General features: G+C 38.1%; 3 protein-coding genes, 1 non-coding gene and 1 pseudogene across 4 annotated transcripts; 3 read left to right on the top strand and 2 right to left on the bottom strand.

Moving 5' to 3' along the window:
• The first annotated feature begins 10,449 nt into the window (after positions 1–10,449).
• LOC148852798 (small nucleolar RNA R71) lies at positions 10,450–10,556 on the top strand. The gene has a single exon (XR_016100152.1). It is a non-coding gene; the product is annotated as a small nucleolar RNA R71 (small nucleolar RNA).
• A 22,997-nt stretch (positions 10,557–33,553) lies between these two features.
• LOC148852797 (glyoxysomal fatty acid beta-oxidation multifunctional protein MFP-a-like) lies at positions 33,554–34,105 on the top strand. The gene is made up of 3 exons (XM_088945854.1): positions 33,554–33,699; positions 33,805–33,943; positions 34,001–34,105. The coding sequence occupies exons 1-3, from the start codon at positions 33,554–33,556 to the stop codon at positions 34,103–34,105; spliced, it is 390 nt and encodes a 129-aa protein (XP_088801980.1).
• Positions 34,106–39,639: 5,534 nt separating this feature from the next.
• LOC148852796 (dolichyl-diphosphooligosaccharide--protein glycosyltransferase subunit 4C pseudogene) lies at positions 39,640–39,753 on the bottom strand (annotated as a pseudogene).
• A 14,719-nt stretch (positions 39,754–54,472) lies between these two features.
• On the top strand, positions 54,473–64,164 carry LOC148852795 (wax ester synthase/diacylglycerol acyltransferase 4-like). Its single transcript, XM_088947719.1, has 4 exons — positions 54,473–55,328; positions 60,747–61,091; positions 61,633–61,770; positions 63,853–64,164. Exons 1-4 carry the CDS (start codon positions 54,555–54,557, stop codon positions 64,012–64,014), a joined length of 1,419 nt encoding a protein of 472 aa, XP_088803845.1. The 5' UTR covers positions 54,473–54,554; the 3' UTR covers positions 64,015–64,164.
• Positions 64,165–66,671: 2,507 nt separating this feature from the next.
• Positions 66,672–129,834, bottom strand: LOC148852794 (Pseudouridine synthase family protein). Its single transcript, XM_088947706.1, has 11 exons — positions 129,044–129,834; positions 121,372–121,428; positions 113,999–114,076; positions 111,674–111,727; positions 103,576–103,658; positions 98,774–98,873; positions 98,633–98,695; positions 91,378–91,644; positions 67,461–67,521; positions 67,258–67,361; positions 66,672–67,165 (listed from the first exon to the last, which is right to left on the bottom strand). The coding sequence occupies exons 1-10, from the start codon at positions 129,338–129,340 to the stop codon at positions 67,264–67,266; spliced, it is 1,158 nt and encodes a 385-aa protein (XP_088803832.1). The 5' UTR covers positions 129,341–129,834; the 3' UTR covers positions 66,672–67,165; positions 67,258–67,263.
• Positions 129,835–144,179: the final 14,345 nt, after the last annotated feature.

Here is a 144,179-nt window from a genome sequence, read left to right as displayed (position 1 = left end):
TACCAAGAATGTATGTAATTGGTCCCAAGTCCTTCATTGCAAAAGACTTGATAAACTCATTTTTTCAACCTATTAATCTTGTTAGACTCATGTCCAACTATCAACATATCATCAACATAAAGCAAGAGAATAATGAAATCACCATCAAAAAATTTCTTTATAAATACACAATGATCTGAAGTGGTCCTAGTGTACCATGATCAACCATGAAGGAGTCAAATTTTTTATACCACTGTCTTGGTGCTTGTTTCAACCCATACAAGCTTTTCTTTAATCTACACATCAAATGTTCTTTTCCTTTTTCTTTGAATCCCTCTAGTTGGTCCATATAGATATTTTCTTCCAAATCACCATGAAGGAAGGCGGTCTTCACATCAAGTTGTTCAACTTCCAAATTTAGACTTGCAACTAGTCCAAGCACAACTCGAATAGAAGACATTTTCACCACAGGAGAAAATATTTCTTCAAAGTCGACACCCTTTTTTCTAATTGAAACCCTTCACAACCAGCCTTGCTTTGTATTTTAGTTGTTTTAGTTTATAAACCCATTTGTTTTTGAGTGCCCTTTTCCCCTTTAGTAATTTCACCAAATCATAGGTGTGATTCTCATGTAAGGATTTTAATCCCTCTTGCGTTGCTTTCAGCCACTCATCTTTCTTGTCATGTGACATAGCCTCTTGATAAGTCTCTGACTCTCCCCCATATGTCAGCATCACATACTCATGTGGAGGATACTTAGTGGAAGGTCTTCTCTCTCTAGTTGATATTCTAAGCTAAACTTGTGGTGAAGGAACTAGACGTACCTGTTCATTCTATACTTCCTCTGTATTTTCATTTACAGGAGTTTCATCACTAACTGTATCATCATGTTCATTTAGTACAGCTCCCCTGTGATCGTCATCAACTGTAGGTGGAAAAACCAGATCCAAGTTAATTGAAACATCAATAGATAATTTTGGCTTATCAATTTTCTCTATATCTTCAATTGTTTGATCCTCAAGAAATACAACATCTCTACTTCTGATCACTTTCTTGTCCACTGGATCCCATAACTTGTACCCAAACTCTTCATGCCCATAGCCTAAGAAGATGCACTGTTTAGCCTTGTCATCAAGCTTTGATCTTTCATCTCTAGGAATATGAACAAATGCCCTACAACCAAACGCTTTCAAATGATTGTATGCTATGGTTTTCCCTGTCCAAACTCTTTCAAGAGTATCTCCATTCAAATGAACTGAAAGATAAAGGTTGATGAGATCAATTACAGTTCTCATAGTCTCACCCCAAAATGATTTAGACAACTTAGCATGAGAGATCATGCATCTGATTCTGTCAATAATTGTTCTGTTCATTCTCTTTACTACTCCATTGCGTTGAGGAGTCTTAAGAACACTTTTCTCAAACATAATACCATGGATCCTACAATATTATTCAAAAGGACCCCTATATTCACCACCATTATCAACTCCAATGCACTTCAACTTATTCCCTGCTTCTCTCTCAACCTTGGCATGAAAATACTTGAAAACATTCAATACATGATCCTCAGACTTCAAGGCAAATGTCCACATTTTTCTAGAGTGGTCATCAATAAATGTCACAAAATATAATGCACCACCAAGAGATCTATCTTTCATGTAACAAACATCAGTGTGAACTAAATCTAAAACATGAGGTTTTCTAGATGGAGGAAATTTATGAAATGCAACTCTACTCTATTTGTCAGCTAAGCAACGTACACATGTTTCAAGAGGCATACATTTCACATCAGGAAGAAGATTTTCTCTAGAAAGTATTTGAAGCCCTTTTTCACTCAAATGTCTAAGCCTCCGGTGCCAAAGCACAATGGATGAATCATGAACTGCATTCACCTCTCCTTTGCTCAACCTTACTTGCATCACATAAAGGGTATTGTGCTTCTTTCACTTTGCCACAATGAGTGAACCCTGACTGAGCTTCAATTTTCCATCACTGAAGGTGTTTGCATAACCTTCATCATCTAACTTGCCAATGGAAATTAGATTTAGGCAGATATCAGAAACATGTCTAACATTCTTCATAATTAATTTACAACCAGTATTGCTATCTAGACAAATGTCTCCCATGCCAATAATCTTGGATGCACTAGCATTCCCCATATGAACATGTCCAAAATCACCTGTAGTGTAAGTTGTGAAAAATTCACTATGGGGAGTAACATGAAAAGAAGCACCCGAATCTATAACCCAATCACTATCTGGGTATGCAAAATTGACATAATTATCATAAAAATCAATAACATCACCCTTGGCTGCAATAGTTGTAGTATCTTTTTCTTCTTTCTTGCTTTCACCTTTCCCTTTGGCTTGTTCTCTTTTCTAGACTCTGCATTGTAATATCCCAGTTTATTATAGTGATGATAGATGATATTTTTCTTGGACTTGGACCTTCCTCTGGATTTATCATATTTGTTATGTGGACCTCTGCTCTTACTTCTTCCTTATATTTCTTTCTTTTCTGTCATGAGTTTGAGATTCTGAGTAAGTCCCTTGTTCTTTCCTCCTGGACTCTTCATTCAACAAAGCATCTTTGGCTGTGTCAATGGTTACTATACCATTAGGGGCTGAATTACTGATTGAAACCACCAAGGTTTCCCAACTGTCAGGCAAGGAACTAAGTAACAACAAGGCCTGCACTTCATCATCCAGATTCAATTTCATAGTAGTCAATTGATTTATCAAAGTTTGAAAATCACTCAAATGTTCAAACATATTAGTCCCATATTTATATCTCAAATGTGCTAGTTTTCTAATCAATGCAACATTGTTTAAACCTATTTTCTTTTCATACATAGACTCTAACTTTTTCCATAAAACATCAGCCCTAGTTTCTTGTGCAACATAGTGAAAAATACAGTGGTCGTTCCACTGTCGGATTTGGCTTACAATTTTCCTATGCATGATTCCCCATTCATCACTTGACTTGTCACTTGGCTTTACTTTATCACCTTTTATGGGTAGGTACAAATCTTTGCAATAAAGAATGTCTTCCATTCTGGGTTTCCAAATGGCATAATTTGATGAAGTCAATTTTATCATAACACCTGAGGATTCCTCCATTTGTATCAACACAAACAATTAATTTCAGCCAACCTGGCTCTGATACCACTGTTAGGCAAGTTACACTATAGTAGCAGAAATGAATGTAAAACCAATCCCAGGACAACAAGAAATTTTCTCCCAAATTTGTGTATCAAAATGGATTTGCCAACAATAATAAAAATAAGTAAACAATTTAGCCAAGTAACAGAAAAACAAATAACAATCACCACACAATAGCACACCGGAATTTTTACGTGGAAAACCCCAAAATCGGGGAAAAACCATGGGACCTATGGTCCATAAAAGTCTTCCACTAATTCAGAAATTAATGGGTACAATAATCTTCTCTAGTTGCAATTAGATGCTTATAAACATTAAGGAAATAATCATTGGCTCACAAGAACAACATTAACATCACCAAATGCAAGGTGGATACAACACAAACAGAAGTTTAGATCTCACCAAGTTGCTGTAAATCTGAACTAAGAAGTAGAGAAAGGAAGAAGAATCACCAAATCTCTACTGGAGTGGGATTCTTAACTCTAGCACTTAATATCATCAAGAACGGGCTTGAAAGGCACCTTTGAACTTGATCTTGAATGGAATAAGAGCCGACTTTTTTCTCTTCTTCACAAAACACAAAGAACAAAAAAAAAAAACCTTTTGGTTCTGTGTTTTTTTTTTTTCTCTATTGGGTGGTTACAAATTGATGCCAAAGAAAATTGAAAGGTGGGAGCATTTTTTCCACTATACGGCTCCTTTTTTGGGGGAGCAAATAAATGTGGGGTGGGCCCCTCTATATGGGCTGGACCCACACCCAACAATTGCCTCTCCATGCAGACTCCTAATTCAACATAAATTAGGTCCCATAATCTTGATCAGAGTTGAATTCCTATCTCTTCTGCACTACCAACTATCAAATCTGAAACTTGTAGTTCAAATTGTACTTGGTTGGCGACAGAATTAGGGTGTGCGATAAACAGAAGAGTTGTATCCCTATCTCTTAGCTTTAATTATCCATTTGAATCACCTCAATATGAGTTATAAGAAGGAAGTTATGCCCAAAATATAGGAACTATATCAAAACGGAAAATTTCCTTTTTTTTGTGCATGCATTTCAAATCCGATTTCAATGGATTCTCTTTTTCATGGCTACATCATGGAACATCATTGCAGCATGGACTTTCCTCAATGATTGTGTTGATCAATTAAATCGAATTCTTTCTTAAAATTCATAATTAAGTTCTAAATCACTTTGCAAGACAATTTCATCATAATTAGTGCAATACCATGCTAATTCCAATAAACATTATTATCAAAATCATCAAGTTAAAGGTATGAAAATATGTATAAATATAGGCTTATCAAATACCCCCAAACTTAGCTTTTGATCATCATCGAGCAAAAAATGAATAAAATCATATTTAAGCTCATAAATTGGTCATGTTTTACCTATCTTGATTTTCCAAAGTATATGCCTCAAAGATTGCATAAGGTATATAACTTAGAAAACATTCAAAATACCTCTCAAGAATTACATAAATCTTATGCTAACAAAATCTCATCATGAAAATTGAGGTGTGTGTGTGTGTGTGTGTGTGTGTTTTGCCAATTTTCAAGTTTCATGCATACTTTTTAGCTCAAATTATACAAATCAATGGATCTTTAAAATTGATCCTTGAAATTTTTGGATATTTCATAGCCTTGCTTTTCAAAGTCATTCTCCACTAATATAGACAATTATAAAATTTTAGATCAATAGGTCTTTACTAAGCTTGTAATGCGAGGCCTAAGTAGGGGCTAACAAATAAAGGATAAAGAATTACAAAGCAAGAGAGCATAGAAGGATATGCACATATAAATGTATTTCTCTAGATATCCCCATATTCTTTATTTTTCGTTTCACATGTATCACAACCCCCAAACTTATTTCTTTTGATCTTCTTGGGTAGTGAATAAACTTTCAGCACAAAATTTTAGGCTCATGATATATTTCTAAAGCCTCTTTTCTTTTTTTTCTCAACACTTTTTTTTTCATCTTCCCTTCTTTCATTCATCAACATCATTGTGTAAAATTAAGCTCTCTTGAAGGGTAGATCATGGTTTTTCGGGTTTGATAAGTTTAGTACAATGAGTGTTAAAGAAAAGAATTCAAATGGTAACTAATCATATGCTTTGCATATGCCATTTTTTTGAAAAGGCTCAAAAGAGTAACTAAGGATTGAAATATATCAATGTTGGCTTTAAAAAGCTCAAATGATCCAAAAATGGCCTAAATCATCTCTAAAGTAATATGTTGTCTAAGATTTTGCCTCAAAGGCTAATCAAACAAATTCTAGAATATCACATAATGATCATAATGTTCCATATAGACATAATTATTCACTAAGTTACACACAATTCACAAGATCATGGGCTTTTTAGTCATATCCGGTTTCAATCACAAATTTATCATAGGCTTTTTAGTCATCAAGAAAAATTCAACAATCACAAACTTAAGATAAAGCATATTTTGAAAAATTTTAGTGCAATCATATAATGCTCTTGGTTATGGTTGCACATGCTGAAATTTTTTGTCCATAGACTCTAAAATCGCAATATACCTTTCATCAATAAAAAGAAAAACGACAATAGCAAGAAAAAGCAAAGATTAAAACAAAACTTAAAAGAAAATAAAGAAACATGAAACAACTAGAAATCATAAAGTGCATAAATGTAAAATGTAGTTCTAAGTTATAGTTGTTAGTTTGACTCTGTTTCCATTTTCATGGATCCTTCAAGTGAATGATGGATTTGAAGAAAGAATTATGTCCACCATCAATGTAAGACTTAAATATTTTCCCATTGACTTTGAAAGTCCCCTTAGTTTTATTAGATACTTCAATTGCACCATAAGGAAAAACTTTAGTCACTATGTATAGACCACTCCATCTTGACCTTAGTTTGCCGGGAAAAAGCTTCATTCTAGAATTATAAAGAAGAACTTTGTCTCCAACTGTGAACTCTTTTTTAATGTGTGCATCATGCCATGCCTTGGTTATTTCTTTATAAATCCTAGAATTCTCATAAGCTTGGTGCCGCCATTCTTCAAGTTCAATTAATTGCATATTTCTTTGTTCACCTGCAGCTTATAAATCAAAGTTAAGTAGTTTCATAGCCCAATATGCTTTATGCTCTAATTCAAAGCTATCCTATAAACCTAAAGTGTATCATCCAATTTCATTGGCCAATCCTTTCTAGATAAGCTCACAGTCTTTTCCAAAATATTTTTCAATTCCCTATTTGAAATTTCTACATGTCCATTAGTTTGGGGATGATAGGGGGTAGCAATTTTATGGGTAACACCATATTTAATTAATAGATTATCAAACTATTTATTGCAAAAGTATTTACCTTCATCACTAATGATTGCTCTCGGTGTACCAAATATAGTAAAAATATTTTTTTTAAGAATTTGATTACAACCTTAGTATCACTAGTGGGACATGCAATTGCTTCCACCCATTTACTCTCATAATCATCAACAACAACAAGTATATACTCATTATTGAAAGATTTTGGAAAGGGACCCAAGAAATCAATGCCCCAAACATCAAAAATATCACAAATAAGAATATTGTTTAGGGGCATCTCATTTTTTCTTGATATATTACCTGTCCGTTGGCATCGATCACAAGAACTTACATGGGCATAAGCATCCTTGAATAACGTAGGCCAATAAAATCCACTTTGTAAAACCTTTGCCGCTATCTTAGATCGTCCATGGTGTCCACTTGCTTCTTTGTCATGACAAAAACTAAATATACTCTGCACCTCTTCCTTTGGTATGCATCTTCTCACCATGCCATCTACACAAATCTTGTATAGATATGGTTCCTCTCAAAGATAGTGCCTCATATCAGATGGAATTTTATTTCTTTTGATGAAAAAAAAATGTTAGGGGGCAACTCATTATCTACAAAAAAATTAGCAAAATCAGTATACCACGGTTCATCATTATCATTCACAAAGAATAATTTCTCATCAGGAAATTCATCATGCAAAGTTCATCCATGCTCTCTACATACTCCCCGTCCAATCTAGACAGGTGATCAGCTACCATGTTTTCAAGGCCTTTCTTATCTTTGATTTCTAAGTCAAATTCTTGCAACAATAGAATCCATCTTAATAACCTAGGTTTTTCTTTTTTTTTAGCAAGTAAATACTTCAATATAGAATAGCCAGTATAAACAATCACTTTAGACAAGATCAAATAAGGTCTAAATTTTTCAATAGCAAATATTACAGCAAGTAGTTCCTTTTCAGTTGTCGTATAATTTCTTTGTGCATTATTCATGGTTCTACTTGCATAATAAATGATATGAAATTTTGTGTCTATTCTTTGTCATAAAACTGCACCTAAAGTATTATCACTTGCATCACACATGATTTCAAAAGGCAAATTCCACATGGGGGTCGAAACTATAGGGGCTTTGATCAATTTCTCTTTTAAATAATTAAATGCATGTAAACAAGCACTATCAATTACAAAAGGTGCGCCCTTCACTAAAAGATTAGTTAAAGGCCTAGCAATTTTAGAAAGGTCCTTAATGAACCTCCTATAAAAACATGCATATCCAAGTGAACCTCTTTCAACGATTTTGGAGGAGGAAGTTTTTCAATTAATTCAATTTTTGCTCTATCCACTTCAATACCTTTAAGATATTTTGTGGCTTAAAACAATTCATTCTCTAACCATAAAATGACACTTTTTTCAATTAAGAACAATATTAGATTCTTCACATCTTTTAAGCACCAAAGACAAACTATGCAAGCATGCATAAAATGAAGATCCAAAAATAGAGAAGTCATCTATAAATATTTCCATAAAATCATTAATGAAGTTGAAAATACAAACACCATGTATCTTTGAAAAGTAGCAAAAACATTGCACAAACCAAAAGGCATTCTCCTAAATGCACATGTTCTATAAGGGTATGTAAAGGTAGTTTTCTCTTGGTCTTCAGGAACAGTAGGAATTTGGTGATAATTAGAATAACCATCAAGAAAATAATAAAATTCTTAACCAACAAGTTTTTCAATCATTTGATCAATAAAGGGAATGAGGAAGTTATATTTTGCAGTAGCATCATTCAATTTCCTATAGTCGATACATACCCTCCAACTTGTTACTGTCTTGTAGGGATTAATTTATTATTTTCATTTTTTACTACAGTGTTCCCGCCTTTTTTAAGAACAACTTGCACAGAATTTACCAAGAAGAATCAGAGATAGGAAAGATAATACCTGAATCAAGCCATTTTATCACCTCTTTCTTTACTACCTCTTTTATATTAGGATTTAACCTCCTTTGGGGTTGCACCATAGGCTTGAATCCTTCTTCCATCAAGATTTTGTGCATGCAAACCGATGGACTTATTATTTGAATGTCACCAATGCTCCATCAAATTGCCCTTTTGTGTTCCCTAAGCACTCTTATCAATTTTTCTTCTTCAAGACTTGTCAAGTAAGAATAAATAATTACATGTAAGGTAGATGAATTCCTCAAATAAACATATTTTAAATGCGAAGGAAATGTTTAAGTTCAAGAGTAGGAGGCTTCTCAATTAATGACTTGGCTTTTGAAGAAGAAGAAGAAATATCCAAAGGAATTTTTTTTTCTTTTTTTGTCATGAATCCTTTTCGCTTTTCTCCCAAATAGTCTATGGCCTCCTTATGTTTCTCATTTAAAATTTGTTCATTCACATCAAAAGAGTTAGCAATGCAATTTTCTATGGGATCGTCTAACCTAAATGCATGAAATTCTCTCTACCAAATTATTAATGCAATCTATCATTAAGACTTTTTTTTCATCAATGGAGTATTTCATAGCCTTAAACACATTAAAAATAACTTCCTCATTATTAATTCTAAGGCTAAGATTTCCTTGTTGGACATCAATTAAAGATCTTCCTGTGGAAAGACTCCCTAAAATTAGGGGGCATATCATAATCTTCTTCCATGTCCAAAACAATGAAGTCAACGGGAAAAATAAATTTATCTACTTTTACCAAAACATCTTCCACTACTCCCTTGGATATTTGATACTTTTGTCAACCAATTGAAGAGAAACAGTGGTAGGTGTTGGCTTCTTCAACCCAAGCTTCCTGAAGATAGAAAAGGGCATCAAATTAATGCTTGCACCAAGATCATATAAAGCCTTATCAAAATTAATTTCACCAATGGTGCATAGAATAGAGAAGCTCCATGAATCCTTGAGTTTTGGAGGTAATTTATTTTGTAGGATTGCTGAGCATTTCTCATTAAGTTTTACCATCTCAAACTCCTCCAACTTTCTTTTGTTTGAAATTATTTCCTTCAAGAATTTGGCATAATTTGGCATCTGCGAAATAACACCAAGAAGATGGATGTTAATATGCAACTTTTGAAACACCTCTAAAAATTTAGCAAATTACTTATCCAAGTTAGTCTTAAGAAATCTTTTAGGAAAAGGAAGAGGGGGTTTGTACGATTTTAAATTAAGAGTAGAAGAACTTCCCTTTTTCTCCATTGATGACTCACAATCTTCTTCTTTGGCTTCAAGGTTTCGGCTTTCTTCCTCTTTTACATGCTCATCATCTTTTTCTTCTTTTCCAAGTTCTTTTCCACTTTGTAGAGTGATGGCCTTTACTTATTCCCTGGGATTCTTCTCGGTATTGCTAGGTAATCCTCCTTGTGGCCTTCCCGAAATTGCTTGAGCAAGTTGTCCAATTTGAGTTTCCAAGCCTTGAATTCTTGCCTCCGTACTGTTGATAAATTTTGACATCATATCCTCCAAATTTGGCTTATTCTCTTATGGATTTTGTTGATGTTGTTGTTGAAAGCCGGGAGATGCTCTTTGTTGGTTATTACTCCAAGAAAAATTTGAATGGCTTCTCCATCTTGGATTGTAAGTGTTGGAGTAGGGATTGAAATTGGACTTGTTGCCACCGTAAGAAATAAAATTAGCTTGTTTGGAAGAAGAAGAAAAAAAATGATTTCCTACTTGACAGTTTACACTAGTGTGTCCCCCTTGCCCACAAAGCTCACAAGAAGAAAAGGGAACAGAAGAAACACTCAAAGTTGAAACCCCCAAACTTTCAAATTTCTTATTTAATGCAACAAGTTGAGCTAATAAAGCAGTGATGGAATCAACATTACAAATTCCAACTCCCTTTTTATTTGTTCTCTCATTGCCCCATTGATAACTATTGGCCACCATCTCCTCCAAAAGTTCATATGCTTCTTCGGGAGTTTTCCTCATGAGGATACCACTTACAACTGCATCTAACATTGAACGATTAGATTGATTAATGCCACTATAAAAATTTGCACTTGCACCCAAACAAATAGACCATGGTGGGGACACTTCCTAAGCAGTTCCTTAAATCTCTTCCATGACTCATATAAAGTTTCATTATCAAATTGTGAAAAGGTTGTTATGTCATTCCTTAATTTAGTTCTTTTAGCAAGTGGAAATACTTAGATAAAAACTTTTGTGCTAAGTCATCCCATGTAGTAATAGAACCTACAGGAAGAGAATTAAGCCAATCTTTTGCTTTATCCCTTAAGGAGAAGGGAAACAACCTAAATTAAATAGCATAATCACTAACTCCATTATTCTTAAAAGTATCACATATTTCAAGAAAATTAGCAATATGAGAGTTAGGGTCATCATTGGGGCTAGAAAAGTGCACACTCATCTGGATCATCTGAATGATTGCATGCTTGATCTCAAAATTGTTCGCTTGCACACTAGACCTCCTAATGCTTGATGCAGTACCACCTAGAGTAGGTATAGCATATGAGCTCAATGTCTTTGGATTATTTTGGTCTTGAGCCATCTTGTTCTTTTTCTCCCTCGTTCGCTTTTTCAAAGTTCTTTCGATTTCTTGATCAAGGGTTATTAATTCTCCACCACTAGTGCGTGTTATGCACTAGAAACCTACAAAGAAAAGTGATGAAGGGTGATTTGACCCCATCTATGAAATAGCGACACGTGGACACTGACCCAACATAAGCAACAACTTAGCATCGCGGTCGGGTATAGCTAAGTAAACAGGCCACAAAAGCAGCTCGCCGCGACGTGAGCTCCTAGTTCCCCGAGCTACCCCCAAAGGAATATTCCGAGGCAACTTCAGCTTGCAAGCTGAGAAAACTAACTCGCCCAAACTCCCAAGCGGACAAGAAGTCCCGAAGAATAGTTTACTAATGGCACTCCTGAAGCATTCCTAGCTCGCGAGTGGATTATACAAGCATTCAGTAGGAAGCTTCTATCTGACAGACCGTACTAGTCAGACTGCACCATATCACCTACTGACGATGTAGTCCCTGTCCTTTCGGCAGTCTGCACCCACGTCTCTCAGTAGGTGGAGGCATGCCTGTCACCTTGGAGACGTGTCCAGGTAAGGAGTACGCCCCAACGGCCACCTGTGCAGCCCTGGCAGATAACGGCTATGGCAGGAGGTCCGGTGGCGGTTAGGCCCAATCCCCCAAGGAGCGTCCCTATAAAAGCCCTCAGAGCAGAGGAGAAAACTTCTTCGGAGAAATATAGACTAAAAAATCTCTTGAGTACAGGAATCTTGCGCGACCTACACTCTTAGCCCTCGTTTTTTCTTTCATTCCCTCTACACAATACTAACTTAAGCATCGGAGTATTCCCACTGGGAAAACCCCTGCGAATCCTTCCTTTCCCTTTCTCAGGTCTCACCCGTTGCTAGCAAGGAGCCAGTCAGCATCAACTAGGAGTGCCCGGATCGCGCTACATCATTTGGCGCCGTCTATGGGAAATGCTTCAAAAGGTCTTTCTCTCTAAGCTTTTTTAGTCTTTTCTTCTTCCTTGAAACAGTCAAACGCTCATGGCCTCCTCTAGCAACTTTGGACGAAGCACAGAGATGGATAACTCCAGGGAACACTCCTAGCTTCCTATTGTCTACATCGGACAGTTCATCGTCCCCCTCTCAACGGACGGAATCCCCAGCTTAAGCGTGCCTCCCACAATGGCACCCGTCATCGCCCCACTTCCTGCTACAGTCGGGATAACCTTCACTGAACCTTCGCTCGTGCCCCTAGTGGCCAGCCCGAACCAGCTGGAGGACCTGGTGCAGTGCATGAGGGCCATGCAAGCTCAAATGCAACAGTTCCAACAACTTCAACTCTACCAACAACACGTACTGCATCAGGTCTCCCAGTACCAATACCAGCAGTAGTTCCCCCAGCTGCCCCAGCCTCAGCTTCAGTAGCCTCAGCCCTCGCCTCAGTGCCTACCTTTGCAGCAAGCCAGATCTCGCCACCAGAATGAGCACTCCGGCCGTGGAGAGGCCCCCCAAAACCTCCCAAAAAACCAGGCCTCCCCCCACGGCAGACAGGAGAGACCGACCACCCTGATTTCGCCGTAGGCGGACAGGTCGGGAGGACCCCGGCCGGGCAAGTCTACGTCGCCCCGACAGTCGAAGCTTGGAACTCCAATCCTGGAGAACCGGTTCGAAATCCTAGCAATAGACTCTAGGCAGACCCCTTCTGTCCGCAGCCATCATCAGCGGACTGAGCTACCCCCGACGCAAATAGTCCTGGATAGCACGGAAGTGAATAGCACAAATGCCAAGCCCGTCAGGAAGCAGAAGCGCCGACGCCGAGCTCACCGGTTTGTCACCCGCGATTTGCTCAAGCTCATGGGCAAGGAAGAGGTACGCTTGGCCGAAGCCAATGCTCCCCTTCTTTCAGTTCTGTCCCCCCTGTCCTTTGAACTTTTGGCAGTCCCGATGCCCAAAGACTTCAAACTCCCTCCTCTTGATAAGTACGACGGGTCGTTCGACCCGAATGATCACGTAGACACCTTTTAGTCACAGATGCACCTAGCACGAACCAGCGAGTCGTGCATGTGTGTAGCCTTCTCCACTACTTTTAGGGGAGCAGCCCGCACGTGGTACCGGAACTTGGCGCCCGGGTCAATCAGAAGTTGGGTGCAATTCGCACAAGCCTTCACGTCGCACTTCGTCACCAGCAAGCGGTGCCCGCGAACTGAAGAAAGCATATTCAACATAGCACAAAGGGAGGGAGAGTCCATCAGGAGCTATATCAAATGGTTTAATGTTGCTTGTATGTAGATACCGTACCTGGATCCCGCCGTACGCCTAGCAGTGGCCAAGAAGGGCGTGAAGCATAAGGAGTTCAAGTGGTACATGGTCGTCAACCAACCCGCGACCATAACCGAGTTTCTAAAGCTTGCTAATAAATTCATAGCCACTGAAGAAGAGATCAACCAGAAGGGGGAAGGCACATCAGAAAAAAGGAAAAGAGAGGAACCATCCATTCAAGCAGATACCCGAAGAAAGAAGGAAACAACTCGGAGTTTAAAGCTGGGTCAATTGTTCCGAGCTCCTGCACCAGACCGAGCTGATTACACCCCACTGAATGTGAAGCGGGCAGAAATCTTGATGGCAATCAAGGACGCCCCATATGTGAAGTGGCCACCCCGTCTAAAGGGGAACCCCAATGAAAGAAATAAGAGTTTGTATTGTAGTTTTCACAAAGACCACGGTCAGCACCGAAAGCTATCCGCGACGAGATAGAGGAGCTCATCCATCATGGATATTTGAGAAACTTAATACAAATTGATAATACTACTAATAATAATAATAGTAGTAGTAGGGCAGGTCGACAAGTGAAGCACGACGGAGACGCTCCGGAATCCAGCAGCAGGCCGACTGAACAACCACAGAGGCAGCCTCTGGAGGAGAGGCCAGTTCGAGGAACCATCCACATGATAGTGGGAGGCTCGATCGTTGCGGGTTGCACCTCAACAACAGCTTGGATGTCAGTTCATGAGGCCGCCCAGGAAGAGCAAAACCCCCCAAAGCAGCCGAAGATGGGAGACCCCATTTTCTTCACGGAAGACGATGCACGAGGGGTCCACTACCCCCATGATGACGCACTCGTGATAAAGCTAAGGATCAATGACTTCAAGGTCAGGCGTGTGCTCGTGGACTTAGGCAGCTCGGCCGACATCCTCTTTAAAGTTGCGTTCGACCAGCTTCAATTGCAAAGAAGTGATCTGAGGCCTATAGACACCCCCTTAGTGGGCTTCAGTAGAGAGGAAGACCGCCCCCTTGGGAAGATAACAGTACCCGTAGAGATCGGCACGTGGCCTTGCGTGGTCAGATTCGAACATAACTTTCTGGTGGTAGCGACCCCCTCTCCCTACAATGCCATAATAGGTCGATCGATCACCCATGTCCTACAGGCGGTGATCTCCACTTACCACTTGGCTATGAAATTCCCAACAGATTTCAGTGTGGAAGTAGCACGAGGCGACCAGCTCGAGTCCCGCAAGTGCTATGTTTCCGCCCTAAAGGGAAAAACCAAGGTGGCTGATGACCTCGAACTGGAATGACCCACAGAGCAAGGTGAAGAGCGAGCCGTGCCCACGGAAGAAATAGTTGCGGTCCTGACCTCAACAGTAGACCCAGCTCAGGCGCTTCAGATCGGCACTTTCGTCCAAGAGCCCCTATGATCTGAACTGGTAAGTTTCTTACTTCAAAATTTAGATATTTTTGCATGATCTATGGCAGAAATACCCGATATAGACCCAGGACTCATAACTCACAAGCTGAACACTGATCATGTAGTTAGGCCCGTTAGACATTAGAAATGCAACCTAGCCCCAGAACGGTGGAAAGCGGTCGACGAGGAAGTCGAGAAGCTCCTCGCGGCGGACTTCATAAGAGAAGTCCAATACCCAAGCTGGGTAGCCAACCCCGTCCTGGTAAAAAAGGCCAATGGCAAGTGACGCATGTGCGTCGACTACACCGACCTGAATCGGACTTTCCCAAAAGGCTGCTTCCCACTACCTCGAATCAACCGTTTGGTGGACGTGACCTCAGGGCATGAGTTGCTCAGTTTCTTGGATGCCTATTCGGGCTATAACCAGATCAAGATGGACCCGACAATTGTAAATAAATTGTTTGTGCCGTTGATCGGCAAAAAAGTAGAATGCTATGTAGATGACATGGTTGTCAAAACTCAATTCTCATATGAATTAATACAAGACTTGCATTCTGTTTTTAAAATTTTGCATAAGTTTAACATGAGATTAAATCCGAACAAGTGTGTGTTCGGCGTGACCTCAGGTAAATTCCTGGGATACATCGTTAATCAGCGTGGCATTGAAGCCAACCCGGATAAGGTTAAGGCCATCTTAGACATGAGACCACCCCGTAAGCTGAAGGAGGTTCAGAGGCTGAATGGCCGCGTAGCTGCCTTGAGCCGCTTCATGTCCAAATTGGCAGACCGATGTCTGCCGTTCTTTAAGGCGATCAAGAGCAAAGGGTTCGAGTGGACCCAAGATTGTCAGCTCACATTTGACGAGCTCAAGAATTACCTCTCTAGTGTGCCGACCTTAACCTAGCCCGAGGAGGGTGACATTTTAGAATTGTACCTCTCAGCGAGCGACGAAGTGGTCAGTTCGGTACTGATAAAGGAAGTAGATCGGGTCCAACGACCCATCTATTATGTTAGTAAGGTGTTGTAGGGAGTAGAAACAAGATACTCGGAGATGGAGAAGCTAGCATACGCATTGATAATTGTAGCTCGGAAGCTCCACCCGTACTTCCAAGCTCATACTGTTATTGTCCTTACCGACAAACCTCTGAGACAATTCTTGCTAAAACCTGAGGTCTTTGGCCGATTGACAAAGTGGGCCATTGAGCTCAGCGAGTACGACCTCCAATACAAACCGCGAACTGCCATTAAGGCCCAAGCCTTGGCAGATTTCATAGCCGAATGTACGTTCAGCTCCAAAGTTCCCAATCCGGTCGAGCACGAGGCTCCCTCCTCGGGTGAGCCCGGAGCTCCCGAATCGGTCGAGTTCGAACCCCATGAGGTAGTAGCTAGTGTGGCACCTCTCCTAGCTCGACCAACCGCAAGCTGGGATGAGGAGCCCTGGATCCTTCACGTAGATGACTCCTCGAACCAATAGGGCAGTGGTACCGGAATAGTGCTACACGGCCCAAGCGACATAAAACTAGAGTACGCGCTATGCTTTGAGTTTGAGGCATCCAACAATGAAGCAAAATACGAGGCGTTGATAGCTGGACTAACTCTAGCTAGAGAAGTAAAAGCCAAACACGTCATTATCTGCAGCGACTCCTAGCTTGTGGTCAACCAAGTTACCGACGAATACGAAGCTCGCGAGCTGACCATGATCGCCTACTTAGCCAAAGTCAGAGAGACCCTGCTCGGCTTCCAATCACACTTCATCAGACAGATCCCTAGGTCGGAGAATGCTGAGGCCGACGCCCTGTCCAAGTTAGCCAGCACTAGTGACATCACCATGAGAGCCGTGTACATAGAGGACCTGTCTCGGCCTAGCATTCTCAGGGGGGCAGAGGAGGTCACTCCCGTCGTTCAAGCAGAGCCGAGCTGGATTGACCCACTTGTGAGCTTCTTACTACACGGGAACCTCCCTGCAGACCGCAATGCAGCCAGAAGGGTGCAGCGCTAGGCAGCTAAATATGTAATAATAGATGAGCGGCTGTACAGGAGATCCTACACGCTCCCCTATCTGCGTTGCTTGTGACCCATCGAAGCCGAGCTCGTACTCTACGACATCCATGAGGGTCTGTGCAGTGGGCACTTGGGGGAGCAGGGCCCTCGCCCAAAAGGCACTCCGACAAGGGTACTATTGGCCAACAATGAAGGTAGATGCTATTGAGCTCGTCAGAAAATGTGAGAAATGCCAGAGACATGCGAATATTCACCACCAACCCGCTGCCGACCTCAAGTATCTCACCAGCTTGTGGCCCTTCGCACAGTGGGGCATCGATCTACTTGGGCCATTCCCACCAGCAACAGGAGGAAGAAATTTCTTAGTAGTGGCGGTGGACTATTTTACCAAGTGGGTAGAAGCCGAGCCCCTCGTGACAATCACAACCCGAAATGTCCAAAACTTCTTTTGGAAGAGCATCGTATGCCGTTTCAGACTACCTCGAGTATTGATTTCCGACAATGGCAAACAGTTCGAAGACATCAAATTTCAATATTGGTGCAAAGACATGGGGATCCAACAGAACTTCACTTCAGTTGCGCACCCTCAAGCAAACGGCCAGGCAGAAGTCATGAATAGAGCCATCCTCCGCGGACTAAAAGCATTGCTGGACCGAGCTAAAGGATTGTGGGCAGACAAAATACCGAGTGTCTTATGGGCCTACCGAACCACGGAAAAGACTGCCATAGGAGAAACACCCTTCAACCTCACCTATGGCACTGAAGTAGTGATTCCCGCAGAGATCGAAGTACCTACGTTGCGCCTGGAAGCGTATAGCGATCAAACAAATGAAGATGAGCTACGTACCAACCTCGACCTACTTGACGAAGTGAGGGAGCTAGCATACATTAGGACCGCAGCCTACCAGCAGAGAGTAGCTCGATACTATAACGCCAAGGTCAAGAAGCAAAACCTCCGTATTGGCGACTTGGCCCTTCGAAAAGTTATGGTGCTTGAGCCCGGTGCTGGAAAGCTCGAGTCCAACTAGGGAGGTCCTTTTCGAGTGAAATGAGTACTCGGAGAAGGAACATATGAACTCAAGACCCTCGAAAGGAAACAAGTACCTCGGGCATGGAATATTGTCAACCTGAGGCAATATTAGTTGTAAAAATTCAGGAGCGGGCTACGGTCCCTCCCAAAGCCTAAGGGCCAGAATACCGAGTTAACATGACCTTGGTACAAGAAGACCCCAATTGCCACTTCGGCCTGGGAGAAATTCAGGAGCGGGCTACGGTCCCTCCCAAAGCCTAAGGGCTAGAACACCGAGCTGACAAAGACCTCAGTGCGAAATGACAATGGCAAAGGCATGAAAACGTTAAAAGCGTAAGTAGTTCGGGTATAAACCCCATGAAACATAGTTCCTCCCGATATGTTGGTCAAATTGAGAAAAAGCCAACCGATGCTTAGTTCGAGCATACGTTGCAATCACTCTGTGATATAGCATGCGGGCCTTAAACGTGACAAATCGGGATAACGCCTACCAAAGAGTCCTACTTCAGGTATGTAACTTCAATAGTTCAAGTGATGAGATTGCTTTAGTAAAAGTAAAGTCCATCATACTCAAAAGGAAGAAACTTTCATTCATTCACTCATTCAAAAACAAAAAGAGAAAAATGACAAGTGCAATAACCAAGCTAAACAAGCTCGGGCAAGGTTCCATCACCATAGGGCACAACCGCCCAACTGAAAAACTTGTGAAAGACCGGGTTTATGGCACTCGAAAGCCGCAGAAGTCCAGAGAAACACCACCTCAAGAATCTGCTTCCTCATCCTCCGGAGAATCGGGCTCCTCTTCATCCGCCTGGTCCACTGTCTCAGGAGACAGACCCTTCATAGTAATGCCGTCAAGGTTGAGCCCGGAAAACTTCTTCTGAACCAGCCACCGACAGAGCTTAAACCCTAAGTGGTATGAACCCAAACCGTACTCCGCCTAGAGGTCATGAAATTCCTGGGAGTCTTTAAAATCCCAAACTGCTTTCTCTCGCTCAGCCTCCACCATCTGATCGAAGTTTCGGGTCCGGCTCAGAAGAGTGGACTCCAATTCTCGCACCTGCTGCCTGAGAAGCTCCCTCTCCCCCGCCATCCTTGATGACTCCTCCCTATAGCGTGCACTCTCTTCAGTAAGCCGAGCGATTTGGGCTTCCTGGTCATGAACGAGCAGCTCCTGAGACTTGCTCCCCTTGCGGGTGTGCTGGAGCTCACCTTGGACCCGGTTGAGCTCGCCCCGGACCCGGTCAAGCTCGCCCTGGAGCCTCTGGTTGGTGGCGCATTGATCAAGAGCATCGACGCGATGGATGTGCATTTGAAGAGCCATAGCATGAATGGCAGAATTCACCTGTCGGCAAGAAAGAAAGATCAGAAGACAACATGAAAGGGTAAAACAAGAGAAGAAGAAAGGTCACTTACCACCATACAGTGAGCAGAGGCGAACACGAATAAATCACCGGGCTCCATGTTCCCCCATTGAGCGATTTCCTCATTGGCAACCACTTTCAGGCTCCTCCGACGGGCGACCAGATAGTCGTTTACCCCTTCCCAGTTCCCCACTAGGAATCGGGGGTATGGACGGGGCTGAAGGGGGTTGCAGGATGCCTCCCCCGATTGAGGGAGTTCGCTCCCCCTAGGGTTAGCCCCACTAGTCCCCTCAGGGGGGGGGCATCGGAACCTCGGGCGAAGGAGAGGGAAGTACCGATTTGGCGGACCTGAACTCAATGCTCCCCGAAGGCGGGGTTCGGTCAGGGCGCATCCTCTTCGCTTGGCGTCTCTAGCTGCTCGAGAGAAGGCAGCGCGAATCAGCACTAGACATGATGGCTGCCACAAGACCACAAGGTATTAGTCTGCTAATAAAGAATGCATGTGTACACAAGTCGTAAGGCACTATGCGACCTAAAAGACCGACCTACATGGGCTCAAGCCTGCCTGCACGAGCTTCTCCTCGACTAAGTAGTCTAAGCAATGGAAGCCTACCGACGCCCAGGACAACATCGTTTTCCGAGTCTTAGGGTCTAGCTCGGCCTCGGGGTCCTGGACAGCGCCCCTCCAAGCAGTAAGAAAGGGCCACCCCTCGGGGTTATGGACCACAAAATAGTCCCGCTTCTAGGTGGGAATCTTATTCGGCAGCTCGTATAAGAGCTTATAGCCACGGCGGGGGGAGAGTAATAAAAATGCCTCTCCAGAAGAACCCCAGGAGCAACATTCTTTATACAGAGGATAGATGCAAAGATATCGAGATCTAAAGGGATACAATACTCGTAACATAAAGATATAGTCCCAACCATATTTCGAATGGCATTGGGATGAAGTTGGTCAATAGTGACGTTAAAGTGATTTAGGACCTCCACTATCAGAGGGTGCAAGGGGAGACGCAAACCGGCCTCGAGCTGTTCTTGAAAAATTACTATGTCATTGGGACCATGCTCCCAAGGGAAGTTGCCAATCAGGAGGCTATAAACCAGGTCCCTAGGGAGACGAAAATAGCGGATCAGAGACCTGAGTCTCTCCACTGTCATTAAGGAAGGGCGAAAGGTATCAGCCTCCCTTCCCCTAGAAGTAGATGCAGTATCGCCAGAGGCTTCCTGAGCATCCGGAATACGCTCCCAGGCTCCCCCCAAGCTCGAGGGAGCATCGTCATCCTGGCTATCACCTCTGCAATGAGCATGACGTGGGTACCCGAACATGGCTGACGGCAATTGGGACTCACCAGAGTAAAGATGAAACGAAGCTGATTGAAGAACTCGAGAAAGCTAGGCAAAAGTATGTGACCTCAGAATCCAAAAGACAACATGGAAGAAGGTAGGGCATGAGGGGGGCCCCTATTTATAACCCCCACCCTTACAAACTAATGGCCCAGATCAAAGCAGATCCAATGGTTCGCAGATTTCCTGACCGCACGCCTCCTGAAAACCAAAGGCGATTGGTGGCACGTCTTCCACAATTGAAGTAGTCGCAGCTGGACAATGTTTGGAATTAAAGGCCACCTCAGCACGTTTTCAAAATCTAAAAGTCAAGGAAGACAGAAGATCTCTTGATTCCCGCGAGCACATTTAATGGGGGTAGTCAATCAAGTTTGAATTTTGGTCAAATCAGTCCATCGCACTTCATGAACTCCCCGCGCTAAGGCAATACTCTTAGCCCGAGGAGTGGGGGCAATTGATGAAGGGTGATTTGACCCGATCTATGAAACAATGACACATGGACACTGACCCAACGTAAGCAACAACTCAGCATCGCGGTCTGGTATAGCTAAGTAAACAGGCCCCAAAAGCAGCTCGCCGCGACGCGAGCTCCCGGTTCCCCGAGCTACCCCTAAAGGAATATTCCAAGGAAACTTCAGCTCGCAAGCTGAGAAAACTAACTCGCCTGAACTCCCAAGCGGACAAGAAGTCCCAAAGAATAGTTTACTAATGGCACTCCTGATGCATTCCTAGCTCGCGAGTGGATTATACAAGCATTCTGCAGGAAGCTTCTATCTGACAGACCGTACTAGTCAGACTGCACCATATCACCCACTGACAACGTAGTCCCTGTCCTTTCGGCAGTCTGCACCCACGTCTCTCAGTAGGTGGAGGCATGCCTATCACCTTGGAGACGTGTCCAGGTAAGGAGTATGCCCCAACAGCCAAGAAAATTAAATTCAACACACTCAAGAAATTCAACACACTCATGCATAGGAGGCGTGCCTGTCATCTTAATGCATGCATGAGGATTAATTTAGCTAGACATAATTAAATTCAACACACTCAAGAAAATTAAAGAAGAAACCCAGCAAAAACACATCAAAGAATGAATAGAATAACAAAAAATGATGCGTATTTGCTACACTAGCAAGTGCACTAGCCGCACAAATAATAGAGTGATGAAAAGAATATCGTTTCCTATGAGGACTTTTGTATCAAGTACTAGTAGTATATCTGCCTACTCTTATCTGATTAACCGAATTGTATGTCTACTTCAAAACTGAAATCCTAGCTAACAACCTATCTCTAAGAAGTTGGATCAAACACCTTGCGTGCAAGTTGAGAAGACAAACTAAATATGCACAGAATTGATTCAGCAATTAGTTCTCTAGGTCATTTGATTAGATTAGGATTCAACATTGGTTTGGTAAAACCCCAAGGCAATGAACAACCTCTCTTAAGCACATGGTCATCCTATGCATGAGTGATGTTCTTTATATCTCTATCAAGGATCTAATCCTCATGCATGCATTAAGATCTAGCAATTCTAAGGCATCATTTCAGTTGAATGAACACCAACCGAATTGTGCAAGTTATCTCTAAACTCACACTCAATTCGGTTCTTGATTAGCAGATCCAAAATTCTAGAGTCTTTCTCAAGCACTCTAGAACTTCTAAGAATGAAGAACAGCTCGGCTAAATAGAATTAATGTTGCCTGAATTCTTTCTCAAGCAATCCAAACATTATAAAATCAAGATCTAAAGTTATAGATATGAAATTACAAAATAGCAGTTCAACTAGCTGTTCTACAATCAAATTCCTAATCAAGAAACCTTAAGATTGCATCTACTCTATTCGAATTTACATAGAAAGCTAATTACAAATCTAAAATTACAGAATTCATTGCTTCAATTACAGCAAGAAAGAAAAATTATTGGAGAAATTACACATAATTCCTAGCTGAATTCGATTACCAAATGCGCAGAAATCAAGGAAGAAACTACGTAGATCGCCAATGACTTCTTCTCCTTTTGAATTCAGATTCTTCTTCTCTTGAAGTTGCTTGAATCTCCTTTCTTCTCCTCTCTTGCGCCTATCTCTCTCTTCTCCCTCCAAGAATTCGCACTCAAGGTTTGAATCTCCCCAAAGGGCTGAAGTCTCAAAGTGTTCGAATCCCTTTTTCCTCCAAGAAACCTCCTTAAATAGTTTTTTCTTTAACTCTCCAAGAATTCTAGAAGCTGCTTCCCTAAGCCTCTCTTGAACCTTCTAGAATTTGCTGCCCCTAGCTTCTCTTGAACTTTCTAGAAATTGTCGCCCTTAGCTTCTCTTGGGTTGCAATTTGGGCTGCTCTTGAGCTGCAAATGGGCATCTTCTTTGCTGGGCCGAATATGCTCCCTTGGAAGGTTGCGGCTTGGCTCTCTCTTTGGGCTCTCCCAAAGAGTGCAACATGGGCTTCATGGGTCGAATGGCCTTCCTTTGACCTCTCAGCTGAGCTTTTGTTCCAGCAGAGCTGAATTACCTTTAATTTAGCTCATTTTTTGTTGTTTTATACTTTTCTTCTCCTGAATTGGTTTCCATTGAAGATTTCCTGAAATTAAGCTAAATTGGGGTAAAAACTCTCACAAACCAACATAAAAACCATGCATAAAGCCTCGTAAAATATGTATATTTTGTGCACTCATCAAATACCCCCACACTTAAGCTTTTGATTGTTCTCAAACAAATACATCAGTCATAAACTGATCATCCCCCCTTATTCTCACCATTTACCGGATGAATTTTTAGGAGGAAAATGCATTGAGTGGTCAGGAAGCTTGTATAAGTATTTTGCTCCATTCCTATGAACTACCATTCTTATCACATACATAAGAGCCAAGGAAGGGGAGAATATGAGATTCTTCAAGTTCCAACTTTCACTCCCATTCAACATGTAGATCAGCTTATTGACCGCCAAGATTAACCATCACTTTGAGCTAGGTCTCAAATCTATCACTGTACCTCATTGAGTGTTCAACTGCATTTTGTCCCTTTGAACCTCAGCGTTACCAAATTCTTTTCTTTTCTTTCCCCCAACTTTTTAGTGTGAATGCATTTTATGCTCCATCTCACATGGGGTATTTTCTTCTTTCTTCTTTCTTCTTTATCTTTTTTCTTTTGGTGTGAGTGCATTTTATGCTCCATCTCACATTGGTCACTTCTGTTTTTTCTTTTGGTGTGAGTGCATTTTATGCTCCATCTCGCACTGGTCACAGGCTAGAGGCAGATAACAATACTTATATTCCAAGTTGCTAGTTTTATTATTCAGCTCGGAATAACAGAATCAATTCTTTTGCAGTTGTTGAATCTCATGCATTAACAGTTCAGATGTGACTAGTTCGACTGATCATTAATAATGCAATCAAGTGCCTCATACATATGAAGGTAGTTAGGGCTGGTCATGATGAAAGTCGTATTCAGCTCCCTTAACCTTATGCATTGTGCTAAATTGGATCATTCACAAGAATAAAAACTGACACATACAATGGTCTCCCTCAACTCATTGTATTCCCCTTTGAATTCCTAACTCCTCCATACTTAAGATGAACATTGTCCTCAATGTTCCTAGTGAGCACAATAAATAAATCCAACAATGAAGGTAATAACATGAAGAACATTATTAAGTAAGGAGAGGGGTTTAGAGGACTTCCCTAAAGATCATTCTCAAATTCTGCAATAGTTCTTTTGATGGAAAGCCTCTACCTGCTAAGAATCACACAAAACTAGAGAGAGATTAGTAACCTTATTCAATTAAAATCCTAGGAAACAACTAAGTAAACTCAACTACTAAAAATAAGAAAAGTAGAAAGAAAGTAAGACAATTTATGACTAAGCATCTAAATTGGAATGCCTCTCAATAGCCTTGTTCTCTTGGGTTCACCATGGTGTTGCTTGGTAGAGTGCCCAATACTCTTGCTGAAATCATTTGTGCCAACTACCCAACTTGATTCTCCAAGTTCCTTATCGATGCTTCGTTATTCTGAAATCTTGTTTCAGTACTAGCTATGAACTTAGTCATCAGCTCCTCTAGGTTAGATTTCTGTTCTGGTTGATGGAAGTTTTGGGGGAAGGGCTTCGGTCCATGCTGATTTGGCCATGACTGATTCGGGTAGCCCCTCCATTCGGGGTTAAAGGTGTGGTGGTACTGATTTCCTTGCTGCCTTGCAAAGTTGCCCACAAAGTCAACATGTTCTGTAGACTGCCTAAACTGATTGCCAACTTGGCATTCAGTGCTGATGTGGCCTCCCCAACACTTATCACAAGTCATGGACTACACATGCATGGCTGCCATCTGCATCTGATCAATTTTCTTGCTAAGTGCACCTATTTGCGCAGATAGAGTTGTATATGTGTCCACATTGTGAAGACCATCCTTTTTCCTAACTTGGTCTCTTTTTGAATGCCATTGGTAATTATTGGCTGCCATCTCCTCTATAAGTGCATGGGTCACTTTAGGGGTCTTATTGTTGATGGAGCCCCCGACTGCCGCATCTAGGATGGTCTTGTTGGCTTCGGTTAGACCATTGTAGAAGGTTTGCACTTGCAGGGAGTACGAATAGGCTTGTATTTCCTCACGCTTCACACAAGTCCATCATAAATTAATACAAGCAGTAAGATTTACAAGTTTCCTATGTCCATTAGGATTTAGAACTAGCTTTACATTCCACCCTGAATGATCCCAATAGCTAGGACTTAGGTAACAATCAAATCTGTAGGATAAGAGTCCAAGAGAACATAATTTCATTCAATATATGCAACAATCTCTAGAGGATAATTCCCAAACATACATATCTTGCGGGCTGTCTCTATGGTTGCAGCCTTAGCAAGTAATAAGGAAGTCCAAGTCCTCTCATTTCAAATTACCATCATTGGTAACAATACAAAGAAGTTTTATTCTTATCCTTATAGGAAGTATTTTTCAAATAAAGTATCTCATATTTTGAAACCATAAATATGAACTTAATTAAGCCTATTATTTGTACCAATTTATTTAGAAATCTAATTAATATTGATTGGGTTGTAGCATTAAGAACACAATTTTTAGGCTTTCTTGTACCCTGTTGGCAACTCTGGTGGAATAGACTCTTAAGGTTTAATTAATTTTGTGGTTAAAGCTGCAAGAGAAGTGTCATAGGAGCACAAGGTTTGATTGACTACTGATTTGTAGTTTGCAATTAAATTTCAAAGGAGAAAAAAACCCAAGGTTGAGTATGGTTGTCCTGCTATAACTTCTAAATGAGCTGAGAAACTTGTTGAAAGTAAGGCTCCATCAACATGATTGTTCCTATTTCTCAATTTCAACTCTTAATTTTATTTTGATAAGTAAAGAGTCATATTCCATCAATTCAAAGATCGATTACGTGAAAATCCTCTTAGAGAGGCATGATGTGCTGCCTCTTCATACAAAAATCATAAAATCTACATCAAAAAGTGCATGACTATTAAAAAGACACAAATTATAGTTGCAACTAGAATAATGTTTCCCTGTTTGTCCCTTGTTTTGCTAAGACATCAACAAATGAATTAGCTGATCTCCCAACCCATTGTACTATTACAAACATATTCCATGTTAGCCATTTGAATTTATTTATCTCATTCTTGTAGTCCCACATGAAATTCTCTGGATTATATAACCAATTCACGACAGTCTTAGAGTCCTCTTCAACAAGAACATGCTCCACACCCATTTCTTTTACAAGAATTATTCCTTGTATTGCAACTAATAGCTTTGTCTAAATAGAGTTACTAACACCTAAAGGGCCAGAGTATAGTAAGACAGCCTCTCTAGCCTCATTCCCCAATACACCTCCCAAACTAGAGGGACTCGGGTTGCCTTGGCTACTTCCATCAAAATTCAGCTTTAAAGAATCGTGAGGAGGGTGGACCCAGCTTGTCATTATCTTTATCTTTGAAGAGGAACAACTTGCTACTAATAACCAATCCCTCCAATAGTTAGTAAACGAGAAATGATCAAACAAATCCAGAGTCTTTAACCAATGTATTTCCATATTCAAATTGTAGTCCTTCAAGGCTTCACTTCTCATGCACACCTCCACATTTTCCTTCCTCTTTTATGGGGCCAATATAGCATAAAAGGATTAAAGATTGTACTTACTTCTATTGGAATATTCCATCTACACCCAAACAATGATAGAAGCTAAACCCAGAGCTCTATAGACAAGATAAAAATAAGTGACAATAGTCTTCACCATGAGATTTGCAAAGAGTGCATCAGTTTGGAGAAATACATAGAAAATATATTTTTTGTAGGTTATCCGTCGTGCTTACTTTACCATGCCACACTTTCCAACACAAAGCCATAACCTTGGGGGGGAACCGGTCTACACCAGACTTCTTTGGAAGAGAAGCTTTGTCGAGAGGCGGTTTGGCACAGAAAATTAAAAAAAGGAACCACAAGAAAAAGACCCATTAGGGTGAATGGCCAAATCCTCTTATCAGGCTTCAAAGGATCCAACCAACCCTTATCGAGGAGACCAAGAAGAGTAGACAAACAATCAACTGCATCCTCCCTTAACCCTTTACGGAAACCAAAGTGCCAAGACTAAGATGACATTTAAAATTTAAGGAAGGAATTTTGAAATCACCTCTTTTTTATACAAAGAAATAGAGTACAAGGACGGAAAATGGTCTTTTATAGGAAGATCTCTAACCTCAATGTCCTCCCAAAACCAAATAGAATTATCGGAACAAACATCACACCTTATACAATCGAGGAACTGTGAAAGAATTTTGTGAATTGCCTTCCAAGGTATTGATGGTTAGCCTTCCTTGAAAAACCAACATCCCATCCACTCTCTGAGTATCTATGAATATACTCTTCACCACTTCATGCCACAACTTATTTCGCTCCATAGGCCATCTCCCTAACCACTTCCCTAACAAAGCTGAATTCTTCTTAAGCACATTCCCAAGCCCTAATTCTCCTTCCTCTTTGCTTCTACCCACAACCTCCAAACTGATTAAGTGGTCTTTTTACCTTCTCCTGGTTCCCAAAGAAAATCTCTCATTAAATTTTTCATTTTCTTCACTTCCCAAGATGGTATCCTAAAGACAGAGAGGTAGCAAATAGGTAGGCCCACAAGGGTAGTTCTTATCAAGGTGATCCTCCCACCCAAAGAGATGTAATTTTTTTCCACATAGCTAATCTCTTTTCAAACTTCTCTATAATTGGGGCCTAGAACCTAATCTCTCTAGGGTTAGCCCCTAATGGTAGCCCTAAATAGGACAAAGGCCAAATAGAAATGGACCACTGAAGATCATCAAGTCATCTGTAATCAATTCTTTCAAGTTTCCCACCTTCTCACTAAAACCACCACCACAAAAGATCATCAAGTCATCTGTAAATTGCAAATGAGTTACCAAAATTTGGTTTGTGCCTATTCTCCATCTCTTTATCACATCTTTCCTTTTAGCCCTTGTGATAATTCTATTGAACACATCAACTACCAAGGTAAAGATAAAAGGTGAAAGTGGATCCCCTTGTCTAATACCCCTACTAGTTAGATAAAAAAATCCCTTACAACCACATTTACTATGATGGAGTTATGACAAGAACTAACACAACCAAACATTCAACCACACCATCATTCCCTGAACCCACACTTCCTCAAAACTTCTACTAGGAACTGCTAGTCCACCAAATCATAGGCTTTCTCAAGATCGAGCTTACATAGAAAGCCTCTTTTCTTAGACCTCTTCATCTCTTCCACACATTCGTTGGCAACTAGGATCTGATCAATTATCCATTGTCCTTAGATGAATGTCCCTTGGGCTTGACTAATAATGGTAGGAAGGATTTCTTTAATCCTCAAAGATAGCACCTTTGCCAAGATTTTATAGAGACTAGTCACCAAACTAATTGTCCTGAAGTTTTTAGAAAGGATGACATCCGATTTCTTTAGAATTAGAGCTAAGAAAGTAGCATTAATGCCTCGACTAACTATATTATTATCTGCAAACTCATTAAAAACCTCAAAAAGATAGTTTTTTATCACATCCCAACAATCTTGGTAAAAGGCCATTGTAAAGCCATCTGGGCCTGGAGCTTTGGATCAATCCATTAGGAACACTGCCTCAATCCATTAGGAACACTACCTTCCTAATCTCTTCTTCCTCAAAGATTTTTTTCAGCCACCTAAATTGATCTTTATCTAGACTTGGCCAATCTATCCCTTCCAATTCCAACCTCTCATCCAAGGATCTTCTATAAATCGATTTAAAGTGATCCAAAAACTTCCTAGCAATATCATCCTGATTAGTGAAAACCTCCCCCTACCTCTATCTTAGACAGTTTTTTCTCCTCTTCCCATTTGCCACATTACGAAAAAATTTTGTATTTCCATTACCTTCCTTGATCCAATATGCCTCGATTTCTGCCTCTATCTTATTTCTTCTCTCAATAAGACATCTTCTAAATCCTTCTTCAATTGTTTCCTCATGTCTCTATCACCCTCCTCCAATCTAGCTTAAGCTTCTCTTTTATCAAACTCTTTTATCTTAGAGATTAGATTCATTTTTTGCTCCTCAATTCTTCCAAAGTGATCCACATTCCATTCTTTTATTTTGGATCTTAGCCTTTATAGTTTCTTATGAAATCTTACCCCTTTCCATTTCATCCCCCTTAATTCCTCATTCTACCATAATTTAACTTTATTTACAAAGTTTGGGTGGGTTAGCCACATGTTCTCAAACCTAAGCGACCTAGGTCCACCTGTAAAATCTTGCACACCTATTCTTATAGGACAGTGATCTAAGGTTACCCTAGGCAAAGCCCTAGACACCAAGTTTCCCCAATATTTCTCCCAATCAACATTAAAAATAAACCTATCGAACTTCGACCACAAGGGAGTTTCTTGTTGGTTAGACCATGTAAATCTAGCTTGTAACAATGGAATTTCCTTTAACTCAAAATCAACAATAAAGTTAATAAACTTTCTCATGCTAGTTGTGATGGTTTGTTGGGAGTTATTAGTTTCTTTGGAAAATGTATTTACATTAAAGTTCCCTCCCAAACACCATGGACCTTCCCATAGACCTTGAATTGCATACAACTCCTCCCACAAGTCATTCCTTTCTCTATAGTTATTAAGACCATAGGTATTGGTTAACACCCAAGTGAAGTCATTATCTACATTCTTGAATTTGATGGAAACCGAGAATCTCCCTATTAACTCCTCCACTGCTTCTACTACATCCTCCTTCCATAATGTGACAATCCCTCTCGAGGCTTCCCAAGAAGGGGCTGAAATCCACCTTACTCCTATTGACCTCCACACACTCCTCACCCATCTTCTGTCCAACTCCAACAATTTTCTTTCTTGTAACATAACAGTGGTAGGCCTTTCCTTTCTTAGTAAATCCTTTATCACCCTCATTTTCCTTGCACACCCTAATCCCCTAGTATTCCAGCTAACTATTCTCATAGGCACAAATCATGCAAACACCCCCAGTTATAAACCACCACTCCTTACTTCATACCCTTTCTCCTATCACCTCTACCACTAAACTCTATATTTCCTGAAGTCCTCCTTTGTCATAGTCAACTCCTTCCTTTCCCCTATCCATGACCATTTCACTGAATCTATCCATATATCCTTCATTTTGTTTGAGATTCTCAAACTCTGTACAAATCAGTCATCAAATTTTATCTGCCTCCCCACTCTTCCCTTCAAGGCATCCTTCAGAATTCTTCCACCTTCTTCCACCTCCAATCGTACCCTTGTTGTACCTTATGGGTGGGATGCTGGTACTTCTAGTTCAGGCATAATACACCGGTTAGTAACCAAAAACAAATTGACATTCGTACCTGGTAGGACAGGGATAGCACAAGGAACGCTAGGACTAAACTATTTGCCAAATTTGACTGAACCTGGTGTTGTTTCCTTATAAGGAGACTTTTGTGGAGTAGACATGGTAGAGCAAGCACCACTGTCTAGCCTACATTCTTGAAAACCCAACCCCAGTACTCCCCTTCCTAGTTCACCCTTATCCATGCTCACAAGAGAGAACTGTTCTCTTACATTTAAGTTCTATACACCCTGAGACTTTTCTATGGCTCCCTCATTATGGGATAGTGGAACCTGTCTAGCAAATGCAACACCTCCTATCCCTTGATCTTCCTTGGGAAAACCTGTAGTAGCCCCTTCTTCTAAGTACAACACCTCTGTATTCAGGCTCATTGTTTCAATCAAATTTTGTTTAGCTTGCAAATCGAGGCTACACAAACTCAAGGCTCCATCTGACTCATAGTCATCGTTGCTACTGTTAGACTGTTTTGTATGCCCTTAGCTTCAATCAGAATAATGTACTTTATGAGTTTATTGTAAATGAATAAAAGTGCATAGTTGATTCATGTTCCCTTGGTATGTTTCTATGTAATACCCTTAAACTGGACACGTAATGAGACTCGTGTTAGTTTAGAATGTTCACAGCCAGTGGGTTGGTCTTGGGAGACCTATCTTGACAAAGCTGACACTGTGGTGCCATCAAGTCGGTTGGGGTGGCTTGTCTCAGCTACTGGGGTCAGACCCTAAGCACATACAGTGTAGAATTAATTGAATCTTTGAACTGGACCAGATTTTCAGTATTGCCCTGGACCTTGGAGATTGATGAGCAAAACTGGAAAGTTACACCCGACTCCTAGACTCGATTATGATACTACACTAGGTGTCGGATTGGGTTGTCTTTGATATACCAATCAGTGAGATCCCTAGCGGGGGTCAAAACCTGGGTATGTTGGGACAGTCTAAGAATTCATCTGAGTGGGTGATCATAGTGACAGGATCAGCCCCTTTGTTGGACAAAGGTAATGATCGGGGATGCACTCTCACTGATGGAAACCAAGACTGCTGGCAACCAATTTCAATCGTTGATATTTGTTTTGCAAAATATATTTTATATGATATATAAAAGTATATATATTATGGTTTCAAAATGATTTGCAAAAGGTTTTAATTCCCAAGATCCATATAAGCAGAGAGTGCAACACTGTTCCTTGCAGCCGAGGGAGAGGTCCTCTCTTGTCGGGCAGTGTATGATCATTATGGGTTGAGAGGTTAAGTGTAAGACCATTGAGGATAATACCTGATGGGCTAATCTTGCATCTGCCCACAGTCCCTGGGTGTTACAAGGTGGCTTGGCCCAAAGACCACTTAGGGTAAGTGTTGGGCCCATAGAGCCCATCTGATGGGTTTTAGGGAGTCCACTGTCCATAACAGTGTATTCGGCCAGGCCTTGTAACAAATGCTGGGCTGAACCCATGTGGCTGATGTGTAGATCAATGTTAGGGTCCCATGCCATACAAGGAAGCCCAACTGGGCAGCAGTTTGGAAGGCTAAATGAATACATAACCTTGAATGGGCCTTAAGCCCATTTCGAGTTGGGCTAATTTGATTTAGTCACTTAAGGGGGCGAATTCTGAGATGGATCAGCTGATAGGATTGGGCCCAGACCCTATCCACTTAGAGAGTCCAAGATCTAAATAAGATTTAGATCTGGAAGCCTCCTAATTAGATTAGGAGATGGTTGATCTAATCTGCAGATAAGATAGGGGTTATCCCTTATCACTTAAGAGGACTTCTAATCTAAATATGATTTGGGTTAGCAACTCCTAATGGGATTAGGAGCTTATCCCTTTGAGATTATAATAGGAGGAGGGGGTGACAGCCTTTAGACATGCAATGCAATCCACAGATCCTTGTCTTCAGAGCTGAGATTACTAGAAGAGAGAATTCTGCACCCTGCAAATACTCTCTTGCTACCTCCTTTCTGCAACCGCCGCCTCCAGCAGTTCGATCTCCAGTTCTTGGGAGAAATCAAGATATGATCTTGATATTAATCTTTTGGAGAAAAGATTGGTGGGAGTTGTATTCACAAGCCGTCCAGTTGATTCTTGCGAAGGGTCAAGTTCTTTTGGAAGAACACTGCTGATTCTGCTCCACCCTGCACTGCGCCATTTTCAATGGGAGCAGATTTTGGATCATTTCTTGGGCGTGAACACCATTGGGAGATACTGCTTCTCCGTATCAGGTATTATCTCTCCCTACTCCTTTTGGTTCAGATCTGGTTCAATTTATGGTTCAAGAAAGATCCTTGAAAATATGATTTTCTAAATAGGGAATTCGATTCCCAATTGAAGGGAAAGAAAAATTTTTGAAATTCGCCCCCTTATTCTGCAATCTTTGGGCGTCCATGTGATGGATATTCTATCCCTTCAGCTACTACTTTCATCTCCAAGCCAAACTGTAGAATTTAATTTTTCTAAATCAATGCGTTTGATGAATCTAGGATTCCACCTCTCAGGCGACACCTATACGGACTGCTGACGTCATCCAGCGGCGGTCTGACATCAGGAGTTCACCCCGTGATAGAGGATCAATAGGAGAGGTACTCCTAAGTGCCTTTACCCGCTTAGCTACCAAGTTGAAAAACAAAAGATAAAACTAGGGTTTAGAAGAGAGAAAGTAAGAGGAGAGAAGAAGAAGAAGAAGAAGAGATGTGCCGAGAGGTGTGTTATTTTTACTGTTCACACCCTCAAAAAATCTTTATACTTTGAAAATAGTAAATTACAAGGAAGCTCCTACTTGAGCGCCCAAATACAAAAAGAGTACAAGGAAGAGAAAAAGGTTCAAAAACACCCTTGTCTAAACAATCTCAACAGATTTCTAATATAAAACACCATCAATAAACTCTTCAAAGAAACCGAGAAACTTCTTAAGACAGTAAGATGTGTGCTCTATGAAAAGCAAGCAAATATATTACTAACATGCTCAAGAGCTTAAGAGGAAAAATTATAAACTTTGAAGGGCAACCATCCAAGATTCACATATAAGGAAGATTTTAGAACTGTGATCAAATCCAGTTAAAGCAAATATCTAACTATTTCCGAATTTCCAGAAAAGGGGATTGACAATGTAGGGGGCTGATGTGGATCTAATACAAATTTACAAAAATTTCATTTGCATCTAGCCACTGCTGTGAGGCCTGCAACAGAATTGGTCCTCTGTCATATGAGGCTACAATAGTATTCAATATTGTGGAGCAAAAAGCTTCTTATAACAATTATAGTGATTGACATTTCTGCATTATTTACAGACTAAATGTTTTGATTCTCCTTGTTTTATTTAATTGATTTTTTTTTTTTTACTTTTTTACTGGTTGGACTTCCTGAACATAGTTTATGAAGTTACCGGATAAGGACATTGCAGAGATGATTTTCTTCCCTGTTGTGGATGAGGCCTGTCGTGTCCTTGCTGAAGGAATTGCAGTCAAGGCATCAGACCTTGACATAGCTTCTGTTATGGGTATGGGATTCCCACCATACAGGTTTGTACTTTGTACTACGTTTCATGAAAGTTCAGTCTGAGTTGCTTCTTTCTCATCCTTAATGAACACTATAGCCTAATCAAATGGAATGCACATTTTAATCAGGGGAGGGATAATTTTTTGGGCCGATTATCTTGGATCCAAATACATTTGCTCAAGATTGGAGGAGTGGTCAAAGATGTATGGAGAATTCTTCAAGCCTTGTTCCTATTTGGCAGAGAGAGCTGCTAAAGGAGCTCCATTGGTAAAAAACCTTAAGCCTTTTTCTCATGGTTCTTGTTAGCTTGTTAGCTTGTTGTAGATAATTTCAAGGGAATCCCTTGGCATGGCAACATTTCTGGAATACCATGTATTCATCTTTATGTGTCTGAGTCTTGCAGTAGTTGCATTTTGTTTGGCTATTTGATATGGTCTACAATGTGGAGCCACCCCATTACATAGGAGAGTTCAAATCAGCCCCCCACAACTTCCCACAGCATATCCCCGTCGTGTATTGGGTACAATTTCTGATGATGACATCTTCATTTTTGATATATCATCGGAAGATATTCCCAATACACGGCGGGAATGTGCTGTGGAACGTTGTGGGGGACAATCTTGTGGAGGGCTGACTTGATCTCTACATATGATAATATCTTGCCTTTTCATGCTTGGATGGTTTAAAGCACATCCATCTGGATTATGTGGTACCTAGAATATCTCCTGATGATCACCAATATAAAATTCCATGCCCCATGCTTTCATGTAATGAGCCAATAGAAATATTTATACAACTCAGAGAAACAAAGTTAATTGATTAAATGGCAGGAGTGAACCAATTGGTCATTTTTTTCCTGTGCTGAATGTAAGATGCACTTTGCTAATTGGAGGGTCTGTATCATTACACTCTTCTGCCAAACTGTTGTTTGAAGGGGTGAGGGTTTCTACCAAAAAGGGGGCCGAGAATGCCCTAGAAGCTGTGCTGGTGCCACCTGTCATACAATTCAAACAGCACAGCTTCTGATTTTAGAGAAACATAATCTTATATATATAGGATTGGGGTAGAAGTGTAAAGTGGGTTGTGCCGCCTTTCTTGGTGGAAATTTTGGGGGTTGGCCCGGTATGGTCCACGGCCTAGGTCTGTGTGGGCCCAGGCCGGGTTACAGGCCATGTCGTGGGCTTAGGTCATGCCGGGCTGGGCCACAAGGCAGGCTTTGGGCCTGAGCCGAACCGAGCTACAATGTTTTTTATTTTGAAAATTTTGATTTCTTTTCTAAGTAAAATTGTAAAACTAAAATATTTAACTTTCCTTTGAACTTTGGGAATCGGGAACTATTTAAAAATTTAAGAAATGAGAAATCTAAGTTATCTAACACATAAATGAAAAAAATACTTAAGCAAATTGAAATAAGAATGATGGAATAACAAATTGGAAAAAAAATAGGAATTTTATTTCATTTAATTTTGAATGGTACAAATTACAAATACAATGATTGGATCATTGGATACTTGGATGAATGAAAAATGAAAATGGAATAAATTAATAAAATATAAAACTACAATATAGTTATAAATTGAAAATACAAAATTACATTGTTAAAAATTTTAAAAATATCAAATAAATTAAATAAAATTTAAAAAAGTTACAATAATTAAAATAAAAAATAAAAAATTCTATAGAAGTAGTCAAATTCATGAATCATGATTCATGACTTTCATCATTTGCTTTGGGTGAAATATCTGGTGTAGTATCATGCCCTCCTTTGTCCTGTAATCTATCTTCTGCATCTAGCAAATCTTTGAAGCAGATGCACATCTCTATGCTTTCATCGTTCATGCAGCTTCTTTTGTCATCCAGCACCCGGATACCTGCACTAAAACAAGACTCTGGTGGAACTATAGACATCGGAGAGGTTAGTATGATTCATGACTTTCATCATCTGCTTTGGGTGAAATATCTGGTGTAGTATCATGCCCTCCTTTGTCTTGTAATCTATCTTCTGCATCTAGCAAATCTTTGAAGCAGATGCACATCTCTATGCTTTCATCGTTCATGTAGCTTCTTTTATCATCCAGCACCTTGATACCTGCACTAAAACAAGACTCCGATGGAATTATAGACATCGGAGGGGTTAGTAGATCACGTGCCATGGCGGCGAGAACTGGATAATTTTTTGAATGTTCACTCAACCAGACTAAAATTCTAAAATTATTTGATCATTCCCCTAAATTAGAAAAAATTGCTTATAAATAAAAATTAAGTTCAGTAAATGAACTTATTGTAAAAGTAGTAGATTTATGCCTTCTACTTATTAAATAAAAAAGTTTTTTTCTTCTACTACTGGGCTCAAGGTCAGAAGTAGAAGATGTTATACAAGTTATAGGAATATTTCCTACAACTTCAAATTCATATAAATTGTACATTTCAAATAATAAGTTATTAATTTCTTCATTTTTATTTCCTATATTAATATTCATATTTTCACAATATGATTCAAGTAAAATATCTAAACCATCTTTCCTAATCTTAGGGTCTAATATTATAGCTAAACAATAAAGGGGAGAAATGTTCTCCCAATATTTTTTAAATTTATTTTCCATTGTTTCAACAATACATTGAAATTGTGGATTATTTCTATATTTTGCAAAACAATCACTAATTACCATTAATTGATAAGGTAAATTACAACTAGTTGGATAATAAATTCCAGATAATTCATTAGTTGCATCACAAAATTGTTTTAAAAAATCTCTTATATAGACTACCATTTCCTAGTTTTCCTTAAATATCATATCATTAGGCATTTTTGAATTATAAAAATCAGTAAGAATTTGTTTATGAGAAATACAACTTTCTAACATAGCATAAATAGAATTTCACCTATGCTTTACATCTAATATAAAATGTTTATATTTTAAATCATAATTTTGGCATAAATATTTAAATTCTTGTTTTTTTTGCCCCTGAACTTTTTATATATATAATACAATTTCTAATCTTTGAAATATAAGTAGAAATAATATTCAAGGCATCTTGAATACATAAATTTAAGATTTGACATGCACATCTAATATGAAATAATTTACCATTTAAGCATGGTCTTAATTGAGATTTTAAAATATTTATTGCAGAATCATTACTGTTGGCATTATAAAAACGAATAGAAAATATCCATAGGCATGCAAAGTATTTAAAATACTTGCAGCAATAGTTGGGTCAGTAGATGTGGCACCATTGCTCTAGAAAATGGCAACAGTGCCAAACAGTGGCTAACAATGGGCCATTTTGATTTGATTCCAATTGTTTAATTGGAAGGAATTGAAATTCAATTCACATTTTTGGTTGAACGACATTCCCCAATTTGAGGGTATGGTCATTCCGACTTTGATTTCAAGGGGTTTTGATTTGTATTCTGCCTTCGAACCAAACAGATTCTTAGTTAAACCACCTGTTTATCTCTACAGGTCTTAAAAGCAGTCGACTGGACTTGAATCAAAAGAAGCCAGTACTTGAGCATGTTGCATATATGTATAGTTCATAGCTTCATATTTGGGATTTGGATATTGAATACTTTATTAAATTAACTAAAAACGATCAGAATATTATATAATCAATTAAAAATAACTATATTATTGTATTATCATGAAGAAAATGGTATTAGACTAGATTTTGTGTCTAAAAGTACAACATTTCTATACATAGATTGGAATGTATAGGTTAGATTTGGGGTGGATGAGTGGATCTATATTCAATCCAATTGTAAATGGATAATCTTTGCAGCATGTTTTTCAAAACTGAACTAGACAGTTGGACCGGAAACTCGAGAAAAAGTGACCAGTTCCATTTCATCCCAAAACTGCTTTTTGGTCAAAAACCATTGATTTGGTCAATGAACCGTTGACTCGGTCAATTAAACTGTTAATACAGACAATGGTTTTTAGCCTTTTTTTTATCTTTTAAGTCAGAATGGGCCTTTCATTTGAACCGGATGGTCAGACCATTCATCCTGGGAACTGGTCCCCAGAACAATTCCCTGTCCAGCCTAGTTTTAAAAACCTCGGTTTGCAGCCCTAATTTCAAAGTGAGATTAAACGAGTCAAATCCAATGGTTTTGGACAGGGAGTTGGAGGCACTTATAATATATTCTTCTTATTTATAATCTTTTTTTTTTTTGGAAAATTTCCGATTAGTACCCTGTACTTTGGGCCTAGTGTCACTTTGGTCCCCAAACTTTAAAATGCAACAATTCAATATTCAAACTTTCAAAACATGTCAATCTAGTACCTGCTGTTAACCAACCCATTAACTAGTCATTAAGTAGAATTTGAAAAGACACAAATGCCCTTTAAGTGCCATCTAATTCTCTTTATCAATCATTCAAATGTTGAGAAAAAATGAACAGTCATAAATCCTTGCATCTTCTATTCAAGAAAGTTGGGGTGACCAGAATTCCCATTGAGACATGACCCCAACTTTCTTGAATAGAAGAGGCAAGGATTTGGGATTGTTCATTTTTTTGTCAACATTTGGATGGTTGATAAAGAGAATTAGATGATACTCAAAAGGCATTTGTGTCTTTTCAAATGCCACTTAACAGATGATTAACGACAGATGCTAGATTGATACGTTTTGAAAGTTCGAGTACTAAATTATCTTATTTTAAAGTTTGGGGACCAAAATAACACTAGGCCCAAATTACATGATACTAATTGAGAAATTTCCTTTACTTTTTCAAGAAAACCTGAAAATGTTGACCTAGTATGGCAGGAGAAAAACGGAGGAAATAACCAAGAGATATTAAAGACTGGGAATTGAACTTTGCAAATTTGATTAGTCCCAGCATGGCACTTGCAGGCACATGCCATGTTCTTGAACAAATTGGCCATTCTCAAGCTAACCCAAGATTTTACTATTGCAACATGTTTCGAAAACATTTTGAGTTAATCGATACAAATTATCGTTTCTACTTTCCACCTAAAATTAGGGGTGCAAATGGATCGGATCATCTTATTTGGTTTCGGATTGAATCAGATAATATGATCTAATTAGAAATTGGATCGGATTCGGATAACCCCTATCTGATCCGAGAAGATCCAATCCGATGTATATTATATATTTATAAATATAAATATAAATATATATAATACATATATATGTTATTTTTTATTCATAATTATATTTTTATAAATTTGTTATATTATTTATTTTTTATAAAACATGTATATATGATGAAAATAATTAAAAAATACTTATATTTTTTGTTTTTATTTTATTTAAATTAGTATATTTTATTTATTTTTTAATAATTTATTAGTTTTTTTAAAAAATAATTCGGATAGAATCAAATCCGAAGATCCGACTTACGGATAGGATTCAAATTCAAATTGAGTCCTATCAGATCCGATCAAATCTTCAGATAGGATTTGATCCATTTGCATCCCTACCTAAAACGTAAAACTTGATGTTTCTCCCACATCATTTTTCTGATTGACATTACACTCATATATGATGTGGCAACGCATATTTTCACAAATTTGCATCGATCAACTGTAAAACACCCCCTATGAAACCTGAGCTAAGAACAAAATTATGGAAACCAGAAGTTGCGCATGTCAACACCAAAGCTTGAAGGACCAAAATCTTCAACATTAAGACTGAGTTTGGTAGGAGTATAAATGCAAATATGTAGTGTACAAAACCTTATATTTTGTATTATTTTGTATGTATTTATGCAGTACATATTTGCATTTGTAATCTTTCCAAACTAAGCCCCGGGTCAACATGAAGGACAAAAAGGTAAACACAAACTGATATTAGTGCAACAAAAGATCAATTTTAACAGAGTATGCAATGGAGCAGGGTGAAGAAACCTCATACAGAACTGCATCAGATCTATATCCATTTATAAAGTAGTTACTGTCAACAAAACTGATATGCATAAGGTCAACAGACAAAAGTATTCAGATGACTTCATATTTGGGATCGGTCATTATATAATGGTAAGCAATTACCAGAACAAATACAAAAATGCCGATAAAATTGGCAAGGAATCCTAACTCTTCGTCATTAAACATCTCTGCAGAAGAGCAAAACAACAGAACCCAACATAGCATTAGCAGCAATACAGAATTAGCCTCTTTATTTAAAAATCCATGATAGACATGTAATAGAAATGACGCTGAAAAACATTATAATAAAATGGGTTTCAAAAATTTTATAAGAAGAAGAAGAAATAGTTGGTGAAAACCAGACTTCCATAGGAATTCTTAGTTTTTTAGGCTCAGTTTGGAAGGAGAATAAATACAAATATGTAGAGTGCAAATCCTTGTATTCTGTATTATTTTGTATGCATTTGCACTCTACATATTTATATTTGTACTCCTTTCAAACTGAGCCTTAAAAGAAAAACGAGGGAAAATCAGTTTTATTTATTTATTTATTTATTTGAAGATACTGTAAATGCTGGTTTAGATCAAGGAGGTGAAAGGTTCAGAAACTGCTCTCATTGTCATTGGCAATGCCATGCTTCAAAATGAAATTGGATTTGAAGTAAAAAGGTAAAAGAAAAACTGAAAAACAAAGAATAAATGCCTGAACCAAATGAATAAAAATGAAATATTTGAGGTTATGGTACTTGACCCAACTTTAGCTTCAGGTATTACAGAGATCACAACCTCCTTAATGAGGAGCTATTCACTAAAACACCAAGAAAAAAAAAGCCATTCAATTCATCTGAGACCCACCCAAAAAGAAAAACCTAACAGTGGAGATTCATTAAGCAAGATATTGCAACATTGGCCAGTCCTACACATATTCCAGTTAAAAACCAGAGGTTCTTAAGAGGAAAGGAAAGTAACCACCATGGTTTTTAAAACTGGATCGGACCGGATGATCAGATCAGAAAAACTGGGAATCGGTTAGGTCCATTTTTCCTCAAAACCGATTTTTCTCCAAAAACCATTGGTTTTGATCAACAAACCATTGACATGGGTGGTTAATTGTTCGAACAGTTTTAATTATTTTTTATATTTTTATTTTTTTTATTTTTATCAAAATGGGCTGACCGTTAGACCCGATAACCAGACCCCTAACCGATTCGATCTCTGAATCGGTTTTAAAAATCATAGTAACCACTGCAAGGCATGACTAGGAATTCCAAACGGGCCCTTAGTGATGTGAAGGACCCAACAATATTCGGAATACCTATTCAGTTGGTCCAATAGGCCCCTCATTCATTGCAGCCCTCAATTCATGAGGCAAATTTCTGCCTACAATTAATATCTTGTCATAATGCCAGTAAGGCTGCAAATGGATGGGGTTGAATTAGATGTACTTGGTCCAAATTTGATATGTTAATATTGGGACTTGAATTGATTAAGTTTATTTGTCAGAATCATAATGGATTTGGATTTAATTTGGACTGGAATATAAGTTTTATGAAAGTCAAAACTATGACTCTTTAAAAGTAATAAGATTCAAACCAACCTTTCCAATAAATAGTTGTAATTGAAATTCTGGCAAACGTATACTATTTGCGGCAAACATATATCATTTGCAGCCCTAGGTTGACGATGGTTTTAAAAAACGCTGTTGACCCGGATAGTCAATCAAAATAGTCATGGTGATGATGAAGTGGTTGTTGAAAGAAGTATTTGTGCAACAAGTAAAAAATAATTATTTTAACAATTATTTAAGGCTATTTGGTAAATTATTTGTCAAATTACTTATTATGTTTTAGAGTATTTATTGGGGTGGGGATGTTTGGTACGCTACTTTTCCCATAAGTGTTTATATCGGCACAAATGACAATTTTAGCTCTCACTTCACTCATACATATATACAATGCTTTTCGCATGTTATATTATACATTTCAATGAAAAATGTCACATCATGACAACTAAGAGCCCACATGGATCCACACATGAATCGCCATGTTATATTCTACATTTATATGTGTATATAAATATATATGCATGTGGAATGGTCTAACTCGTTCAATTTGAATGGTCGAACTGGTGACCAATCTAAAGGCAAAAGCGGGCCTTCGGGTCAGTTTTTAAAATATTGATCGATACAACTCGAGTGGGCCGATCTTCACTAATGGTCAATCAATTTCGAGTGGCAAATTCCCCAACCTGACCAGGTCAATTTGGTTGACTAAACAATCTACAACTGAACTGAACCTAACCAACTAGTGAACACTCCTAATTCTAACTAAATTAATACTCTAATCTTTAACAAATAGTAATAGTTTAATCTCCAATAATTAATAAAAATTTATAGACAAAAAGCATAATTACTGAAAATAAATTTATAATGAAAATGAAATGAATAACTAATAAAACTAAAATAAATATAATAATTATGAAAATACAATAAATACAAAAAAATATATTAAATCAGACAATAAATAGTGTAATCTCCAATAAAATTTTAATCTCTCTAATAAATCAATAAATTATAACGAAGATACATAATTACTATAAATAAATTTTTAACAAAATACAAAAAATCTAATAAGTATAATAAGTTAATAAACAATAGTTTAATCTCTATTAATTATTGAAAACTTTCTATTAAATAACAAAACAAGAATAGATTTATACATAATTATTGAAAATATATTTATCAAAAAAATATAATAAATAATTATTTAAAATGTAACAAATATTAATTTTAGTATATATAAATATATAATAGATATAGATAAATATTTTAAAATTATTATTTTAAAGTTATTTTCTAGAATTATTAATTTATTTGAATAAATTAATTTTCAAAAACATATGTATTAATAAATACTTAAATAATAAAAATATAAAAATAAATTAATATATATATATATATATATATATATATATATTAAAATTGGTCTGTCCATGTCAGCATGTTTCTCCTTTGAGAGAAGTTATTTATCTATTTCTCCATTTTTTGCATTTTTTCTTATTTTCTTTTTTTTTTTAATATAAAACAGTAATCATTGCTTATCTTGATTAAATTAATAAAGTTGCACACTATTAGAGAGAGACTTTTGGGTTTTACAAGGTCTCTTATTTTAATGCATGTTATTATTACATTTAAGAGAGAGAGAGAGAGAGTGAGAGAGAGAGAGAAGTAATATAAATCAAATAATGTAAATAGGTAGAGGTGAAACAATCAAAAAATTATTAATTTAAAAATCCACTAAACTTTCACTAAAAATAAATATTAAAAGAAGCTTAGTAAATATTAAAAATGTATTTCAATTCCACTTAAAAATCGAACTTTATAAATGCTAATAAAAATAAGAAATTTAAATATAAAAATATTAATTGATAGTTTTAATAATATTATTAGATAACTTATGAGTTGAGACCTTTATTGTGCATAATGAACTCATTAAAAATGATAAAAATTAATGAAAATTTAAAATGCATAACCCATTTTATTAACAATATTTTATTGCAAAAATTACTGAATAATAATGAAAAATACCAAGAATTAATTAAAAATAAGAAATTTAAATATAAAAATATTTAAATTTTAATTTGTAAAATAAAAATTTTAATTCATAAAAAATCATAGTTTTATAATTAACACAGGCCTCTTTATCAACAAAAAATGTGCAAGCCCGACCCGACCCGAGCCCAGCCCTTATATAAAGCTTAAAGCTTGAGCACGAGCCCGAGTTGTACACAAAATGTCTTATTTTCAATATACTTTTTATAAACTAATATTATATTAATTTAGTAATAACTTAATAAATTAATAAACTAATTTAGATTTTCTAATAGAAAATTGATATTTATTAAAAATTTAAGAAGCATATGTATATTATATATATATATAATAAGTACTTTTTTATATATGTAATAGTATCGGGACAAGCTTATTTGAGAAAGCCCGAGCTCAAGCCCACATGCATGAAGTTTTGTCCAAGCCCAAAAAATAATGGGTCAGGCTGAGCCGAGCCATTGGGCTACTTGGCCCACGAATAGGTCTAATTGTATATATAAACAATTGTATACATAAAAAATCATATGAAATAAAAATTTAAACATCTTCAATTTTTTTTTTAAATGGACCTCTCATAGCTTGGCCTGGTCCACGACCTGGCTTAGCCAAAGGCACGACCCATGGACAAGCCTAGCCTATGTCATGGCATGGACCCGTGCAGGTTCGGGTCGTGGGCCGTACCGAACCGACCCCCTAAATTATCCTAGGGGAGGCAAGCACGATCCGATTTACACCTCTACTTGAACTTACCCAATACTGAGGACAGGGCAAGGAAATTCGAGGATTCCGCATCTATGATGAGGAGTGGGGTCCCTTAACCTTGAACTCGCCCGACATTAAGGAATGGTTGCCTTGCCCTGAACCCACTTGACACTAGGGACGGGGTAGGGATGGGGTAGAGTGTCTTGACTATGGGCAAGGGTGGAGCTAGGATTTTTTATTAAGGGGGGTCAAAGCCTAGAAAACATGGATAGGGGGGCAAAAGCTAGGAAACATGGGTAAGGGGGCTAAAATATATGTGGAACTTAAATAGATTTTATGGGAATTTTGAAGGCATAGGGTGTGGGGGGGGGGGGGCATGGCTCCCCTCCGCCACCCTTGGCCCTGCCCATAACTATGGGGTAGGGACAGGGATGGGGTTCCCCGTCCTAAATCCACCCTATTGTCATTCCTATATAATTGTTAATTATTAGTAAAATTAATAAAAATGTTTTTTTTTGTAATTATATTTATTTATTTAAAGTTAATCAAAATATCATTTAAAAATAATAGGAATAATAATTATTATTAATATTACTAGAAAATATTAATAAATCTAAATTCATTAACAAATATTTTTTCATATTAAATTAACAATAATTATTTTCTATAAATCAACATTAAATGAAAAATACAATTATTAAAATTTTAGATACTAACAATAACTTTGAATACTTTTAGTTAATTAATAATAAAATTTGATTATTAATTTAATACTAATTAATAGTAAATAAAATTATTAAATCTTTCAGATTTTCCCATGCATCACGGGGGTCCCCGCTAGTTAACCTATACATTTAATGATTGGGAAGTTTCCACCTCTATTACGACGGTGACATGGGAGGCAGGATGATGTGGCCAAAGGCTAAGAGCCCAATGATGTGGCAAAATGAGGGGCTTGTGTAGGGTGAAGGCAAACCTGTAGTGAATTGGATTTCTTTTGTTTATTTTTCATTATTTTAAAATTAAAATGAAAATTAGTTTAAATTAATAGGATTTATTTTTATTAAATTTTAATTCTGTTAATAATTGCAAAATGAGTGCCTCCCCTGTAGACCTTATCCTTAGGCCTCTAACATACATTTCTTTGTAGATCTATTCAGTGCACTACTTTGTCCTTCCACCTCAATTCGTACAAGTTGGTAAGATTATTTGTTACATGTTCACCTTAGCTCCAACTCGAATCAGACAACATTAGAGTAAGGAGATTATTTTTTGATAGTCTAAATGGAGATTGTGTCCTTGAACATTATAATTACAACAACTTTCATTTCCAATATGGTAGAGACGAGAGAAGAGACCAGAATGGCAAGGGTAACATCTTCAATCTTGGAGAGAGGGAGGATTATGGGTATGCCTAAGATATAGGTTGAGGCATCTCCTCTGAATGGATTCACAAACTTTATGATGCTTCTAATGGAGGGGAGGACTCAACAACAATTTTAATCTCGCGCCTGCCTCTATCTGAGGGAGTGGCTAATTTCTTACTTGGTATTTCTCTCTGAGCCTGTGACGTCCAAATTTGAATGAAAATAGGAAAAAAAAAACCAAATTTATAACATTTTGAAGAAAATGATAAAATGATCTTAAAAATATCAAAAAGCATAACTTTGGTTTTTTTCAGAAAATTAAGTCGCACATATCATCCATCATATAATACAAATAACTGGCAAGACTGCTTTCTATAAGGCCTCGTTCACTTTTCGATAAGTCACTTACTCGATTAAATGCAATTAACTGAATAAGTTTTTCCTAGTAAACACTTACGTGTGTAAGTACATTTACACATGTTCTTTTGTTTATCTAATAAATAAGGCAATGACCATTTTAGCCATAGAAATCTATTATTAAAAGAGCCATTTTTGTCTCATTCAAGTGTTGGTAACTTTCTCCCTATGTGGGAAAGTTATTTCCTCATTTAGGAAATGGATATTACTTTCATGGGTAAGTGGTACCTAGGAAAATAAACTTTCCCTAATCCCCACATAAAGCTGAAAAAAAAACATTGGATTCTTGATCAATGGGAACCAAAATCCGAGTGACCAACTTTTCCCCCTCTCAAAATCCAAAAAAAAAAAAAAACACCCCTTAAGTACGAAACTGACAATTTTCTGGAATTCTGGTACTATAGTAATACATTCTAAAGTTTGGATACTAATCCCAAAATACAAGATATTTATCTGCAATTTATCGTATTTTTTAAACTGAACAATAATTAAATAATAGAGTGACCCCTCACAATCCTGAGACCTATATATTATTAATTAATTAATAATGAGGTATTTTGACAATAAAAAATTTTTAGTGTTTTCTTTTCTTGACAAGGATGGATTCTGTGTTGGGTCAAGATCTCATGTTACACCCAGAATCCCACCAAGCACCGACTAGCTAGACAGATTGCTGTCTGCAATAAGTTATTTGGTTGGTTCCAGCATCACTGTTGCTATTGTCATCATATCCACACAAATTCTGCTCTACTACTTCACGAAATCTAACACAACATATATAATAGGTATCTATGAAGTGCATGAATCATGAACAAACACTCTATAGTACATTCTCTCAAGTTTCTTAATTTTTTTTTTCCGAGAAATCAAAGCTTCTTTATTGATGAACGACCCTTCCAACGGTTCGATTGTTTTATACGTCATAGTCACCATTAAGTAGCTTACCAAACTATGATTTCTTCCATTATTTTTTTTAAAGCCCGAAGACAAATTCGTTCAACTAACTCAGAAAAAGGTTTGTCAGATATCTATAAGAATATTACGTAAGAAAGAAAGAAGTTACAGAAGACCAAGAGCAAGTGTATGTAACACCAAGTGTATGGAAGACTATCATAAATCAACAATAATGTATTTTAAATAGTAATTATTATATTAATTTTTTTTGTAAAACAACCACAATTGTTAAATTTAATATAATTTAATGTTTTTACTGTTTATTTTTTAATACAAAGTTTATTATTAATTTACTGTTTATCAGTTACTAATTAAATTTAACAATTAATCTAATGCTTTAAATATATGTTCGGGGCACCTAGCTATCAGACATTGATTAGTTAGTGTAGGTATAAAAGAAACAAGTGGAGAACATGCCAACTCTCCACATGTGCATCTGATTACGGGTGTCAATTGGACTGGATTTGGTCCAATTTGATCCAGTTCAGTGTGAGTCCACTACAAATGGATCAGGTCCAATCCAATTCAATGAATATTTTGGACTATTTTGGATCAGTTTAATTTAATGTTTGGACCACGTATTCAATCTGTTCAAATTTGTTTTAATGTAGATTAATTCTAATCCAAACCTGGTCCATTGGCACTTATATTCTATCTTCTATCAATGAACCAGGTATTGGCTCAATCCAGTAAATACTTTGGACTACTAAGTCTGGACTGGTCCAATTCACTATGTCTTGTTGGTCTGTCTAATCCATCCAAATTGATTTTGGTTTGGATGGGGTCCAATCCAAAACTGGTCCATTGACACCCCTACATGTGAATCAATATAAATATGTATAAGGAGCTCGCAATTCCTATATATGATCATAGCGGTAGGACAATCTAGAGACCCATCAATAAAGTGCAAACTTACCAGCATCTGCAATAAATTCAAAGCATCGCATTACCTTATTTTTATTTCAAACACTGGTGTATTTACATTCCACTGGGCCATGTTTGAGAGTGCTTAAAAATAAATACTTATTCGAAATAAGTGCTTATTTGGGTCGAGACCATACCATTAAGCACTTATTGGTGTTTGGGAAATAAGACTGAAATAAGTGCTTATTTTAAAAATAATGACTTGTTTTTTAAGCCCAAATTTCTAGTTTTTTTTAAGTGCTTATACAATAAGCACTTACTCAATTTTTTCTTCCAAAATTATCCCTTGTGGAATTCTAAAATACCACTTATAAAATTATCCCTAGTTGAATTTTGTAAAAGTACCTTTATAAAAGTGCTTTTATGTAAAAATACGTTTCTAAAAGTATTCTTATAAAAGTAATTTAATAAAAGTACTTTCATAAGGGTATATTTTGAAAACTTGAAAGCAAATGAAGGGAAAAATAGTTAGAAATGCTTGTTTAAGTGCTTATTAGAGAAAAAAACTACCGATAACCCAATATGAAATAATTGCTTATTTCACTTGACAAAGTTGGGTGTCAAATGCAAATAAGTATTTATTGGAATAAGCACTTATTTTTAACATAAACACTCTCAAACATGGCCCATCACGTAAGACATGGAAATGTTTTCTCATGTATAAGTTGGAAAAATAAAATTTTTTACAACCATTGTAGCATACAACCCCCAATGAATTACTAACACACAAATGTTGAAATTAAAAAAAATAAAAAATCAGTTGATGTAATATCTTAAATTTATTTGATGCTGCTATGTCCATATTACACTGGGATTGCATGGGATTATAAGCTGTATTTGGAAACATGCAAATGGAGTGTAAATCCCAGTTCAGGGTAAATTTGCACTCAGGTTCACTTTTTCTTGTGTTTGGCAACATTACATTTATGCATTGCTAAATGATGGAAAACACATTTTCCAATGCATATTTACATTGATAATAAGATGTAAAGTACATCAATAAAAAAGAAGTAAATATGCATTCAAACGGGCTTTTGATAAAAAAAAAAAAGGCATATGCTTTACGAGAATTTGTGTTTGTATACATTCCAGCTAAAAAGTCTGTTTGGCAAGAAGATAAATTTGTCAGTGCAAAATCAACCTGACTTTGTAATTTATATGGACTATTCTACACTCTACATATTTGCATTCACACTTATTTGCATCGTTTCCAAGCGCAACCATAATTACAGCAGAATTGAACTCTATGGATTTTTCCTCATTCTACAATAACAATGCATGATGCAATAGATGAATTACTGAGTTTTACACAAGTCCCATAAACCTGCCATATTAGTTGATTAATGCAGGAAACAAAAGTGTAGAAATTATCTAGGGACTGCAATCTACAGCTACAATCATGGTCACACCATTCCCTCTGCCTGAAAATGCGGATTCATTAAGTGCTCAAATTAATGTGATCAGCAATACAATAATGGTCAATGAAAGAAGGAATCGTTGACCAAGTATACATGGAGCAAATAGCAAGAAGCATGATTGGGCAATCCTGTGAGCAAATAGCAAGAGCACCGAGGAAGATTAGCACACAGAGCTGTGCAATCTGCCAATGTCTACGGATTTGCCAAGGAGGAATGTAAGCTCCCCTCTAATAGGTCTTGAATAATAGTTAAAAGAATCTCCCTCAAACACTATATCAGAAAGCCCAAGCTCCAAAGAAAATTTGATACTCTCCAAATAGCCAAATTCTACTACAGAGCATTTAGCAAGCTTTTTTGTTCCTTAGAATTATGGCATACTATGATGATCATCGATTATTAAGGGTGTCAATGGATTGAAGTTAATTTGGACGGATTGGATGGACCAATAAGACATATTAGATTGGATGAATTCAATCCAAAATATTTATTAATCCGTAATAAATTTATATTGAATTGTGTTGAGCTAAGCTAAAATCTGGTCCATTGATATAAGATAAGAATATAGATGTCAATGGATTGGGTTTAGGTTGAAACCAATATAAATTAAGATGGATTTGAACAGATTAGAGGTCCAAACATTAAATTAGACCAATAAAAAATCATCATCCAAAACACGTACAAAACTGAATCGAAGTAGAGTTTTATATTGATCATAATTACACACTCCTTCCAAACACGTACAAAACCAAATCAATGTAAGTTTTACATCTTTTCTTGATTTACGTCGCTTCCAAATGCAGCCTAAAGGAAATATTGTAGACAAAATAATTGGGAATTGATAAAAGTGTGCTCTTCAACATAATTGGTCTACCTGCATGAGTGAGGTATCGGCCTTTCCACCCCACTAGGCGTTTTTTTATTTTTATTTTTTTCATATGGTGATGTCAAATGCACATTTAACAAATTTAGGATACCTCACTCATCATCATTAACAAATTTAGGATACTTTGTCTATCTCTTCTCATACTATTTGTACTGAATAGTATGAAGACTTATCATCATTTACCATTTGTCCTGACCACATGCCAAATTGTGAGAGAATAGATTGTAAATGATTCATTTGGAAAACACCATTGCCACAGCGAATACCATAGAAATCATGAGTCTCTAACTTACTATAAAGCATGCGTGGTAATACATCCATGGCCGATATAAAGGGGGCATTATTTTTTTGGATTTTGAGAGGAGGAAAATTGGTCAATTGGAATTTGGTTCCCACTGATCAAGAAACCCATGTTCATTTTTCAAATTTATGCGGAGACCAGTGAAAGTTTATTTTTCAGGTAAGTGATACCCATCTTCTAAGTGGATAAATTAATTTTCCCATATAGGAAAAGTTGCCAATACTTGAATGGGACAAAAACACCATTTTTAATAATGAAATTTTTATGACTAATGTTATTGCCTTATTTACATGGGAAATAAAAGAACATGGATAAATACATTTACCCAAATAAGTGATTTACCGAAAAACGAACGGGGCAAAAGAAATACGGTAACAAAGGGAAACCTTGCCTTAATCCCCTCTGTAGATGAAAGGAGGCTGAAGAATAATCATTTAGTAGAATAAATAGATCAGAAAAAGAGACTATAGATACACAATACAATTAGGTTGCAAAAAATGCTGGAAAAGCCTCTGAATTGAATTGAAATGCTTTTAATGAAAATGACCATTATAATCTGTTATAGGCATTAGAAAGTTGAAATGCTTATAACGAGAATGACCATTGTAATGTGTCATATGCCTTAGAAAGATAAGTTTAAAAACGAAAGAGTCATACCTACCTCTCTTGTCCTTCTTTATAGTGAACTGCATTGGACACAATAATTCTATTTATCTTCTGTTGTCGGCCTAGTACAAAGGCATTTTGAACATGTACTAAACAATAAATATGAACTCCCCAATCCCAACCTCGTCATTTATGAGAAAACATTTCATGTGATCTTGTCGCATATAGGGGTGCTAATGAAAAATCAGAAACCCTAAAAACTGAACCAATAAGCCAGTAATCATTTTTAACTGCAAAATCCAGTTAGACAAACTCCAAACCCGTATTCAAAAAACCGCTAGTTAACCATTCTAACTATTAACCAATTGATTCTATTCACTTTTAATTGGTTTAAATTTTTTAAAAGACTGATAGGATCAGTTCGATCATAGTTCGATTAACCAAACCAATGAAACTAAAACTCGCCGGCACCTGAAACCAAAACCAAAAGTTAATTGTAATTGATGTGATGGTTTGAATTTAGGGAGAATTACGGTTCAGCCAATGGTCAGAATTTGTAGGCTCAAAGTATATTTTGGGTAGGTATTAGTTGGGAATTTATATTAATTTAGTGACGAGTATGAGTAGATAGAATGTGGGGTTTAGACCGTTTGAATGTTTTTAATTTTGCAGTGAAAATTAAATAAAAAATCTACATTGGACCTGTCTGTACTTTCTTTGAATTTATTACACAATCCGGATTTTTAATTTATAGCCTGCTCTCCGTATAAGAGCTTTTTGCAAATGTAATGGAATAACTTTTGGAGAACTTCCGGCCTTCCAGGCTTTCATGGAAATCCAAGATTAAAGGTAAATTGGTTTACTGTACACACCACACCACACTCCACGGTTCACACCACTGTTGCGGAAATATCATAATCTGTATATGGAGTCCAACAATTCACGATGTCAGTGTACAATATATAACTCAATCAAAATTAAACATGTCGGAGTGAGTGCAGTATAACTGCTATCTGTTTGAGGTGTAAATCGGGTAGTGTTAGGCCGGCACAGGCAGGGCCTGCATGTGACCCGTATAAAATATGGGCTATGCCGCTTTGGCCTATGAGCCATCCTGGTCCGTGCCTCCCTCTTCTGAAAAAATTTGAGGGTCAGCCCGGCCTGGCACAATCCGTGACTTGAGCCCGCCGAGTCTTACGCTAGGTCCGGCTGTGGATTGAGCCAAATTACGAGAGATCTATTTTAAAAAATTGAAAAAATAATTTATATATATATATATAATATTAATATATTATTATATAATTATCACATATGAATTAATTGTAACGCATATTGGACCATGCTGGTACATGGTACCAAACGTAATCTGAACTAAGTCTCTCATTCCAAAAATCGTTTAAAACTGGCGATATTACTACCTCATCTCATCATATGGTGGCATTCAATCAGGAGATAGTGGAATTAGAATTTGTTAATATATATACTAGTCGAGGGGCCTCTATTTGGCAGCGGCTGGAATTGTAACATTGCTATTTACTATATTAAAAAAGATAATAGTTTTTTAATAAGAAACTTGTAATTATAAGTATTTAAGTATTGAAACTCATATAAAGACTTGAAAGAAATTATCAGGTGTTCGTTTTTTAAATATTGTTTCAGCAAAGCATATCATATAAAAGAATTAATATGATCATACAGTGATAGTTCTTAGTTTTATTTCATAGATGTCCTCTGTTTCACATCAAGAACTCCCAGTTGACCCAGACAATAGGATCTGTTTGGCTTGAGAACCGTTCAGGCAATCGGTTCCGTTTTACCCCAAATCCGGTCCTTGACCAAAAATTGTTGAATCAGTCAACGACTCGTTGACCTAGGTAGCCGACCCCTTGTTCAACGGTTTTTGGCCATTTTTTATTTATTAATTTTTTATTTTTTTTCTCATAATGGGTCATCCGTTTGAACCGTCAACCTAGAAACCGATGGCCAGAATGGTTGCATTTTTGGGTTTTTTTTCTAGATATCAATAATTAGACGAAAGAACTTTGTAGTCATAGTCATGGGAAGGGTGGACATTGCAAGGGATTCCAAAACCTTGAAAGATAAATCCAAAGTGACCTTAAACACAGAAAAAAATGACGGTAAATCCACCAAACTGGAAAACCCAAAGAAAAACAAAATTAGAAAGTTGAGTTCAAAGTTCCACTTTGAAACAGAGCTAAACATATATGTAATCAAAGAAAGAGACAAAGCAGATCGTTTTGTAAAAAAATAAAAACAATAAAAAAAAAAACATTGCACAAGAAAACTCAAAGAAAAAAAATGGAATAAATAAAATGGTGGTAAACCCTAGACCGTTTTGAAGGATCTTGAAGAAGAAGACCAAACATATACCAAAAAAAATAACAAAAGCAGAAAATGAAAAAAAAAAAAATAACATACTACACACGCTCAAATAAAGCCAATGGTAGAAGAAACCTTTGAATAGTGAAAATCCAAAAGCCTCAAAAAACATAGTTTTCGAACCGCCGTTGACCCAGACGGACAGACATTTTTTCCCGGGAATCGTCCAGGAAACTGGTTCTGCTTTACCCCAACCCTAGTCCCTAGCCAAAAACCATTGAATCGATTAACGATCCATTGACTCGGGCAATCAAACTATCGACTTGTTGACCCGTTCAATGGTCTTTTGCTGTTTTTTTTTTTTTTTGTCAGAACAGGTCGTCCATCTAACAAGACGATCGAGCCACCGTTTTTTTATTTTTAAATTGGGAATCGTCCAAGCAATCGGTTCCATTTTACCCCAATCTTGGTTTTTGGCCAAAAACCGTTGAATCGGTCAACGACCCATTGACCCGAGCGGTTGAACCGTCAACCCTTTCAATGGTTTGTGGCCATTTTTTATTTTTTTAAGTTTTGTTGTCTGAACGGGCCGTCCGTCAAACCGGATGGTTGAACTGCAGTTTTTTTAATTTTTTTAATTGGCAACCATCTAGGCAAGCAGTTCCATTTTGCCCCAATCCTGATCCCTGGCCAAAAACCGTTGAATTGGTCAATGACCCATTGACCCGAGTAGTCGAATTGTCGATCCGTTCAATGGTTTTTGGCCGTTTTTTTATTTTTTTAATTTTTGTTATTAGAATGGTCTGTTCACCCATTCGACTCGGGCGGTCAAATTGTCAACCCAAAAACCGGTGGCTAGAGTGATTCCATTTTTGAGTCATATAAGTTACGCACTCAAATGACATAACACGTATAATACTAATTAATGAATCTCACACACTCAAATGTGAGAATGGATCATCTGTTCGAACCAGACAATCGAACTGTCAACCCGAAAACCGATTAGCAAAACAATTCCATAACTTTTTTATTGTAATTTTTGTTGTAAGAATCGATTATTCATTCGAACCCTCGACCCAAAATTGGTGGCATATATATATATAATAACCCCATGGCAAGAAACCCTAATTTGGTGCAAATTTCCTGGTTCCCTTTTCTAAGCTGCACAGCCAGGCCCACCACGTTGTCGTGTTAGAATGTCGGAGCCAGCAGTGAGAATTCATTCTAGTACAGAGTTAAATCTTTGCATGTTTAACCGACCTCTGCCATTACAGGTGAGAGATCATAAATCAGCGGGTTGTGGCAGTGCAGAGTAAATGTGAAGCAACTACAATCTGTTCAAACACTTAATTCTATTTCACCTGTTTTCTGTTTAAATAGCTTGATCATCACTGGCAGTTCTGCCCCCCAAAACAACTGAAACAAAGGCGGAGAATTTGAGATTTCCATTGAAGAGTAGTTATCAACAATGGCTTCAGCTGACCAGGAAAAGCAAGCTCAAGCAATGGAAAACTTAGAAGGATTTCCGCCGCTTAGCCCTCTCTCACAAATCATGCACTCCTTGACCATCATCGTGGTCGCAGGATTCGACGTGCCGTTCGACAAGTCTCAGACCGTGGAGCTGCTTAAAGCCATGCACACCACGTCTGATCCTCGTCTCTTCTCCGTCATTGTGACGGACCGAAAGGGTGTTCATCGGTGGAAGAAAGTTACTCAAGTAGCTTACGAAGACCACATCTTCGTAGCTTCGTTTCCGGAAGGACTATCCATGGAGGACTACGACAAACATTTCAAGGACTACTTGACCAAAGTATCTGTGACTCCATTCTCGGACAATCTTCCCCCATGGGAGGTCCATGTGATCATGTATCCAACCAGCAATGGCGCAGGGTCTCTGGTGTTCAAGTTCAGTCACGCGCTGGGAGATGGTTACTCGTCGTTGGGTTCGATCATGACGCTCTGCAGACGGGAGGACGACCCATCGCTTCCCATTACGTTCCCTTCTTCCACTTCCAAAGCAGGAAGGAAGAACAGTTGGTCAAGGAATGCTTCGGTGTTGATCTCCTGGTTCATTAACACAGTACGAGATTCTGCTGTGAGCACGTTGCAGGGGATGTTTCTGCGAGATGATAAGACGCCGATCCGATCGGGGACGCCGCCGGTGGGGCTCCAGCCCATGGAAATCTCACCTGTCTCCTTTTCTCTTGATTGCATCAAACGAATTAGGTCCAAGCTTGGAGCAGTAAGTTAGCTGAACTATCTCTTCCCGCCTTCTCCGCCGTTTTGTTTTGCTACTACATGGTTTTAGCGCAGGCCTAAAACTGTGAATCATTGCCTTTCATGAATTGCTGTAGCGCTCTGATCAACAAGGCCACAGTATGATCGACGGCTTTGATTACGTGGTTTTAGCGCAGCGATAAAGCCATGTAGTAGCAAAAGTGGTTGGTTTTTTTTTTTCCCGACTTGTTTTTCTTTAATTTTAATTTTGACAAAATTATTGATTCCCAACTTCATAAATTTATCATCTTGCGGAATCTTACATGATATGGTATAAGGATAGGGTACGTGTGTGTCGTAGGTGGGGATTAAAATAAAATGAAAAAGACAAAAAAAAATTACGAGGTGAGATAAACCATAATTTTTACTAATTTAACGACTACCCCTAATGTTTCTCTTATGTGGGGACCAGGGAAATTTTATTTTTTTGGGTATCTTAGGTGGGTAAAAAATGGGACATAAATGACTTTTTTAATTATGGATTTTTATGGCTAAAATAACTATTGTCTTATTTACATAAGAAATAAAAGAACATGGGTAAGTGCTTCCTAGGAAAAACTTATCTAGGTAACAGCATTTAACTGGATAAGTAACTTACCGAAAAATGAACGGGCCTAAATTTCATAGGTTGTGAATCATGTCATAACAAAAGTTGAAAACCCCCATGGGAGGAGATATGACAATTGGGCAACTTATCACAAGTGAATACATCAATATTTTGTATATATAAGCAGTGTCTTCAATGCATACCCACTTGTATCCCATCAGTTGTACAATCTAGTATCTTAAAGCTAATGTACTCTATGTTTTATATTTTGGTATGCATGATTAGCATGGTTGTGAGTTAAAATAGTAACTTTAATTAATAGTTTTAAGTAAAAAAACAAGGATCATTTACTAAAATACCCCCTATAGTTTCATAGATTTACTAAAATATATTTTAGTAATTTGCATTTTATTAAAACACCTCCTATAGTTTATAATCTATCTACTCAACTGACCTTTAGTTAGTATATGACTGTGGAAAATGACAATTTTGACCTAAATGTCCATTTGAATAAATTTTATCAAAAGAAAATAAAAATAAAAAATACTATTTTTTCCCACTACCAAGACAAGCAACCACTGTATTTGATTCTATTTGGTCAATTTTATTTTCTATAATAAAAAATGTTAGGTGTACGTTTGGAATAAACAGTCATGGATATATTCCCTTAAACATTTTTCACTCAATTTAGATGATGATATTACTAGTTTTTAATGGCGAAACAAACACTTAATTGATAAAAGGGGTGTTTTATAAAATAAAAACTATAAAATTAGGTTGAAATAAATGCATGAAATTATACGAATATTTTAGTTAATAACCCAAAAAGCATATAAGGGACTGAATGGGGTAATATATAAAGTGCAGAAAGACCCTAAACAGCCTGTGCTGTCCACAGGGTTGTTGACAGTTGACAACTGAGTCCATATAACAAAAGCCACATGGACAGCTAATTATTACTTTGACAAGACGTGTTCAAAAACCACCGAATCAAAGCTGTAGATGTGTAATTGTGGTCTCATTCGATTGGCTGTCGCAGTGAATGAATGCGAGCTTGTCCTCTATCAACGTTCATGCAACCATGATTTTTTTTACACTAATTTTATCCATGTAAATTCCGTGCAATAAGTAATAGTATTGAAAAGTACTAAAGTCATGGCTGCATGGACTGACATACGGATCTGCTACAACAGACGGAGTACCTAAACAATTAAGAATGAATACACCGGCGAAGGGGGAATCTGATACCAATAAAATAGAATTCCTAACACGTCTATCTTATTATAATTATAAATTGTCACATTTCATTTTAAAACTAAAAACAAAACAAAATAGATTTTATTAACTTTTCGTGTTTATATGTAATTTTATACAAAAATAATTTTATAAAGTAATTTTATAAAAAATACTTTTACGAAAGTACTTTTGTGAAAACACTTTTACAAAAGTGCTTTTATGAATGTATTTTTACAACAGCACTTTTACACAAAAACACTATGAAAGTACTTTTACGAAAACACTTTTATAAAAGCACAAAAGTACTTTTATGAAAACACTTTTACAAAAGTAGTTTTACATGAATGCACTTTTATGAAAGTACTTTTACGAAAACACTATTATGAAAGCATAAAAGTACTTTTACAAAAGTACTTTTACATGAAAGCACTTTCATAAAAGTACTTTTGTGAAAGCATAAAAGCACTTTCATAAAAATACTTTTATGAATAAAAGCACTTTTACGAAAGTACTTTTATGAAAGCACTTTTGTGGAATTACTTTTATAGAAGTACTTTTATAAAAGTACTTTTGTGAAAGCACTTTTATGAATGTACTTTTATAAAAGATGCATTTTTTTTGCATTTTCTGCTATTTCCTGTCATTTTTGGTATTTTCTGCAGTTTTGTTATTTTTTGGTATTTTTTTACATTTTCTGAAATTTTTTGGTGTTTTTCTACATTTTCTAATGTTTTTTGGTGCTTTAATGCATAATTTTTGCATTTTTTGGTGTTTTCATGCATTTTTTGGTTTTTTTGCATATTTTCTAATTTTTTCTACAAAAGTTTTGAATTTTCTACAATTTTTAGTATTCTTTTTATTTTTTTTGTAATTTCTGGTATTTTTTTTATTTTTCTATATTTTCTGTAATTTTTTAAATATTTTTTGCATTTTCTACTATTTTCTGCATTTATCTACAATTTTTATAGTTTTCAGTATACGGGTTGACCTTGACTCGTTTTTGTCAGGTGACAGTCTTGAGAGAGATTATTCTATCAAAAGTTCTTATTTTGGGTATATAGGTCATCTCAAACCATTTTTGTATTTATAGGTGAGGGTAGGTGGGTTAATATGGGTGAGGGTGGTTAAGGGTCAATATGGATAGGTCAAATGGGTCAAGGTGGGTTATGACCCTTTAATAAGGATTGATGAATGATGATGGGTCATGGTGGGTTGGTATTCAACCCTTACTCAACCCAATCCAACCCACCCATTTGCCACTCCTAAGTCATGATTCGGTTAGTGAGCCTATTTTTTAAACCGAACCAGGGTTACCTTTTTTGGAAAACCGGTAACTAAAATCGAATCAAAGTCGACCAATTAATCGGTTGACCAGTTTGGTTAATCATCGGTTTGGCTAGTCAATTTTTCAATTTTTTATATTTACAATATATTATAAAAAATATATAAATATATAATAAAATGTTAGATATATATATATATATATATAATATTATATTTTAAATAATAAATAATATATTATATATTATATATAATGCATATTTATTGATTTATAATACATAGAAAATATAATATATATAATATACATAAAATATATAAAAATATATTTATACTGGTCAGTTTGGTTTATCGCCGGTTTTCTATAATGGTTAATCGAAACCGTAACGGTACCTTTGATTTTTTTAAAATATCGAACTAGCCGATTCGGTTAACCAAAATTTTGGTTCTATTTCAGTTAGTTATTTTGTTCGATTCGATATTTCGATTTTTCTTGCTCACCCCTATTACCAACCCTGTTCCATATTGAGAACATCTCCCTTATCATCTAAGGTTGGATCACCTACCAACAATTATTATTCCAACAACCTAACAACATGATCTAACACCACACATCTCATACATGGTGGGTGGATCCACACTTTTATAGTGGGTCCTAGTCTCATGGTGAGATGTGCGGTGTTAGATCAAGTTGGTAGGGGGTTAGAACGGCCCAGCCCGTTGGGACGTTATTGACATCATGTCTTGGTAGCTGAATCAAGCTTGCAAACAGTATTAGATCCACGCTGTGTATAAAAATCACTGGTGTGTTTATCAAAGATGGTTCTATATCTGATTTGGATTTAATCTTCAAAAAAACAGTCCTCACACCTTTTAAAACATCTCCAGACTTATATATTTTTTATTCATAGGAATATTCATAATGGACAATTGGTTTTGTGAGGATTGAATCCGAAGTCTTGTATATCTGGTCAATCTAATAATATGTATATAATTTTTGGCAACGTTGTAAGGTCTTCTTGTAGGGTGATATATTTTCAACTTTTGATGACAATGATTTAAAAGCTAATCATCCAGGTACAACCATGTATGAGCCGATTTGACATAGTTATTAAGGGTTTAATAACTATGAAATTAAAGTTAACAAAAATGAGTGCTGAAATTAGGGTTGCAAACTTTGTGGGTTCATCAACTTGAGTCCGATCTCACCAATTAGGGGTGAGAAAATGGGTAAGTTCTCTACTCGAATCAAATAGAATTGACTTTCATCCAACCTTAAACTGACCCTACCAGGGCTGGTTCTTGGGTCTAGGGGATTATCCTACCCGAACCAATTCAATGAATCGGCCTTGGGTTGGCCATGGTTGAATCAGCCTTACTTTGAAATAAATTCTAAAATACTTTTGAGGATGTGAAGATTTGATTATTCTATACACTCATGGTTACAAAAGCCATAGTTTCACTTGACCATTGAGTTACTTGAGTGATTTGATCATTTTTTTTTTTCATTTTAATATTTGAATGTGTATAATAAGTAATGTAAAAGGTAATATTTACATAATTTAAATTATAATTATAAGTTTCGAACCATGTATTAATATATTATGATAATGTATATATATTAAATTATTCAACTTAATAAAAATATTATATAAGTTTTAAAATATGTATTACATTTATTGAAAATTAAGTTTTTAAAGAACATACCATTTTTTTGAAGGGGAAGAGTAAAGAAAGAACAAGTTCCACGAGTATACCTTAGAACTGCCAAGGACTGACCTTCATAAGGTAAGCTACTGGTTCCAAAAACCTAGAACTAACCCTTACAAGGTAAGATCCAGGTTCTGTCTCGAAACTAAACTGAACCGACCCACACTCATTCCTATCACCAACCCAAGCTTATGCATGAATTCGGCTTGACCAGTTCTAGGTTGAGGGATGTACACTACCCCTGTTATGTAGGCCCATGGAGCCAAAATATCAAATAAGAAAAAGTTGGCCGCTAATTCTATATGCATGGATTGGGCTTGAATTCATGGGTTTTAGCTTGGGCCTAGGCCTGAAAACTAAGACTTTGGCCTAGTGTTGGGACAGACAGGCCTGAAGTCTAGATAGGATTGGGTCAGCGTTAGCCTTAAATCTGGCCTAACCCATGCAAATTGCTACCTTAGTTAAAATATATTTAACCTGTTAATTCTACATACAAGGATAGGGCTTGAATTCATGGGTTCTAGGTTGGGCCAGGCCCAGGCCTGAGGTCTAGGTAAAACTTGTGGAGTAAAGTTTGGAGTCTTATGACTTGTTTGTTTGTTTGTTTAACAGACTGTGAATGATGTGGTGATTGGGATATTATCATACGCCATACAACTGTACATTCAAAGGATGGATTTTATTTCTAATGGGGCACGCGTAACAGCATTGATTCCTTTAAACATGAGAATGCTGAATGGATATCAAAGCATTGGGGATATGTTGAAAGCTAATTTATGGGGAAATCAATTTGGTTTGTTGAGCATACCACTCCCTTCATTCAGTGATGAAGAAAAAGTTGATCCCCTCCACTTCATTACCAGCTCAAGGGACAACATCAGAAAGAAGAAGAACTCCGCTGCTGTTCATTTCTCCAGTGGATTGCTTACAATGCTCAACAACGCTCTGGGCCCAAAGGTTTGACATTAATTCGAAAAGCATCATATCTCTAATTAATTAATCTGGTCCTAACCCGGGCTGTAAATGACTCGGATTTGGATTGGATTCAATTACATAATGGCCCAAGTTGGTTAATGAGATATTCATATTCTTTTTTTTTTTTTCTTTTTTTAACGTAGAATCTACAAAAATTTTATTTTTCTTAAGTATCCCTTATTCATCTTCTAGGTGGTTAAATAATTTTTTCACTTGGATGGGAAAAAACTTTTCCTTTTATAATAATTTTTTATGATTAAAACAGTTATTATCTTATTTAACTAAAAAATGAAAAATAAAAAACATGGGTATGAGTAAAAGAGGTAAATAACTTTCTGAATAGCGAATAGGGCCTTGAATTCAATCCCATTATTGAACTCTGTAATCTGAATCCAATTCAAAATCCAAAATATTGAACTTGGTTAATCTGAACCCAAATCTGAGTATGTGGAATCAGGTATCGGATTCTTCTGGGTAGAAGAAAAAAGAGAAAATGACTACTGTTTTTGTGTATTGCATGCAGGCTTTAGCTGGATTTATCAAAACTAGTTTCAGAAACACAAGCACAACGATCTCTACAGTGGTTGGTCCGACCCACAAAATATCACTTGAAAATCATCCAGTCAAAAGATGCTACTTCACAGTGGTCGGTGCTCCTCAGGTAATTGGAATCTCATTAGGTAGTCAGTGACCCTTTCTGCCAAGGTTTTAGAACCGCCATTGACCCAGATGGTGGGATCGTTTGGCTCAGGAACTGTTCAGGCAATCGGCTTCGTTTTACCCAAAATCTGATATTTGGTCAAAAATTATTGAAAAAGTCAACAACCTATTGATCTAAGTGGTCGAACCGTCGACCTGTTCAACAGTTTTTGATCGTTTTTTTTTTTTTTTTTAATTTGTCTGTCAGAATGGACTGTCTATTCAAACCGTACAATTAGACCATCAACCTGAAAACCAATGGCCAGAACGATTCCTTTCTGGGTCAATTCTTAAAATGTTGCTTTCTACTATAATCGTATAAGCTGCCCACAGAGCGTGCCCCACAGCCCATCCCCTCAGTGCACTGGGAACATCTTTCGTGTTTGTCATGGGGAGATATTCTCAGTGCACGGACTGAAAGAGAAAATTGGGGAAAAAGTCATCAAGGAATATCTTGATGAATTGATTTAAGAATTTTCCCTTACTAATTAATCATTGAGAAACCAAACACAGCACTAATTTCCTTACGCGTCTATTTCCTCTCTTTCCTCTTGGGAAACACTAGGACACTCATGTAATTTTAATTTTATGTTGTTCTTTTAAGTTTTAACCAAAATGTGGCAAGACTCAGACCAGATTGAATGTTCTACAAAACACAGTTTTCTCCAATTGACCAGGCGGTTGAACCGTTCACCTTTTACAACACTGTTTTTTACAATATATTGTAGTTTTAAGCTTTGTAAACTCTAGGCCCGTTTGGCGTGTCTTTCTGTGCGGTCTTTCAGCTGTTTACAAGCCGGGAAAACCGATTTTCAATCTATTTCCGTTTGGCGTGTGAAAGATCTAACCACCAAAAGACGGAATGCCAAAAAGATGTGAAAAACCCATTTTGGTCTTTTATTCTCGTGCAGAAAGATGCATGGAAAGACGTGCATCTGTCAAACATGCTTCAGGCTGCTCAGATTTTTATGCAAAAGTTCAATGCATCCTTTGATTGCCAAATGGGTCTTCTATAAACTCTGCCGGGCTTTGACGTACATGCTTTCTGTTTTCTGTCGTCATGACCATTGCCACATTGGCAATAAAACTGAAATATATTCTTTAGTTGGGTTTTAGGGACTGGATCTAGTAGGCACAACATAAGTGAACATGTTAAAGTGGATTTTAATTTTCTTCAAGGGTGGGTTGAGGGGGTCCGGATGTAGTAGGCACGTTAGGTAAGCACAGTGAGTGAGCACGTAATAGCTGTGTGACACATGTCCTAATTAATGCGCCTTTCATCCAAATGTTTTTGCTCCGCTAGACATAAATTATCCATTATTTTATTATCTTTGTCAAAATAATTAAAAATAAAAAGCAATGAAAAAGGAAAACGTAAATGAATCCCAACACCCAACATGTCTAGGTTTTTTCCTTTTTTATTGTTTTTATTTTTAATTATTTTGACAAAGATAATAAAATAATGGATAATTTCTATCTAACGGAGCAAAAACATATGGATGAAAAGCGCATTAATTAGGACATGTGTCACACAGCTATTACGTGCTCACTCATTGTGCTTACCTAACGTGTGTACTACATCCGGACCCGGGTTGAGGGTATTTTAAGGGACAGGTGTCAAAAAAATTTTCAAGTGCTCATTGGACGTAGTTACAACGTTGTGCCTACCTAATCTGAACTATGTGTTTTATTGTTTTGAAAAGTCAAATCAAGTTCGTTTTAGTAAAAAAACACTAATATTTTTGAAAACATCAAAATAATGATTTTTAAAGCAAAACAAAAGAAAAAAAGAGTACATTGGTGGTTTTTTGTTCTCTTCCTAAACCTTTGCATGAATTGGGTAAACATTAATTGGCTTTCCATTATCTCTTGTTTGAGTTTTTTACTTGTTTTTCTATTTTCCTAAACCTTTCCATGAATGTTATATTTGGGTGTTAAGTTTAACAGAAAGTTTATCATTATCCCTTTCATGAATTCATCATTTAAAAGAAGTGATTATTGATCTTTTGTTGTGTTTATTTGCTGTGGTTGGAACTTGGAACAGGATGTTGTGTTTACTATAGCAAGTTACATGGAAGAACTTTGCATAGTTGCAACAGCGGAAAAGTCATTTATTGACTCTAATGTGCTGATTTCTTGCGTGCAAAAAGCCTTCGAGGACATTTATCAAGCAGCTTGTGGGATTAATAAAGTAGAGTTGAAGTGAAGATTCGCCGTCTTTCTACATGAAGTATCTATTTTGTTTGAGTCTGATTTTTCTTTGTTAGTTTGTAAAAGGTTACTAAGTTATTATTAACCCCAAACTCATGGTACTACAATAAAGAGGAATAATTACTTCTTCTTCTTATAGAGCCAATGCAATTTGATCCCAAGTCTATCTTGCTAGTTGCTACAACCAGCCAGAGAACTTACCATCTTAGCCATCATTAGTTAGTAAAACGACTTCTATTTCATTTGAATATGTATGATGTTTCTCAAGTGCCCATTTAGGAGGGCTTTTACGACTTCTGCTTTGCATGGTGGACCTCACTCTAAAACCCCAAAATCTGTTAGGTGACAAACCAGAAAAACTAGAATATGCTTTAATGAGTTAATGAAGCTAGTTTGTAGTTTCTACAATGCGATTCAATCAATGCAGTTCAATCAAAGCTGAAGCCCTTCCAAACTAGCTCTAAATCTTTTAAACATTTAATAAAACTACCCATTTTGATATGACTATCTAGATATTCATAACGGCTGGGCAGAATGTTTGTATAGACCATTGAAACAAATAAAAAGTAAGAATACAAGGATGGCGCCCATAGAGGCAATCCAGGACTTGGAGGTGGAACAACTGACCAATAAACTAGAATCATAAACATGATAATGATTCAGGTGTTATTTATCAAAATTCATAGGTGGGTTTTGATTGGTCAAAACCATATCAGAGATTTTCCCTTTTCTAATTACTATGGTTATACGCAGAGGCTTATGCCCTTCACGATAGTTTGAAGCTATGTCGGGACTCAGTTGGCTACATGTAAAAGTGGAATGTGGTAATCAGATTGTTGTTAATCTCCTCAATCGAATGGAGAACCCCCCCCCCATGGAGTATCTTCTATATCTTTCATGAGATTGTATCTCTCTTTTCTTCATTGAGGGTTCTATCACTCACTCTTACAGAGAACTGAATCGCCTAGCTGATGCCTTAGCAAATGAGGGAATCGAATCCATGACGAGAACAACTTACCTAGTGGCTTCTCAACTGCCAAGGCATACCAAGATGCTTGTATTTGATGATCGCCTAGGCTTGCATACTCTTAGATACTTTTGATTTCTTAACGAATTTCTGTATGGGTGGGTTTAAAAGTGAGCTTAGGTTTTCTGAGAATTTATGGAATGCGGGTTGGGGCAAGGCAAGCTAAGTCATCCCTGTTTCTGCTTTATATTTTGAATAAATTTTAATTAAATATTAAGGTAGCCACCCCTCTACCTGGAGTAAATTTTGGGGTTTGAAAAACAATATATATGCTTGCCTTGCATTTTGTGCAAGTCATTAAAGTTAAATCCAAATACCAAATATCTTATATACTTACTTGGGAACATGTATAGTATATGCTCTTACGCTGGTCATCAATAATACATATTCTTTCTTGAAAAGAATTGTCAAGCATATCATATTTTATGATACATTATTTTTGGTGTAATGGTAAAAACCTCCAGCTAATAAGCATGAAAACGCAGGTTAAAGCCGAATATTAGCCATTTTGTGCAAAAAAAAAGAAATAAGCAAAAGATCAAGTCTATAAACTATACATCCTTCCCAAATATCTACGACCAACATTGCCCAATGGAATTTACTAATTGTGTAAAGGGAAAATGGCAATTATAAGATTTACACACTACGATCCAAACGAAAATAATGATAACCAAGAGTAAATTATACATGGATTTTTTTAAATTAGTATCCTTAATAGAATTTCTCATCTTATCAACATCATTTTATGTTAATTTCTATTTCATTCTCAGAATCAAAAAGAAAAATTATTACATTTTACAAGCTTATGAAAATAAATCCAAATATATTCAAACATATTCAATTGTATTTTTAAAAATATTAACACATTTATTGAATAGGGATCAGAAACTCCATGCGTCCTGCACTACCAATTGCAGGATGCCACATTAACATAGTGCGTATTTCACATGTGCAAGAAGATTAATGATGTCAAATGTCCTCTCTTATTTTAATGAATCAGAAAATATATTATAATTTTAAAATAAAATAAAAAACGAAAAGATTGACAATTGAGATGTGAGAAGGGTGTCTTGTCTTCTTTGTTCATTTGCTTAACTCCCAAGGGTTTTCCTCCACCAAAACACCAATTACTAAATGCCATTGGGCAATGTTAGTCTTATCGGAAGGGTCCCGGAACGATACGTATCAGTTGATACGGGCCAATACGTGTCGCTATTTTAAACCTTGGATGGAACAGATTGTTGATTCACAAGATTAATGTGAAAAAGAAATGGGAGAGGATGGATAAGTGCTGGAACTCAGTTGTGATGACGGTGATGGACAATTGGAAGTGGAGGTCTCGGTGGAGAAGGAGATGGTGGTGCCGGCAGTCAACGTCCTACACAATCACTTAGGCTGTGGTCTGCTGGTGCTCAGGTGAAGCTCAAGCAGAGGTGGAAAACCTTGAGCCAATGAAGGAATAAGATAGAGAGGACATTTGACATCATTAATCTAACATGGCGTCCTGCAACTGGAGTGTAAGAATTTGTGCAGGACACGTTGTGCAGGAGGTCCAAACTCGAAACTCCTCGCCGAGGATGAAAATTTCCCCATCCCATGGGGAAAAGGTATGGTAACTACGAGAGTTTGGCCAATCAGAATCCCCATAGCAGCACTTTCTTTTTTATATTAATATTATCCACCTGCAGCATATTAGTTGGTATCCCCTGCATGATGGGAAGGAAAAAAATAAACAGATCTAACGCTGTCCTAAATAAACTTGTTACAATTATAAATTTAGATCTTAAATGCTTCTTTCGAATTCTAAACAAAAATTTAGGCATCCCTATAAACCACAGAAGAGGACCCAAATATGTAATGATATGCCTCTAATCGTAAGGATCACATTCTGTAAGCCACTTTGAAAATGTCCACTGCCAATGTTCAATTTTGAGAGGCTGATATCTTCAATGAGATTGTGCTAGACCGCATAAGAATGCCTTGGGCTGTAAACAGTTGCACAGTGCACGCATTTTTGTTGGAGATGGACTTGAGCGAGTATTTCGGAAGAGTAAAACATCCTGAACAACCATGTCGAAGACCCCAACCAAATCCGTTGCTTCACTTCCGGGGACTTGATCTGCAAATTCATGACAAAATATTATTGGAAAGGTTCATCCTTTGTAGTGACCACCTAGCCCATGAAATAGTTTTAATAGATGCAGTTCTCACAATAACTCAAGGGAGTTCATATTTCACGTTTCCAAGGTAGAGACCACAAGCAGGCGCCATGGGACTTGCAGCTGTCACTGTCTTTGCATCCAAGATCCTTTCAACTGAAATAATTAATAAGAATTACAAAGACCAGTCTGACATAAAGCTAATTTGCATCATTTATTTCCATGTATAAGTGCACAAAGCAAAGTTAGGTATACCATCAGCAGTAGTCAGATTTCCGGTGCCAACAGATTTTAGAACACCAACAAGCAGTCTGACCTGGCAAAAGTTGAAGTTTCTTAGCAGAGACACTTTATTAAGTAGTACCAAACAAGCTAATACAACTATGCACTTCACTAGTGATATCCTCATTGATTGAAAGGACACTTAGAATTTAATCAACTGTTGATCTTTGATTTAAATGATGATTTTTCTTTCAAAGGATTTGTGGTTAGTAGCCAATGCACATGTTGATGAACATTTTAAAAACCCAAGCATCACAATAGGATAGCATGACACTGATACTTCGAGACAATAAGATATGAGTTCATTTCTTAAGACGGTTACGATATGATTGAGACCTTTGCTTATGGAAGATAATTGTGAACAACATACAGCTGGCATGGTATAAAGATTGGATGACGACTAAAAATGTAGAAAACTTAGAAAAATATTCTAAAGAGAAAAGGGGAAGCCACAAAAGAGCGAAGCTTGATTTATGTAACTCTAGTATAAAGATTGGATGACAACCAGTAGGAAAGAGAATAGTAAATCAAGAAGAAAATAAGAAGAAATAGAGAAAACACCAAGATTTAACGTAGTCTAGCTCAAGAGCCTACACCCATGGGAAGAGAAGGAAAAATATCCACTGAGAACAAGAGATACATGGTTATCTCTCTATAGACTCACAAAAAAAATATCCACTCTCACTCAACCCTAATCCCACACAACCAATGGCTTCAACAAGAAAAAAGACCTAATTATATCAAAATTTCACACAAGCCCCTCTTCCATAAGTCCCCAAAATCAACATTACAAATATACCCTTATAACCTCCAACACCCTCCTTGAAAGAGAAACCAAACACAACCAAATAGAATAATATCTTTTTTTTTCAGTTTAACTCAAGAAAATTTTATTAAGATTAGGGAATGAAAAGTACAAGAAGTTAAGTGAAAGACCCTTTACAGCAAAGAACTCCACACACATTTAACATTGCATCTTAGATTCTTGAATAAGAAGAATATCTGGTTTTTCCTTTCTAAGAAGTTCCTTAAAAGATCTCCTTTTTGTTGCACTTCCTAATCCCCTCACATTCCAACTGATAATTTTCATTATGAACCTTAATCAGGCAGCCTTAACCACCTTCCTCCCTATAATCCCCCTTTTCTTCTCCCTCCCCTAGCACTGAACTCCTTATCCCCTTTTACATCAATGATTAATTTCTCTACAAAAACTTGTAAAAAAGATAGAAGGAAAAGATAGATTTGGATCATGTGAGATGCTTGGTATGCCTTCCCACTTTACCTCTCCTAGCTATTGGATTGTGGATTTTGGAGCTAGTGCTCACATGACTGGTATGCTTTCCCACTTTACCTCTTACAAATTGGCTCCAAGGAAAGGTAAAGTCACTGTAGTTTATGGATCTCAAACTCCAATTTTGGGTTTGGGTGAAGTCATGCTCTCTCATAATCCTTCCTTGAACTCCATCCTTCATGTTCCTTAGTTGGACAACAATCTTTTATCTGTTATCTCCCTTACCAAATCCCATAATTGTTCAATGGCATTTTTTCCTTCACATTGTGTTTTTTAAGACCTAAGTACAAGGAGGACGATTGTTATTGGACATGTATATAAGTTTAAGAGTGGGGCGGCTGTTTCTAATAACAACCACTCTCTTTTCTCAAAACCTCTCTACGAGTTCTCTCTCTCAATCTCTCTTTTTCTCTTCTCCTCTTCTCTTCTCCTTTTCTTTTATTTTCTGTTCAAAACCTAAGGCTAATTGTAGTATTGTACGACTACTTGGTAGCAGAGCAAGATCTAGAGCTTCTCATGTGAGTCTGATCCAGCCGACCACATGAGAATTGCCTAGGGCTGGAAGAATAGAAAGATCTTTCTTCGGTTGATTCTTGGAGGTTATCAGAAATTGTAGCAGCTGTCCAAAGATTGGATCATACTCTTGATAATCAAGAAGAATCGAAGAAAGATAAAAGGTTCAAGATTAGTTTTTTTTATCAAGACTGGAGGTGGCGATCAGAATTTCAGAGGATTTCTGGATCAAGATCAGTTTTTTTATCAAGACTGAAAGTGGCGATCGGAATTTCAGAGGATTTCTGGATCAAGATCAGTGTTTTTAGAATTTTCTGGGTAAGATTTTATTCTTTCTTACGACTGGCAGCAAGATTAGTTTAAGAGAAAATCCCCAAAATCCAGGAATGTTACTGTTTGGTATAGGTGATCAGACTTGCCTCCCTTGAGGCCACTGCTATTAGTTTCAAAACCCAGTAGGCCGACTGATACAGTAGTTAGAAGGTTTTTTATTTTTTATTTTTTTTTAATTACTGAATCTGAATTCTGCTTCTAGACCTACCGTTATTAGTTTCAGACTCAGTAGGCCGACTGTTACAGTGATTAGAAGGTGTTTTTGATTAACCCCTAATCAAAAGTGGAGTTTAAGAGCCAAGGGGAGGGTGTTTCTAGAACTGGTTCAGGTAACATGACTGAAAACACTTTCCAAATTACAATTGTTAAGTTTGATGGATCAAACTACTTAGAACGGGCCCAATCATCCATGATGGCCATTGGGGGTAGAGGAAAACTAAACTATTTGTTGGGGAATGTGAAAGAGCAAACTAAGGAGGACCCCACTTATGCTAAGTGGATTCAAGAGAATTATTTGGTGATGACATGGCTATGCAACTCTATGCAGCCACACATTAGCCGAAACTACTTATGGGCAAAAACAGCTAAAGAAATATGGGATGTTGTGAAAGAAACTTACTCTCAGCCCCTTAATGTTGCTAGGGCTTATGAGCTGAAATGTGAGGTTAAAAATCTCAAGCAAGGAGAGAAACAGGTCTGTTTATTTTTCAACCTTGAAATCCCTGTGGCATGAAATTGAACACCTTGAAACAATTGAATGGGAAAATCAGAAGGATGCACAAACTTACAGAAAGCAGGTTAAAACTAATAGAGTGTTTGAGTTCCCAGCTGGTCTAAATTCTAAATATGATATTGTGAGACAATAGTTGTTGACAAGAGACGATGTAACTCTATCCCATTCCTATTCCCTAGTGCATAGTGAAGAGACTAGGAGAAAAGTTATGTTACAACAACAGCCTTTTGAATCAACCCTGACAGCAGTTAGGCCGAAATCTAGGGGTTATAAAGAGAGGGATATGAAGAAGGAAGCTAAGGACCTAGTGTGTGAGCATTGCAAGAAACCTAAACATACTAAAGACACTTGTTGGGAGTTGCATCCACATCTAGTTCCAGCAAAACTCAGAAACAAAAAGGGGAATGAAAATATGGTTGTTAACACTAATAGTACAACCTCATCTGGCACAAGAGGCACTCCTCTAGACACCTTAGCTGTTGTCTGAGCTGCTCTATTAGTGTTAACAACCATATTCAGCTCCTCCTACCTCAGTTTTTGCTCATTCAGGTAATCGGGTCTCAGCTTACCATGCCTCAGCTACGGGTAATACAGAACATTCTTGAATAATAGATTCAGGAGCATCTGACCATATGACTGGCTTGCCATCACTATTTACTACCTATCATTTATCTTCCGATAGAGACAAAGTGTCCATTGCTGATGGCTCCCTTGTTCCTATTTCTGACAAGGGAGATATCAAGTTGTCTAATGTCATTTCTTTATCTTCGGTTTTGCATGTTCCTAAACTTAGTACTAACTTGCTTTCAGTTGGTAGCATCACAAAAAACCAAAATTGTTTAGTAACTTTTTTTCTTGATCAATGTATTTTTTAGGACATGGAGACAAGGAAGGTGATTGGGACTGGCCATGAGACAAATGGAATCTATCTGCTTGGAGGGAGTTCTCATTGGGAAGATAGTGAAACTAAGAGGTCTTTTGTTTCTCAGTCTATTGATCAGATTATGCTTTGGCATAATCGATTGGGTCATCTATCTTTTTGGGCTTTGAAGAGCTTGTTTCCTAGTTTATTTGAATCTATCCAAATGTCCAGTTTGAGATGTGAGAGTTGTGAGCTTGCAAAGCACTATAGGGCAACGTATTCATTGAGTAACAATAGTAGTATTCCTTTTGAAATTGTGCATACCGATGTTTGGGGACCTTATTATATCACTGCAATGGGAGGGTATAGATATTTCCTGCTGTTTGTTGATGATTATACTCGGTTTTCTTGGGTCTATCTTATGCATTCTCGATATGAGGTTCTAGCATTGACCCGGATCTTTCATCAAATGATTTTAACCCAATTTGGGGTCAAAATCAAAATTTTTAGATCCAACAATGCGAAAGAATATTTTGCAAACCCATTAGCCTCTTATTTGCTTGCCCATGGGATTATCCATCAGAGTACCTGTCCTCATACACCATAGAAAAATGGGGTTGCTGAGAGAAATAATAGACACATATTGGAGGTGGCCAGAAGCATTATGTTTACCTCCAATGTGCCTAAACGTTTCTAGGGTGATGCTGTTCTTACAACGGTATATCTCATCAATGGAATTCCTTCACAGATTCTTGACAAGAAACCTCCTTTTACCCTTTTGTATCATGATAAAGAGTTATTTACCGTTCCCCTCAAAACCTTTGGGTGTACTTGCTTTGTTCAGATTTTTGGACCTCATCATTCCAAATTTTATCCTAAGGCCTCAAAATGTATCTTCCTTGGTTATGCACAAACCCAAAAGGGATATTGCTGCTATAAACCAACTTTTGGGAAGAGATTTGTCTCTATGGATGTCAACTTCTTTGAGGATGTACCCTACTATCCAAGAGTTTCTCCTTAGGGGGAGTGTAGTGAGGTTGGGATTAACTCATTAGAAGTTCCTTTACTCATTCCATTATGTGAAGAGGGATGTAATGGGGAGGGTTATCAGAGGTGCAGGGATGTGAGAGTCTATCACAAACGGTGGAGGCAGGTTGATTTTGGTTATCAACAATCTAGGCCTACCAAAGTTCCTTCTGCAAATCCAGATCCAGGTACCATAATCCCTTTACCAGATATTACAGATGAGATACCTCCCACCATTGAGCCTTCACCTTCATTGGATGACCTTGACCTTCCTAAGGCTGATTGTAGTCTTGTATGACTATTGAAAATTTGAATCATTTGAAGTTGTGGCATTGCCATCTTGGTCATGTGTCTTTTAAGCTCATTAAGTTTTTGTTTCCAAACTTGTGTCAGTCTATGTCCAACTTGAGTCTACAATGTGAAGTCTATCATCTCTCAAAGCAATGTAGACCTATAAGTACATATTTTGCGAGTATAAGAAAAAGTGTTGCTGCTTTCACTTTGATACAAACTGATGTTTGGGGCCCATATTTTATTCCTTGTATGGGTGGCTATAAATACTTTATCCTGTTCATTGATGATTACTCTTGATACACTTGGCTTTATTTGATGAAAAGTAGAGGTGAAGTTCCCTCCATTGTCCAAAATTTCTTTAGAATGGTAGAAATTCAGCTTGAGAAGAATATCATGATAATAAGGTTTGACAATGCTAAGGAGTATTTTGAAAAGCATCTATTACTCTTCCTTGAAGAAAAAGGAGCAATTCATCAAAGCCCATGTTCCCATACTTCACAACAGAATGGTGTAACAGAAAGAAAAAATAGACATGTGGTTGAAGATGCTAAAGGGGTACTCTTTCAGATACATCTGTCCACTCGTTTTTTGGGAGATGCAGTTGAAGCAATAGTTTATCTCATTAATAGACTTCCTTCACAAATTCTTCATCTCTAGTCTCCCCATCATCTTCTCTTCCACAATGATCCCATTATTTGTCTTCCTCTCAGAGTCTTTAGTTGTAGTTGCTTTGTTCGTGACTCGAGTCCTTCTTGCCTCAAACTTGATCCTAAGTCCATCAAGTGTGTTTTTAGGTTACTCCTCGGTTCAAAAGGGGTACAAGTGTTTTGATCATCACACTAACCAACAATATGTTTCTAGGGATGTTATATTTCTTGAGTCTACTCAGTTCTTTCAGTCATCTCTCCTTCTCTTCAAGGGGAGAGTATTGGTGATGATTGGGTTCCATTTTGTCACCCAGATCCTACATCTGTGGATATTCCTAGTTCATCTTCTTTTCTTCCCACTTGCAATGATAGTACTCCTACTCCTCCTAATCCTACTCCCCCTATTCCTTAGCAGCATTCTTGGTAGCAGTTGTTCATAAGGCACAAAAAGAAGGTTCTTCGTGAGGCTAAATTTCTATAATAATCCAACCTCCCGGTTCCAGGTAATTTTGAATGCAACCCTCAACCTAAGACTCTTGTTAACTCAGAACTTCCTATTCCTACTTTAACTAAGCCTCATATCTCACAAACCGGCCTTGACCTTCCCATTGCAGTTCAAAAAAGAAAAAGGAAATGTACTGCCTATCCCGTCACTGTGTTTTTTATGATACTCTTTCACCTTCCTACTATGCCTATATTTCTGCCATTTCCTCTGTTTCTCTTCCCTCGTAATGTATAGATGCAGTGCAGTCCCTCTAGTGGAAGGATACTATCAACCAAAAGACGGAGGCCCTCATAAAGAACCAAACATGGGAGATTGTTCCACTTCCTGAGGATAAAGTCCTAGTGGGTTGCAAATGGGTGTATACAATTAAACACCAAGTTGATGGCTCAATTGAAAGATATGAAGTTAGGATGGTGGCAAAAGGGTACACCAAAACTTATGGGATTAACTATTAGGATATCTTTGCACCTATGACCAAAATGAACTCTATCCAAGTGATTATGTCTCTTGCTACACACCATTAATGCCCTTTGTACTAGATTGGTGTGAAGAATGCCTTCTTCAATGGAGATCTTCAAGAGGAGGTTTACAAGGATCTTCCCCCAGGAGTTGCCCTCCCTAATAGTGAGGGGAAGGTTTGTTGTTTAAAGAGATCCTTTTATGGGCTCAACCAGTCTCCCAGAGCTTAGTTTGATGGATTTAGAAGGGTTGTTCTTAAAATTGGGTTTACTCAATCATAAGTTGATAATACTCTATTTATAAGAAGGGTTAATGAACTAATGACTTCGTTGATAATGTACATTGATGACATTGTTGTCACTAGAGATGATAGCTCTAGAATATCCCAGCTAAAGTCATTTCTTGCTTCCGAATTTGAGGTCGAAGATCTTGGGAAGCCAAAATACTTCCTCGGAATTGAAGTAGCAAGATCAAAGGAAGGGATCTTCATTTCACAGAGAAAATATGTGCAAGCCAATTGAAACTCCCATTGACCCCAATCATAATCTAAATGCGGATGATGGAGACATTCTTCCAAATAATGGTGTCTACCAAAGACTAGTTAGTTGGCTTCTCTATTTGTCCTTGACCAGACCTGATATATCCTATGTCATAAGTGTGGTGAATCAAGTATACATAACCCCAAAACTTTACATGTGTAGGCAGTCAACAGGATTCTTGCCTACTTAAAGAGGTGCCCAAGCAAAGGAATGTTGTATTCCAACCATGGGCATCTCATGATTGAGGCTAATACTGATGTTGATTGGCCAGGCTTTGTGCACGATAGGAGATCCACTTCTGGTTATTGTGCTTTGGTCAGATGTAGTGTTATGTCTTAGAGAAGTGAAAAAGCAATCAATTGTAGCTCAATCTAGTGCACAAGAAAAATATAAAGCTATGGGTCATGGTGTATTAGAATTCCTTTAGAAAAGGACCTTGTTATCTGAGATTGGAATCCAAGCTGAAGTTCCAATGAGGTTGTACAATGATAACCAAGCTGCTACAAATATTGCTCATAATCTACTCCAATAAGATCGCACTGTTGAGTTGAGCCTAGTTGTTTTTATTCTTATTTTAAGTTATTTAGTTAGGAAGTTGTTGGGCTTTAGGCCCATTAGTTTATGTTTTTAAGTTGTGACTGTTCAGTTACATTAGCAGCTGCCCTACTAAGGGCATCCTTGTAATATCTCATCCTTTAAGTTAAGTATAAATATAATGAGGGATTGGTGGCTAGGGTTAATCTAAAAATCCTGGTTGACTTCCTACTCTTTTCTCCTTCTCTTTTCTTCTCTACTGCTGAAATCTTTGTCTTCCACCTCTTTCCCTTCACAAGAAATTAGACTAAATCTGCAATCAGTGATTTCTACTTGGTATCAGAGCAGGCCGAAGGTTCCTTGAGTTGTTTTCTCATGCAGCCCTAGATCGGCCGACTGCATGGTGATTTAAGAGGCTGATCGAAGATCTCAGGTAAGCCCAGTTTTTGGATTTTTTGGTGGATTTGTGTGCCCTGTAGCTGGTCTAGGGTTTCTCATCAAAATCAGGAAAAATTGGAGAAAGGGAAAGAGTCATGTTTCTATTTTACTCTTCAATTTTGACCTAGGAAGTGGCGCCCTAATTTTTTAGGGTTCCTTGGAGATTTTTGTAAGGGGCGGTTCAAGTCCTACTTGATTTGGAGGCTTCTAGAGAGAGCGGTTGCCTCTTCTCTCTCTTCTCCCGTCCCACAAAAAATGAATCTTTTGTGGGAAGACAGTCTAGGACACCAAAAAGGTGTTGTTGGTTCCAAAGGTGTTTCGTTCACACTTTTTGAGAAGCATGGAGGGTCATGGAGTTGAAAATAAGCCCAAGAGTGAAATGGGACCAATGGGAGGAGGTGCTAGAGACCTTTTCGGGACTGGGATCATTACTACAGTTAGGTTGGATGGTGCAAATTACTTAAAATGGTCACAATCTGCAAAGATGGCCATTAGTGCTCGTGGGAAATTAGGGTATATCATTGGTGAAGAAGTGATACCCAAAACTAGCAACTCCCGGTGGGTACAGGAAAATTATATGGTGATGACTTGGTTGTGTAATTCCATGTTGCCCCATACAAGTAAAATTTTTTTATGGGCAAATACAACTAAAGAAATATGGGATGGGGTTGCATAAACCTATTCATAGAGGGAGAATGTTGCTAGGGCTTATCAGTTGAGAAATCATATTATTTCTACAAGGCAGGGAGATAGACCTATTGCAGCCTATTTTTCAGCCCTTAAAACCCTGTGGCAGAAAATTGACCATTTAGAGACATTTGCTTGGGAAACCACTAAGGATGCAACTACCTATCAAAAACATCTAGAGAAGTATAGGGTGTTTGAATTTCTTGCTGGCCTTAATCCTGAGTATGATATTGCAAGATAGCATCTTCTTTCCAGGGACAGTGTTACCCTCTCCCAGGCATATGCCTTTGTGTCAGGGCGAGGAGAGAAAAAGAGATGTGATGATGAAAAATCCTATTTCTGATTAGTTTGCCATGGTGAGTATTGTGAAACCTAAACAAAGTAGAGATCAGAGTGGCAGCGAAATCAAGAAGTAAGATAAAAGAGATTTGATATGTGACTACTATAAGAAGCCTAAACACACAAGAGATACTTACTTGAAGCTTCACCCACATCTTGTGCCGACTACACTGAAAAATAAGAAGGGAAATACACACATGGAAGTTACTGGTGACATTTCAGCCCCTCCTACTATAGCTGCTCTGGAGTATGTTGCAACTGTTGCAGTAAGGACCGAACTTGAGAGGTATGGGCAACTTCTGAACTAGTGGAATACAACCAGTTCCAGTTCAGCAGCAAGCGGACAACAAGGTATAAGTGGCACTGGTGGAGCCCACTCTACTTCCTTTGCTCACACAGGTAGTTCACACATCACTGCAAATTATGTTTCTACTTCAGGTAAGGAGGGACCTCCTTGGATTATAGATTCTGGAGCCTAAGAGCACATGACCCATAGCTCTACTATTTTTTCTTCTTACCAGCTCTATTCTAGCAAAGATAGGGTCTCCACAGCTGATGGATCCCATGTTCCCATTGCTGGGAAGGGATCTGTCAAGATTAGTGATTCTATTTCTCTACCCTCTGTCCTTCGTGTTCCCAGATTGAGCACTAATTTGTTCTCTGTTAGTAGTTTGATTAAGAACCTGCTCAATAATTTTTTCTCCTGGTCATTGTATTTTGTAGGATCTGGATTCAAAGAAGAGGATTGGGAGTGGTTATGAAGTGAATGGGATTTACCTCCTGGATGTGCTTCCTCCTCATCTCAGAGTCATCATGTCAGTAGGGGTAGTGAGTCAGGGTCTGTGGGTCAAATTATGCTTTGGCATAATCGTTTGGGCCATTTACCTTTTTCTTCTTTGAGTCTTTTGTTCCCAAAACTTTTTGAGTCTGTTAGTTTGTCAAGTCTGGAGTGTGAAGGTTGTCAACTTGAAAAGCATTGTAGACATTCATTTAAACCTAGTAATAAAAGGTGTTCTTCTTCTTTTGATGTTATTCATTCTGATGTGTGGGGACCTTACCATGTTCCTTCTATGGGAGGCTATCGATATTTTCTCTTATTTGTGGATGATTTCTCATGATACTCTTGGATTTACCTGATGAGATCCCGCGATGAAGTACCATCCTTGGTGAGGCAATTTCATCAGATGGTGCTAACACAGTTTGGAACAAGAATAAAGGTGTTTAGATCAGACAATGCCGAGGAATATTTAGAAAAACACCTTGCCTCATATTTGTTAGAATATGGTCTTGTCCATCAGAGCAGTCATCCCTACAGTCCACAGCAGAATGGTGTTGCAAAAATGAAGAACAGACACGATGTTGAGATTGCAAGAAGCATGATGATCACAACTACAGTTCCAGTTCGGTTTTGGGGTGATGCAGTTCTCACAGCAGTATATCTGATTAATAGGGTGCCCTCTCGTATACTTGGAATCAGCACCCCATTCAGTCTCCTTTTTCCTGAGGGGGAGATGTTTCATATTCCTCTCAAGGTGTTTGGGTGTGTCTGCTTTACACATATCCTTGGTCCTCACCGCTTGAAGCTTGATCCCAAGGCAAAGAAGTGTGTCTTCCTTGGATATGCAGAAAATCAGAAAGGGTACAACTCCTATGATCCAGTCTCTGGGAGTCGGTATGTTACCATGGATGTCGCCTTTTTTGAATTCACATACTTCTTCTCAAAGAGTCCTTCTCAAGGGGAGTGTTCTGGGGAAATGAGTCAGCAGTCTATTCCTCTCCCAGTTCCAATCCCTATGTCTACTCCTGTGCTTGACCCTCCTATGTCACCTACCTTACCACCTCCTTTGTGTCCTGCTTCTCAGCATTACTTACGACAGAGACTTCACAAGGAGGTTGATTCCACTATAGCAAAACTCACATCACTTCTTGTCGGTTCCTTGGAGACTCCAAATTCAACTGACATGGATTCAGGTATTCCTCTTGGTCCCGCTACTGTTTCTGTTCCCATTGATTCTACTAACCCTGTTACAGATAACCTTGATCTTCCTATTGATCTCAGAAAAGGGAAGAGAAAGTATACTGCTCATTATATTTCATAGTACTTAACCTACAGTGGACTTCCTCCTTCCTACTGGGTTTTTCTTTCCTCTCTTGACGCAATGTCTATACCCAAGGGTGTTAGTGAGGCTCTCTCCGAAACTACAACTTTGATTAAGAATCAGACATAGGACATTGTGGATCTACTAGATGGCAAGGAGACAATTGGATGCAGATGAGTTTACACAATAAAATATAAGGCAAGACTTGTTGCAAAAAGGTACACACAGACCTATGGCATTGATTACTTAGAGACCTTTGCATCAGTTGCAAAGATGACCTCTATTCGGATACTTCTTTCTCTTGCTGCCTCATACTCCTGGCCCTTGTTTCAACTTGATGTGAAGAATGCTTTCTTAAATGGGGATCTATAAGAGGAAGTGTATATGGATCTTCCTGTTGGCTTTTACAGTGATACTGAAAAGAGAAAGGTATGCAGGCTTAAGAAGTCACTTTATGCTTGAAACAATCTCCTAGAGCATGGTCTGATAGATTCAAAAAGGCCTTGATTGCTTTTGGCTACACTCAAACTCAATCCGATCATATCTTGTTTGTGAAGCGAAGGGGATCTTTGGTGTCAATCCTAATTGTTTATGTGGATGATATTGTTGTCACGGGGAATGACCCAAGTGAGATTGATTGTCTGAAAAGGAATCTACATAAAGAATTTGAAATTAAGGATCTTGGAGAACTAAGATATTCCACGAGTCCAGCATTGGGAGGCAGTTGATAGGATTCTTGTTTATCTGAAGGGACACTTGGGCAGAGACATAATGTTTACTGATCATGGATAGTTGAAACTAGAGACTTATACAGATGCAGATTGGGTAGGATGCCTTGATGACAAGAGATCAAGTTCGGGAGTGTGCACCCTTGTTGGGGGTAACCTTGTCTCGTGGAAGAGTAAGAAACAAACAGTGGTGGCAAGATCAAGTGTTGAAGCTGAATACAGGACCATGGCACATGGAGTTTCAGAGCTTCTCTAGATCCGTTACCTATTAGAAGAAATTGGTGTATAGGCAGAAGAACCTATGATGTTGTACTGTGATAACCAGGCAGCAATTAACATTGTCCATAACCCAGTCCAGCATGACCGAACTAAGCACATTGAAGTGGATAGACATTTTATCAGAGAAAGAGTGACTTCTAGAGAAGTTTGTCTTCCATACATTGCTTTTGATCTGCAGCTCGCTAATGTTCTCACAAAAGGTGTTGCAAAGAACAAGTTTGAGCATGATCTACACAAGTGGGGAATGTGTGACATTTACTCCCAACTTGAGGGGGAGTGTTGAGTTGGGCCTAGTTGTTTTTATTCTTATTTTAAGTTATTTAGTTAGGAAGTTGTTGGACTTTAGGCCCATTAGTTTATGTTTTTAAGTTGTGATTGTTCATCTACATTAGTAGCTGCCCTACTAAGGGCATCCTTGTAATATCTCATCCTTTAAGTTAAGTATAAATATAATGAGGGGTTGGCGGCTAGGGTTAATCTAAGAATCCCGGTTGACTTCCTACTCTTTTCTCCTTCTTTTTTTTTCTCTATTGCTGAAATCTTTATCTTCCTCCTCTTTCCCTTCACAAGAAATTCGACTAAATCTGCAATCAGTGATTTCTACTTGCACAAAACACATTGAGGTTGATAAACACTTCATTAGAGAAAGAATAGCCAGTGGAGTAATTTGTGTGCCTTTTGTAAGTCAGAAAGATCAACTTGTTGATTGTCTTACCTAGGGCCTCCATAAGTTGAAGCTCGATAAAAGCCAAGGCAAGCTGGGCATGATAGATATATATGCTTAGCTTGAGGGGGAGTGTTGAGATTATGTATTGTGGGTAAGGACATTCTTGTCCTTCTAATTTATTGTATTTTGGTAACCATTTAAGGACAAATTTGTACTTTTTGCAACATTAAGTTAAATGTCCTAACTCCCACACTTCCAACTATTTAATTTTGTAAATCTCTTGTATACAGAATAGAATGGGGGACACACACACCCTAGCACAGTTATTCTATCATTGTTCTTCCTATTCAATTTTCTTCCTTTTGTTCTACTTCTACCTACTAAATCTTTAGATTTTTTTATCCAATATATATTCTTTACTTTCATTTTTCTAAATCAAAAAAACACAATTTAAAAAAAAATTAGACAAAGAACAAAGATCTTCATATGGTATTCATTGATAAAGAGAAAGCATGTAATTGAGTTCCTAGAAAGATAATATGGTGGGTTATGGAAAAGGAGTACCAAATAGGCATGTTGACAAAATTAGGGACATGCATGATAGTGCAACAACCAATATTAAAAATCGTGTGAGAAGGAAATTAGAGTCTCCCATTATAATGAGACTTCACTAAAGCTCAACAATTGCCCTTGTTTGTTTGTACTAGTCATTAATGAATTAACTACATATATTCATTAAGAAAACACACAACGCATGTTGTTTGTTGACAATCAAGTACTATTGACTAAACTAGAGAGGATCAAATGTAAAATTAGATTTACGAAGAAATTCCTTAGAAACAATATGTTTCAAAACCAATAGGATTAAAACAGAATATATCAAAAGCACATATTTAATAATAATAGCAGTGAAAATTAGGGTACGTTTATTGGGATTGTAAACCGAGAACTATCTCAAAGTGACATCTTTCTTTAACAGGGGAGAGATAAGAAGTCGGCATTCCCCACACTTTTTCATGCACTTCTATTCAGTCAGTGAAGTGTGTAAATAACCATATGAATGAGAATAAACATGTAGCCCCTTTTGTCTTATCAATCAACTGGTTGATTGAGTCCTCCACTACTATGGCCAACAATGCTATATGGAGAAAAGGATTGGACAACCCTATACAAAACTGCTTGGCAATTAGTGAAAGAATGGTAGGATCCATCTAATGGACGCCATAAAGGTTGCGGAATGGGTGGGCGAATTTCAAAAATTTCCTACCTTCTCTCAACTGGGAATCATATTCCCTAAATTTATAATACAATATTCAAGGATCCTACTTGAACCATAATCAAACCAGATCTGTACCAAAAGATAAATGGGAGGAATATACCTGATCCGGAGAAGCAGTATCTCCCAAAGTTGGTGTTCACGCCCAAAGAATGCTCCAAGATCCGTTCCTGCTGAAGATGACACAGCTGTGAATGAAACAGAACCAGCAGGGTGCGTCCTACACACTTGATCCTTCACAAGAATCCTCTGGAAGTACTAAACACTGAATCCTTCTCAGTCTTTCTTGTAAGACTGATGTCAAGAACAGATTTCTTGACTTTCTTCTCTGCAAAGATCTAATCTTGCAATGGCAGATGGCGGCAGCAGGAGGAGATTTCCAAAACAAAAAAAGGCTGAACTGCTTTTTCTGTTTTTCTGTTTTTTTTTTTTTTTGGAGAGTATGAATCAGATCAGATCTAAATTCGCAGGAGGTATCCTATACCTCTTCAAAGTGGTTCGAAATCTCCTCCTTTCTTCTTAATTAAGAAACCTCCTTTTTAGGAGTTATCCCAATCCAAATCAGTATTTGGATAGGGGATAATCTTAATCCTTTCTACAGATAGAGTTAGCTTACTCCTGATCTTATCAGGAGGTTTACCAGATTCAAATCTAATTTGAATTTGGTCTCTAAGAGTGGATAAGGCTAAAGGCCCAATCCTTTTACTAACTTTAATCTCAAATTCGCCCCAAGGATGGGTGATCATATCAGCCCACCTCGAAATGGGCTTTTGGCCCATTAAGTGTTCAGTGTCTAATTACTTTCCAATCTGCTGCCCAGTTGGGCTTCTTTGTATGGCGTGGGACCCAAGCATTGATCTACACACCAGCCACATGGGTTCGGCCCAGCCTCTAAAACAAGGCCCAGCCGAATTCACTGAAAAACTCAATGAACCCCTTGAGTCCATCATATGGACCCTATGGGTCCAACACTTACATTAAGTGGTCCCTGGGCCAAGCCATCTTATAAAAACCCAGGGACTGTGGGCAGGTGCAAGATTAGCCCATCAGGTATTATCCTCAATGGTCTTACACTTAACCTCTCAGCCCTTAATGATCAAGCACTGCCCGACAAGAGATGACCTCTCCCTCGGCTGCAAGGAACAGTGCCGCACTCTCCTCTCACATGGATCCCGGGAATTAAAACCATTTGCAAACAATTCGAAACCGAACATATATATATATAAATATATTAATTTTGCAAAACAAAATTCCAACGATTGAAATCAACTGCCGGCAGTTTGGTTTCCATCAGAGAGAGTGCATTCCCGATCATTACCCTTTGTCCGACAAAGTGGTTGATTCTGTCACTATGATCACCCACTCAGATGAATTCTCAAACTGCCCCAACATACCCAGGTTTTGATCCCCGCTAAGGATCTCACTGATTGGCATATCAAAGGCAGCCTGATCCAACACCTAGTGAAATGTCATAATCGAGTCTAGGGGTCAGGTGTAACTTTCCAGCTTTGCCCATCTATCTCCAAGGTCCAGGGCAATACTGGAAATCTGGTCCGGTTCAAGGATTCAAGTAATCCCATACTGCATGTGCCTCGGGTCTTACCCTGATGGCTGAGACAGGCCATCCCAACACTTGGTGGCACACCAGTATCAGCCTTGACAGGATAAATCTCCCCAGACTTATCCAACGGCTGTGAACATTTAAAACTAACATGAGTCTCTATAAATGTCCAGTTTTAGGGTTTTACACAGAATTAAACCAAACAACATGAATCAAACATGCACTTTATTTATTTCCACTAAATAACAAAAGTACATCAAATCAGATTGAAGCTAAGGGCAAACAAAACTGTCTAACAATTAGGTGAGGCGAGCCCCCAAGGGTGCCCACCTAGGCAACTATGGTTAGAACACCTTAGATATGATCAAATTTCTCAAATACAAGGAAAAGTAAAGTTCAAATCAAAGAAAAGCTAAATCTTTCACATAAAGGATTGGTTCCACTGTCCACCTCCAACCCACAGTAATAGGAAAGACAATTCCCCCTTGAGCTGGATTCAAGAGATCTCCTCGTCCTGTGATTGGGACACTAGTTCCCCTCCCCACCCACCCCCACCCCCCATTTGCAAAATCTCCTAGGGCCCTAGCTTCAAAGGAAGCCCCTTAAAGAAGACATTACAACTAGTTCGGTGGCAACGAACAACAGGAACAACAACCCTCCAGTAAGTTCCTCTTTCAATGAGTCTAGAGACCTATTTGTCATTGAGGAACCACTGAAAATAATTCTTTTGGCAACTGATTTTAACCCTCAACCGTTGAGGTCAAGCATGTCTAGTCCTAACCCCACTGGAACAACCCAGGTGGTCGATGGCTAGATCCCTTGAAACACTACAAACTCAGGTTTCTTGGTAGGTAACCCACTATCAGCCCATGCATTTTCTAGGCATATGCAAGTTCTCATTTAGTGAATTTCTAAGTGTTCTACAAGGGCCTCGAGGACATTGTGAAGTAATTACTTGTAGCGATTGAGTGCAAAGCATTGCTGGACAAGAGTTTGGAAAATGCCAGGGACAAGAGAGGAGGATTGAGGAAAAATTGTGAGGTCTTGCAACAGATCACTTAGGGCCTCAATGATAGAACCGGGAACTCAGATGGCAGCTTCAAAGTAGGAGGATGGGTAGAAAACAATCTTCTAGGCTTTTGTGAATTTTTTTGGCTCCATGGGGCTAGACAACTGGGCTCAAACCCATAACCCTTGCCCCACTTCAACCTTGGTGCAGACAGTAATAATAGGCCAGGCATCCTCCTGGTTCAAGAATAAAAACTTGAAAATTCCAACCCTGCTACTGTCCAAAGTTTCTAGAGTAATAGGCTTCTCAGTTGGTGCTTTAAACCTACTGTGTGCTCTGCTAGAGGCCAGCTAGTTATTTGGGACAATTTGAGGATCTCTAAGCTATCTATGTGGGTTGGTGAATTCTCCATCTCATTGGATCTAATTTTAGATGATGGTTTCCAATGCCTTGTATCTTTTGAGTATGGCCCTACTGCTTTACAAAATTTCAACTCCTATGGGAGATTTCAACATAATCAAGTTCTTTCATGACAATGGTGGCTGCAGACTCACTGCAGGCATGAAGGGTTTTGTTTCATTTGTCAATCAACAAGAGTTGGTTGATCTTCTTCTTACTGGAGGCAACTACACATGGACAAGCAACTAGAGAAAAACCATGCTTGTCAAACTTGGCCACTTCTTCATATCTCCAAAGTCGAAAGTGCACTTCCCAGCCACTCATGAAGATGCTCTGCCAGGCCTCAATCTCTCTCCATTCCCCTTTTCTCCTGATCTGAGGCTCTTTTTTCCACATGTGGGGCCCTTTCCACTTCAAGAACAATGATCTACAGGAATAAGGTTTCATCAACAAAATCTAAAACTGGCAAAACTATTGCAAGGTTGTGGGAGTGCAATCTCATGTCATGGCCAAAAACCTATAATTCATCAAGAGGATGATTAAGGAATAAGGATTGACAACACACAACTCCCCACACCCCCAGTCTACAGAAAGATGAGTGTTTGAAAACTATTGTCAAGATTGACAAGGAGTAGGATATCACCTCTAAAGAAGATAATAATATCCAAGAAAATATCAAGTTACTTTAAAATAAACTCCTTACAAGGAGATTAAATAAAGACATTGATCTAGAATTAAGTGGCTAAAATAAGGCAATAACATAGTTTTCAAAGCGCCAAAGTGAACCTAGGTGACTAGGGAGCACTTAGTTGCTTGGTCACCTAGGCGCCTGCCTAGGCATCACTTAATGTCTAAAAAAATAATAGAACAAAAAGGGGATGGACCCCTATTTTCGCCAATGGTTTTTGTTCTAGAAGAAGAAGAAGAAGAAGAGCACACACACTACATTCTGTGATCGATTTCCCTTTCTTCTTCAAAGACATACAACTTGGAAGAATCAAACTCGTCTTCAAATATCATATCTCTGACTCATCTTGAAATATCTTCTCTATCAAATGCAAGATAAGAAATTAATAAAAAAACTTATTATCTTATGAAACAGATAAAATAATGGTTCGGCGCATCATGTCTATGTTTATATTATAGACTTTAAATATAAAAAATATTAAATATGCAAAACTTACAACTAATGGTGCTTGGGTGAGGCGAGACCCAAAAAACAACTACACGTATAGGTAGGTGCCTAGGTGTTGCCTTGACAACTATGGGCAATAACAATATTGTCTTTTCCCACAAGAGGGAAAACAGGAGAACCAGGCGTAACACTATTACTAAAATCAAGTAGTAGTGGAGGTGACAAGAAGCCTTATGGTGTGTGCCTCAATTCCTGTTTGTTTTTGGGGAGATGCAATTCTCACAGTTGTGTACTTGATCAACCATGTACCTTCACGTGTCATGGGGTTTAAGGTGCCATTTAGTCTTCTATTTCCAAATGAGAAGATATTCCATATACCTTTAAGAGTAATTGGGTGTATTTGTTTTGTTCACATTCTTGGCCCTCATTGTAGGAAGTTGGATTCTAAGGCCAAGAAATGTGTTTTACTTGAGTATGCTCAAAACCAGAAGAGGTATTGTTGTTATGATATAATGTCAGGGAGCAAGTTTGTCACTATGGATGTTACCTTTTTTGAGTCTACATTCTTTTTCTTTGGTGGTTCTCCTTAGCAGAGTGTTTTGGGGAGGAGAACTCACAATCTGTTTCTCTTCCTATTCCTTCATTTGGTCCATTAGCTCTAACCATTGCTCCACCATGAGCTCCTCTAGTCACACTGTCAGATCCACTATGACCTGCCTCATAGTTCTTTCAGCACCAATGCAAGAGGGTTGACTTCACACATGCTCCAATAGGAGAAACTGCACAACTCTCCGTCAATCCATCTAAGATTCTAGGTGCAATTGATACAATTCCAAGTATTCTCCTTGAGTTGTTATTGCCTCTGATCCCATTGATGATGTTTTTGTACCTAACATTGATGTTAGAGCTGATCTTGATTTTCCCATTGCACTCCACAAGGGAAAGATAAAGTATACAGCCCATTGCATTTCACACCATCTCTCCTATAGTGCCCTATCACCTTCCTACCGTGCCTTCCATTCTTCCTTAGATTTTGTCTCTATGCCCAAGAATGTTAGTGAGGCTCTCTCTAAACTTGAGTGGAGAACAACTATGATAGAAAAAATGGAAGCCTTGATTAAGAACTAAGCATTGGAGATAATTGAGCTTCCTGTAGAAAAGGAGACAACTGAGTATAAATGGGTGTTCATTGTGAAGTACAGGGCTGATGGCAGCAAAAAGAGATACAAGGAAAGGTTTGTTGCAAAAGGATATACACAAATCTATGGCATAGATTATTTGGAGACATTTACACCAATAGCGAAGATGAGCTCAATTCAGATCCTCTTGTCTCTAGCAACTACTTACTCATGGCTACTCTTCCAATCTGATGTTATAAATGCATTCCTTAATGGTGATTTGCAGGAGGAGGTATATATGGACCTACCAACTGGTTTCTATGAGAATGTTGGTGAGGGAAATAATTGCAGGCTAAAGAAGCCATTATATGGTTTGAAATAGTCACCTAGGGCATGGTTTAATAGGTTTAAGGGGACATTGATCCATTTTGGATACACTCGGACCTAGTCAGATCACACTCTCTTTGTGAAGAGGAGAGAATCACTTGTGATAATAGTGATTGTGTATGTGGATGATATAGTTGTTACAAGGAATGATTTAAGGGAGATTGATACACTCAAGAAGTCACTGCAAAAAGAATTTGAGATTAAGGATCTAGGTGAACTAAAATATTTTCTAGGGATTGAGGTTGCAAGGTCCAAGCATGGGATATTCATCTCTCAGAGGAAGTACGTATTGGACCCATTGCAAGAAACTGGGAAGCTAGGAGTTAAACCAGCTGATACTCCTATTGATTCAAACCATAGGATTAATGCTATAGACAGTGAGTTTGTCAAGGATGTGGGGAGATATCAAAGGATGTGGGTTAACTGGGAAGCTAGGAGCCCAGACATTTCCTATGCCGTGAGTGTTGTGAATCAGTATATGCATGCTCCTTGGGTTCAACACAAGGAAGCCATTGATTGGTTACTTGCATACCTAAAGAAACATCTTGATAGAGGAATTTTATTCACAGACCATGGGAATTTGAAATTGGAGTCCTATACAAATGCAGATTGGGCAGGTTGCCTAGATGACAAGAGATCCACATCAGGGGTGTGTACCTTTGTGGGGGGGAAATCATGTTTCATGGAAAAGTAAAAAACATTCAGTGGTGGCAAGATTAAGTGCATCGGCTGAATATAGATCTATGGACCATGGTGTATCAGAATTACTTTGGGTTAAATCCTTGCTAAGTGAGAGTGGGATAGACGCAAAGGAGCCAATGTTGTTATATTGAAGTTGATAGGCAGTTCATAAAAGAAAAGGTGACAACCGGAGAAGTCTGCCTGCCTTATGTCACCACTGAGTTATGGTTGGCTAATGTCTTCACCAAATGGGTCGCAAAGAACAAGCTTGAACATGACCTATGCAAGTTGGGAATGTGTGACATTTATACCTAACTTAAGGGGGAAAGTTGAGGAATTTGTGTAGATTTATTAGTTATTTTTCTGCAGATTTGTTGGTTAATTTGTTTATTATTTGTTTAGTTAGGGAGTGAGGACCACAACGCACTTGTAGGGGCCCTAGAGTGGTGTTTTCAAGTCCTTTATTTAGCCACCCCATAAGGGCATATTAGTCATTGTACATAATTTTTACTTAAAGTATAAATATCAATAAGAGGGGGCAGCAAGATCATATAGCTTTCTCATTCTTTTCTCCATTCTGTCTCTTATCTCTTATAAAAACCTCTTCCTTTCTTCTTTCTCTACAGTTTTTTGTTTCTGTAGATTTCTACTTAATGGCAAAGAGATTACACTACAAGTGTTTATTTAGGCCCAAATCGTGATGGAAAAGTTTCAGTTAGGAGCAATGGGTTCGGGCACTAAGGACGGCAGAGCCTTAACATTAAATATTGAACATTGTTGGGCCTAATTGCTTTGGACAAATTCCCCATAGCAAAGGGAGTGAGTTTAGCCATGTGGGCCCCACTTCCTTTTGGATTAGATCCAAGAAAAAAGAAAGAATCCTAATCTCATATATTGGCTCCAATTGAACTCCTATGCGTCTCACACCTAACAAGCTCATTCTCTCACAAGGTTCTTTAATTTATAAAAGGATTCTAGGACTGGTTTGTTGGGAATTAGAAAGTCCTAGTTTGATTATGACTTGCTAGCCAAGTTCAATAAGGAAAGAAGATACCAGTCGTTTTCCAATTCGATTGGGAGTTGATTAGGGTTTAAAAGGCTCTAATAAGAGCTGACTTAAAACCCTTCTCCCCAAATCATCCGTTAGAGAAAAGCAAAAGCATTCGCTTCTGCATGCCCTAAATGTTCTAAAATAGTTTATCGGAACCACCATCGAACCAGTCCAATTGTAGCCAAGTTCACTGTGTTAGATACCTTGGAAGATATACAAAAGCAACTGAAATGCATCCTTCACATCAAAGAGCTGATTGGTAGTGCAAGAACAAAAGTGTTCCACTTACATCCTCTTGTTGGGTTCATGAGAGACATTCAAAGTTTGGGTGTGAACACCGTAGCAACTCACTGCACTTGTGGTGGGGTTCTCCTTCAGGCATGAGGTTTAAAATTATAGTTTTCAGTCTAAAAGACCTTGCTCCAAACCCCATGTTCGATTCAATGTTTGGAGAAATTGTTTCTCCTGAAACATTTCAGCACAGTAGCAATTTTATCGATTTGATTTTAAATTGCAAATTATCTACTAATTGATGTGTTTCACATTTCTGTTACATTAGAACTTCCATTTTGGTCGATAGATATTGGTATTACTTCAGATTTTATTTTCTAGTCATAGGTATCTTAAAAATATGATTTTAAGGTTTTCCAAAAAATTTCTGTTAGTACAAAATTATTATTTATGTTAACTTCTAGACCTATTAAAGGTAATTTTCGTATTTACTATTTTTAGTAAACCATAATATTTTTAAAGTTAGTTTTAGCAGTATTAGAAATGTGTTATTACAGTTTCTTAGGAGCTGGAGTACTTATTTAATTGTCATTATGGGTTACCTATGGGTTTGTCTCAGTTTTGAAGCAACTACAAGTTGTTTTGGGTCAACTTCTAGTCAAAATTGGAGTCTGTAAAGGGATATCCGACTAAACAAGATGTCTATAAATAGCCATGGTAAATGGAGTTTAAGGAGAGTTGATTTGATGAAGTTTGGATTAGTGAATTCTGGTTGTTGCCAGAACATTTTCATTCCCCCTCTCTTATCTTTCTTCAAAAGTCTAATTAATCACCCACAGCCCCTCATTCAGCCACAAAGCCCACCACCAGATCTTAAATTAGTAGGACTCTACCCCATCCTACATCAGGTATGATACACTTTAATAAGGTTCTTTTGTGATCAGAAGACTTTTAAACAAATTAAATATGGGTACTTATTTGAACATCCCTGCCCATATTTTTTATTCACAAAAAATCCCTTCTTAATTAAATATGGTGAAATACACTGGTATCCCCATTATTGGATATATATATCAATAATTAGCAGGGCCTTGTTGTTGCTCTTCTCCATCTCTGAAGTGCATTCATCTTACCTGACAATCTGACCAAGCTGCTAGAGAGAGGTGGAGATGACTTTCACCATTAACTGCACAAAACCCAGTCAAGGATAAGATTATGGACATTGGATCACTGGAGAAGTTCCTTCAGGAGAGGATCAAAGTCAAAGGTAAGGACGGTGGTCTCAGTGACTCCATTACCATCAATCACTGTCACCCCAGACAGCAACTTCTCTAAGTGGTATTTGAAATATCTGACCAACAAATACTAGAAGAAATACATTGTACAGGATTGGCTCTGAGTGATTGCTCCGGACAAAGATAGGAATGCTTATGAATTTTGCTACTTCAACATTGCTGAGAATGAGGGAGAGAAGGAAGACTGAAGATCCGGATCAGGTTTTCATTAGTTAATGGTTATTTCATTCATGATGTTCCTACTTAAAAATTTTGGACAAATTCTAAGTTTCTTTTTATTCAAGGTTTACTCACCATGTGAATTCCTTTTTCTTTTCTTTTTTCTCTTTTGAACTTGATATTATTGCCTAGTTTATGGGGATTAGCCACTTTCCCTTTATGATACTGTTAGATTGGTTTCCTCAATTGCTTTCCCAATTGGGTAAAGATATCTTTAGCATTATTGATAGATTGCCAAAAACAAATAGTGTCATTCCGTCATTCACCACCCTTAATTGAGAGTGGTTGCTCAGTTTATCAAAAGTAGGGACTCTGAAATCACAAAACTAAAGTAATAGAAGAGATAAAAGGTTTCATATATATATTTTTTTCTCTACTCAATTTTATTCTCATTCAGTCCTAAAATAATAGACAAAATAGCCATTATATGTGTTTTGTCTCCATTTAGCCAACAAAAGCATTTTATTCTGTCCGTATTAGTCTTGACAACAGGTATCAGATTGAAAGCATTGTACTAAAGAAATAAACTGGAGGAAGAAATAAAAGAACTCCTACCTGATGGTAAAGAAAAGAACGTGCCCGTGCTGTAATCACAAAGGAACGGTGTCTTCTTCTTTGCCCAAATTCTTGACCAGCCACAGAGGATTCTGCAACTTTATGATGACGGGGAATAGAAATTTCCAAAGGCTGCTCAATGTCTACTGAAGATGCATCTTGCTTTGTATAAGTATTTTGTTCTCTCTCTAGAATTGATGGGAAGTACGGAGTGGAAACTACCTCAGCCACATGAAGTTCATCTAAAGTTCTAATAGGTGACTTTGCCTGCAAATCATTAATTAGGTACCAAGTTATTTGTTGAGAACAGAAATACATTAAGCACATTTCCCAAGCTTTTAGTAGGAGACTACATAGAACACTACTAATTAGCACCAACAATTCAAACCTCACCTGCTTTTACATTTTTAATTTCAAATTGGCAAAGAAGTCAAGGTTTTCTTTGCAGGAAAAGGATAAAATATCCATTGAAAACCCCCCATCTTTTATGTTTCCTTTTAAATAAGGAATGGTGTTTATTGAACATATCCTACTTGATGAACGGAAAACACACCCTGATTAATAGACAAAATATACATTCCTAGAAATACAAAAAATTAGTACCACATTGCATTAATAAGGCATTTTCTGCCATAAAATAAGGGATATACCACATTTATCAAAAAGTGGGATGAGATCAAATAAGCAGCCATCAACAAAACACCAATAGATTTATTTTTTGCAAAACAACATGGGAGGGACAAGGAAACAATCTTATGGTAAAGTGGTCCTTATCAAATGTTTGACATAGAACGGGAAGTGTGGGAGGAAAAAGAGCATCGTCCTCTTCAAAGAGAAAATTCTTCAATCCACAAGAAGAGAAATCCTTAAACCCACAAAGAAATGGAGAAAACCCAAAGGAGATTGTATTCAATTCACTATATCAATGTACTTAGATTGAGAATGTACAATGATCTTATTTATAGATAAATCATCAACTAAAAAAGAAAACTCCTAATTGGATACAAACTTTCAAAAGTACCTATCTAATCAAAAATTAAACTTCCTAATTCAATTGGATTTAAAAGCACTTATCTCCACCCCAATAAAATCAACAGATTTCAATCTCAGATGCTCTGAGAAATCAAGGGAGTTATAGGTCATAGGCTCACTTTGAAGTGTATTTTCATTGTAACCTTCCACAATATTCTTTACCACTTGAATTTCTTGAATTCTTGAATTATTTGATTCTCTTGCTTGGTGATGCATTCTTGAAAATCATCCAGACAATTATGCACCTGAATGCCTTTAGATTATAGAGAATCCTGTTCTTGCACAAGTAGTTCAACTTCTTGAATTTTTGGAACATCCTGACTAGTAAATTGCTTCACATAATCTTCACAATTTAAAAACATATTTTCAATTGTGTCAACTTGCATCTTTGCTAAAGAAATTTTCATAGGCTCTAAATTCTTACATTGAAAATTCATATAATTCTCCATATAAGAATTTATTCTCTTAATTAAACAAAATAAAATTTCATCAAAATCATTTGGGAAAAACTCGTTTGCCAACATTATCTTCATTTTTCACCATGAATGAATTTCATCCCTACCTTGACCTAGTCTACGGTATTGTAATTCATCCCACCAATTTTCTGCTTGTTCATCAAGCTTGTGCAATGCAAGTCACACTTTTTTCTTTATAAATATCTCATTGAGTTCAAAGTAGCTCTAGAACAAACACCCAATTGATAAAATCTTTCTTGAAGAAATCACCATTAAAATAGGAAATATCTTCAAAATCAAGCACCTATCTAAAAATAGGCGGATTACGAGTAATATCCCAAGTGCAAGACCTTTAGTACATACGACCCAAAAATTTTACTCTTGCAAGAGTCTTTTCTCCACCATAGTTGTCAAAGTGTCACCTAGGCGCCTTTGGCTGGGTGCCTCATCTAAACACTCACTTATGCCAACTAGGCACCCACCTAAGCAAAAAAATGGCAAGGCAGGTGCCTTATTCTAATATCACTGCAGAATATCTCCTCTACCCTTGTCATTTGCATCAAAGACCAAACTAAAGAAGTAACAAGACCAGGACAGCAGAGGAAGAAAAAGAAAGAAAACGTGGGTGAAAATGTGCATCATTTATCTATAGGTCATCTTGCTAGAGACGATCAACCCTTTGGTTGAACTTAGAGAGGTTTTGTGGGGAGGATTGGATAAGCTGAAAGTGAGTTAGGACTGGTAGGTAATGGAAAGATGATTGGTTCACAAAATCGCTCTTCATTTTGATCAGAAATGACTGATCCTTCAAAAACAAATAATTGTTGGCTCAAAAATCGTTTTTCGAATAATGATCATTTGAAACAAAATTTTAACAAAACATAAGACTTAATTTGTTCTGTTGCCAAGCATTAGATTATAAGAAGGATGAACTATGAAGCAAAAGAATCAAATGAAAGGAAAGAAAATCTATAAACACCCCAATTAGAGAAAAAGTGAGACAGAGAGAGAAACCAAAATCCGTATAAAATGAGAATAAGAGCAAAAAAACTGGAACTTGCATAATAACGAGACATTAATTCGATAATGTAATTTTTATAGAGAAACAGAATATAGCCATTGATCTTTCCATGATGAGGAACACTGTTGACTCATGAAAAACACCTGGTAATGAGATTTTTTTTGCAGCATTTGATAGAAGTTTGGGAGCTTTTCAATTGTTGGTGGCATCTGATACATCTGCCATCTGCAAATTTAGGGTTTTAGACAGGATAGAATGAGAGACTTGAGATGACAATTGTATTAGAGAACATATCCTGCTCCAGGTGGTCTGATAATTCTGTTTTATTGGTTTTTCAGTATCCTTCCTCCATTGCTCTTCTTTGGCTTGTTAAGCAACCAGAGCTCCCCACAATTTACTTTCCATCTGTGAGCAGGGATAGAACCAAAAATTCTAATTTGATGCAGATCCTGACTGGACTGAACACAAGCTCAGTCCAAACAAAGAAGTTTGTAGGGCAAATGTAACGAAGGAGGTGGTATCCTACAAGGTATATGTAAGTAGATCCTGAAAATTCAGCGCATATATATGTTTTACTATTGAAATTTAAAAGATCACAGGTTTTTGATAAGAGAAAAAGAAACAAAGAATGAATAGAAGGGGCCATTTTTAACATCAAATATATGAAGGGGCCAATCAAAGGTAGCAACTAGAGATAACAAAACTCGAACTGAACTCACTTTAGCCACAGGAGCAAAGGTCTCGAGGTAATCAATACCATACATCTGATTGTAGCCTTTAGCAACAAATCAAGCCTTAAACCTCTCAACAATACCATCAAAATGATACTTGATAATAAAACACCCATTTATAACCAACTGGTTCCTTCCCCTCAAGCAGGTCCACAATATCCCAGATATGATTTTTATGCAAAACATCTAGCTCAGTCATCATAGCATCCCTCCATTGTGGTTTGGATAAGGCTTCTGGTACAAACTTGGGAATCACATGTGTAGAAACGGAGGCAAGGAAAGAATAATATTTTGGGGAAAGAAAGTTGTAGGACAAGTGTTTGGAGATACAATGTGTTATACACTTCCACTTGCCTTTGCGAAGGGCAATAGGAAGGTCAAGGTCTAGAAAGGTAGCAAACGAGTCAGGGGAAGGCTGACCTATGACCTTAGTTGTGATGGAAGGTGCATGAGGCTCTGTGGAAGGAGTGGAAACAACTTGCCCATACTTGAGTCTTTGTCTTTGGGACCACCTTTGAACAATAGGATGTGAAGGAACATGGGAGGATGAGCAACAAGAGGAGGGGGAGCAGAACATGTAAAGGAGACGTAATGGGTGGTGCAACCAGAGTAGATTACTCCATAGAAGACTCAATAGGAACTGGAAGAGGAATAGCCGGGGACATAGCGAACGGCTCCTCGAAATGCTCCCCATTACAAGAAGTACCACAGAAAGGAATAAACTCAACAAATGTGACATCCCTAGGGACAAAGCGGGTGCCACAAACTGGATCAAAACAACAATAACCCTTTTGTGTGGAGGCAAATCCTAGGAAGACACACTTGTGGGACTTAGGCTCAAATTTGTGTCTCTGATGGTTCTGAAGATGCATATAATAGGTGCACCCAAAAACTCCGAGAGGAAGAGAAAAGAGATCCTCATCTGGAAAGAAAAGCCTAAAAGGGGTTTTGAAACCTAGAACCCAAGAAGGCATACAGTTAATTAAATATATAGTAGTAAGGGCAACATCCCCCCAAAATTTTGTAGGAACATGAGATGCAAAAAAGAGGCTTCTAGTAACTTCAATCACAAGGCAGTTATTCCTTTCTGCCACTTCATTCTGTTGTGGAGTGTAGGAACAAGAACCTTGATGGATAACCCCAAAGGCATCAAAGTAGGATGAAAGGTTCGTCTCAAAATATTCCTTAGCGTTACCCGATCAGAATATTTTGATCCAAGTGTTAAACTAGGTAAGAATGAGTTCATGAAACTTTTGCACAATAGTTAGAACTTCATCCCGGGATCTCATGAAGTAAATCTAAGTATAGCGAGAGAAATCATCAATAAAGAGGATAAAATACTTGTAACCCCCCATAGTAGGTAAATGATATGGCCCCCACACATCAGAGTGCACAATATGAAAAGCATAAATAGATTTTTAATTGCTCATTGGATAAGACTATCCACAATGTTTCACAAGTTCACAAGAATCACAATGAAGACTCGAAAGAGATATTCCCTTAAACATGTCGGGAAACAAATGACTCGAAGTAGAAAATAGATAAATGACCAAAACATAAATGACATAACATGACTCGATTAATAGACTGTAACAAAACAGATTCCAAAGCAACTCCATTAGGTGGTCCAAGACTTCTATCAGATGTGTCAAGCAAGTATATTCCATTCGTCTCATGGTCACTCCCAATCAACCTCTGAGATTTCAGGTCCTAAAAAACACAATAAATAGGAAAGAAGGTTATGCTACAATTCATGGATTTAGTTAAGCTACTAACAGATAACAGGTTGGTGTTAAGCTTGGAGACATAAAGAACAAAGGATAAAACAAGAATGTCAGATGCTTTAATATCTCCTTTGCTAGAGAAGGGAGCAAGGGACCCTTCAACAAGGGTATCATCTCTCTACCAGAGAGGAGTTGATATGAACAAAAGAGGTTAGGTATACTAGTCATATGGTTTGACGCACCAAAATTAATAATCCAAGGGATTTTATGATTACCTAAAATAGTAGAATGATTTGTAGAAGCACAAGTACCTGAGTGAGCAAATGTGGATGATGAGGTGTTGCCTTAAGGGTTGGATGCTGCAATAGTGGTGTCCAAGTGACTAAGTAACCTCCCATACCTCTCAAACTCTACCTTTACTGCTGCCAGTTGCTCCATAGCTGATTTTTCTTCCCTTTCTCTATATCCACCTTCAGGCATTGTAGCAACATTTGCATTTTTAGGCTTCCCTGTCTGACTACTCTTCTTGAAATTGTTGTTACTGTTGTTCTGAAACCTGTCCGGGAGAAGTTCTGGATGGAATTTCCAACAAGTGTCCTTAGTATGCTTCGGTTTCTTCCAACAAGTGTCCAAGTGATTAACTGTACTTGCCGCCTACGCTCTTCACTGATCACCATAAAGTATGCACGAGCAAGGGTGACTTCATCTTAGGCCAAAATATTCTGCCTAGTAATGTCAAACTTAGGGTTGAGTCCTGTAAGAAACTCAAACACCCTATTTCGTTCCACCAACTTTCTAAATGTCTCTGCATCCTTTGTGCTCTCCCATACAACTGTCTCCATAGCATCAATCTCCTACCATAATGATTTCAACATGGAGAAGTAAACTGCTACACTCTCCTACCCCTGTCTCAGATTGTTCATATCACTCTTCAACTTATAAGCTCTCGCAACATTCAACTTTTGTGAATATGTTTCACTGACACTGTCCCAAATCTTCTTGGCAGAAGTCATCCAAAGGTAATGTTGGCTTATGTAGGGGGCTGCATAGAGTTGACTAACCACCCAATCACGGTGTAGTTCTCCTGCATCCATTTCTCATATGTAGGGTCCATCTCTGTAGGTTTCTCCTTATTGCCTGTGAGATACCCCAATTTACCTCTACTACAAACAAAAATCAGTATAAACTACGCCCAAGCTAGGTATTGGTTCCATCTAGTTTAATTGTAGCCACTCCACTCAAAAAGGAATCTACCGAACCAGCCCCGGATACCAGAGTCTACTTCATTTCACTTCTAGATTGCTCCATCAACCAAACAAAAATCAAAAAACTGGTTTTTTACTCTTTATGGACCTAACTAAGGTCAGCTCAGTACCAAAAGGTTCAAAAACTAGGGTTTCACTGCAACCGACTCAATGAAAGAAAGAGAGAAAAAGAGGCCGCTCCTACCAAAGCTTCCCAACCTTCTTCAAACCTCAACCGCCCCCTTCTAGGGATTAAAAGAGACCACCCAAGCCCTAAGCGCCACACCCAATCCTTCTCCTTATCCTATAACTTGAAATCTCTCTAGTCGGCTAGGGTTTGGGCAGAAAAATAACAGCTCCACTTCTTGACACTATTCAACCAGACTTTAACTCTCCAAACCCTCTACCAACTAGGCAAACAGTCCTCTGTATGATCAGAAGCTTATCTCTCCATACATTCTTCTAATCGAAGGGTGTATGGGAAAAGAAAAGAGAAAGGAAAGAAGAGGGAAACCTGATCTTATACCAAGATGTAAAACTGTCCTTCAAATCTGATAATTAAACCTGATTACAGCAGTAAAAAGAAGAAAAAGAGGTGATTGCAGAAGGAAGAAGAAGATGGAGAAGAAGAGAAAGAAGAGAGTTCTATAGATTCCTCCTCTCTCTCTTAATCTTTTATTAAACCCACTTAACTATGACTAATTACATCTCTGCCCTTAAGTAGGCGGCCAGTACTTAAATAACTTGAAAGAAGCACAAAACAATAACAGGCCCATTAGCACATAAAGTGTAAACATAGTGCTACTTAAAACATAAACAAGTACTAGGGCCCATTCAGCCCAGTCTCTCTACATCTTATTTCAAAGGTTGCAGCAAAAAACCAGTTATATTTTGTACTACCATCTCATGGATCAAAAGATAGAATTATTGTAAATTGTAGCACAAATGTCACATAGAATTATTAAACATTTATGGCAGTGAGCTTAGTTCTTAAACAAATTCAAGTAAAAAGAGAACTAAAGATAATAGCCATTAGATGGGGGGGAACCTGACAACCAGCTGCCCTGAAGGAACTGAAATCATGATGTCCAACAAGGATTTGACATGCTTTCTGCTAGAAAACCAATCAATTGATCATATAAACATTAAAGAAACAATCTCTTGAGAAAAGATAACACAAAGAACAAACCTGCATAGCAGCAAGATCCAACACTTCTGGTACATGCCATACACGATCCTTCTCAAATGTCGATAAAGGCTCTGGCCCAGATAACAAGCGATAAAAATACCTAAGGCAATCATATACCACATTATATATGTTTACTATAAATGTAATGTTAATTATATCCAAACAATATTAAGGTTTGCAAATCAGGTCAAGAGGTCAAATAGGAGATTTGACCATCACGTTAATTATAACCAAAGAATATTTCGACTATATGTATAAACTCCATGGACAAGCCAAAATGTCCATCACGTTGGGGTACACTTTGGATCAGGGTTACATGTTCATTCCTGAGCCCATATCAGCACTATATCCCACCTTGTTTTAGCATCCAAAGTTATAATATTTTAATCACAAAAAGCTCCACAAAGAAGAGCTATTTTAAAAATATGGCAAAGGGATTTAACCTGAAATTTGCCCCATGAATAGGGCAGTGAGAGGAACATATGAGGAATGTCAGGCCTATAATCATATTGTTACATGAAAGATATCTTGGCCATAGAAGCAAGTTTCTAAAATTGATCTGTAAACTGAACTTTAATTAATCTATATCATATTGCCCCTTGAGACACGACCAAATATATCCATGCTAGGGTCTTAAATTCTTAATCCATACATAAAATATTGGTTTTCAATTTTAATTATAGTTCCTTATCTTTTAAAAATGTCTTATATTAAGAAGGAAAAATGAACAACATAAGTAAAAAACAGGGGTTCTCAGCTCCGCTAGCTCACCAAAACGGAGTAGAACCCCATTTTTTACAAACATTGTTTACTTGTCCTTCATACAAAACAATCTTTTATGCATGTATTAAGAATTTAAGACCTAGCATGAACATGTTTGGGCTTTCCTCAAGGGGCTTGGCCAAGGGTCCAGGGATAGAGCACCCAGCCCCCCATCCACTATGTTTAAATAGAGCAAAAAGTACAAAATTTAACTAAGTTGAACACCTAGGCCGAGGTGCAACATGCACAAGGCACACACCTAGGAGAACCAAGTGCGTGTCTTTTTAAAGAAGCTACATCTGGGCCTTGCCAGTGCACCTTAGGTGCACCTTTTAAATCACTGATCCTAGGCATCAAAAATTCTAAAAAGTTCAACTTTTTTATACAAATCAAGAAATATAAGAAAATTACTGTTCAACCCTTGTCTATATACCAACCAGTCCTACCCTTGTCTATATAAGGAGGGAAGAAAAAAAAAAAAGACAGAGAGGAGTGAAACTGCTCAGCTAGAGGAGAGGAAGAGAGAGGAAAGAGGAGTGAAGCCATCAAACTTGGGAGGAAAGAGGACAAAGATAATTCTGCTAATAGGAAAAAAGGTAGAGGTAGTACAAGTAATGCACATCCTTTCTTCCCTTCTATCCTGTCCACACATCTTATTTGAGCATTTTTTTCCTTTCCCTGCTCTACTCTTTAAAAAACTCTCAAAGGGTCAAAGGACCTGGGGATTCTTGTCTTGTTTTAAGGTACACACACACAGAAAGATTATATATAGATATAGAGCTTCTAATCCCTTTGGGCTATATGCCACATAAGAAAAAGGTTATTTGTGATAAGAACTGAAGTTTTAAACTCCCCGATTTTAGGATTAAATTTGGTGGATTTGTCCACCCTTATTATCTCATTCAGGAACTTTTTATTGATTATTTTATATGATTTTTTTTTCAAATCCAGCTTACAGCCAGTGCGTCTTATCCATCACTAAAAAGAAGTCTCGATAATGGGACCCACCCTTCAAATTAATTCTACTGTTTCATCAATGGGCCATACCCACTGTTGAACCAAATTTTAACCCTATAGTGGGTCTCATCTACTATCAAAATAGATTCAAATTATTTGATCAGTGTACCATACCCATTGTCCAAGCTGAATTTCCTTATATCCTAATTTGTAGGGCTGGCCCACTGCTAAAATAAATTTTGATATTATATCTATGGGACCTACCTTAAAATAAATTCTCCTATTCTGATCAATGGGCCATTCCCACTGTTAAACCAAAACTTAACCCTATAATCAGTTCCATTCACCATCAAAAATAGATTTCAATGATCTGATCAGTGGGCAATAACCATTGTTAAAACTAATTTTAATAATCCTAATATCCTGTTTTGTGGGGGCCAACCTATAGTTAGGATAAATTCTGACATTATATCTATGGGACCCACCCTTAAAATTAAGGGGTTTTTATAGTGCAGTCCACCCCTAGGGTGGAGCTAAGATTTCTAGGGGTGGACTGAATCCTGACCGTGGATTGATGCCAAATCCACAGACAAGATGTGGTTTATAGGGGGGGCTACTAGGAGGGGGCTGCAATTTCAGATTTCTGAGGTGGATTGCAGTCCATTTATCCCTAAAATTAATTCTTATGTTCTGTTCAATGGGCCATATCCACTGTTAAATCAAAATTTAACCCTATAGTGGGTCTTATCCATTGTCAAATATCAATTCTAATGTTGTGATCAGTGGACCATACCTAGAGGTGGGCACGAGCCGAGCTCGAGCCCAATTTATAGGCTCGTTTATTAATCGAGCCAAGCTCAAGCCTAATAAATCTCGGCTCGTAAGGCTCGCGAACTGGCTCAAATAGCTACATAATAATAATAATAATAATAATAATAATAATAATAATATAAAATTACAAAAAATAATATATATAATAAAAATTCTATATATATATAATATTTTTATTTTTATATATAATAATAACTAATTATTATAATTCTAAACTTTTTAATATCAAATAAAAATTTATATATAATTTTTTTATAAAACATTTTTCTCAAGTCGAGCTCAAGCCAAGCCGAGCTTGACCCTCGTACTACCTTGGCAAGCCGAGCTAGAATAGATAGCTATTCAGCTCAGCTCGGCTTGAATCCACCCCTATCCATACCCACTGTTAAACTAAAATTAAACACTGTAGTGGGTCCCATCCACTATCAATAATAGATTCTAATGATAAGACCAACGGGCCATTCCCACTCTTAAAGCTGATTTTAACAATCCTTACAAGCAGGGACCCATGCGATGCACAGAATTTGTTAAGCAAAAGCTAAACAATAGAAACATATAAAAGTATACAATTGTTTTATATTTTTTACTTTTAAAATAATTAATAATTATTCATATTTTATAAATTATCTTTAATAAGATTTTTTACAATACAAAAATAACAATAATTAATTTCAGCTAGGGTTGTTCATTGAACTGATGAAACCGACCAACTTCACCCAAGTTGGTCATTTTTTTAATATTTCCAGTTGACTTTGGTTAAACAATATCCCAAACCGACCAAGTTGGATTAGTTTTGCTTTGGCCATTTGTAAACATACCAAAATCAAACAACCCGACCATAGATATTCTTTAATATTTTATATTTTAAATATATTTTATGATATAATTTTCATATCATAAATATAATTTTAAAATTTATTTTATTAATAATGCCACTGTAATTTTTTTAAAATTTAAAATTAATTTTTTTAAGTTTAAATCTTTTGAACCTGCCAACCAAAATGAAAATCGACCCAAACTGATACAACCCGAGTTGGCCAGTTTTCACTAATGGTTGGTTTCATGGACCAGGTCGATTTGGTTGGCAAAACAACCTACAACAAAACCGAACCAACCTGTGAACACTCCTAATTTCAGCTTATAACAATAGTCTAAACTCCAATAATAATTGAAAATTTTTAGCGAAATTAGTTATTTTCTAGAATTATTAATTGATAAAAGTGAAATTAGTTATTAACAATATTATAGAGTCATTTAAATAATAACATTATATAAATTTTAAAATATTAACTATTTATTGAATTTAATAATCCATAAAATTATAACGTAAACTATTATTGCATAATTTCATCATTAATTTTGTAAAATATTAGGTTATTAATAATTTGAGCATTATGTTATAATTATTTTTCTACTTTAATAAATTTTTATTATTCTATTTTTCTCATGTTAAATTTTCATTATTTGAATAAAATTTAAATTAAATAATCAGGAAAATCATAAAATCATAATTTATATTGTTAGTACATAATTTCATGATGAATTTTGTAAAAATATAAAATTATTAATGATATGAATATTATTAAATCTATTATAATTATTTTTTGTTTTATAATTTAGGAATTAGAGATAATTTAGGAGATAAATAGGAATGAGAGATAATTGAAGAGATAAATAAGAATTAGAGATAATTAAGGAGAAAGTGGGAGATAGTGGGGGAGGTAGTTTAGGAGAAATTTAGGAGAAGAGATTATTTAGGTTATTAGGAACATATTCAAGGGAGAGAGAGATTTTAGGTAAATTTTTATGGGGAAGGAGAGAATCTCATTGGTTGTTTCAAAAATGACATGGAATAAAAAAAGTAAAAATTAAAAAAATAGAAATTTCCTAGACTTCCTTCTTTTACTATATATATATATGTAGATGTCCTCATTTGTGGGGCTGACCTACTACTAAAATAAATTCTAACATTATATCTATGGGACCAACCCTTAATTTCTTACATTCTGATCAGTAGAGATTTAAAATATTTCAAGAATCAGAACAGAATAGAAACTAGAAATATTATTTCAAGGAAAAGAGAGTAGAGAACAATAATAAAAAGAGGAAAAGTGATTCGGGTGATTACCTTTTCGTTCAATGAATAAAATGGAAAAATAATAATTAAAAACTGCAATATAATAACTAAAAAATAAACCAGGACTGTCACCAATAATTGCTAGCAAATTTGCACTGATATAAAAAACACCTACGTGCGCTCTTGAGCTTTAAATCTTGCATGAAAATTAGCTGGAACACAGCAAACATCTATGACTGTTATATCACCTTCGTTTTTCTGCCATGAACCAGATTCACAAACTAACTAGGTGTCAACCTTCATAGAAGAAAACAACAACCATAAAAAAAGGAAAAGGAAAAAACAAAGAATGAAGACCTTAAATAGAAAACCACCCAAAACTCTACAATTAAGACAAGTTTACCCCTAGCGTATGTCAAATCATCATCCTTAAATTAGCTTCTTAATAGCCTGACCCAAATAACATATTGAAATATGCATTCAATACATCAAATGTCTAAAAACCCTCTAACATGAGGAACCATGCAAGACTAGGGCCTGAAATAGCTCAGATTCAGCAACCTAAAGCCAGGTTCAGCTTTCCAATAAGCAGGACTCCATGTTGAATCTAAGTTTCAACAAACATTCTTTTTATTAAGAAGATAAAGCATAATTTCATTTATGTGCAACAAAAATTACAATAAGATATTACTGTGTATGATGGATTTACAATCAAAAGCTTCAACAATATTACCAGACTACAGTGTCAAAATGAACCCAATCCCTAAAGTACAAATAGATCCTAAAATATGCCATAGATTATGTAACTTAATTCTACACCCTAAAAGGATATTACTAAGTTGAAGAATATGACTTTCACAGAGGCAGTAAAAACTTGACCCGCGTGAGGACACCAGTATGTTAGACTATAAACCAACTGCTACTCCCATGGATCCAAACACAAAACTTGTATCTAATCAAGGGGAATTAGTTGATGACCCAGGACAATATGGGAGGATGGTCTATATATAGAATTACTTAACTATTATATGACCTAATATCTCATTTCTACTAGTGGCCTTTTATATCTCATTTGCAATAAGTGTAATCAGCCAGTTTATGAGATCCCCATGAGTGTCTCATCTAGATGTCGTTTTCATGGTATTACAATACTTGAAAAGGTCTCCATGACTAGGAGTTATATAAAAGGATCATGGTACTTAGTAGTTTCAGGTACAGTGATGCAGACTAGGTTGGATCTCCTTCATACTAGCAACCCACCACTAGTTTCTGGGAGAAAATCCAGTTACATGGAAGAGCAAGAAGCAAAGTACAGCCAAATTTGGACATTCAGTGCAGAGGCTGAATACTGGGATTTCACACTTTCTGTCTCTTTGCCTATGCATCTTCATTGTGACAACCAAGCTGCCACACAAATTGCTTCTAATCAAGTGTTTTATGAGCAGACAAAACATCTTGAGATGGACTGTCATTTTATCCAAGAAAAGGTGCAAAGTATAATGTTTATACTCCCATTTTTCAAATCAGAAAAACAGCTTGCAGATCTGTTCACGAAGGCACTGAAAAGGAAATGAAATTACCATTGTATCCAAGCTGGGTCTATATGTAGGGTTGCTGTTGTAATGTTTAAAGGAGAGAGAGATTAGTCATTATATCTTATAACTTAAGCAGGGGTAAGATCGGGAGTTCAATATTATTACTACAAAAAAACTTTTAATTTCTGATTTAGTTTAAGTGTATACATATATAAAGAAGTCATGACAATTGAGAGACTTCTTTTCTCAAATCATCAGACCAATTTTCTCCACTTGTGGTCAGTTGTCAAGCTATCAAACTGGTGAGAAATATTTTAGATTAAGAAAGAAAGAGCAGGAAAAAACAGATTCAACAAGAAGAAGAGAGAAAAGTAGAGAATATATTGAGAAAAAGAAGGGAGCAGAATAGAATGATCTGCCGCCCCAATCAATTGTATTACACATGACCATATGAGAGAGTGTTTTAAAGATGTATAAAAACTAAAATACCCTGCCATTCTATGAGTAAATAAAAAACAAGTATAAAAGTAAACAGCCCAAAACAGTCCCACATCAGACCCAAATAATCCAATAACTAATCCACTACAGCTTTACACTCCCCCCTCCCCACTTGCATAAATCACCTTCCAGTTTAGATCTAGTGACTGCTTTGCTGAAGACATCTGCAAGTTGTAGATCAGATGCAACATACAACAAACAGGCCTCTTGAGATGCAACCCCCTCTCTGATAAAGTAGCAATCCACCTCAATGTGTTTAGTACAACCATGCTGTAATGGATTGTGCACAATATTGATGACTGCTTGGTTATCACAATACAGCATCGACTTCTCATAAGACACACCTGACTCTTCTAATAGAGACCTCAGCCACAATAAGTTTGGCAGCCCATGATCCAAGGACCAATATTTTGCTTCACCACTCTCTGCACTAACCTTATGATTCAACTCAATAGGTGTATCAGCCAGTTTAGCACCTAGTTTTCCTTTTTCTTGCATAAGATCAAGGACGTACTTTCTCTTAGGACAAAACTGCCATGTTTAGACCTAGCAGCTTCAGTTCTCAAGAAGTATTTCAACTCATCCAAGTCTTTGACCTCAAACTCCTTATGTTGAAGCTTCTAAGAGAGGTAATCTCCCCTACATTATTGCTTGTGATCATATCAACAACATAAACCACATTGATAGTCACCGAAGACACATCTCTCTTAATAGAGTATGATATATCTTGAGCTTGTATATAATTAAGTCTCTCCAAAGCATGTCTAAACCTATCAAACCATGTTCTAGGAGATTGTTTCAGCCCATATAAAGCCTTTTTCAATCTACACACCTTCCCTACTTCTTGACTATAAAAACCAAGGGGCAACTCCATATAAACTTCCTCTTGTAGGTCGCCATTAAGGAAGGCATTTTTTACATCCATTTGAAATAGTGGCCATGAAAAACTAGGGGCAAGTTGTCAGGGGAAACAAACAAAAATCACTAGTTTCGAAAGGGAGAGGGCTGAACAAGCAACCTCAGACAGGGAAGGTTGCTGGTTCGACCATTAAATCAGGGGGGCGTGACCTTTTAAGTAGTCACGTGGGACGAAATGAAGGGCCCAATCGAGTGGATCCACTTGATGATGGGCCGGAGAAGGCATCTCAAATAAAGGTTGTAAAGGTGGGCTCCCATAGGCTTCAGCCCAAGGCCCATTACAAGATAGATGGGCCGAGGGGTACTTTAAGTAAGCACGTGACTGGGAGGAGGGACGAGCTGATAGACGAAATTAAGCGTCTATCTTCTTCTACCCCGAACCCCTCCTCTCGCTCGAACAGTTCAGGAGCAAAAAAATCTCCAGATTCGTAGTCGCGAGGCTCTCTATAGTGGGTCCCATCCAACCTGGCGAACCGTCTCTGACCAGATAGGTGCAACCCGAGATACCTCAAGCCTAGTGATGAGAACAGAACAGGAATTGAAGACTGGTCGAGTGAACAAAACAGCAATGACGATTCTGATAGAGACGAAACGCTAAGTCTGGGAAGTCTGTCTTTGAAAAGCAACAATGATTTTTTTGAAACAGAAAGTTTGCATACAGAGTTGTTGTTTCTAGAGGAAGAGACTGAAGAGGCAGGTGGCGAGAAGGCTAGAAATGGTGAAGAAAATGGTTCTAAAGCTGTGAAAACTCCTCCCTTTGTCAAGGGAGCTGACCCTGAGTCTAATGAACTACAGGATGCTGGTGGAGAGGGACAAAAATCGGCTGTGAGGATGGATGCCGGCATTCCAGTGTCGGAAACACAGAGAAAGGTCTTCCAAGTGGGTAGGTCGTCAGGAAGTGATTCTTTCACCATGTCTACTTCACAACCTTGTCCAAAAAGGGGAAAGGCTTTAAAACCAGTTGCCGCCTATCAGCAAGTCATTTCCAGTGATTCTAGTCCTACCCCTGTTCTATCAAGTATAGGTGTCAATTCTGTTTTAGGTACTGACTTGTTTGCTCTACCTGTAACAGATATCCCAGCTTCCCATCCTGGAGGTTCTGATGCAAGAAAGAGGGTGATAGTGGAAGGAGGAGAGAGGGTGTTGGAAGAGAGTAGTAAGGGGGAGGCAGACAAAATTTGGGAGTTGATTTGTACAATGATGGAGGAACAAAATAAAAAGGAGGGACTCGAAGAAAGATGTTGTAGCCAAAATAAGTGTGAGCAGGGTAAAATTTTCCTCAGACATTGGCTGGAAAGGATGGAGAAAAGAAAGAGGATGATTGTTGTATTAGGATTGAGGGGGGGAAGGAACAAATAAGAAAAAAAGATCTAAAGTGGAAAGGCTAATTTCAGACATTGAGAGGGATTTAGAATTCAATGGTAGAGGGGATAGGAGGAAGGGCCTAAAATAAGGAGAATATGGCCTCTTATTGGGTTCTTTTGCTACTTTGTCTTGATGAAAATTATTAGCTAGAATGTAAGAGGGTTAGGGAGTGCAAGGAAGAGAAGGGTGATCAAAGACCTACTCCGAAGGGAAAAACCTGATATTGTGTTGTTACAAGAATCCAAATTGATGGAATTAGATAGGAGATGGGTGAGGAATTTTTGGAGGTCTAGAGGTTTAGGTTGGAGCTCGGCTCCTTCTCGGGGGGGATTGTAACACTGTGGAGGGAGGATGTGGTGGAAGTAGTGGAAGAATTGATAGGCAGATTCTCAGTTTCCATTAAGTGCAAGAATGTAGAGAATGGGTATGTATGGGTTTTAACCAATGTTTATGGCCCTAATTCCTATAGAGAGAGGAATGAGATGTGGGAGGAACTATATGCAATCAAGGGGCTATGGAATGGTCCTTGGTGCCTGGGCGAAGATTTTAACGTCATTAGATTCTCTGATGAAACCAGTAATCCCCAACAGGTAATCTCAACAAGCACGAGGAAATTTAATGGTTTTATTGAAAATTGTGATCTGAAGGAAATACTTCTGCTGCAAGCCAGTTACACTTGGTCCAACCTTCAGGAAACCCCTTTGTGCTCAAAGTTGGATAGATTCCTATTTAACCTTGCCTGGGAGAATAGTTTGGAAAACTTGGTTGCTAGGGCGTTACCCAGGGTCACCTCCGATCATTGTCCTATCCAAATAGGTACTGAGTCTTTTCCTATAGAACCCAAACCTTTTAGATTTGAAAATATGTGGGAGTGGTGGGGTGAGGAGGAGAGGGGGGTAAGATGGAAGGGGATCAAGTTCCACAAGAAATTAAAAAGGTTGAGAGCCAAAATAAAAGAGTGGAATAGAGATCAGTTTGGTAGAATTGAGGAGCAAAAATTGGGCCTAATCTCTCGAATAGAGAACTTGGATGTAAAGGAATCTCACAATGGGCTGACCGATGAGGATTGAGTGTTAAGGAGACAATTAAAAAAGGATTTGGAAGAGGTGTTATTGAGGGAATAAATCAGTTGGAGACAAAAATCTAGACACAAGTGGATTAAGGAAGGCGATGGGAACACTAGATTCTTCCATGATTTGGCAAATGGGAGACGAAGAAAGAATTTTGTGACCAAGCTAGAGATAGGAGAGGAGGTGTTTACCAACCAGGATGGCATAGCCATGAAAATTTGTGGACCACTTCAAATCGATTTATAGAAGACCTTTGAGAGAGAGGACAGTCATGGAAAGGGCGGATTGGCCAAGAATTGATGGAGTGGCAAGGTGGCTGGAAAGGGATTTCGAGGAAGAAGAGATTAAGAAAGTTGTCTTTAAAATGGATAGATCCAAGGCTCCGAGTCCAGATGGCTTTACAATGGGTTTTTATCAAGAATGTTGGGAGGTGTTGAAAGAGGATCTAGCTAAAGTCTTTAAGGAATTTGCAGACAATCACACTATAAGCCCTGGAATTAATGCCACCTTTTTTGCCTTGATACCTAAGAAGAATGATGCCAACCACCCAAAAGATTATAGGCCTATTAGTCTGGTGACAAGCATCTATAAAATTCTAGCTAAAGTGCTCTCACTGAGAATCAAAACAGTCCTCCCTACCATCATTAGTGAAACCCAGGGGGCTTTCATTCAAGGGCGACAAATAAAAGATTAGATCTTAATTGCGAATGAGTGTGTGGAGGAAATGAAAAGGTCTAGTAAGAGAGGATTCATTTGTAAATTGGATCTTGAAAAGGCCTATGATTTGGTGGACTGGAAGTTTCTATTGGAGGTGATGCAAAACTGTGGACTTGGGGACAAGTGGTGTAGTTGGATCTTTGGGTGTATCAGTACTTGTCACTACTCTATTCTGGTAAATGGTACGGTGAGAGACTTTTTTCCAGCTTGCAAGGGTGTCAGTCAAGGGGATCCACTTTCACCCTTCCTTTTTACCTTAGTAGCTGATGTGATTAGTAGGATCCTTACTAAGGCTGACAGCGAAGATGCCATTAGGGGTTGGAGAATAGGGAGACACCAAGTCCTCGTCACCCACCTTCAGTTTGCAGATGACCTAATGATTTTTTGTGAAGGAGGTATTAGTGAAAAGGTAGCAAACCTAAAGGAGATAATAAAAGGATTTGAAAGTGTCTCTAATTTGAGAATAAATCTAGAAAAGAGCTGCATAGCGGGTATAAATTTGGAGGTAGGGGAGGTCGAGGCTATTGTGGAGTGTCTTGAGTGTTCCACCTCTTCTTGGCCTATGTCATATTTAGGGCTTCCATTAGGGGCAAATCCTAGGGAGAGTAGATTTTGGACCCCAGTGATAGAAAAGTTTGAGAAGAGATTAGCCTCATGGAAGAGGAACTATATCTCTTTAGGAGGAAGAATTACCCTAATAAGAGCTACCTTGGCTAACTTACCTACCTATTATTTGTCTGTCTTTAGGATACCAGTTAGGGAAGCCAGGAAACTGGAGAAGTTGATGAGAGACTTCTTATGGGAGCCGGGACAAGTAAAAAAGGATCACTTGGTTAATTGGGAAATTGTGTGCAGAAGTAAAGAAGAGGGGGGCTTGGGAATTGGGAGGGTAATTAGAAAGAATCAAGCTCTGTTAGGGAAATGGTTGTGGAGATGGCCTTTGGAAAGAGAGAGATTGTGGCATGAGGTGGTGGGAAGCATTCATGGGAGGTCAGAGAACGGATGAGATGCTGGTGTATCGAGGCAAGCTAACCTAGCAGCACCGTGGAAGGCTATTCACAACACCCTTCCTCAAGAGGGATTTAAAATATACCCAGAAATCACTGGGTGTCATCTTCAATCAAAGGTTTAATGATTAAACCCTAAACCAATATGATTGCTCTGATTCTTCCTGGTTTTTGGACAGTCTCCAGTACTCCGGTCTTGGGAAACAGAATCTCCAATAAACCTCCAAGAATTAGGCTAAAAGTAACTGAAAATCTAGCACTAGTCCTATCTCATGCATCCGGCTACATCAACACAACATAAGATCAAAAAACAAGAACCTAAACCAGCTCTAATACCAAGTTGTCAAGCTGCCAAACTGGTGAGAAATATTTCAGATTAAGAAAGAAAAATAGCAGGAAAAAACTGAATCAAACAAGAAGAAGAAGAAGAGAGAATAGTAGAGTTTTTAAAAGATGTGCAAAGACTAAAATACCCTGCTGCCCTATGAGTAAATATAAAACAAGTAAAAGAGCAAGTAAACAGCCCAAAGCAGGCCCAAAACAGGCCCAAATAATCCCATAACTAAGCCACTGCTGCTCTACATGGTCTTTGATCTCTCTTCTCTCCTCCCTCTTCTGCTGTTTCTTTGGTGTAATAAAAATAAACAAAACCTGTTAAGGCAATAAAATTGCAATCTATATGTTTTCAAGTGTAAGCCACTCAATTTTGAGGCAAAAGAAAAGGGAAGCCTACTATTTCCGAGCATTCCACACATCAGATAAGATTCCTTGAAGACTTCACTTCATAAAAGTTTCATAATCATCACAGTTTCGAGGGAAAGAGGGAGGAAGAGTATGTTGTGTGTCAGTTTGCATGTGTAACTTATGTAGTATTTGTACATATATTGACCAAAAATACTATAAGTATTTGCAAATATGCATGAACAAATAAGTAAAAGATAACAATGAATGAAGCCTAAAACTTTTGTGAGTATAACAAATAGGATAACTGCTCAGAGAAACATTTCAATGTAAATTGTTCTAAATTTAATTATATTAGAAAATTCAGAAAAAAACATAAAAATTCAGAAGTCAAGCCGGCTATACCAAAAAAAAAAAACAAGATAGTGTATATTAAATTATTCATTTTTAGCCAAGACTTTCTAGATAAAGAAAGGCTATACCTGTAAGAAATGGTTTACTGCCCTTCTAACCACTCCAGGTTCATGAGGAGGTAACTGCATTCCAAATATCCAACGATCACTGTAACTAGTACTTCTGAAAACACTGAAGTAGTAGAAAAAATAGACATTTGTTAATCTATTGAAAGAAGTACCCAACTAGACCCCGTAATCCAAGTTTTTATTCCCCCAGTATTTCAAGTAGGCACTCCATTGCCATATAAACTGGATACTGAACAACCTTTAGAAAAGGAGAATCATGAAAGTTCAGAATAGGAGAATCATACAACAATGGAAAAGGTAATAAATAAAAAAAAAAAGTTAATTGGAAGAAAAGAAAAGAGTGCAAAAAAAAGGCCATAAATTATCACCCAACCGCATATTTATGTGCTTCTAATCAGCTTTCCTCAACTATATTATTCAAAGTTGGAGATGGCTCAACAATTAAATTCTGGGAAGATGATTGGCTAGGCATTGGAAAGTTATGTGACCTTGGCCCGCAATTGTATAGGTTGGCTAAGAAGAACAACTCCATTGCAAAGAATTTTGAGTTCAATCAAGGTAGAGAGTGTGGTGCCCAAGATTTAGAAGATCTCTTTTTGACTGGGAAATCCATTAATGTGTAGAACTACTTGCAAAGCTAGTCTTTCGAAGCACAAGTAGAAAGAAAGGACTAAAGGTGGTTGAAAGAATCTCGAAGGGAAATCCAGGAATGTGTAGAAACTACCTGCAAAGCTACAGTCTTTTGAAGCACAAGTAGAAAGAAAGGACTAAAGGTGGTGGAAAGAGTCTCAAAGGGAAATCCGGGAATGTGTAGAAACTACTTGTACAGCTACAATCTTTTGAAGAACAAGTAGAAAGAAAGGACTAAAGATGGTAGAAAGAGTCTCGAAATCAGTTGTTTTCAGTTAAATCCTTCCACAAGGCTCTGTCAAGGAGTGATGGAGGAAGTCCGGAGTTAAAAGGGATTTGGGGAAGGGTGGAAGTATTTGCTTGGCTAGTGGCATTGGATAGCATTTTGACCTTAAATCACATTCAATGCAGAGGTTTCCACTTTGCTAGCAGGTGTTATTTATGTGAGAATGCAGAGGAGAATGTCTTCCATTTGTTTATTGAATGTCCCACTCTAAGTTCATATGGGGATTCTTCTTTTAGACTTTTCAAGGCTAGTTTGATGGTCCCCTCTTCGGCAGAGGAATTGTTCTCTAGGTGGAGAGGTGTTAGGGGAAATATCAAGGAAAAAATCACATGGAGCCGCATTCCCTTTGCTGTGTGTTGGGAAATTTGGAAAGAAAGAAATAGGAGAATATTTGATGATGTTGCCCAATTTAGGGACACCACATCACACTTCTGTGTGGTAAAAGGATCGTGGATTGGGTTCTCATTCTTCCAGAATTTGAGGTCTCAAAAGAAAATCTTGGTGCTGATTTTTGGAACATTCTTGAGCTGGTTTAGAAGCTTTGTCTTTCTTTTGGCTTTTGTTTCTTCTACTTGTTTGGTTTTACTTTCTATCATGTCTTGTAATTTTGGTGATCTCTCATCAGCCTCAGTTGTACCTCTTTCTATTTTAATAATTTTTTTTCTTTTTTATTTACTACCAAAAAAATATACCAATAGGTTTTGTACCCATACCAGGACCAATATTTGAAGCAACATCATCCTTTAAATTCTTGAAGGAAGAATGATACAAATAAGACATCTTCCCGATCTAGAATTAACACCCTTCTGAAGTCTCACATTTTCACTATGAGAAAAGGTGGACTAACAATTTGCAAAATGCATGAAAGTTCCTTTTCTAGCAATAAGGAACAATTTGCCCCTACTCCTCATTTTCATGGCATTGCACCCACAAAAGATCTCCATCATGCTCTAGTTCTATGGGTAACAGGCTTCTCAATCTCTCCCTTCTTATGAATTTTCAAACCAAGGTACCGGAAAAGGATACATTAACTCTTGGTCTCCAATCCTAACCGTGCCCTGATTTGCACTATAATATTATTATTCTCTTGCAACAAGCTCAAAATCAAATAATGCCTAAACTTAAGGCATATTCCTGAATAGTCTAGAAAAACTCGATTAAAGAATTGGCGTATAATACTCTGGTTAGTAACCAAGAGATGTAAAGAAAAACTGCTTATCTAAGCCCCCTACCATGTCTTAAAAGAGGAAGAACAGATGATACAATTGTACCTTTACCAACTAAGAAGATATTAGGAGAAGCCCCACCACCAGGAGGGACTTTTCAAGGAACCCTTATTAAAACAAATTTTGGAAGCCAATATGCTCTCTCAGAAAAAAAGAAAAGACAAAAAGAATCAGAAAGAATACCACTTCACCCGGTTTCCTTTTGCTTGTGCGTTCCACATCTACATGGCAAACATTTGATAATGCATGCACTCCAGCATCCTATACCAGTAAGCATCAAATATCATATAATGCTCAGAATTCGTAAAAGACCAGTGAGTATTTTCATGCCAGAACTGAAATTGTTGGTCTAAACGAAAAGCTAATGTACATGTGAAACAATAATTTCAATGAAAAATATTTTTGCCTTGTTGACAAGCTTGCTACTAACCACAAGACAAGCTAATAATTAAATTCATAAGTTGTCTTCTTTTTAGAATAAAAGAAAAGATACTTCATTAAAATAAAAAAGGAATCTGATTACAACCCAATAAGGTGTTAAGGAAACACCTTCAAGAACTTATAGATAACAAGCAGAAATACGATTTTGCAACTCAAGCACTTCACTAAAATTCTCCCCAAATTCTTCTCTAACCTGTACAAAGTCTGGAAGGACCATCAACCAGTCAAAAAATTAATTTGTCAATGTCCACTACCAATTTCTCAATGCTCCAGACCTTGTTTTAAAACAATCTTCTGTTCCTCTCCTTCCAAATGCCCCAACAGACCGCAAAAGGGATGCAGCTCCAAACCAATCTAGCCCTTTTAAAACCTCTGATCTTCAGCCAAGTAGAAAAAATTTCTGCAAGAACCCTTGGATGAAAGCTTCTAACTCCAAACAGTCAAGGGAAGAAACGCCAAGAGAAGTCAGCAACCCTACAAGAGAAACAAATGACAAACTGTCTCCTCTTGCTTGAGATACATATAGCAAACACTAGCCATGCTGAATTCTCTGCTCTTAAAATGTTCCAAAGTTAGAATTCTATCCATTGAAACCAGCCACACAAATGCTTCCATTCTTGGTGGAATAGAATTACCCCATACACCTTCATCCTGGGATGGCTCCATGTGATTTTGAATCAAAGCTGCATAAAATGAATTCACAGAGAATATTCCATTATTCCACTCCTTCCACCACAACTCACCCCTTGAAGAGCTTAAGGTCTTCGATTTTCTAGTATGTTCAGCAGCATAACACACTCTTCCACCTCCTGATCCAAATAATGACTTCTAAACTTAGGATACCACAGCAGCTGATCACCTTTCATCTCATAGCATTGGTTAATCCAAACATCATGATCAGAAAACCTGTACAACCTTGGGCACAAATCAATTAGTTTCCCAACTCCACACCATTCATCCTCCCAAAACCTTATTCTAGACCTATCCCCAACTACAAAACTTATTTAGTTTTCAAGTTATTCAGTAAAAGTCATTATTCGTTTCCAAATACTCAAGACATATGAAACAGAGACCTCCCTTGGTTCCCAGTTTCCCACCCAAACTTCACAACCCCATACTTACCCACAATCACTCTCCTCCAATGCAACTCCTTTCCTTTTCTAAACCCAACATCCAAAGCCATTTTCCTAGCAACACCTTATTGAAAGTTCTGACCCTTCTTTTCCCCAACCCACCTCCACTCTTCAGCCTACAAACCTTGTCCCACCCAACAAGATGAAATTTCTTGACTTCACCCTAGCCTTTCCATAAGAAGTTTCTTTGAATCTTCTCCACTCTCCTAGCCACTTCCACTGAAACTTTTAATAAAGAAAAGGTAATAAGATGGTAAACTTGAGATCACACCTTTTACGAGTGCAATCCTTTGGTAAACTTGAGATCACACCTTTTACGAGTGCAATCCTTCACCCAAGGATAGAAACTTCACCTTCCAACCATTCAGCCTCTTCTCCACTCTTTCAATTATAGGCCACCATACAAATGCTGAAGATGTCTTGGAACCAACAGGCAAACCCAAATAAATGGGAGCTCCCCAATTCTGCACTCAAACACAGCTGCACACTCCATCAACAACTCATTTCTGATTTCTCCAATTCTTATCATAACAGTCTTGGACAAATTCACTTTCAAACCTGTCAACATTTCAAAACTCGTCAAAATAGCCCTCAAATTCAACACCTGATCCACGTGCATCCAACAAGATTAATGTATTTTTTTATCAATAACAGGATCAGAATTCATTAATTATCAAAGGAGTAAGTACAAATAAGAGAAAGGGGGAGATAAACTCTCTTAGCTCTCCCTAACAATATTACAACCAAGCCCAAAATAGTCAATACCTTCCCACCTCTTGTTTACTCATAGAATCAGCAAAAGAATTAGCATCTCTTTTAACCCATTTTAGAGTAACCTCCATCCCTTATAGCAGCCACTTGATTCGCCTCTTCTCATAGATGTATCCCCACCATCCCACAACCTCTTCATCTTGCAGTCAGCTAATAACTAATTTTGAGTCTCCCTCAATTGATAGCTTCCAGATGTTCAAATCCTTTGCTTTTTGAATTCCCTCCAAGACAACCAATATTTCCACTCTCAAAAAATCACCCACCCCAATTGGACCGGAATAAAGAGCAACAATTTTTCCTTCCCCATTTCTAAAAACTCCTCCAATACCTGAAGGACCCGGATTTCATTAACCGCTACCATCAAAATTCAGTTTGATGAAACCACTTGTAGGTGGGGACCAAGCAACTTCCTTCCATTTTCTCATCAATTCACCAGCTGGAATATCCTCAAACAACTTTATTGTCTTAACCCAATAGTTATGGCTTTAATTAGTACCTCCTTGTTCCTTTCTTTGTTTCTAAAAAACGTTCTTTGATTTCTTTCTTCCTAAAGTGTCCAGCAAATGGCCTCCCGGCTCTCCAACAGAAGTAGAAGAGAACAAGCTTTGAACAGAAAATGGGGAGTTCCACCTGCACCCAAACAAAAAGACAAACCATTCCCAAATTGAAAAAGCAAGGAGCAGGAGATTAATAAGTGATAATAAGACTGACCATTGGCTTTACAGAGAGGGCACTAGAAAGGGGAGAGACAACAATTAGGTTCTTTTCTTTGCAATAGATCACAAGTATTAATCCTTTATAGATACACCTCCCAACAAAAACCACCAATCCTAGGTGGAATAGGAATGCTCCAAACCTCCTTTATAGGAAAAGACATACCCAGACTAGCATTTGGCTGAATTCAATGCAAAAAGAATGAAGAATAGGTAAAGGAACCAAAGGATGAAAGGGTGTCCGAAGTCGATTGTCCCCTCTTGAAGGGTCCAACATCACTCTATCAAGATCTTGAAGTAAGGCCATGACACTATTTGTTGCACTCTCATGGAGACCTCTTCTAAAGCCCAAATCCCAATCCAAACCAAAACCAAAATTCAATGGAGACAAAAAGGAGAAAATGGGCTCCTCCCTATTAGACAATGTATGCCCCTAGCTCCAATTAAATTGATGTACACGGACATTTTTGTATGAATAATATAAATACATTACCGTTTTATATTCAAATTGGTGTGTTTCCGTGAATTACTCCTTAAACTGGACACTTATGAGACTTGTTTATGAGTTGAAGATGTTCTCAGCCATTTGATAGACTTGGGGAGTTTATCCTAACAAGGCTAACACTGGTGTGCTGCCAAATTAGTGGAGCAGCTTGTCTTAGCTATTAGGGTTAGACCCCAAGCATAGTCAATGGGTGTTTGGATGAAACACTGAACTTGGACCTTGGAGACAGATGAGCAAAATTGGAAAGTTGCACTTAACCCTAGATTTGATTATGATACAACACTAGGTCTTGGACCAAGTTGCTTTTGATATGCCAACCAAGGAGATCCATCAAGGGTCAAATATCTAGGCATGTTGGAGCAATTTAGGAAATTACCTGAGTGGGTGATCATAGTGATAGGATTGGCCCCTTTGTTAAACAAAGTGAATATCAAGGTTTACACTCTTTGATGGAAACCTAAACTACCGACAATCGATTTCAACTGTATTTGAAATCTGATTTTGCAAAATGTATTTATATATTATATTATTATATTTCATAAAATGTTTGCAAAAGGTTTTAATCCTGGGATCCATCTGAGTAGAGAGTGTGACACTACATTTTGTAGTCAGGGAAGAGGTTCTTCCCTATGAACAGTCTTTTAATGATTATGGGCTAAGAAGGGCAAGAGACCATTACAGGGTTGATAACCTGATGGGCTTCATCTTACATAAGTCCATTATCCTTGGGTCTTCATAGGGTGGTTAAATCCAAAGATTATTTATGTTAAAATATTAAGTCCAAACCCTTGGGAAATGAATTCAGCTTGTCCTTTCCTAGAGGTGGGGTTGAACCCTTATGGACTCATGTGAGACCTTTGTAGGTCCCACGCCACATAATATTCAAGCCTAAAGTGGGCCTTAAGCCCATTACTAATAAGATTAGTTGTCATATGTCATGTGATATGGATTGAATATCAGTATGGATATGGGTATGGAGCACCCATTCTCTTAAGAAGATAATGTCCTTATCTAAACATGGATAAGTCCTTATCCAAATCTGATTTGGATCAAGTTCTAATAGCTTCAGGAGAGTGCTCTATATAAGAGGATGAGAGGGAAGGGCCAAACCATTCTGTTCCCCCCACTCTCTTGCTCTCTTTCTCTCCTCCCCTTGCATCCCAAAACCCTAGTTTGAACCAAAATTGTAGGGGCTGATTCTCATCAGTCCTTTGCTACATTTTTGGAGAAAAAATTAGAGAATTGAGATTCACACATCTGCATCAATTCCAAGAAGGTTGGAGCTTGCAACTTGGTTTTGTAGAAATTCCATTGTTGTATGGACTTCACATAAATTGTTGTACCATCCTTAGTTGGAGGCCGATTTAGGTATGACATTGGGCATGAACCAGTGTTTTCAACCCACCAATGACTCAGCCTATTGAACCCTTCGAACCGTCACCCAGTCTTAATTCCAGGTCCGGTTCTCTTGAAACCCGTTGTCTATTAAAAAACCGTTGACTTGGTCAAAACCATCCAACCTAAGCGGTTCAACCATTGACCCATTCGACCCCTGATCACCAGGTCGCGGGTTGTACACTCAATGTATGTGCAAACTTTCAAAGGTCATAACTTTACACTCTAATGTCCAATTGGGATGGTTTTTTTTATTTTGGGTATCTTTTTGAGATCTATGTGTCCCAAGGCGTCATGCCTCGCTATTTTTGCCAAAAAAAAACATTTTTTGGCCTCAAATTGCATTTTTTTAATATTTTTTATAAATACATAAATTAAAAACTGAATTAAAAAACATAAATTAAATATTAAATAATACATACATTATATGTAAAACACAACTATACACTATTTATTAATAAAATATGTATTATACATATACACACACACATATGTATATAAATATATATATATATACTTAAATATATAATGATGTTTTTCTGATAATTAAAAAGGATCAATTTCATTAATAAAAACTAGTACAGTTACAAGTTTCCTTTGGAGAGACACGTATATAATAATGTTGATGTCACAATATCTAACCCGTTCAATCCAAACGGTTGAACCGGTGACCTATAACTTGGAGGCAAAAATAGATCGACCTCTAGGTCGGTTTTAAAACAATGGCGTGAACTACCACTCTATAAAGGCTATTGATCAAACTGATTGGTCTAAAATCCTTTGGAAGCACTACATCACCTTTTTTCGAATCAAAACAATGAAGGTGGAATTAAGTCCTAGATTAACCACCCCTCCCTTTCAAAAAATTCTAGGAACATCCTTTCAAGATCATTTTTCAAGATCTCCCAACAATCCTGGTAAAAGGCCATTGTAAAATCATCAAGGTCTAGAGCCTCGGATATATCCACGAAAAAAACTACTTCATTTCTTCTGACTCAAACCTCCTTTCCAACCAATTTTTATGCTCCTCAAAAAAAGTAGGCCACTCCAACCCATCAAGCCAGATTCTGCTATTTAATGGCTTCCTAAAGATAGATTTAAAGTGATCCACAAAGGCTCTGGCAATATCATTTGGTTGAGTGATCACCGATTATGTTACCATTCCCCTCAATTTCAAGATAAAGTTTTTCCTTCTCCTCCCATTAGCTAGAGCATGAAAGAAATTTAGTATTCCTATCCCCCTCTTTGAGCAACTTGTTCCTAGATTTTTGTCTCCAACTAATCTCCTCTTTAAGCAAAATGTCTACTAATTGCTTCCTCAAGGCCCATCTCTCTTTCTTGTCTCTTTTCCCAATGGAACCCAAACTTTCTTTTGCACCCAAGTCCTCATTTTTTCTGATTAACTTGCTTACTTTCTTTTAGTCTTCCAAAGTGTTGGATATTCCATTCTTTGACCTTTATTTTTAGTTCCTTCAACTTCCAATGGAATTTCATCCCTTCCCATTTCACTCTTGGATTGCTTTTTTCCCACCAATCCTTTAACTTTCTCAATAAATCCATTAGAGCTTAGCCACATCTTCTCAAATCTAAAAGGAGTTGGACCTCTATCCACCATAACAACCTTAAAAATAAAAATTGGCTAATGATCTGAGGTCACTCTTGGTAGGACTCTTGACGCTATGCTTCTCCAATTTTCCTCCCAGTCAATTGTAAATAAGATTTTGTCCAATTTGGACATACTGGGTTAAACTACATGTTGGTCTAAGTGAAGTTACTATAAGAAAGTGGCAGTTCTTTGAGTTCAAAAGCATCAATAAACTGATTAAATCTCCCCATACTCGAATTGATTATCTATCCAGGATTGTTAGATGGAGATGTTCTTGAAAATTGTATGAGAGCTTTGGGTTGTCAAGCAGGCAATTCTCCTTTCAAATGCTTGGGGAAATATCTAATGTACATCACCCAATTGCCCCACCAGGAAACCAAGAACAAGAATATTACTCCAAATGGCTAAATATTAGGTTATTCTCCCACACCCAATCTTAATTGTTGTTTATCACTGTAATCTCCATGAAAAGTGCTGAATCATCCAGAGCCTTCATGATTGTTGCCAGTTCTAGGTTGTTGATTAAAACTTATTTATTGAAGCATAATTATCAAGTTATCTCCAGTTTTGCAATTTGCATAACCTATAGGTTCTTGAAAACTTAAATCAACTTACATATTGACTTCCTATTTAAAGTTCTTGATTTCAATTTGTCAGTTTGATTATTTCAGATACAAACTTGTTAATGATTAATAATTCAGGCCTTGTGAAATGGATCTTAAGTTTAAGTTTATAAAAATTACTAAATATCTTTGATACTCCTGCATAATCCATCCACTTCATTCCGAAATCCAACAAATTAAATACCCTGGAATTCCACAAAGATATTGGTCAAACATAAAGTAGGCATTGCATATCTGTACATATTTATGTTCCTAAGTTAAGATGTTGTTTTTTTTAAGCAAGCCACCACCATACAAGACATGATGAAGCAATATCCAATAGAACAAAACTACAAAATTCTTTTCTGTCAGATAAGAGCTTCAACTTACAGTTCGACTTGAACAGAAGATTGAAACAGGTTGTCCAACAAACTTTTGAAAAGCATCCTAAAACACAGAAACTAGAGTTATGGTAATCAAATCACTTATTCTCAACAAGAATCATTATAAACAAAAGCAACACAAATAATAATAACATCTAACATTCTATAGAGAATCAGATGATCAGTACATATTGGAAAAGATAAAATATGAACTCCTTTGCACTCAAGTATGATTTAAACTAAAAGATCCAGTATGAACTTTCCAGCCACAAAAGAAGAATTATATCAAGCCTGGAGCATAGCCCAAAAATCAAGTTCCTATCGAATTATTAAACTCAAATAACTGCAAAGATTGAAAACTGTGAAAAGAGGATAAGCTGAATTGGTATTAATTGAGCAAGACATATACAGAACATAAGACTACAGTAGAAGCCAAAATTTTACCCTGCAAACACAAAAAAGGGAAATTTTTCATAGCTCTATGGCTAACTACAAACATAAAAAGTAAATCATCACTGTTAATTCCTAGTCTTGTTGGCACAATATGAAAGCATCAGAATTAAACATTGTAATTTGTTGCAATGGACGGAATGAATTTTTAATAGCAACTCTATGGTTATCACTGGGGGCAATACAGGAAAAAAAATCTTAGACCCAATACCCATACTCAAATCTTCATTAGAATGATGCATGAAAAACTGATTTAGGATGGGGTAGGGATCCTACTAATTTAACATTCGGTGATGGCTTGTGGGCTTTGTGGGATGAATGAGAGGTTGTGGGTTATTAAATATGAAGAATGTGGAGGGAAAAGCAAGTAGAATGCTTTCTATCCACCAAAGAATGAGTAAGAAATTAGAAAGAAAGAGGTGAAAACTTTTGTTGTTACGGTAAAGAGCAAAGAGACAGATTGCTAATCGCTTAGAAGAACAAAGAGAGGGGGAAGAGAAAATTTTCTGGCAACAACCACAATTTACTAAACCAAACTATATTTTCTTCAAATCAACTAGTAGAAATCTGCAGAAATAAAAAACTGTAGAAATGTGTACAAAGACAAGTATGCCCTTATATGCCAGCTGAACACAAAAACTCAATAAAGAACTTAAAAAAAAAACACGCCAAAACATTCCAAAGGGTCCCAACAAGTATGTTGTGGTCACTGATCAAAAAAAAAAACAAGTATGTTGTGGTCCCCACTACCTATGTAAACAACCAATCAACAAAATTAATTCATAAATCTACTCAAAAAAAAAAAAGAAACAAACAAAAACTCAACATTCCCCCTCAAGTTGGGAGTAAATGTCACACATTCCCAACTTTCCTAAGTCATGTTCAAACTTGTTCTTTGTAACCCCTTTGGTGAAGACATCGGCCAACTGTAACTTAGAGGAGACATATGGCAAGCAGACTTCTCTGGTTGTCATCCTTTCTCTTATGAAGTATCAATCAACTTCAATGTGCTTTGTCCTAGTCCTATCAAGTTGAACTAGACTGTGGGCAATATTGATTGCAGCTTGATTTTTTTTTTTTATTGGAAACAGTAACTTTCATTGAATTAGAAAATGAGTAGTACAATACCAATCATTCACAGCATGAGTGTTGACCCCATATTTTATCCCAAAGTTTACTTTACATCCCAAAAAAGATTTTCCCTTTGAGTTCCCTGTTTTGCCAAAATATCAGCCACACTGTTGGCCAACCCCCTTGCCCAAGTAAAGATTACTCCAGTTTCCCTTGCTAAACAATAAATCTCCCTCATTTGCTGTCTCAGAGTCCATGCCCCCAGACTTTTTGTCTGCAGCCATCCTATTAACGGCTTAGAATCTCCCTCCTCTTCATAGTTTTGGAAACCCCATTGCTTGGGCTGTCTCAGTCCTTAGAGTAATGCCATAATTTCAGTTCTTAAAGAATCGCCTATACCTATTGGGCAAGAGTACAGTGCTATTAACCTGCCCTCCCCGTCTCTGAATACTCCTCCCCCCACTCCTGAGGGTCCCGGATTGCCAAAAGAACTTACATCAAAATTCAACTTACCCTTTGGTGTGCTACTGGTATCCATTGGGGCTGAACCACATCCATAGTAGTAGAAAGGTTTGCCACTGCCGACCAGCCTCTAAATATTCCTCCACTGAATAATCATTGAATAAGTCAGTTTATTTCAGTCAATGTATGACTTTTGTGAGTATATTATCAATTACTTGTTCCTTGGGCCTTTCTTTTCCTTGGAAAATTTTGTTATTTCTCTCCTCCCATAATGACCAAAGGATAGCAGCTCTTGTAGCTCTCCACATCATCCTACCTCTTTTTTTAGCTAATATAAAGAAGCTTTGCTCAAAGAGGCTTTCCGTATCAAAAGGCAGAGTCCACTTGCAGCCAAACAAAGAGGAAAACCAATTCCAAACAAAATAAGCAAAAGGATAAAACGATAATAGATGTGTAATTGACTCACCACAGTCCAAACAAAGACAACAAACATGAGGGGAAAGGCAGCAATTTGGTCTTCTTTTTTGTAGTTTATCCAGAGTGTTAATTTTCTGGAGTACTACCTCCCAACAAAAAGCCCTAACCTTCGGGGGAACAGGGTTACACCATACTTCCTTTGTGGGAAAAAATTTTGCAGCATTAGAAGACTGAAGGAGGGCATTGAAGAAAGAAGCACATGTAAAGTATCCAGAGGATGACACAGACCAAATTCTACTGTCTGAACAAGAAAGATCCAAGAATACAAAGCTAAGAAGGGAAATGAGCTCATCTACTAATACCATTTCAGACTCCCTTAAGCCTCTCCGTTTCCCAAGTCCCAAGAATTTTCAGTACCAAGAACATTGGAAATTGTTGACTCTTTGTTAAGGGAAAGGGAATAAATAGATGGAATATATCTTTAAGAGAAGATTCCCCAAACCAAACACTTCCCAAAACTGCACTTTATTACCTACACAAGCAACATACCTGATATACGAAAGAAAAGAAGACAATAAACCATGGATCGCTTCCAGGGAGAATACCGAGATGCCCTAGGGTCAAGACCAGCATCCCACCCATTGTCTACCGTACCATGAATACTCACAATCACCTTTTTCCATAGATTGTCTTGTTCTAGGGGGAATCTCCAGTCTCCACAACCATTTTCTCAGCAATGCAACATTCCTTGGTTTAATATTCTCTATCCCTAGACCCCCACTATCCCTGCTTCTGGACACTATCTCCCACTTCACTAGGTGATCTTTCTTTTTGTCCCCTAGCTCCCACAAGAAGTCCCTCATTAATTTCTCTAGTTGGTTGGCCACTTTGGTGGGGATCCTAAAGGTAGGTAAATAGTAGATTGGTAGATTAGTCAAAGTTGACTTTATTAGTGTTATTCTTACCCCTAAAGAGGTGTAATTTCTTTCCCATCCTTCCAGCCTTTTTGTAAATCTTTCCACTACTGGATACCAAAAGCTATCGGATTTTGGGTTCCCCCCAAAGGTGGTCCCAAGTACAATATCAAACATTCCCCTACCTCAAACCCCAGAACCCTAGCAAGGTTTTCTACTTCCTCTTTCTCTCTGTTTAATCCTACTACACAACTCTTGCCCCAATTCACCTTAAGGTTAGAAACCCTTTCAAAGTTAGTTACTAGCCTTTACAGTTGAGTCAGTTCTTCCTTTTCCCCTTCACAAAATATACCAATATCATCTGCAAATTGTAATTGTGTCACCACCAGCTCTTCCCTTCCAATTCTCCAACCTTTTAACTGATTTGTAATATCAGCCCTTGAGATCAAAACACTCGATACATTTGCAACTAGAGGAAAGAGGAAAGGGGAGAGAGGATCTCCTTGAAAAAGGCCCCTTCTCGCTAGAAAAAAGTCTCTAGCTACTCCATTGACTAGTATGGAATAACGACAGGAGGAAATACAACCCTTTATCCACTTACACCAATTAGCTCCAAAACCTCTCAACCTTAAAATCTCTAGCAAAAAGTCCCAATGCACCAAGTCATAGGCCTTTTCCAGATCCAGTTCGCAAAATAAGCCTCTTTCCTAGCAATAAGAGTCTGATCAATTATTTGTCTCCCAAAAACAAAAGCCCCTTGGTTTGGAGAGATCAAAGAAGGAAGGACTCTTTTGATCCACTCAGCCAAAATCATAGAGATGATTTTATACATACTTCCCACAAGGCTTATGGGTCTAAAATCCTTTGGATGGATTGCATATGCTTTCTTAGGGATCAATGCTATAAAAGTTGCATTTGCCCCTGAATTAAACTTGCCCCTTTCAAAAAATTCTTCAAAGACTTCCACAAGCTAAGCACCTACTATCTCCCAACAGTCTTGATAGAGAAAGCCATTGTGAAGCCATCTGGGCCTGGGGCTTTGTATCTCTCCATAGAGAAAATTGCCTCTTTTATCTCTTGGACTTCAATTTTTCTTTCCAAAGCCTCAACCAAGTCCCTAGGGCCTTTCCCCCACTCAAGATTATCTAAACTATCTCTAATTCTGCCCGGCCCAGAAAAAATGGCTTTGAAATGCTCCACAAAGGCTTGTGCTATATCCATTTCCCTGGTTAAAAGTTGTCCATTCCGCTCAATCTGAGAAATAGCATTTCTTCTCGTCCCATTTGCTACCAAGTGGAAAAAACATATGTTTCCATCCCCTTCCTTTAGCCATTGACATCTAGATTTTTGTCTCCGCCTGATTTCTTCTTTTTCGAGAATGTCTTCCAAACCTTGTTTAAGGCTCCATCTTTCAGCTCTTTCATCCACTTGTAGACGCCCTTCCCCTTCAAAAACATCTAACTCCTCAATTCTATGTACTATACCAGCCTTCCTTTCCTTTAGATGCCCAAAAGTCTCCTTGTTCCATTCTTTGATTTTGGCCTTTAGTCTTTGCAATTTCTTATAAAATGTGTACCCCTTCCACCTAAAGTCCACCTGCTCCTCCCACCATTCTTTCACTTTTGATTTGAATTCAGGATGAAGGAGCCACATGTTTTCAAACCTGAAAGGCCACGGGCCTCTGTCCACTCATTCTTGGGAAATCCTAATTGGACAGTGATCCAAAGTAGTTCTGGGTAGGGCTCTGACCACCAAACCCCTCCATCCCTCCTCCCAATCCATCGAGAAAAGAAATCTATCTAGTTTGCAGCATATGGGTGATTCTTGAAAGTTTCCACAAAGTGATAATTCCCCCAGAAGATCCTCAGGATGGTGAATATGCCCAACTTATTCCCCTGGCTATCTAGAGGCTTCTTATCCACCTTCTATCCACTTCCATCAACTTTGATTCCTAAAGCAACACTATATCTGGTTTCTCCTTTCTTAGTATCTCCCTTATTGCTCTTCTTTTCCTTGCACTTCCCAACCCCCTTACATTCAGAATTATTATCTTCATGTAGATCTCCTTAAAACTAACTCCTTGCACTATCACTCACCCTTACCTTGCTTCTTTCTTTCCTTTCTTCTACAATTCCCTTTGTCATAGTCTACTTCACACCTAAGCCTCTCTACTTCACTTAACTTCTTCTTTCTTTTCTTAGTTGAGCCTTCTGTTTTCTTATTCAGATCCTTTATTGTACTTAGGACTTCCACATTCACTCCTTTTTTACTCTTTTTTCTCTTTTTTATTTTTCTGTTTTTTTTTCTTTCAGCCCTTTCCCCTACTACCTCTTGATTAGGAGTGCCACACTCCTCATCTTTATTTCCTCTCTCTCCAGTTCTTCTCTCACTAAGATTCGAAAGACTTGCATAACCAGATCTCAAATTCCCTCTCTTTCCCCTCACTCTCTTCTTTTAAAATCCCGCTATCTAACATCTCTGTCAATTCATTTGCAGTGGCAAACTTTGAAGTAGGGCTGGTCTCACCTATGGGCACAAACAGAGACGGACTAGAAGATATGTTAGTATTCACGGAAAAATTTGGTAAAGTGATACCTTGAGCAAGTGGGGAGTCAGCAAAGGGAGTTAAAGGACCCTGATTACCGCAAAGTGGGCTTTCCTTGGCAGTGGTTTTTAGAATCTTAACACCTGGATTTTCTGGGGGGGGAGGTTGTCTTATCCGGATTGTTTTTACAACACCCACTATCACCTTGCTATTGAAAATTTGTTGTAACTGTTTCTCTGCTTTCTTGTGCCTCTGATTTCTCCTCTTCTGATTATCACAATACCATAGCATTGGCTCGATTACATCTATCCCAATCTCACTCAACAAGGATCTAACCCAAAGTATTCTGAGACACCATGGGCCATAGATCTATATTCAACTTCTGCACTTGACCTTGCCACCACTGAATTTTTTACTTTTCCATGAAACTAGATTTCCTCCCATAAAAGTGCATACTCCTAATGTGGATCTCCTATCATCTAGCTTCAAATTCCCATGATCTAAGAATAAAATCCCTCTACCTGGATGTTTCTTTAGGTATGTAAGTATCCTATCAATGGCTTCCCAAAGGTGGAAGCTTTTGCATGGCTAGTGGCCTTAGATAGCATTTTGACATTAAATCATCTTCAAAATAGAGGATTTCACTTGGCTAGCAAATGCTATCTTTGTGAGAATGCAAAGGAGAATGTCTATCATTTGTTTGTTGAACGCCCCTACTCTGAATTCATATGGGGTTTCTTCATTGGCCTATTCAAGACTAATTTGAGGTGTCCTAGTATGGTAGAGGAGAGATTCTCCAAGTGGCCAAGTGCAAGTGAAAATGTCAAGTCAAAGATTGTTTGAAGCTGCATTCCTTTTTCTATTTGTTGGGAAATATTTTTTTGACCAATATATTTCTTGGGAACTATGGAAAGAAAGAAATAAGAGAATTTTTAAAGAGAAGGATCAAGTAAGGGACCATATCACCTTACTATGTGATAATAGGATAATGGACTGCATGCTCATTCTCCCATAGTTTGAAGGAGTCACAAAAGAAGAACTTGGTTCTGGATTTTGGAACATTCTGGAGTTGGCTTAAAGCTTTTCTTGTTATTGGCCTTTGTATTTTATTTTTCTTCTTTTTCCTTTGAATGTACTCTTCTGTTTTGCCTTATTCTCTTTTGTGGCTTTGTAGCTAATGGTGATACCTCGTCACTATCAGATGTACTCTTTTTTCTATTAATAAGTTCTTTATTACTTATTACCAAAAAAATAAGTATATGAACCGATAGAGCATTTGATTCCCATTCATTCCGTAGTAAACTCTCTGCAATTTAGCGTTCCAATCTCTTCACCCAGACCTACCCATTTTCCAAACCTTCCACCGACCTATTCCTACATTTCGAGAGAAATTCATTGATCCGCTTTCAAGTATCCCTGTTGTCTTACAAAATGAACAAATTCAGATGCTTGGAGAATAAGCATCATCCCTGTATATAATTTGAAAATGCATGAGGGACTAATGGGGCAAAGGTTATTGCCAAAAAATTTTACTATACAGCTGCCAGCCTAATGAAAAGCAGAAGTTCGACACTGACAGAACTGATAATCACTCAAAGAATCAAACTTACGCAAAACCCGAAAAACCTTTCCACTACACTACTACATGGCTACACCTCCTTCTGGATACGATTCCTATAACTCCAAACCACAGTTCACTATTCAAGTAATTTCAATATAAGGACCAAAAAGAAAAAAAAAAAAAAAAAAACAAGGCAGTGGAGATAAAACAAGAAGCTTACTGATCAAAAAGGAAAAATAAAATAAAACAAGAAAGTCACCTCGAGAACGCCAACAACGGTTCTGCAATTAGGTTGCTTCTGGGAGCCAGAGAATCTAGTGCCGATATACTCGACTGCGACCAAGTATCTTTGGATTCTAGGGTTTGGGTTCATGTTTAGAGGATTATCAGAACGTTCTTCATCACTGGAATCTTCAGTTCGTGCGATCTTCGATGGTTTTTCTGGAGACCCGAGGAGAGAATCGAGGGACCGCTTGGATTCTTCGTGTTGGGATGAAGCCGTTGGAGATTGGTGCATTTTCAATTTTTCATAAATCACTCGTTCATTAATTCCCATGTTTTTTATTTATAGTTTTGTAAGCATGTGGATTTTCCCGCCCACAATTAGCGCGAACACTGAACGTCGGCATGACTGCTGAGTAGAGTAGGGCATTTAGGGAGTGCGAATCGGATGATCATGGACCACGCCAATGTTTTAAAAAATGAGCTCACATAGTCTGTCCCATCCAATGGCAAGCGAACACTCCATTATCCTTCCTCTTACATTTCAAACTCACGGAGTCCAGACTAACGGCAGTTTGGTTTCCAAAATTTTGGGAAATTTTGGAATCTGTATGCAGTTAGAGCCTTTCTGATGATGGTTTCTTACTCTTTAGTTTTCTCCATTATTGTTCTTGAACTCAATTCCTCTTAGCCAGCTGCTGGAGATTCGGGCTGTGCATCGGTGCTGTGAAAGGCAGTGGGGCTCATGAGGAGGAGAGGAAAAAAGAGAGGGAATGAGACCGTTTGGGCACGAAAATGTAGGACCAATGTTTGATATTGGGCTTGTCCAAGTCAACATACCTCTTAATATAATTATTACACTTTCACATGTCAAAGTCAGAACAAACGAATAGGCACTTAGACTATATTTTTTGAATAATATAAGCAAATAGGGATAAGGGATTCTCACTTGATATATATTGGTGAACCCAACCAGCAAACAAATAATCCACCAGCAATCATCCACCTAAATGATCAACATACACCAGCCTCTAGGAATCTCTAGTTAGTCCCAACATTGTTGGTCTCAATGATGAAATACAACCACAACTCCTAGAGTGTAGCAAGAGAGTTGAAAATCCTCAACTCTATATTTCAACTCAAAGGATTGTCTCTAACTTGCTACTTCAAGGCCACTCAACTAAAGACATGAAGTATAGAGGAGTTTGGTGAATGGTAGAAGAAACAATAGATTGGTGATTGATTACGAAGAACTAAAGATGGAATGTGTGAGTGGTGTGGTAAGGATACATATGGTGGTCTCCTTGAAAGACGAAGTAAGGCTAGGAGAAAAGGATAGGCTAAAGGCTTCTACCAATAGAATCGTATGTTTGTTATGATTCATGCCCCCTTTTATAGGGAGAGATCCCGAGGTCCTAGAAGGAAGAAGATAAAAGAGTTTAATTCCCATTTGGAAAGAGAATCTCAGATTTGGTGTCAGTCGTAAGGGGAACACTACTAAGGGTTTGAAGCGTGTCTCATGAGATCTCTCCTGGTCTCCTATACTGACGTGGTGTGGATGATGTCAGTGCTGGTTTACGTGTCTCTCTTAATCCTATTGGGCATCCTATCACGAGTGATATCGGCTAGTCATTATATTTTTGTTTTGTCGTTGATTTGCGATGGCTCTGAGTTCATAGCAGGTTCACGATGGCTCTGAACTCATCGCAGGTTCGCAATGGCTTTGAGCTCATCGTAGGTCTGCGGTGGATCTAAGCTCATCACAAATTCGAAATGGCTTTAAGCTCATCATAAGCTCGTAATGGCTTTGGGGACATTGCACATCCATGGCGACCTCGAGTTCATCATTGGTAGTGCTACTTTGAGTTCATCGCAGGTCTATGGTGGCCTTGAGCTCATCTCAAGCTCATGTAGGCATTGAGCTCATTGTAAATATATGCTGGGTTGTGAACTCATCGTGGGTGTCTCTTTAGCATTGGTTTAGCACCTTCTATGCTACTGTTAAAGGGAAGGGAGATCCATCATATAGATGGCCAAACCGTGCAGGGTGGCTGGACAAAAATTCAAAAATTTATTTATCCCTTCATTGAATCCTATTCCCCAATTTAGAAAAAAATGCGCTTTTCAATTTTTGTTCTTGAAACAAACCAGACCAAATTTGTAATCAAGATTAAGGGAGGGATATACCTAATATAGAATCCATGCAAGTAACTTCCAATGTAGGTGTTCACGCCCAAAGAGGTCACCAAATCCCACCTCCACTGAAGATGACACAGCTTAGGACGAGGCAAGATCAGTAAAGTAATTCTTTAACAAGAATTACAATCCTTCAACAAGGATCACGCAGAGGATGTGAGCACTATTAGACAATGTATGCCCTTAGCTCCAATCAGAATGATGTACGTTATGACAATTAAAGTAAATGAATAAAGTACATATTTGATTCATTTTATTATGGTGTGTTTTTGTTTAATACCCTTAAACTAGACACATATGAGACTCGTATTAGTTTAGAATCTTCACGGCCATTGGATAGGTGAGCACCTAGACTCAATGGGCCTAAAGCCCAATTCGAACTGACTTAATAAGATTAATTAAAGAAGGGCGGTTATGGGATTTAGATCAAAAGATAGGATAAGGGATTGTCTCTATCCACTCAAAGAGTCTAGATCCAAATAAAGATTTTGATCAGGAAACTCCCAATTAGATTAGGAGGTTTGATCTTTATTTGTAGATAAGATAATGGATTATCCTTATCTCTAAACAAGAGCCCAGATCCAAATATAAGATTTGGATTAGTAAACTCCTAATGGGATTAGGAGAACTTCTCTTTAAGACTATAAATAGAGGAGCAGGACGAACCTCCAATTATCTTTCAGTCTACTGATACAAGAGAGAAGATAGCATATTGTTGGACTGTCTCTATCTTCTACTCTTGCTCTCTCTTATTATTGCCGCCATAACCAGTTCGATCTCCACTCTGAGAGCGATCAAGAAAGGGTTCTTGTTACCATCTTTTGGTAGAAAAAGGTGATCTGAAGTTATGCTCACTCGCCCACCATCGGATTCTTGCTGAAGAGCCATCATGTTTATTCTGCTTCATCCTGCATCGTGTCATCTTCGGTGGACGCAATTTTTGGATTCATCATTGGGCATGAACACCTTCATTGGAGGTTACTATGACTTTGTATCAAATATAACCCTCCACTCCGTTTTGGTTACAGATCTAATCTGGTTTAGGTTCAAGATTGATCATTGAAAATACAATTTTCTAAAATAAGGAATGTAATTCCCACATGGGAGAGAGAGAAATTTTTGAAATTTTGCCCTACCTTCCTACAAGGTTCAGCCATCCATATGATAGATCTCTCATCCCTTTAGTGGTATCAAAGCTAGGTTCAAATCTTGAACCAAAATTGGCCATATCTGAAACTACGCAAATGGGCAAAAGGCATTCTACCTGATTTGCGCAGATTATTGATTTTCTAGGAAATCGGTTCCCAGATTAAGGGCAATTGATCTGAAATTAAATCTTTTTAATTTGATATTTATTTAGAATTGTTCTTTATATTTATCTTGATTTATGGGTTGTTCGTACGGTGGAGATTGAAGTCTTGATTGGCGCAAGAAAATTGCACACCTACTGTTCTATTCATTCTTGTTTGTAATTATTTATTTTTTTTAGAGAGAATGTAAAGGAAATTTTTTTTGATGTAATATTAATAAAAAATTAGGGTTTTCTATTTTATTTCATTCAAATTCGAAGCATATTGCGTAGAAGGAAGGAGTTTCGCAAATTAGGGTTCGACTATCTGCAAATTGTAGTTTGACAAACTACAAACTGTGAACTAACCTCTATTTTGAAGGGTAGCAGATCTACAAATAGCCCTTCTATTGATTCTTGAATGTCTTTTATCGGTAATTTAATGTTAGATCAAAATCTTGAATTAAAGATCAAACCCTATACCCATTTGAATTAAATGCACTCATTACTCTCGTATTTCGATTCAGGGCAATTGGAAGGAAATAGACCAATTCAGGTGATTTTGCACAGTTTCGGCGATAGTCAGTGGTCTGGGCCTAAGGCACAATTCCAGACTCCGAATTGGGCAATTCAAGAAGCATTACAAAGAATAATGAAAGGCCCACAACTTTTGTGTTTTGGATTTTGACTGATTCGATCTGCATCGAGTATGAAACTGGGCCTGAAGGCAGAGCAAGTTTGTAGCCAAGCCTATTTAACAGCTGAAGCCCAACTCACAAAAGATCCTGGAAGCAGACCAAGTAGCAGAAAAGCCCAACTCGGATGCAAGAGTCTAGAGTCCTAATTCGAATGTAATCTTCCAAGTGGGAGAGAGTCTTATTAGATCTAAACTTTGAATGTAATCCTATAAGGATAAGAAGGTTGGGGATTAAATAAGAGATATGATATGATTAGTTCAAAGAAGATCAAGACTCCCTAAAGATAAGATGATCTCCTAGAAGGAGTTGGAAAATAGTCATCTCCTTTGGCTATATAAAGAGTGGGGCGAACCAGCTCTAGCATCACTCATTTCAAGATCCAAGAGATCATTAAGAGGCCAAGAAGCTCAAGAAAGCAGTTCGGCTATGGAGAAGAAAGGCATGGAGATTGCGCAGATCATGAGTAGCTAAGCTTCTTTTTCTGGTTCAAGGGGGAGGTTCGATTGTGTCATTGTGAGGTTCTGTTGTTACTTTATTTTCTTGCTCTTAATCAAGTATTCATTGATTCTTGTGCATATTTTTATTGGATGTTGATGTTAATTAGTTTGACAAACTTAATTAATGTTGATCTTCATGACAGCCTTTGACCAATGTTCTAACATGATTCAACCTAAAGGAATCGATGGAACAAGATTCAGTAATTGCAGCTATCTCAATTATTGCTATTTTGGTTTAACTGTTTTCACAAATCTTAATGCTATCACTGTTTAACATGGAACACTATCGTACCCAGTTGAGTGGTGATAAGTGTTGATCGAATGCTGGGTTTGGTCAACTGAATTAGGAAAACACAAGGTTTATTATGGCTATCCTAATAAATCTAATGTTAAATGCTTGAATTGCAAGAATGCTGAAATTTACCTAGGATCGATGGCCAATCGATTCAACCCAAACTCTTGAACCAGAATTCGGTAAGACTGATTTTCTCTTGTTTGTTTAGTTTGTTATTCTTTTAATTTTAGTTATTAAATTTCCCCACTCAATTATAGTATCCATTCGACTAAGAGATTACTGATTTGCTCCATGGGGGATTCAACCTAGCACCACTTTTACTGCAAATATCTTATTGTGGGACTAGTACTAATTTTGAGGGCTTCGACAAACCCATCAAACGGTCCAAGTATGTCGATACCCCATTGTGCGAAAGGCCACGGTCTAGTGAAGGACTTGAGGTCAACAGCGGGTTGATGGTGGATGTTGGCATGCTTTTGGCATTTATCACACTTTCTGACGAATTCAACATCATCTGCTTTCATTGTTGGCCAGTAGTATCCCTGTCGTAGTGCTTTTTGGGCGAGGGCTCTGCCCCCTAAGTGTCCGCCGCACTGGCCCTCATGAGTGTCGCGGAGTACAAGTTCGGCCTCGAGGGGTCACAAGCAGCGTAGGTAGGAAAGTGTGTAGGATCTTCGGTACAGCCGTTCGTCTATCATGACGTATTTGACTGCCTGCCGCTCTGCCCTTTTGGCGGCATTGCGATCTACAGGGAGGATCCTATGTACTAGGAAGCTCACGAGTAGGCCAATCTAGCTCGGCTCTGCTCGAATGACAAGTGCGACCTCCTTTGCCCCCCGAAGAATGCTAGGCCGAAGCAGGTCCTCTATGTACATGGTCCTCATGGTATTGTCACTGGTCCTAGCTAGTCGGGACAGGGCATCGGCCTCAGCGTTCTTGGACCTTGGGATCTGTCTAATGAAGTGTGACTGGAAGTTGAGCAGGGCTTCTCTTACCTTGGCTAAATAGGTAATCATGGTTGGTTCACAAGCTTCATATTCACCCATAACTTGATTGACAACGAGTTGGGAGTCACTGTAGATGACAATGTGTTTGGCTTTTACTTCCTTGGCCAGAGCTAGTCCGGCTATCAGTGCTTCATATTCCACTTTGTTGTTGGACGTGGCAAACTCAAAGCGTAGTGCCTACTCCAATTTCATGCCACCTGGGCCATGCAGAACTATCCCGGCCCCGTTGCCCTGGTAGTTCGAGCATCCATCCATGTGAAGGATCTTGGGCACCTTGTCCCAGTTCACGCTTGGCTTAACTGGGAGAGATGCTACACTGGCTGCTCCCTCATAGTGTTCGGACTTGATTGGCCTAGGAGCTCCAAGCTTGCCCAAACTAGGTGCCTCGTGCTCGATCGTCCTGGAGACTTCGGGGCTGAAGGTGTGTTCTGCTATGAAATCTGCTAAGGCCTAGGCTTTGATAGCAGTTCAGGGCTTATATTAGAGGTCATACTCACTGAGCTTGATGGCCCACTTTGTCAACCTACCTGAGACCATGGGCTTTTGCAAGACCTGCCTCAGAGGCTTGTTGGTGAGGACAACAATGGTATGAGCTTGGAAGTACGGACGAAGCTTCCGAGCTGCAATGACTAGAGTGTAGGTCAAATTTTCTATCTTTGGATATCTCGTTTCCGCTCCCTGCAGCATTTAACGTAGTAGATAGGTCATTGGACTCGATCTACTTCTTTTGTTAATACAGAGCTGACCACTTTAGCACTTGCCGAGAGGTACAGCTCCAAGACATCGCCCTCTTCGGGCTGGGCTAAGGTCGGGACACTAGCGAGGTATCTCTTAAGCTCATCGAATAGGAGCTGGCAATTTTGGGTCCAGTTAAACCCTTTATTTTTAATTGCCTTGAAGAAGGACAGGCAACGGCCTACCGATTTAGACATGAAGCGGCTCAACACGGCTATTCGGCCATTAAGCATATGAATCTCCTTCATCTTTTGAGGTGGTTCCATGTCTAAGATGTCCTTTATTTTATCTAGGTTGGCCTCGATGCCACGCTTGTTTACGATGTACCCCAGGAATTTACCCGAGGTAACACCGAAGACACACTTGTTTGGGTTCAACTTCATGTTAAATCTATGCAAGATTTCAAAAACTAAATGCAGGTCTTGTATTAAATTGTAAGAAAGTTGGGTCTTAACGACCATGTCATCTACATAACACTATTTTTCTGCCGATCAACGGCTCAAACAGTTTATTTACAAGTCTTTGAAAAGTTGCCCCAGTGTTTTTTAGTCCAAAGGGCATCACCTTGTAGCAGTATAGGCCAACCTCGGTTATGAAGGCGGTATTTTCCTCATCCGCTGGGTCCATCTTGACCTGGTTGTAGCCCGATTAGGCATCTAGGAAATTTAGCAGCTCATGTCCTGAGGTTGCGTCCACTAGCCGGTCAATCTTGGGGAGTGGAAAGCAATATTTCGGGCAAGCTCGGTTCAGCTCATAATCTGAGGTTGCGTCCACTTCTGTTAGCCTTTTTCACCAAAATGGGGTTGGTCACCTAGCTCAGGTAATGAACTTCCCTTATGAAATTGGTTGCAAGGAGCTTCCCGACCTCTTTGTCGACCGCCTTCTAGCGCTCAGGGGCTAAGTTGCATTTCTTCTGTCTAACGAGCCTAACTACAACGCCCGTATTAAGTCTGTGAGTTATGACGCTGGGGTCAACGCCGGGATTTTTGCCATGGATCACATGAAGATATCTAAATTCTGAAGTAGGAAACTTATCAATTGGGATCGCAGGGGCTCCTGGACCTTGGCACCGATCTGAAGCGTCCAAGCTGGATCCTCCGCTGAAGTCGAGATGGTAATAGTTTTGTCCATGGATGCAGGTTGTTCCTCACCTTGTTCCTCGTGCCTTCCTAGGTCGGGCCCGTCTGCTACCTTGGTCTTTCCTTTGAGGGCGGCAATATAACACTTGTGGGATTCAAGCTGGTCTCCCCGTGCCACCCCTACTCTGAAATCCATGGGGAACTTCATTGCCAGATGGTATGTGGAGACCACCGCTCGCAAGGCGTGGGTGACAGGCCGACCTATTATGGCATTGTAGGGGGAGGGGGTCGCGACCAACAGGAACTTGTGGTTGAGCCTCACTAGGCTGGGCCACATGCCGATTGATGAAACCAAAACGAACCCTAATTTTATCCCCTAATATTCACTCTTTTACATTTATTTAGCACTTAAATGGACTCATTACTCTTGTATTTCGATTCAGGGCAATAAAGAAGGCAATTGGAAGAAAACAGGGCAAATCGGGTGATTTTGCACAGTTTCGGTGACAGTCAGTAATCTGGGCCTAACTCTCAATTCTGGACACCGAATTGGACAATTCAAGAAGCATTAGAAAGATGAAAGGAAGGCCCACAACTTTTATATTTTGGGTTTTGACAGATTCGGCCCGCATCGAGTACAAAAACGAGCCCAAAGTCGGAGCAAGTTCGCAGCCAGGCCCATTTCACAACTTAAGCCCAACTCGCAGAACTACCTTGAAGCAGCCCAACTCGAATTCAAGAGTTAAGAGTCCGAATTTCGAATGTAATATCTAAGGAGAGAGTTTTATCAGATCTAAAGTCTTGAATGTAATCCTAGAGAGATAAGAAGATTGAGATTAGAGCATTAGATAAGAGATAAGATAGGACTAGTTCAAGATAATATCAAAACTCCCTAAAGATAAGATTATCTCCTAGAAGGAGTTGGAAAACAGCCATCTCCTTTGGCTATATAAAGAGGGGGGCGAACCAGCTCTAGCAATCACTCATTCCAAGATCAAAGAGATCATCAAGAAGATCAAGAAGCAAGAAGGCAGTTCGGCTATGGAGAAGAAGAGCATGGGGGGAGGTTTGATTGTGTCATTGTGAGGTTCTGTAGTTACTTTATTTTCTTTCTTTCTAATTCAAGTATTCATTGATTCTTGTGCATATTTTTATTGGACATTGATGTTAATTAGCTTGACAACTGAATTAATGTTGATTTTCCTATTGCTATCCATGATTTTGGTGATCCGTAATTGTCACGAATAGTGATACAAGTAGCAATTAGGTTGATATCTTTTTGGGTCAATTGTTCGTGACAGCCTTTGACCAACGTTTTATCGCAGGTTCATCAAAGATTTTTCAAAAATTGCTCTGCCATTGTCCAGTTTGCTGCAAAAAGATGCGCCTTTCGATTTTGATGATGAGTGCAAGGAAGCTTTTAACAAGCTTAAAAATTTATTAACCATTGCACCCATCATTCAACCACCCGATTGGAACTTGCCCTTTGAGATCATGACAGATGCAAGTAATTATGCAGTAGGGGCTGTTTTAGGGCAGCGAATAAATGGGAAGAGCCATGTCATTCACTATGCTTCCAAAACGTTGAATGCTGCACAGAGCAATTACACAACCACTGAAAAAGAGTTATTAGCTATTGTGTTTGCTTTAGACAAATTTAGGTCATATTTGCTTGGCTCTAAAGTGATTGTTTTTTCTGACCATGCAGCTTTGAGATACCTACTAGCAAAGGAGTCGAAACCGAGGCTGATAAGGTGGATACTCTTGCTCCAAGAGTTCGATCTAGAAATCAAGGATCGAAGGGGAGCTGAAAATTCGGTGGCTGATCACCTAAGTAGGTTGGTGAAAGACGAGGACTCCTCTCCCATTTGTGAGTTGTTTCCTGATGAGCAGTTGTTTCACATGAGAGGTATGACTTCATGGTATGCTGACATTGTGAATTACTTGGTCACGGGAATTTTGCCTAATAACCTTAGCAGATCCATAAAGAATAAAATCAAATATGAGGCAAAATATTATGTATGGGACGAACCCTACCTATGGAAATTTTGTTCTGACCAAATGATTAGGAGATGTGTCCCTGAGGAGGAGCAGATGTCAATTCTAAAGTTTTGTCATAATTATGCTTGTGGGGGCCATTTTGGGCCAAAGAGGACTGCTCGAAAGGTCTTGGATAGTGGTTTTTCTTATATGTGAAATATTTGATGTTTGGGGCATTGATTTCATGGGACCCTTTCCCCCATCTTGTGGTTTTTCTTACATACTTTTGGCAGTCGATTATGTCTCAAAATGGGTGGAAGCCAAAGCCACCAAAACTGATGATTCTAAATGTGTTGTAGGGTTTATAAAGTCTAACATTTTTCAGTAGGTTTGGCATTCCTCGAGCCATCATAAGCGATCAAAGGACCCATTTTTGCAATAGAACAGTTGAAGTCTTGTTGAGAAGATATGGGGTGCATCACCGAATTGCCACTGCTTATCATCCATAGACTAACAAGCAAGCTGAAATTTCCAATAGAGAGGTAAAGTCCATCTTGGAAAAGACCGTGAATCCATGAAGGAAGGATTGGAACCTACGTCTAGATGATGCTCTCTGGGCATATCGGACAGCTTACAAGACCCCAATAGGTATGTCCCCTTACAGGTAAATTTTTGGCAAATCTTGCCACTTGCCGGAGGAAATTGAACATAGGGCCTATTGGGCAATCATGCAATGCAACATGAATATGGAAGAAGCAGGGAAGGAAATGAAGCTCCAGTTGCAAGAGCTGGAAGAGTTGAGGTTAGAGGCATACGAGAATTCAAGAATCTACAAAGAAAAGACCAAATCGTTCCATGACAATGCACTCTTAAGAAAATAATTTAAAATTGGACAAAAAGTCTTATTGTATAATTCTCGACTTCAACTCATGCCAGGTAAGCTACGTTCCAGGTGGATGGGACCGTTTACTGTGACTAATGTTTTTCCCTATGGTGCAGTAGAGATCAAAAGTCTCGACACAGGTAAGATCTTCAAGGTGAATGGACATCGATTGAAGATGTTCTATGAGGATGCAAATGTCCCCTCTATGGTAGACATCTCGTTGGACATTCCATGGTATTTATTGGATTAAGGAGAAAAAAAAAGAGGACGTCGAGCATAACGACGTTAAACAATTGCGCTTGTGGGAGGCAACCCATTGTGTTTAGTTAATTTTGTTATTTTGTTTGGTTTTGATTTTTTGTGTTTAGCAGGAACCCAACAAGACAAACAGGGAAGTACCCCCAAATCCTTCTCCCTTCCTCTATGTGTTTAGTTAAGGTGAAATTGGCTGATGGGTCTCATTCCACCATTGTCGGTCAAGGAACCATCTCCCTTCCTCTATGTGTTTAATGTTCCTAAATTACCTATCAATTTAATTTTCATTAGCAGTATTACTCATTCCTTGAATTATTCAGTGACCTTCTTTCATTCTCCATGTGTGTTTCAGGATTTCACCCCGGGGAAGACGATTGGTAGAGGAAACATGGTGGATGTCCTCTACGTGTTGGAAAATAAATCTAGTCTTGTGGCTACAAAGTCTTTAAGTTCTTCTAGTGAGAGTCATGTCTACTTGTGGCATAACCGTCTTGGTCACCTTTCATTTAAGTCTTTAAAACTTAATTTTCCTGGGTTGTTTAAGTCTTTGTTAGTTAGTAAATTGCAGTATCATACATGCCAATTGAGCAAACATTGTAGAAATTCCTTTTCTTTAAGAAATAAAAGATCTGAATTTACTTTTCACAATCTTTTCTGATGTGTGAGGCCCTCTTTCTCTACCTATTGAGACTGGATATACATATTTCATTAGTTTGATCGATGACTACTGTAGATATACTTGAGTGTATCCTATGCGATCTAAAAATGAAGTACCAAAGATTGTGAAAAACTTTCAACGAATGGTTTTCACTCAATTTCAAACTGAAATTCACATTTTCCAATTAGACAATGCAAAAGAGTACTTCCATAGTGATCTCACAGAGTTCTTTGCTTCGTATGGATATTTTCATTGAAACTCTTCGCTAGGACACCTCAACAAAATGGTGTTGCTGAAAGGAAAAATCATTATCTACTTGAGGTAGGTTGTGGTTTATTACTTCATATGAATGTTCTGAAACATTTTTGGATGGATGTTGTTATGTATGTTGCATATATCATCAACCGTATGCCTTCTTGGTTACTAGAGTATAAGGCCCCACATCAACTCTTGTTTCCTATAGATCCATAATCCCCCATTCCAATGAACGTCTTTGGGTGTCGTTTCTTCGTACATGACTTGTCTCCTACTCATGGTAAACTCGATCCCCATGCCACTCCTTGTGTTTTTCTTGGTTATCCATTATCTCAAAAGGGTTACCATTGCTATGATCATGCTTCACGCAAGTACTATGTCTCTATGGATGTACCATTCTTTGAGAGTCAACCCTTCTTCTCAATTTCTCCTCGGGGGGAGAGTAAGGTTGAGGAGAAACACACTTAGTTCAACTACCTCCTCTTCCTAACCGTTCTCCATTTCGGGTCTTTCTTTGCTACCATAAGAGCCAACAGAGTTCAAGAGCCATGGAACCTGAAACTTTGCAATCAATATCATTGAACTCTCAGAGGTAGATACTCCTCATCAGCTAGGTATACTTGTTCCCATTGATATGCTTGAATCTCTTAACATTGACCCTCCAGTTATTAATGATCTTGATGTTCCTATTGCTTAGAGAAAGGGTGTTAGGTTTTGTACTACTAATCATCTTATCTCTCACTTTGTGTCTTATGATCATATTTTACCTTCATACCATGCATTCATTTTCTCTATTAACAATGTCTTTGTTTCTAAGAATGTGGCAGAAGCTTTATCCAATCCTGAATGGACAAATGCAATGAAGGAAGAAATTAATGCCTTACACAAAAATGGCACCTGGAGTTAGTAGATCTTCCTAAAGGGAAGGAATCAGTGGGTTACAAGTGCATATTCATAATAAAGCATAGAATTGATGGTTCAGTAGAAAGGTACAAAGCTAGATTGGTGGCCAAAGGGTTTACACAAGTGTATGGAGTATACTATGCAGAGACCTTTGCTTTAGTAGCCAAGATGAATTCAATCAGAATCGTCCTCTCACTAGCAGCTAACCTTGATTGGGAACTTCATCAGTTGGATATCAAGAATGCATTCTTGAATGGTGACCTAGAGGAAGAGGTTTACATGACTCAACCTCCAGGTTTTTGTGCCAAAGGTAGTGAGCAGAAGGTGTGCAAGTTAAAAAAATCTTTATATGGGTTGAAGCAATCACCTCTGGCCTGGTTTAGTAGGTTTCATTTACTAGTGCAACATATGAGATTCAAACAATGTCAATCAAATCATACTTTATTTGTGAAAAAAGGTGAAGGAAAAATTGTAGCTTTAATTGTCTATGTTAATGACATAGTAATTACAAGAGACTGGAAGGCTGAAATACAGAAGCTGAAGAAATTCATAGCCACTCAATTTGAGGTGAAAGATCTAGGCCTTTACGTTATTTTCTTGGAATTGAAGTTGTCCGCTCAAAAAGGGGCATCTTTATTTCCCAAAGAAAATATGTATTAGATCTATTAGAGGATACAGGCAAGTTGGGAGTGAAATTAATTGATTCACCCATTGAACCGAACCATCAACTCACTTTGAAGCCATAGAAAGAATCCTTAGATACCTCAAGAAGTTCCCAGGAGCTGGTTTGCTTTTCCAGAAACATGGGTGTTGGGGTGTGATTTGACCTGACCTCCTGAAAAGGTGACACATGCACGTAACTCGACATAAGTGACAGCACAGTGTGACAGCCTAGCTACTCGGTGCAACGAGCTCGCCAAAGCCCTCGCGGGTCAGCTCGCTACAGAACAAGCTCGCTACATTGCAAGCTCAAATACGCCAGTATAACAGAAAGGGAACACTCCAAGCTAAGTCTATCCTAGCTCACGAGCTAGGACAATCAGCTCACTCCAATCCTTAGGCAAGAGGGCCATCTCGAAGACCTCGGATGGAATCACCTCGGGATGCATCTAGTAGCTCACTACAAAGCATCTCGCTATTAAGTGATGCGGCATTTTCAGGAAGCTTTTTATCTCTCGATAGGTGGTAGCGTGTCTGTGCTTTATGGGTCGCGTCTTTCACCTGATTGGGCAATACCCTGTAACGGTTACCTGTGCAGCCCTGATGAAAAACGGCTATGATAGAGGGCCAGAGATGGTTACATCCGATTTGATAGGACATCGGTATTTAAAGGCCTCGATTTTCAAGGGGTAGAGGTAATTGAATCGAATTGATCTTGCGCTATTTGCACTCTTATCTCTTTCTGCATTTTCTATAGCTCCCTCAGAGTTCTAACTTAAGCATCGGAGTGTTCCCACCGGGTGAGCTCCTCAGGAATCCTTCATTCTCTTCTCCTTCTCAAGTGTTGACTGTTGCCAGGTAGGAGCGAAGTCCCTGCCAGCTACGAGTCACCGGATCGCACTACATCATTTGGCGCCGTTTGTGGGAATCGCTTCAAAAAGCCTTCCTCCACCAAACACCGAAAACTTTTAGTAAGACTTCAGTTCCTATGGCTTCTTTCAACAATGCCGCACGAGTGCATAAATGAACACCATCAGGGGGCAACTCCAGGTCCCAACGGTGTGCATTGGACAGTTCACTGTCTCCCTTTCTGCGAACGGAGATCCCATTCTGAATGTGCCTCAAACAATGGCACCCGTGAACGCTCCACTTCCTTTCATGGTTGAAGCAACCTTCACTGAGCCCTCTGTTGATCCTTCGATGACCAGCAAAAACCAGCTTGAAGACCTGGTGCAATGCATGCGAGCTATGCAAGCTCAAATGCAACAATTTCAGTAGTTTCAACTCTATTAGCAGCAAGTGCTACACCAAGTTTCTCAGTATCACTACTAGCAGTAGTTTCCTCCGTTGCCGCGGACCCAGTAGCCACTTCCTCCTCGACACCCAGCCACGCAGCAAGCCAGTCCCCGCCATTAGAGCGAACGTCCTTCTCGTCGGAGAGAGACCTCCCTGACTCAGAACCCTCTCCAGAGTCAAGTCTCGTCCCACGGCAGGAAGGAGAGACCAACTATCCCTGCCTCGTAGCCTGTAGTCAGGTCGGGGGCCTCTCATCCAGTCAGACCCATGTCCCCTCAACATTCATAGTTCGAGCTTCCGCTCACTGAAAACCAGTTCGAGGTCTTGGCCATGGACTATAGGCAATGTGCCTCAATTCACAGTTATCAGCAGTCGTCTGAGCCCCTCCCTGGGCCTATTGAACTCGGCAACACAAAAGCAAGCAGTACCAATGCTGAGAAAACAAAGAAGCAACGGAGGCACCGCTAAGCTCGCCGAACCGCCACTCA

Source organism: Nelumbo lutea, chromosome 5, assembly GCF_056320005.1.
Source record: "Nelumbo lutea isolate HS-2025 chromosome 5, American lotus-T2T, whole genome shotgun sequence".
Classification (NCBI taxonomy): domain Eukaryota; kingdom Viridiplantae; phylum Streptophyta; class Magnoliopsida; order Proteales; family Nelumbonaceae; genus Nelumbo; species Nelumbo lutea.
The sequence above is the reverse complement of the archived record's forward strand: the minus strand, read 5'-3'. Positions and strand labels throughout refer to the sequence as shown.

Excerpts from the sequence above, each read along its gene's own strand:
- LOC148852797 (XM_088945854.1), top strand. The coding sequence starts at position 33,554 with ATGAAGTTACCGGATAAGGACATTGCAGAGATGATTTTCTTCCCTGTT. Across the intron at positions 33,700-33,804 it reads ATGGGATTCCCACCATACAG|GGGAGGGATAATTTTTTGGG; the intron begins GTTTGTACTTTG and ends CATTTTAATCAG. Across the intron at positions 33,944-34,000 it reads CTGCTAAAGGAGCTCCATTG|ATAATTTCAAGGGAATCCCT; the intron begins GTAAAAAACCTT and ends AGCTTGTTGTAG.
- LOC148852795 (XM_088947719.1), top strand. The coding sequence starts at position 54,555 with ATGGCTTCAGCTGACCAGGAAAAGCAAGCTCAAGCAATGGAAAACTTA. Across the intron at positions 55,329-60,746 it reads TTAGGTCCAAGCTTGGAGCA|ACTGTGAATGATGTGGTGAT; the intron begins GTAAGTTAGCTG and ends TTTGTTTAACAG. Across the intron at positions 61,771-63,852 it reads CAGTGGTCGGTGCTCCTCAG|GATGTTGTGTTTACTATAGC; the intron begins GTAATTGGAATC and ends AACTTGGAACAG.
- LOC148852794 (XM_088947706.1), bottom strand. The coding sequence starts at position 129,340 with ATGGGAATTAATGAACGAGTGATTTATGAAAAATTGAAAATGCACCAA. Across the intron at positions 121,429-129,043 it reads CCGTTGTTGGCGTTCTCGAG|GATGCTTTTCAAAAGTTTGT; the intron begins GTGACTTTCTTG and ends TCTGTGTTTTAG. Across the intron at positions 111,728-113,998 it reads AAAGGAAACCGGGTGAAGTG|TTACCTCCTCATGAACCTGG; the intron begins GTATTCTTTCTG and ends TTTGGAATGCAG.